We start from the raw sequence: 125,296 nt of genomic DNA, 5'->3' as shown, positions 1-125,296 counted from the left end.
CAATACTCTACAGAAGAAAGCATGTCTTGGAGAAAGGAGAACGACTCCTATGAGGCTGAAAGTGGAAAAGAAGTGTCAGAGAAAGCCACCAGGCCTAAAGGGCCACATGGAGAGGAGGAAAAATGTGTTCATAGCAAGCTTCACAGAATGACAACCAAGGACCAGAGAGACGGATGTTTCAGAAGATGTCTGTGAGGAGAGACAGCACTGGGATCAGATGTGCCCATCCAGTGCCTTAGGCTGTGAGCTCAGGCAAAAGCCTCAGGGTAAAAAATGGGAATTCTGAATTAGCTGCAGTAAAATTTCTCCCACCCCTGTGGATGAAGACCCAAAGTAATAATTAGATGAAGACCCAAAGTAATAATTATGATTGCAGAAAAATAAAGGTATTTATTATGTACATCTGTTTTTGTGAGCAGAGATGCATAACAGAGACACTTGGCTGTATTCTGTGTTGGGACAGGCAGCTCACATTCGAAGTTAGGAAATTGGCAACAATAGTTCCTAGGTTTGTTTGAACCCTAACAACAGCATTATGGACAGAGCCTCACTAGGAATCTCATGGACAATTGTTGAAGCATGACTGGAATCCAACTTCAAATGGTGTTTGACTATAATTAATGGATATTTTTTACACTTCCTTCTTTTAGAGATTGTCAATGAAGCTCTTTAATGCAGAATCTGCACTCGGCTGGTCTAACATGCCCCTATTTTCCTCGCTTGTTTCCTGCCCCTAGGAAACCTTTCAAGCCTCATTATGACCTATGGAGTCTGAGCCCAGAAAACCACCTCTGCCTCCAGTTGGGGTCCTCCTCTGGTCTTCATTTCTCCTGGGTGACATCAGGGACAGGAAATCCTTGAGATCCTAGGACTTACAGGTTGCTCTGAGAGCCCCTTAAACTATCAGGAAAGCATATTTCTTTTAGAAATGTGATTCTCAAAATCCCCATGGGATAAGAGTATGTTCTAGACCTGAGGTTATAGGAATGCGAGCGTAAAATGCTTTCTAACAGTAAACAGTTCAGAGATTGCTTCTAAGACTTTGTATCTTTCTTCTTGTAATGCCGATTTCCTTCACTAGATTCTTCTTCACCCAAAAAAGTTTTTGTTATTTCATAAGTTTCCCAGTACTAGCTCTTTATTAAATCTTACATATTTCTATAACATATTGGGGAGGAACATATATTTAAATTTAAATTAAATTAAATGGATCTAGGAAAAGGGGGCGTGAGGACAAAAGGAGTCCCTGGGCAGCTATGGAACACAAATTCATTAGGGGCCCCGACAATTAAAGAGCAGAAAACCTCGTAAAATATCTGTATCCCCTGGAATCAAGCAGATTAAAATTTCCAAATTATCATCTGTCACTCCATTTTTCTTTTTCCTTTCTTTTTAAAAAATTTATTTATTTATTATTTTATGGTGACATTGGTTAACGAAATCCAATAAGTTTCATCTGTACACTTTAACGGTAAGGCATATACATATTTATACTGTCTGTTTATCTCCCATAGTTAGATTTCTTTCTATCACCACACATTTGACCCCCTTTACCCCCATGTACCTCTCCATTTTTTAAAATTGTGGTATGTTACTGTATTGTCAGAGATCTCGAAAGAAGCAGAACCAGTGGAATGTGTATAGAGATAGAGAAATATATTTTAAGAAATTGGTTCATACAATCATTGAGGATGGCAAGTCCAAAATCTCAGAGTGGGCCAGCAAGCTGGAGACCCAGAGAAAAGTTAATATTGCAACTTGAGTCCAAAGGTAGTCTCTTCTGAGCACCTCTGTCTTTTATCTCTTAAGGCCTTCAACTGATTAGATAAGGCTCGCCCACATTAAAGAGAGTAATCTGCTTTCCTCAAAGTCTTCTGTTTTAAATATTAATCTCATATAAAAAATACCTTCACAGTGTCATTTAGACTTGTGTTTGACCAAACATTTGAATACCATGGCCTAGCAAAGTTGGCGCATAAAATGAACCATTACAATTATCTTTTTACTTCTCTCATTTGTCAGATTCTTCATGATCACGTATTTTTATGGGCTAGCTACTGATCATACTGGAGGTGGTTTTTGTTACCACTTAACACAGTTGTTTTGACCGTCAGCCACATGCCTAGCTCCTCTCATTTGTCAGACTCTTCATTATCACCTATTTATGAGATAACTATTGGTCATATTGGAGGTAGTTATTGTTACCACTTAACATAATTGCTTTGACTGCCAGCCACACCACTATATATTATAGTTCATGATGAGCACGAATGACAATACAATCACATCTTTGACACTAGGAAAATATCAAAGGACCAGGACTACCCCTCTAGATTTCAAGAAACCAGTTGATTGAGGCAGTAAGGAACAATTCAGTTCCTACACAGGATGATGCTTCAAATTCCTGGACTGGTTTTATACAGGCAGGTCTTATGCTGGGAGCCAATCCACAAAGGAAGAGTGGGGGGAAATTGCTGCAGCATGATGAAATTAACAGCTTCCCTTCACCACTACAAAAGGATCACCAGTTGACTAGCAAAGTTCGGCAACGCTAATATAGCTCAGCTGGCTTGATGCCACTAAGAATTCACCCCAAGCTAGAACAGGTCCAGGTCTGGAGTTCGAGAGTTTGATAGTCTCAGACTCAAATCTAGTTTACTGCCCCTGTAGCTCAAGCCTACAAACACCTGGACGAAGGGATTAATTACTTATGCTTTTGTGTTTTGGTTGCACTTACTACAGCACTTATCACCCAGGCTTATAGTTACAGGCATACCTTGGAGATATTGTGGGTTCTGTTCCAGATCACCACAATAAAGCAAGTCATAATCTTCTTGCTGGTGGGGGGTCTTGCCTTCGATTTGTAAAAAAAATGCAAATTCTGTGAAGCGCAATACAGTGGAATAAAACGAATTATGCCTATATTTTACAAATCTTTCTCTCCTAACTAAGTAAGTAAAAACCAGTCTCACTGAAATATGTAACTCCAATACCTGACACTTACAAGGCATTTGCTAAATGTTTGTTGAAAGAAATGGGAATGAATTATTGAAAATTAGTGTCTATGAATTGCTTTTATAGCCCACCTCATCTCTGCTAGGCACGTAAAATTTTTTATTGGTACAGAAGCCAATAAAATCATGTATTTTTGCAATACATTTTTATTTTTTTTCTGCAAGAACTAATATTTCCCACTGGCAGGTAACACAAGGCTCTGTTTTCATGTATTAGTAAGGGTTTTCTGTGCACATATCACTGCTTAATGATTTGATTGGGCCAAATCAGACTTATGTGCAAAGTGACAAAAGAATACTTCCAAAGGGTGGGATTATGTGTGCCCAACACTAACACGGTTTAAAAAGCCACTTATCAATATGAATGTATTTCGGTGTAGTCTTGTTTCATTCATTTTCAAGAAAATTTCTGCCAAATACCTAATTACCATAATTTGTCAGTTTTTCTTTAAATAAATATGGTTTTCCATGAAAAGAAAAAACAGCCAGTGCATCTCACATCTCAAACAATCACACGAGTGCTTCTCCTCAATAACACATAAATTGAGAGTATCAGTGGATGCTTGGGTCAGCTAAGGTGATGCTGCTGTAGGTGCCTTATACAGTAGTCTCTCCTCATCCACAGTTTCACTGTTTGTGGTTCAGTTACTGTCATGTAATCATGGTCTGAAAATATTAAATAGAAAATTCCAGAAATAAACAGTTCACAAGTTTTAAATTGTGTGCCACTCTAAGTAGTGTGAAATCTCACATCATTGCACTCCATCCCGACCGAGATGTGAATTATCCTTTTGTTCAATGTTGCTATCCCATATACACTCCCGCCATTAATCACTTAGTAGCCGTGTTGGTTATCAGATTGACTGTCACAGTATCATAGTGATTGTGTTCAAGTAACCCTTATTTTACTTAATAATGGCCCCAAACCACAAGAATAGTGATGCTGGCAATTCAAAAATGCCAAAGAGAAGTGGTTTAGTGCTCCCTTTTTAAGTGAAAATGTATCTATGTATAAGAAAAAAAACATAATATATAAGATATATAAGGGTTTGATACTATCCTTAATTTCAGGCATCCACTGTGAGTCTTGGACTATATCTCCCACATATAAGAGGGAACTACTGTATCTGATCGCCAAAATTCGATTAATTTGAGTTTTAAGAACAAACAAGTTGCACCTTCTATGTGTACAACGCTATGCATTGTCTAGCTTGTTTTCCACTGCAATGGTTTTTTTTTTTTTTTTTTTTTTTTTTACAGTGTGTGGCTGCTGAGGAAAGCCACCAAGGCATGTGCTAAAATAATGGATACTTTCTAAAGAATGTATAAATGACACTACCTGCAGTGCAACAACAGAAAGAAAACAAAAGGTAAACAGAGTCACATTCATAACACAAGACTAGACTGGTGCTTGGGGAGGAACTCGGTTCTGTTATGCTGGTTTACTCGAGTGCATGAGGGTCAATGTTTAAGCATTTGCTGCATCTTAGCAGGAGAAAATTTGCTGGGCAGAAGCAAAGGAAATTTGAGAGGTTAGTCTTTCTCCCTTCTGTTTTTCTGGGCTCCAGCTTTTAACTCACAGTCGCATTCAGCCTGGGCCACTTTAACCACAAAAATTACTGAGAAAGAAAAGATCGGATGCATGATTCATTTCTCTGTTGCCAACTGTGACTAGGAAAAGTCTCTTAAGAGTTCTGCTGTATGTGTTTGGCTCCTGTTCCTTCCTGTCATATGTGCATTCTTCTACAGCAGTCCCCTGACATTTTTGTCTTGAGACCTCATTTCATTCTGCAAAATGATTGCAGATCCCCAGAGAAATTTCATTATTTTGAGTTCTCTATCAAATATTGACCTGACTAGAAATTAAAACTGAGAAAATTTTAAAATATTTATTAAATCATTTAAAAATGCCAATTGGAAACTGTATATTAACAAATAATATATTAATTAAAAAGTACATATTCAAAAACAAATATAGTGAGAAGAGTGGCATGGTTTTACATTTTGGCAAATCTCTTAATGTCTGGCTTAACAGAAGATAGATGGATTGTTAGACCTGCTTCTGCATTCAACCCATTGCAATATGTCGTCACAATTAAAATATATGAAGAAAATTCAGCCTCAAACAGAAATGTAATTGAAAAAGGGAGGAGTATTTTAATAGCCTTTTTAGATAATTGTGGCTGTTCTTAAATACTACAACCAAACTCGACAAGCTGTATTTTCTTAAACCAATGAACTTATCGTACTCTGTTATATTAAAATCCACTGGTCTATCTTGCATTTTGAATCTTTCACCTATGCATGATTTGTGACATCATTCGTTTGTCTTTTAGAAAATCTAGACCTCCCAAATGTTAATAGATTTACATTTTGTTGTAATTTTTACTGCAAGTACACGGTGAGGAAGAATACAATGACTACTTGTCACTGCTTTTACATCAAAATGTGTTGTCAAGACAGTTAAAAAAGAAGTCAGTATAATTATGAAAATAGTTTGGACCTGTGGACCCCTGAAATGGTCTCAAGGACATTCAGGGCTATGTGGACCACACTTTGAGAATTGTTGCCTTACAGTGAGAGGAAAGCTAGAATGAGATTTAAAAAGACTAAGATTTGAAATGAACCCTTAGCTAAAAAGTTTGAATATTTATTACTACCTGAGAATGGGAAAGTTAAACTGAGTCTCAACATTCTTAGACATAAAATAGAAATAATAAAATAAATGGGTGTGATTAGCATATTAAAATTACATATGTAAAGTCAGTGCCTGGAATATAAACCAAACTAGAACATAAACTGGAAATGTGTATGTAAATTCATGAACAAAGGCAATAATTGAAGGAAACTAAATATTTTTAATTAATATATTCATGTTTTCATTCCAAAATATTCATAGAGCAAGACCCATGATAGAGATATAGAAACAAATAGCATGATCCCTGCCCTTAAATAGTTTACAAGGGCATTTAAACCAAGTTGGCATTTAAATCAACTGTAAGGCCTAATCTACTCAGTGTTATAAAAAATAGGTAAGTGCCAAGTGCCTGGGTCAAGCAGAGAAATTCTTGCATATAGTCCGTATCTGAATTTTGGAAGCCAACTGAAAAGAGAAGATAGACTCTTGTGCCAGTCCAAGTGGACAAGGCTACAGAAAGCCTAGTTTTGACAAGTTTACTGGTCACCAAAGTGCCTGATGAGCTAAGAGGGAGAGAGGGAGCCATATGATTCTGAACTACAACCTGTGCCCTTGGATGGGGAAGAGAATCACGTCAGTAGTGTCATGAGCACCAGATTTTCACATCCCCATCATGGTGGTGAGAAGTAGCAGCAGGTAACTTCTTATACATACATCATGAGAACCTCTGGATATAGAAAAATAATGCTCAGCTGTTCTATGACTAAGGACTTTTGCTCTGACAGGTGCTGCTGTGTTTTGAGCCTTCCAATTGCTGACTTTGGTCTGTGTGACTAGAAGGGAAAGGTGTGCATGGAGTAGGTGAGATACGATTCCTTGCAGGTTTAAGTAAGAATAAAAAGGAAAGAACGACATTTGCTTCAAGTGTCACAATTCAAGTGCCATAATTTAAGCCACTTCTTAGTGTTTCCATGGAGCTGGCTACACAGATGAGAGTTCTGAAGGGCCTAGAACATGAATGAACACCTCACAGACACAGCAGATTGAGTCATTATTGCTTTCTGACAAAGCAGACAGGAAGTACAGGTTGCTGATCCATCTTCATCTGAGAACGGAAAGAGGAAAAAAATAGATAATGAGCAATCTTGGAAACAAGCGTCATCTTACACGTAGACTGGAGAATTTTACTATCAAGAATTAGGCATTTCAGGTCTGAGGACCAAGAGCCAAAAATAACCTAAATATTTCACAAATTGGCCTTCAAACCAGTCCTACAGAGTGAAATGATGTGATGTGATTTAATTTTCTTAGAAACTTCTGAGGATAGCTCTATCATAGATGACCCTTTACCCTAATGTAGATATTTCCCAATATGAGATTATGAAGGAGGAAGATAAGTTACACATTCATACTTTTAAGGCATGGTACTATTATTAAATGTATGGTTAAGTGTTTAGCCAGCTGGATGGATGGGTGGCTAAATGGATGGACAGATGGATGGATGGATGAATGGATGGATGGATGGATGGATGGATGGATGGATGGATGGCTAGGTGGGTTAGTAGTGGTATGGAGTAAAATGTAAACTTGAGAACTAAAGATGAGATACATTTTAGGAGGAAATTAAAAGTTTTTAAGGTAGAGTACCTCAGGAGAGCTGTCCGAGGGTCATTTGCCTAGAGAATGGAAAGTGTAATTCAGAATTGTAGCTCTGGCCTTGAACTGGAGATTGAGAATCACTCTGAACATCTCTAATACTCAAGGGCACTTATTTTCTCTCTAACTGATACTATATTGGGAGGGTTAGGGGCAGTGGTTCTAGGGTTGAGAGATTCAGAGACTCAGCCTCACCATCTCTCAGGTTTGACGTCATTTGGTGTCTGTAATCCTCCCACATAATAATTCCTGACAGTAGAGCATCCTTCACCCTCCACTAGATCTTGACTTGAGGTGTAGAACCATGGAGAGAAATCAGAGGTCCTGTGAATTCAATGGATAAAATAATTTTATCTCAATTCCATCAACCTCTAAGTAAAATGTAGCATTTCCCTCAATTGCAAAAGTAGGCAACAAACCCAAATAGGAGTATCAGTACCTGAGACTGGCACCAACAGAAAGAACAAATATTTTCATATCAGATTGTCACCGTTGGAGCAATCAGAGTTCCAGTAACACACATCTCTAGGTCCTTTTCACTACCGAAGAAATGAATTTCAACTCAGTGAATATGAAAAATATTTGTTTGTTAAAAGCACATTATGAGGTAGAAGACAAGTCAAGCCTAAAACCAACTTGCCACGTGGAAATGAGGTTACGTACCCCTAAGGAGGGGGTATGAGTTACAGCCAAGGAAGATGGAGAGCTGTTATGGCAGGGGAAGAAGAGGTCTGTGTTATATTTGGGGGCCATGATGGGATGGTCTTAAAGGCATTGCTAAGTGACTGGCAAATGAGGTCACCTTGATTGATACCTGGCTGTTATATAACTTTGCCTAGTGCGCAGCCTGTTATAATTAGACTCATGAACTTCTAGACATAATCATAATATTATAATGATGGTATAATGAGGATGAAGTTATGGGCAGTACTTTCTGCACATATGTTTGTAGCTGGTTTAGCCAGCAGCTTTCATGGCCTTTGTGCCCTAGGATTTGGGGTAATTTATAACCCTAAAAGGCAGGTATTTCTGGGAGGTCCTTAAGGAAGGTCTTCAAGGGAAGTTTCTATGGTTACAAAGCTGGACCCCTATTCCTTTGCTCACCCTGTTGTTTATGTCTGACTAGCTACCTAACAATATCACAGGAAGTGCCGTTATCTCAAAATATTGTTTCTGCTCATTGCTGCTTTAAATTATGGTAGATATTTGGCTCACAGGTAGACCTTGTCATTTAATATAGTAATAAACGCATGTATCACTATATCCTAAACTTATTCTTTTTGCTAAATGTATTTCAATACAATTGGTTTTCTTCATAACTCTATGTATTTTATTTTGCACATTTAAAACTTTTTTCTGATAAAGGATTCACCAGACTAAAGAAAGGGGTCCATGGCCCAAAAGTGTTAGGAGTGAGAGCTGCCTTTTTCTATTGTACCCATCTTCCCCGGGTGGACATCACACTGAATTCTCATGAAGGAATAGGCAGTTTTTCATGACAGTTCCAGGAAGCAGCTCAAACCTTCAAGCCAGAGGACCGTAAGCTGTTTTATCCATTAGGCGCCATAGAAACAGGGCCCAGGGCCAATGAGCTTGAACAACGCTGTCTACACAAATGCTTGAGACAAACCTAGTAGGGATGGGGGTGGAGGGATTTTTTCTAAACTAAAAATAAAACTACAGACGTGCAATTAATAAATGTCTAATTAAATCTTGTACCAAATCTCATATGTCAAACTCATCTGTCATTCCATTTACTATTAATCAATATGCTTGCATTTGAAAAAAATTAAAGATCAGATTTTCTCACTTTGCAAAGAAATGTCAAGTAAAACATGATAATATCAATAAAAATTAAAAGTGACTTATAATCATACATTTTCAAACAGAATTATAAAAATGCACCCAATACTTTATGATGGAAAAAAAACATATTTATATAATATGGTATGTCAGTACATTGAGAGTTAAAGATGAAATAAATTTTAAGAAGAAATTAGTCTATGGCCATGCCATCATGAACAAGTCTGATCCCGTATAATCTCCGAGGTTAAGCAGGGTGGAGCCTGGTTAGTACTTGGATGGGAGACCACCTAGGAAGACCAGGTGCTGTAGGCTGAAAAGGTCCTTGCAGTCTGTGAGGTCAACCAACAGTTGCCTTGCCAAAAAAAAAAAAAAAAAAAGACTATTATAAAAAAAAAAAATTACGAGGAAATTAAAAGCTTTTCCAAATAAGTATGCGAGCTCAGGCCTTCAAAAGTGTGAAAGCTGCACTGGCCTGAAGTTGTAACCTGTTCTCTAGGCTGCTTCCATGAGGAGCACAGCCTCAGAAGTTAGGTTCTGGGAAGACTCCCAACCGCAGCATCCTCTTCCCCTTCCTCACCGACTTCCCGACATTCTCCTGCCGCCCTCCCTCCCCTGCCTCCGCACGTCACCTTCTCCGAAAGGTTAAAGAGCTCCAGTCTTAACGTTCCTCCAGCATTTTGGCTTCCTGGGAGCTTAGTAGGGCTATCCTCTGCCCAGCTCGCTGAGCCTCTAACGGAGGGTGCTGTGTCCTGTGTGAGTCAAGATTCTCCCGGGTCATCTCTCTTTGCTTTTCCTCTGGCCCCACCAGAAATGCTGCGTGTGTGGTCTCCTGAAAAAGCGCCAGATAAGCCCATCTATGTCACCTTGAGTAGTGACAAGTTGCACTGAGGGCAGAAATTGTCTTACTGTTTCTTCCTCCAATTGGACCTGATTGATCATTCACCTGTGACAGGGTGAGGGGTTGATATCTAGAGGTGAGAAGGAGAAAGATAAAGGTTTCAGACAGATCTGTGCTTGTCTGTGCTCAGCACATGTACAAGAAATACACGATAAGCTGCCAATAAGAGTCAATTCTGAACAAAGGAACAGAAGCACAGGAGCAAGAAGAGGGCTTTTTTTTGTTTGTTTAATTGTGGACTTTTCAGTTAGACTAAATATTTGCTTGGGAACTACAAGAGAAGAAAAAAACACTTGAAAAGTATTTGAAATTTGCTAGATTTACTTGAAAGTGCCAATGAAGTCAAGAAAATTCAGAACTTTTGTGTACTTTCTTATATTTACACTAAACTCTAAAATTAGTGTAAACAAAAAATTGTCCCAAACCTGGACTTAGAAAGAACATCCTCCTAGGAAGAAATGAGCATTCCTGATAAAATTCATAAGCCATTTGCTGATGAAGTTCAATGGGACTAAGATTTGTTTGAGGAATCTAGTTTCCTACCTACCCATTTGAATATCAGTTGCCTGTTTACCAAACTTATTTTATTTTTGTATTTGATCTCACAGCGACTATAAAAATGTTCTCTTTTTCTATAAAATACCCCTAGTGAGAATAAAGTTTTGAATTAGCCTCTGAAAGGCATCTTCCTTTGCACATAAGACTATCGTAAAACTTTGATATCTGCTTATGACCAAATTGTCTCATGACTAAAAAAAAACCTAAAGTTTTCTTTAACATTAATATTGTTTTTTATTTTAAAGTAGGGAGTTGGGCATCATGATTGTTTCAGGGTTTAAGATTTCTAAGTCTGCTGGCTTCTGTACAGTTGAATTACTTTATAGAATATATTACTTGTATAGACTAATTCCATTAAAGATTCTAGGCAAGTGAATTTTGCTTTAATCACATTTCCCACATAATCTATTAAGGCACAATACTGCTAAAGTATAATTTTCAAAAAAATAAAATTATGACTCTCATGCAAATACAAATGCATCCATGTCAAAGATTTTATTTAATTAATTAATGAAGAACCCTACGATATAAGAACCATTTTAACAAGCATTTGAAGAACAGCCATATATCGATGCAATCAGGAATGCTGAAATAAGTCCAGGGACACAAAGGGAATAAGCAAGAGAAAAAAGGAAAGCATGGCCAGAGAGGCAAGAGACGAACTAAGAGAGTATGGCAGCCTCCAAAGCAAGAGACAAAAAGAAGGTTGGTGGGTTGGTGGGGGTGGGGGGGGCGGTGATCAACTGAGTCAGATGCTACAGACCGGTCAGATGGGAGCTGTCCATCATAAAATTTTCCCTCCCTACTGGATCATTCTTATCAGCCTATAGTCTGATGTTCTTTCTCTTGGTTCAAACAAAACCAAAACCAAACCTCTCCCTTGACCCCATTCTGTCTACTAGCTCTGTAGTCTCCTCATCGTATTTAGCCAAAGGGAGGTTTTGACCCACCTTGTTAAGAACAATCTTGGCAGACTAAAAGCAATAAAAACCATAGTGGAGTCAAACAAGAATGAAATAGAGAAGTTAGAGACAGTGAGTATAGACAACTCTTTGGAGATGTAAAAGAAAGAACAAAATTGGAACATAGCTAGTACAGGGGTCCCCAACCCCCAGGCTGCAGACCGGTACCGGTGGCCTGTCAGGAACCAGGCAGCGAGCAAGCCAAAGCTTCTCTGTTTTCGCTGCCGCCCTCCAGCGCTAGCATCACTGCCTCAGCTCCACCCCAGATCATCAGGCATTGGATTCTCATGGGAGCACCAGTCCCTGGTGCCAAAAAGGTTGGAGACTACAGAGCTAGTAGACAGAATGGGGTCAAGGGAGAGGTTTGGTTTTGGTTTTGTTTGAACCAAGAGAAAGAACATCAGACTATAGGCTGATAAGAATGATCCAGTAGGGAGGGAAAATTTTATGATGGACAGAGAGAGGGGACAATTGCTGAAACAATGTCCTTTACTAAGTGAGCAAAGATGAGATCTAGTACACAAGTGGGGAGATTGCACTCTGAAAAAAGTAGTAGACCTAGTACATGAGGCAAGTAGGTAGATGGAGGTGAGGAGGTTGTGGAAGTTCTCTTATTTCTAATCTCTTATTTCTACACAAATGGGATAATCTATTCAGCAGAATAGATTTGGGGGTAGGGTTAAATAAGTTAATACATATAAATGTATAAGAGGTATATAGTAGGTGTTAAATACTTTTATTTGTTAGTCTGAGTAATCTAATCCATTCTCATGGTTTCGATGACCTCCTATCCTTAAGCTTCAGATTCAAAATCCAACTCCTGCTGGACACCTCTCAAAATCAACAGACCTAGAACTCATTTTGTTCCTCTCAGAGCCACTCTCTCTTGAAAGCTTCTCACAGTTAATGTCTCCTGGACACACCTAGCAGAAATCCTTACATTCATATGGTTCAGTGACCTTTTGGACTTCTTTTGGGGCAGGATGGATTTGTAACCGGTCTTTACTAAGTGCCTACTCTGCACAAGGTACTGGAAATATGAGAGTTCAAAACGGCATGTTCGCCCTCATGAACTTTGCCTTCTAGCAATCACCTTCACGACATCCCTATTGTTCCTGTTTTACAATCATGTTAGAGGAACTGGTGTTCAAATTACTAGAAGGACATGTGGACATGGTGACAGTTTGGGTCAAAATTGAAGAGAGGATCCCGAGGTTCACCAAGCCCTGGAAGGAACAGGTTTGCTCAGAGGAAGAGGAAGAGAAGTGGCCGTTCTCTTTCTCCTGTGCTGCTTTCTGCCACCTACACTATGCTGAACGGTGTAGGATCCTCTGTGACCCTCTACACTATGTCGAATTTTTGCTTCGCTGCTAAGTCTGCCCCTTCCTCTTCTTGGGCACTTTATCTCTGTTTCCCTTTAGTTCAGTTAAGCAAACATACGGAGTACCTACTGTATTCGAGGCATGATTGGAAAGCACTAGTTCCCTGATTTATCAGTATATGTTACGGGATTTTTTTGTTTATTTTGTTTTGTTTTGCAGTGAAGAAATTAGAGTCACTTTATTTTCAGAGTGCTAAGCAAGGAGAACAGGAAGCTATATTGCTTAAAACCCAAACTCCTATTATATTTTTAAAACATATAAAATAGATGTATAAATATATATATGTCACACACATATTTTATATATATATATTTTTATAAGCAGAGTAAAGTAGCACTTAATAAGAGGGTTAGGTTTGAAAGTAAACCTATCAGGGGAAAACCAAATAAAAGTAAAATTATCCCCAGGAAGTGCTTAAATAGTCTATAAAAGTACACTGTGAGAGGTTAAAAGGAAGTGAGGCTTACCTGAAGAAACTGCCAACTCATGCTTGAAACATCAGATTCACAGTGGGGCTTCCTGAGAGCGCACGAGTTAAGTGTGCATTTACGAGACTCTGCTGTGTACGTGTGTGTACCTGTCTTTTTTCCTAAGAGAAAGAAAATTTTAAAGATGTAGACAGCAAGTACTACAAATCACGGTCTCTTTCTCCCTTTCCCCGTTCGAACTGCCCCTTTATTACCTGCTCTCTGTTCTCTGGCCAGAGTCCAAGCAGTTTGGTCTTTTAATGATCTATCTGTATGTAATAGTTCTAAGCTGCCACCTGGTGGCTGTTATGTGTATGTGTTTTAACCAGCCTTAATGTGTGGCTTGCCTAGCTACAGTGGTAATTTGATGCCATTTCTCATCTCTTCTCCGTTTTCATGGCTCCCACTAACCTGGCATTTAGGAACAACATGTGGCTTATCTGACAGATAAAAAGTAGAAATATGTGCTTTCTCCCAGAGCTGCTAGTTTTCCTGTCATTGAAAATGGATTACAATATTTTATATCCTTCAAGATAACAAATGTCCCAAGAGCTTAAAATCATGACAGGGTTACAGGTTACTTTGGAGTTAGATGTAGTTATAATTTTCTCCCAAATTACCACATATTTTTATTTTACAACCTCAGTAGCCCACAAGCATTTTTCGAGCACCTATTAGCCACTGCCTTGAGGAGCTCCCAGCATTGTGAGGAGACATGCAGGCCCACGAGACAATTGTTGTAATGTAATCTTCTTATATTAGGGATCGTCGTACATCGGGGGCCTGGAAAAGAGCATTGAGTCTCTCTGAAGGGGTCAGTGATGTCTTCAAGGATGCGGGGAGGGGAGACATTCCAAGCAGAGTGAAGAGTGGCTGTTTTGGTGGCAAAGCACACACTCCACCACTCTGAGACTTTATTCCCAGTTTCACCAGGCTATGCGGCATTCCTGGATCTGGCTTTTAACAGACTTGTTTAAACATTTTTGGAGAACTTAAAAAAAAAAATCTTACCCTAAACCATAGGGTACTCCTAAGATATAGTTTGACTAATCACTGAATTACCTAATGTTCGTTCTCTTTCCTTAATATAATTTTACCGTTTCAAGGTTATTTATTCTGAAGCAACACTTCATCTTTACACAGCCCATCCATTCCTTGAAATTGGACTAGAAACTGGCTGGGCCTGATGCCTCTAAGAAATCACTGAAAAATACACTTTTGGTACCTACGAAGGGAGAGAGAAAAAGAGAAAAGAGAAAATCTCCTGCTTTCTCTTCTCTCAATGGTAGATACCCACAAATTAGCTCAGAGATAGATAACCCACAGACACCAAACCCTGAGAAGCCCCACAAAATAATAAGGAGGACACACACTGTAGCATCTGTATAGTCAAAAAATACTATCCCATGAAAATAAAATATATGTTTCAGAGTCTATAAATGTCGAGTGATTAATAAATTATAAATCCATTTAGAGCTGTTACTGGATTAATAGTATTACATCTTTCTTCAATCATAAAAGTCAATGACTAGTTTTGTGTGGAGAAACTTTTTGAAGTTCAAAAGGAGTTTGCAATGCAAGAAAAGACTGGAAGAACTGGTTTACTTATTTACCCCTGTCATTGGCTAATGCCTACTTCCTCAGATCAGGTTTCAGCTAGGGTCTTTTCTGTGACCTCTGACACAATCAAATCCTGCTATTTTGTGCTCTCATAGCATCATGTACCTCTCTGTAGAATTTATCAGTTGCAATTTTAGATTTATGTGTGTGCATGTGTGTGCGTGCATGCACGCATGAGAATGTGTACATGTGTGAATACTTAATGTTAATCCCTCACCCACCACTGTAAAATGTCATGTGGTCAGGGACTGTCTTCCTGCTAAATACTGTCTGTCCAGGGTGTAGCACAGAGGTGCACAGCAAACGGTGAGCAGTGATTGAGCTTCAAATGTATTTGCAGCCACTCCCCAATGTGAGCACTGGTCTCTGGGCCAAAAAGTTTGGGGACCACTGTTATAAATTATTCATTAAATAAGTTCAATAAGCTAAAGTCCTTGAGTCTCAGTCCTGGAAGAGAAATACAGGGAAGACATATCAAAGACACCATCTAGGCCTTGGTGGCTAATAGGTAAGTACAGAGACTTGGACCCAGAAGGGGGTCCACTTGGCAGGGAGACCCAGCCATTTAGAAGAAGAAGAATATGGAGCTCATAAATGTCTCTGCCTGACAGCCAAAATCACAGTGTCTTGGAAAGAATATTGGATTAAGAACTAGGAATTAGATTCTAATACAACCTTGTACCAGTCACCTAACCTCATCTACCTTGACTCAGATTCCTCATCTGTAAAATGGGATTATTGGCCCTGTCTATACATCATCACTGTGACAATCAACACAGTGGGCCCAAAGTACATGAAAATTATAGAATATAATAAATATAAGGGTGGTATGTTTTTAACTACTTCTCTTTCATGAATCGCCTCCTCAGCTTCTCCTAATTTATAATCCTTGCCTTATTTTTCCTTTTTAAATCTTTGTGATTTTTCTCATTTCTTTATAAAATGCTTTCTTTAGTTTTTCTGAACATTGTCCACCTGTTAATTTTTATTGATTATACATCTTAATAATTACCTAAAATTAACCCAATTTTCTAAAAAGTCCTCGTATAGTCTATCCATCTTAGTAGCTCAGTGAAGGGAGAGCCAATACTCTTTCTCCTTACTGCCACAAAACAGTTCAACAAACATTTATCAATTGCCCACTATGTGTTAAGTGTTGACAATATCAAGTGAATAGCATAGTCACAAGCCTCAAAAATTTCAATCTGGTCTGCTGCAGTGGTTCCTAATCCTAGCTGCATGTTTTGATTTATTTGCTCTAAAACAAATAAAGCAAAATCTCTGGAGATGGAACCTGGACATGTTTGTTTTTCCAAAGTTTTCCAGGAGATTTGATTGAGCAGGTAGTGTTGAAAACCACTAGTCTAGTTGGGAGACCTATACAAATTCATTGTAACGCTCTGATAGAGGTATACAAAAATTGCTACTGAAGTAATAAATTTTGCTTGGGGTTGGGGCAGAAAATAGGCTTCCTGAAAGCAGAGATCTTTGTCTATTTTTTCATTGATAGATCTCATTCACTAGAGCATATATCTACCACAGCTATTCAATTCATGTTGTTAAGCTGTACCTCTAAGATTGAATAAATAGAATTTTGGCAAGATAAGGAAAAGGCATTCAAAGCAGAGGTACTAAAAAGAAAAAAGACATGAGAGTAAGTGCAGAATATATGGAAAAAATTTCAAATAGTTGATTAAAACTGGATTGTAGATTGTATGATGGACTAATGGAAAACTGCATTGATTTCCATGCTAAGGAATTTCTTCTGTAGTATGCAGAAATTGGTAAATATCAAAGAGCAAAACACTATACAATTTATCATTTTCAAAAACAACATTCAAGTTATAAGGTTATCAAATATTTCTCTTTACAGAACTGCATTCCTGTAAACATGATGACTATCTGCTTCCATTTCTATAGTAAAAGAAAGTTAATGAGATTAATCTTCCTGTGTTCAAAACGCCACTAATAGTTTGACCAAAAAAGTTAAACTGGCAGGTATCTGGTTTTCATTACAGAAGCACAAGATTCAAACAGAAATTCAGTTAGAGATTCGTTATTTGAAGACTGTGATAGTGTTAAACATTATGGGGAATAAATATCTCCTGACATAAAGCAAATTATCAAATTATTAAGATACAACTGAAAACAATTCTGAATTGAATGTCTGAATAGATTGGGAAAAAAATATTTTTTAGGAAAATTTCTGTCTAGAGAAAGACTCATGAATTAGTGGGGGAGGTGGGAATATCATATTTCAACAAGTTCAGATGAAGGTACTATGATCCCTGGGTCAGAGACTTCAAAAAGAAAAATGTAGGGGACCCCACTGCTAATGAGTTCTGCTAGGAGATAAGGAAAATGTTCTAAAATTGATCGTTGTGATGTTTGCACAACTCCATAAATATGCTATAAACTATTGAATTGTTCCCTTTAAATGGGTGATCTGTGTGGTATATCAATTAGACTTCAATAAAACTTTTAAAAAATTAAAAAGAAATATGTTACTAGAAAGGATAGTCTAACAATGTTATCATAAATTGATCCCAATGAGAAAAGAAGGAGATATATATTGAAAGAAATCAAAGTAACTGCACATTCGAATGACATCAAATTTTTAAAAATAGAATCAGTCTTGTAAATGGGACTATATACAAGGATAAATAGCACTAATGGCCTAAAACTTTTAAGAGTCATTTCAAGAAGTTTCGTGCTCAGAATATCTAAAACTCTTGAAAAATTCTGAAGATTTTCTTTTTATAACTTTTTAGAGATATATTTGGAACAAAAGAAAAAAGACCGACATAGATTTTTTGTTTGGGGAAGATAGGATAATCTACTCCAATGGTTCTTAAAATGTGTGTGAGAACCACCTTGTGTGTGAGAACCACCTCAAGTGTGTGAGAACCACCTTGAGGCCTTGTTAAAACACAAATTGCTCATCCCAATCCCAGAGTTTCTGTATCAGAGGTCTGGAGCTGAGCTTAAGTATTTGCTTTTCTAACAGATTTCCAAGTAATGCTGATTTTGCTAGTCTACACTCTGAGACATAATCTGAGATTTGTTGTATGTCTTGGTTTGAGTTCCACAGGAAGTAGTCCTTGAAACAAGGATTCAGGTATAAGTAGTTTATTTGGGAGGTACAGAAAATACCTTTAGGGAAAGAGGGAAATGAGTGCTCTGGGAGCAGAGCTAGCAAGACCTGACCAGTACAGGGCCATCAGGTGTGCCTTGAGCGAACAAGGTGAGAAGTGAGCCTTCAGATGAACAGATCATACGTAGCTAGATAGGGAAGGGCAAGCGGCATCCTGTGTCGAGCAAACAGTATGGAGACTCCGGTGAGAACGTGTATGGAAATTTTGGAAGAACATGACCCCTGGCCATAATGCCCTGATCCTCTAGTAAGGACTGTAGTGATAGATGAGGCTGGAAAGGCTAAGCATAAAGTAAACCGAGTTAAGAACTTTTGTTTTCTTTCTTCTTCTCATGAGAACAATGAAGTCATTGTATGATTTTAACCAGAAAATGATGAGAAAATCGAGGGTATATAATAAGGGGTGCAAACCTCAGATCAATTTGTATCTTTATCATCATTTTAGGCCACATCACACATCAGCTGCAGGCTCACAGACTTAATCACTATTTTCTTTTTGCTAAGCCATCAACTTCTTCATAATTTTCCACATAAACTGCTGGAATTCTGCAGTTTGCCAATTTAATATAGCTTAAATTTCAAAAGGCAGAACATAATTATAATTTTTCCCTAATAAAAATGCTTTTGAAAAAAGATCAATTTTTAGTTTATTTTGAAAAAATTCAAAATTATCATTTGCAAGGCTATTATCGTATATCCTTCACTTATTGTCTCTAGGTATTAATATTTTGTCTTTCTTTTTAGCTTAATTATTTGAGAGTAAATTACAGATATCATGACCTAATATTTCTGATGTATCTCTTAAGAAAAAGAAAATTCTTTTACATATCCACTATACATATTGGTGGAGGGATAAACACATAGATCAGTGGAATAGAACACAGAACCAAAAAAGAGGCCCACACAAGTACAGTCAAATAAATTTTTACAAAGATGCAAAAGCAAATTCAATGCAGGATGGAGTCTTTCAATAAATGGTGCTGGAGTAATTAGACATTATAGGCAAAAAAAAAAAAAAAAAAAAAAAAAAACTTTAGCATAAACCTGACACCTTACACAAAAATTAATGGAGTATATATTTAAGGGTAAATCATAAAATTATAAAACTTTTAGGAGTAAATATAGGAAAAAATATACAGGACATAAGGCTAGGTGAGGAGTTCCTACACAAGACACCAAAAGTATATTCATAAAAGAAAAATATCAATAAATCAGACTTCATCAAAATTAAAACTTTAGCTCTATGCAAAACCCCTTTAAGAAGGAAAGAAAAGCTATATACAGTCTGGGAGAAAATATCTTCAAACTGTATATCTGACATAGGATTTGGTTCCAAAATAAATAAAAAATTCTGTAAACTCAAGAGTAGCAAAACAAATAATCCAATTAGACAATGGGCAAAAGATATGAACGGATATTTTACTTAAGAGCATATAGAGATGGCAAATAAGTACGTTAAAAGATGTTCAACAGCCGGACCAAAAAAAAATAATAATAATGGCATAGATGATAGAGGCTCTGTTCATCCCTGTGGCGACCAAATCAAAGTTGTGACGGACCACAGAAGCAGCAGCAAGGTAAAATCGTCTAAGATCTTGATGGATGAACTAGGGGAAAATCCAAGAAATCACCCCACAACGGCAAAGGCAGGACAGGTTGGGGATGCCAGGATGCCCGGTCTCAAGTGGCTGAATGAAACGGAGGCTGCAGCAGTGGCAGACACTTCTCAAAGGGGCTGTGTCCGTGAGCAGATTTTCACGGTGACAGACCTGCTCGCTCTAAGCACCTATTCGGCTGTGTGTGGGGGAGGGGTGGGCACCAGAAACTTAAAGGAGTCATTGTCGGAATGAGGGCTGAGGCTAGACTCACTCTGTACAGAAGTGCCAGCGGTATCCATTGTTCCCTGTTGAACCCTCCCCACTACCAGTGTGTCAGACACAGCGCTGCCGTAGCCGTGAGGTCATCAAACTGGATAATAGAGGTCACTCTGCCCAGAGGATTCCCTGAAACCCTGCCTCCCACCAACTCACAGCCCTACCCAAGCCACATCCAGGTATCTTCAGCAAGTCAGGTGCTCCTTGCTGAGCAGTGCATAGACTCACGCTGGAGGCAGCTGGCCTCAGTTTCCGGTGTGGCCTTTTGAGGCAACTATAATCGCATCTGTGGATTGCTTGCTGAATCTAACAGGTGGTCCTGGAGGGGCAGAGACTTGAGCTAAATTTGGCCTGCAGCTGAACCCCTCTCAGGACTGTGCCACTGGACACCTACTTCACAAATCCACACTAATAAGACCGGGAGACTTAGGAGCTTTGCTTAGTACATAGAAACAGATATGGAAAGGCAGCCAAAATGGTAAGACAAAGAAGTAGAAACCATATGAGAGATCCAGATATAATGGAGTCAAGTAATCTAACAGATGCGGAATTCAAAACACTGGTTATAAAGATGCTTGATGAACTTTTGGGAAGGGTGAAAAAATTCAGTGAAAACGTCAACAAAGAGATAAAAATATAAAAATGGAAATGGAAATTATAAAAGGGAAACAGTCTGAAATGAAGAATACATTATCTGAGATGAGAAGTATATGGAGTAAACAAAGGAATAAGCAAAGTGAATAAAGGAAAGGATCAATACCCTATATCTAGAGTACAGGAAAGCCAAGGACACACAATCAGAATGGCAAGAGATGAGATGCCAAGACTATAAAAATAATTTAAGGAACATTTGGGACACTATTAAGGGTCCAAATATCTGGCTAATCAGCATAACTAAAGAAAATCAAGATGTTGAACAGCTGTTTGAAGAAATAATGATAGAAAACTTCCCTAACCCGGTGAAGGAAATGGACATAAAACCCTAGGAAGCTCAGAGAATTCCACAAATCAGGGATCCAAAGAGGCCCACGCCAAGACACATCATAATTAAAATGCCAAAGAAATCCAAAGAAAGAATGGACCTAGAAGGTATTTAAGTCAAACGGAGAAAGATAAACACTATATGATTTCACTAATATGCAAAATCTAAGAAATAAAAAGAACAAACTAATCAAAAACAGACTCACAGATATAGTGGACGATTTGGTGACAGAGGGGTAAGGGTATTGGGGGTCTGGGACAATGGGGTGAAGGGTTAAAGAAGTACAAATTAGTAGCTGATGGATGGTCACAGGGATGAGGAGCACGGCATAGAGAATATAATTAGCATTAATACGCTGGCTTGGAGGTGGGTCAGGGGTGGGAGGGAGCAATTGGGGAGATCATTTTACGAACTATATAAATGTCTAACCAATGTAGTATATACTAGAAACTAATTTTTTAAAAAATTTCAACAGCATTAGCCAATAGGGAAATAAGAATTAAAGCTACAATAAGACGTCATTATATAGTTATTGAATGGCTAAAATACCAAAATACAAAAGTTGGTATTCAAAATACCAAATCTTGATGAGGACACAGAAAAACAGGACCCCTCAGACATTGCTGGTGAATGATATAGCCAATCTAGTAAACAGTTTGGCAATTTCTTATCAAATTATACATACATATATATCCACAATACAACTACCAAACTAAGAAAATTTTATGTTATAATATCATCTAATATAGTCAGCATTCAAATTTCATCAGTTTTCTCAATTAGTGTCTTTCATAAAGCAATTTTTCCTGCTGTGGATCCACATTTTCCCCTCACTTTTTTTTACTAAACATGTTGCAGTGACATTAGTTAATAAAATTGTATGCTTCAAGCGTACAATTCAATAATATACCATCTGTACATTGTATTGTGCATTCACTACCCAAAGTCCAATCTCCTTCTGTCACCATTTATTTCCCTTTATCCTTACCTACCTTGACCCCTCCCTCTTTTCCCTTTGGTAACCACTAAGCTGTGTGTCTCCGTGAGTTTTTGTTTGTCTTGTTCATTTATTGCTTTATTTTGCATCTGACATGTGAGTGAAATCATACGGTTCTCAACTCTTACACATTCTTAACTACTTAGAAACAAGTGTTTTTTATCATGTATACAGGGTATATTTTAAGGTGTACTTTATTTTTAGATTCTTTTAAACTATAACACGAAGTTGAATAATAAGTAAAGTATTTACAAAAGCTGAAAGTAGTGAAACTAGCTTTTCTTTTCAGGAGAAAAGTAGTAAAAGAAGATTTTTAAAAAATGGCTGAAGCCACGGGTTTTCTACCTATTGGGCATTGTCTTAACATTTACAATGATTTTATGAGGTGGGGCATTGCTGCCCCTCATTTATAGATGAGGAAACAGATTGTATTATTCAAATTAAATGATTTACCTAAAGTGATAGTAAATAAATGATGGGACCTGGTTTCAAACCTAAGGTTAAATGACTTAGAGCTTAAGCTCTATTACTCTACCATTCAAGAATTCTATGAACTTAAAATTTACATTACTTTGGAGTTCACATCCCTTCAGTCAGAGCTTGTTTACTAGTTACTTAGATACAATTCTAACAAGTTTGGATGTTTGGTTTCCAGATTGGTTGCCAGGTAGAAAAAGGCAAGATTGAATATAACAGCATCACAGACATGTATTTCAAGAAACAGAAAGCAATCTGACTGTGCAATAATAGACCAATAGTAATGCTTTTACCTTGCAATGTATGAAACTATTAAAAATATAAAATCTTCGACATTGGAAAATGTCTGCTAAACAAAACCTCAGGCTATAAAACATATCTATCTTGGTAAATATTAGTTATAAATATATTTTAAAATATCCTGTCATGCACCAAAATTTTAATAATTACATTAGATAGTAGGCTTATAGATAACGTTAGATGCTTTTTTCAATTCCTCCATGGGCAGTTCTAACTTCTATAACTGAGCACACACACACCTCTACTTTTTAAACATTTTAGAGACAATGTTATGAATCTCAGTACCCTATACTCAGAAATTTGTATAGCTCAAATTCAGAAGGCACATGAAGGAAAGAGGTAATTAACAAAAAGAACATAAAGAATTCCTTCCTAGGCACTGAGCTGCTTTCAGGGAGACATAAAAATATATGATTGAATCTTTGTCAGAAGTTTAGGTTTCTGGGTAATTTCGTTCATTATCGGGCTGGCTTCCCCAATTTGAAAGCCCTAAAGTGATCAGGAGAGATTTTCTGAAGTTCACTTCAGGGTCTGAAGGTTAATCTTTTAGAGGAAGGTGGTAGATCCCTGTGAGGTTCACTGGATTATAAGCGAAGGCAAAGTCACTCACTGCAGAGGAAAGAAAACTAGAAGAGATAATTGAGCACAAAAAGTTAATCAACTTTTCCTTTAAACTGTCATTTATTTAGTATTGGGGGTGGGGGAGGTGAATATCTTGTCCTTTGGTGTAAATACTAAAAAAGGTAAATGAATGAGTAAATGATTGATTAATCAGTAAATCCAAATGGACTATAGGTCTGTAATAATGGATCTGTAATAAATCACACTCTAATTAATGTAACATATTTTTTATACATATATCCTTTAACAATAAGCACAAATGAAATGTGATTATTGAAAATAAGAAAAAATGAGGAACCAGTTAAGAAAATAGAATTGATTGAAAAATGCAAAATTCAAAACTGTAATGGTGCAGATGCACAAGATTGGTTGGGGACAGGTTCACTTAGTAAACACCTTTAATCAAACTGTGAAATATTTGTTTTAAAATTTAACCCTTAAGTACAAGTCTTTTTAATATACTGTATAACGAAATAAGAAATATGCACAAAGCACTTTCCTGCACACGTAGGTGCAATGATTGTCTTAAAGTAATGTACCTGTCCAATTTTCAATTTTGAGCTTTTTTCATGGCACCACCATTTTTGCTTAAAAGAGCAACTCACGAACAAATCATGTTTGCTCAGACTTGGATATTTGGGAAAAAATGAGTCTATCACGCCCAAAGAAACCACTATTGTTGCCAATGACAAAATGAGTTTTTAAGCAAATATTAGAATTTTGGAAAAGCTATGACAACTCAGCTTCCCAGTTTTTAAAGTGGTGAGATCAAAGGTGATCTTAACAAACATGATTATGTGAAATATAAATGTGTCAACATTCGGGATATCTACATAACTCATACCACCATCTTCCAACTGAATATTATGTTTTGAAATCATGCATGGGTCAAAGATCCATTTCAAATGGAAGATAGACAAATGGACTTTACTGTTACCAGTGCACAAAAGGTCTGACCTGGTTTCAGGCTGCAACTGACTTTTACTGTTACCATATATTGATTTTTGGCACAGTATCAAAGAATATCCACAGCCATCTAAAAAAGGGTTATTAAAATATTCCTTTTTCCAGCTACACTACCTGTGTGAAACAAGATTGCCTTCGCACCCTTCACCCAAAACAACCTATCACAACAGATGTAGGTATAAGAAGCCAGCCGTCTTCCATTATGCCAGATATTAGAGATCTGTAAAAATGCCAAATGATGCCATTAGTCACACTGAAACATTTTTGAAGTTATTTCTCATTAAAAATATTAATGTAATGAGTTTATTACTCTATCTGGAACCAGACAAAAAAGTTGGTATAAAGTAATATTTTCAACACAAACTTTGCAAAAAGATCAGACTATTTTAAATCTAGCTCTTAAAACTAACTAATAATGTAGATAATCGTATTTAACCTATTGAAGTGATTTGCTAATATTAGAGAGTGGTTCTTCATGTTATTTATTGGCTACGAAACAAGCATTTTAAATCATAAAATCAGGTCGTAATGACCGCCATTCATTAACACTGAAGTGTGGTATATTTCAATTAAAGTTAAGAGCAGATCCTAAAGTTCTCATCAAAGGAAAAAACATTTTTCCCCCCTTCTTTTTCTAACTATATGAGATGATGTTAACTAAACTTACTGTGGCAATCATTTCACAATATATGTAAGTCAAATCATTATGCTATATACCTTATGGTGCTGTACAATGTCAGTATCTCAATAAAACTGGAAAAAAATAAAAGTGGAATTAATAAATTTCTAATCACAAATCCTGCGCATGCATTTAAGTATGGCCATCAGCTAATTGTTCTAAGGATTATTCTAAAAATACATATTATCTTTTATTTAGAATTTGTCAATGTCTGGACTCTTTGTACTTCTTAGAGACAATGTCTCAGATCGTCCTACAAAAGTTGAGGCCAGCAAAACTAACCCTTCAGGTACTATATTCTAAAAGGAAAAAAAGAAAGCACCACACAACTCGACTTTCCTGCAATAATTTTATAAAGAGACTGGAGACCTGCCAGACATAAACATAATTGGAAGATCTGTACTGAATATATAGTAATAATAAAGATGATAGGCTCTGTTTCAAACACTTTCTGTATGAATTCATTCAATCCTCATAACACAGAGAGGAAAGGCTACATATTCGTCCAAAACCACACAAGTATCAATCTACAGAATTATCAAAATCAGGTTGTTTAAGAAACTAGAATTGGCTATCAAATGCTTTCACTATCCCAGCAAAGACCTCTTTACCCCCTTCTTCTTTACCTGCTGCAGACCTTTTAGTTTCTATTGGTAGCATTAGATTCTATTCCCAGAAAATATAGTCCTTAATACTTATTAAAACCCTGTGCTTACAAAAGGCCTTGAAAACAGAACATTCTATCCATAGCTTATGAGTAAGGTCAGGTAAGAGCAGTGGAAAGTCATTAGGTTATATATTTCACCTGTCTCCTCAGTTATGAGGGGAAGACAACCAGCCAGTTTTCAATTTTTACCTAGATTTGGCACCCCTAGGTGCCAATATACCACTTGCAATACATCTGCCATAACTTACATAATTATTAAAAAGTAGTTTTAGAAGCTACTTTCTAGCTTTTCTGTTATGGACAGAAGACAAAGTTATTGTAGGTTAGCTGTTGACTAAATTAAAAACTGACATAAAAATCTCAAAACGACACTTCCATTTGTACAAAGTATAAAAGCAGCCAATCAGGGTATTAGAAGCTGGTGGTGGTGGTGGTGGTGGTGAGTTGAGACTGGAAGTAGGAAATGAGGGGACTTACGGGATTCTAGTTTTTTCTTGATCAGAGCTCAGATTACTCAAGTTGTTGCTATTGTTCACTTGGTGTACTTTCAGTATTGTGTACCTTTATTTTGCCCATTTAGACAAATATGAAATTTCCTCCTTCACATCTTGTGTATTCTTCCTTCCTCTTCATAACCTCCACTGAATGGCTACAACTCTTTTGATCACCAGTCTCCTCCATACTTGCTCCCGATTTGCTCATCTTAATTTCTGAACAGCATCTCTTTCATCATTATACTCTCTTAAGAATTTCTATTACATAGCAAATTGTGCAGTATAGTTTAATGAACGTTTGTCAAGTACATAATGTAAAATACGTTTATCTTCCTCGTTTCAGTTTGCCAGTCAAGTACAGAATGGAGTACACACATTTATCTTCCTCATTTCAGGAAAAGGAGTGCTGCAACTGTTGTCTCTCTCGGCCCCAGGACTGGACAATTGCTGTTTGGGGTGAGGATGGAGTATGCAGGCTGTAACATCCATTTTTCTTGAGGTTCCTGTATCCTCTTTTAATCTCTTAGATTCATGTCCAACCCCCTCCCCACATCTTTTTTTCAAAATTGTAGTGCATAAGAAAATTATATCATACACCAAATGGTATCCCAGAATGAATTCTCCGTATTTGTTTTATGCTACATTTACATGTTTCCTGGGTCAAACCTGTTCTACAAAGTCTAAAATGTCGCCACCTCCACAGAGGGTTTATTCTTTGAGTAGCAGCCCTAAGGGGTTTCTATAAAAGTTACGATTCCCTAGATCAGAATACTTACTGAGCAGCCTAACATGTACATGAAATTGTTATTTGACAATATGATATATTCTTATAGTCCTTTATCTTACTTAAGGATAACTTCTCCAGTTAACTATCTTTCTGCCTGGTTGCTAACAGGGCTGAATATCTTGCTGTGTGACCACTTGATAAAATAGCCTTATAAAGTTTAATCCAAAATATACCATCAGCATGTGGTAGCTTTCTCCTAGCCATTTTTTAAAGGTTATCTCCTACATGTCTTCTAGAGAGAATTATGGAAATTAAATGTCATCATGTTTGCCTCTAGATAAAATTTTAGACACAAAAGTAGGAGAAAACCATTTTTAATTGAAAAATAAAGCAATACATCTCAAATAAGACTGTTTAACACCATAGAGTGTAATTTGAGGGAAATAGCTTTACTAAGTGGGACTGTGAAATTTAGGCATCAGTATCAAGAGTTTCCCACCTTTATCTTGACTCAGCTATATGCATATTAAAAATAAGAACTTTCTCGTAAATTTAAACTGTAAATCTGTATAGCCTATCCGTATTCCTAATCCACCGACAAAAGGGGAGATTTTAAATAAACATTTCCATACTAAAGAGTTCCCAGATATAGCAAACGAAATCAATATTTTATGAAAAAAAGCTTATATGAAACACATACAAGACTATTAATGATATTTAATTCACAAAACTTCAAAACACAATTTCATCAGGATGATCTCTTACTATGATCTTCCTCTGAAATTCTTACATCCCAAAAGTTTAACTTGACATACTGGAAGTATTAAACTTTGAAAGTATTAAGGTTATTGCTTTAAACTGGAAAATCATATGGTCAATGTCTCTTTTTAAAGAATTCCTTAAATAGCTAATCTTTCAATTACACTCATATAACTGCAGAGAAAATGTTCAAGCACGTAGTAAACATCACTCTTGAATGACAAAACAAAGGCATTCATTCATTAAGATGTATGGCTTTTTTGGTAATTATAATTACAACCCATAAATAAAGTTATTACTATTTGACTAAAAAAAGGTTTTTACAAAACTCCACTTCCAAAATTAATGTTTTTATTAAATCAAGTTAAAAAAGTGTTCACTGTAGAAAAGCCAACAAGGGTTTTAACAAAACCAAAATATACCTTTTTATACAATATATGTATATATTAGCAGCAAACTACTTCGGAGATTTTTTAATTTTCTTTAAGTTATTTTAAAGAAAGCATAAACAATGTATATTAGTATGGAATGTCAACTAATCCATCGTTTACTCTGTGATTGGGCCTTCTAGTACAACTTATTTTATGATTCTTATTAAGGAATGCTAAGAACAAACCCAGTTTGACTAAAAAGCAGTGAAACAGTGGCTGGTACAAAGTGTCTTACTACTTCATAGTCATGTATTATCTTTGAGAACAAATGAGCACCATATAAACAGTAATTGTGTGTAAACTCAATTTTTAAGGTGTAACAGCAGCCAACTTAACATTTGACTAACATTTTAAAAATTTGGTGATATACAAAATTTTAATCAAATCAGAAAAACACTTCAAGTCCATATTACTTATCAATTTTTAAAATCTTAATAGAAATTCTGTATATAATCTGACAAACTGCATGCATGCGCATATACACCTACAAGAGTATGTGTATATACATATACCTTTAGCTTTGAATGAATTTCTCAACTGAGATGAAGCCAAACTTCTTATTTAAATATGTATGTAAAATATCCAACTGAAAGTTTTTAGCAAAAGTTTCATCTTAGCTCATCATAGCTACTGAAACTTTTGAGGCCAAAAAGCTGTAATTCATCTTAATATAATTTAGTCTTACAAATCAGTCAGCCTAACAAACAAGATTTGAATTACCAACTGCCACAAAAGAAAGAAATTTTTGTCTTGATAGTTCCTTTTAATAGCAAAAAGAGGAAATATCCTTACATTGAGCTTTTAATTTTTAAACAGTTAAAATTATTAAAGAAATCCCCATAGTCTTCAAGAATACTAAATGTTATATAATACCGCATTCTTATAGCTCAATTCTTCAGCTAGAATGTTTTAAAAGTTTCCTTTGGATTGCATTATTTAGCGCTTCAAGTCTCCATTCTGCACTCTGAATACTGGCTCGGATTTGTTAGGTTTATATCAATCAGATCATTCAGATTTTGCTACTGTGTTACCTGTGCATAACATTAATGGAAGAAACTGCACCAAATTTCAAAAGCAACATATGGAAAAATTAAAGAATATGTATTACAAAAAAGATAAAAGTATAATAGAGATTCCCTTTCATTAATGAAATATAATCCTTTTAATGCTTTTAATGTCCTAAATTTCACTTATCAAGAGGATGAAATTTTTTAGATAGCCCACCTTTATTTTTCAATTAAAAACTAAAAGAGTAGACTGAATTGCTTTTATTAATATACATGTCAAGTTATTGAAAAGATGACTTCATGTAGTTTTTCTCGTTAAAGATGGCACTTGCAGGTACAAAGATGCAGAGATGGCTACAGCCTTCAGATGTTTACTTGAAAAGATTCTTCAACAGCAGTTTGATATTGGGTTTCCTCATCTAGCTGAAGGTTCTAAAAACAATGATATTAATGTATGAATAGGAAAAATATACTCCACTATCCAATACTTTGATCACATACTTGAAACAGTTTGTTACAACATATATTATCCTTTAAAATATAAGATTTAAATACCTGAACTTTGTAATAAAGTTCAATTGTAATTATTTAGAAATAACTGATTAATAGAAATAGCAGGAAATAAAATATGAATTACAGTGCCTTATAAATCATTAATTAGAAATATAGTTAAGGGTATATATAACCTACAATCATAAAGTGATAAACTGTGTCATTTCTAGAAAAGAATGACCAATGTTTGAAGGTAATTTAAAAAACATAAGCATTTATTAAATTAATAGAGCTGAATAACAGCTTCTTAACTCATACATGAAGCTAAAAATTACTACTCTTTAACTTTAAAATTTTTATTTGCTATCAATTGTCTTATGGGTTTGCTTTAAAATAGGCTTCTGTTTGACAATCTCAAATAATTAAAATTACATATTTTTCTGTGGCAAGGTAAAACAAGTGAACAATTAGGTCAAAAGCAGTTCCCCAAATATATTTTGTTTTTCTGAATACACAGTTCTCCAGTCACAGTGCCCTTTCTTACAATGAGAATTTAAGAATACTATACAACCACTTCATAAAAATGCTGAAATTTTAAGAGTACACCTGAATTTTACATATATTTGAATTATTATTTTGAAATAGTATGACTTTAAAAATGCAAATTCCACAATTAAAAATTTATCAAGAATGATAATAATCTCAACACTGGAAGACATAGAAAAAGGTAAATTCTGTTCGTGCCACTGTCATGCCTGTGCTTACCTGCATTTGAAAACAACTATCAGTCATCCGCTGCCAGAATTAATTTTAAAATGGATAAGTTTTAATTCACTACGAGTTGAATAAAATGCAATTTGTAATGAATAAAAGTCGTCATCTAATTTTTTAAAATTACCATAACACATCTGAGAGGCAGAAATTAACCCCATGTTTTGCTTTGGGGATCCATTACCTAACTTTACCTAACATTACATTACCTAACTTTCTTCACTCACCCTGTTAAAGCAGTAAATTAAAGCCAGAATCTACCTTCCGACCTGGCTTTACTTGATAATTAAGCTCCCTTCTTTTTTAAAATGTGTCTCACGTGCTAGATATGAGATCTAATATAATGAATTTAACAAGCAACTTACACTACATGAAAAATGCATCCCCCTTCATCTGTTATATCAATTTTACTTCTCCAGCAGTTAGTTTTCCCTAATACAGTTTTCATATAAATGATTATTTTGTAAATCTGAGGGTTTGCTCTTCCTCTATTAATTACCTCTCTAGTACAAGAAATGGACAGTAAATTCAACTTTTACTACTTCTACAAACTGAAATTTACCTATATTATCATGAAAACAAGAAAACTTGTGATACAACCATCCAGTACGATACATTTTGCCTCAAAAACTCAAGTCTAGATAGAAAAAGGTAATTTAACTTGAATATTTAAACAGTATATTCTTAATCTTGAAGAATTCACTTACCACAAATTCTCCATAATCAAACTGATGTCTTTGATTTAGATGACTAACGAAATTTCTAGTAATCTGGCTAGGATCTCCCCAAGGAAGAGACACACAAATAGGACACGTCTATGAGAAACAATGTTTTAAATAAAAATAACATGTAATTATTGAAGGTATTAAAAGTACTGAAAACACCTACATGAAAAGCATTTCTAAGGGCAAAATTCCATGACTAGATCATTTCCCAACCAAATTACCTAAAATAAATTACACTAACCTAACACAACACAATAGAGAGAAATCTTACACATTCTATTATTTAAATCTCCAATTACACAACTGTTTCATCAGAAACATATCAAGCCTTTAATACCAATTGTAATAGTGGTTATCATTAACCAGCACATAATCTCATTTGAATTGCATAATAACAGTGATGTAATTATTATAAGCTTAATTTCATTTTTAAGTAAAATGAAAGTATAGTAAACTTTAAATTGTATTCTTAAGGCTTTGAATGAAGTACAACTTAAAAAATGAATGGATAACATACTGAAATAAAATAAAAAGAAACTTCAATAATTGGACTCTAGCCAAACTTTATGCTATATTGAATAAAATGCAAAAACAAAAATTTGCTAATGCGATATAAAACAGATAAAATCTCTTAAATATATGGTTTTTCCTACAGATGCCTTTAGCACTGTTTATTTAACAGTAACTTGGTTTATTTAACAGTAACTGACCCTCTCCTAATGAGCAAAGTCAGAGGTATGTGTCCCTTCGTGCTATAAAAGTGTTTAAGGGCATACTCAATAGTTACTGAGGCATATTCTTTCACATTTTTTCTACTACACCCACTAAAGCTACTTTGAATGATCTACAATCTCATTTTATCTACATTTTCCTTCTATTTCTGAAGAAAATATTTTTATATCAAAATGTATAGCTAAAAAGGAAATATCTCAACTCAGCCTCTTATTTCATCCACAGTTGAAATCACTTACCTGTGAAACTCATGTTCCAAAGGAGGAGTTGTAGGATAATTAACACAATGTTGGAACCCTGCACTCTGCACTATTTCCTTTATTCATCAAAAAGGTCTCACCGCTTTTTTACCTACTCTCAAAATGGCACCAATAAAATACATATGCATCAAAAAGAAAGTATGATTCTTTCCCATCCTTGCTGTATGAATTCATATACTAGATTCTGCAAGGATACAATTAAAAATACCTACTGACTTTATTCTTATACTTCTCACCTATAGCAGATCCGCCTGACCAGATGGAGCTGACTGCATCCTGTAGACGAAGAAACTAAGAAGCTCCAATTGAGTTAGGTTTTGCCACTCCTCGGAAATGGCTCCCCAGAGTTCACCTTTCATTACTGCACTCTTCTCCAGACTATTCTCCTACATTTCCCTCACTATAAGCATCTCCCCCTTTTATAAGTTACTGGAATTTTAAATATCTTGTTTTGCTTCTGTTATCATCTTTTGTTGACAAAAATCTATCTTTTTGACAACACCCCACCAAAATTAAATCAACTACCTTCTCTTATTGTACACATGAAATGAAACAGCGTACTTTAAACAGAAGACTGTCTTAAACATATGTACTTACCACAGGAACTATCTGAAATACGTGATTACTGTTACAGTGATCCAGTAAACGTTGTCTAGTAAAATTTGATTCTTGACACAATGGACACTTAAAGGTGGGATGCCCAGAAGAACTATAGAACAATTTTAAACGAAATGTACTTAATTTGAAATCACAACATAGAAATAATGCTCTTCCATTGTTTGACCAATTACTGTTTCTTTTTTAAAAAGTTATAATCAGACTATTCAAAGATTCCCTAATTTTGAAAAACACTATGTTTTTAACAAATAATCTCATGTTACAGTACTGTTAATGTCTCAATAAATTTTTGCATGGTGCCTCTAATCCAAAACAAAAACAAAAACAAACCTAGCTGTTCCAGGTATTAAAGTAGTTAGGTCCAAACAACTTAATTTAGTTATGCATGTGAGGCCAACAGATGTCACTGTATGTACCTTGAAAACTGTAATAATCCTGTGGCATTCCAGTTTGGTAACTCCCTATTGAGGAGCTTAATTTTGATAAGACTTCCATCAATAGCATATCTTTTATCTAACCCAGTCTCTAGGAATCTAACATACAAAATTACTACAAAAAGTGAAAAACAAAAGGATTGACCATCAGAACAATCAGTATTTCAAAACATTTTGGGTTTTAATATCACTAGGTTTTAATACCTCTGAATTTTAGCAAGGGACAGTTCAATATTGATAACTCTACCTAAATTATGCATGGAAGAAACCTAACCACAATGAAAGGGGATAGCTAAAAACTCTAATTTAATATAATCTGTAAAAGAAGCAACTACATCATTTATTTCTAAACTACTAAATTCTAGCATTATGTCTGGTGATTTAACTGAATAAAAAATTTTAATTTAACAATCTATTATTATAATGTGATAGATATTACTTACTAAAGTAGAATTTTCAAAAGCTTACCTTGTATTCTCTTGATAAGTTTCTATGTTATCAGATGTAGATGTTTCACTCCTATTACTTAAGCAGAGGAGGATAAAGTTAATATCTCAAGAAATAAAGCACATTATAGATTCATTAATTTAAACTGCTAATGAAGAAGACTAGTCTGAATTTGTTTTAAAAGACAACTTCAAATAGTTCGGAACAATAAAATTATGGCATTAATTACATTTCAAATAAATTCTGATAAGACTGCTTATTACATCCTTATTCATGTCCTTTAAAATTTATGCACAGTTATAAAAGTATAGAGAATACAGAATTTTGCAGAATTACCATAAATCTACAGCATGGTAACAGTTCCCCACCTCTACCTAGGCTAGTAAGTTTTTGAAAGCTTGGGTAGACTCAAGAATTCATGAACTTTGATTTTTAACTAGAATATGATTTAAGGCTGTGGCCTCCAAAAGTGAGAAGGTTTAAGAAAAATCATTATGTTCACTTTCCAAAGAGGAACTAGGTGTTCAAACATTTAATACACCACTTGAAATCTTCATTTGGACCCCATGCCAGAGTCATGTGTTATATGCAGCATTAGAAGAATCCTGAGGGGAGAGTGGGCTTTCCATACAGGAACTTGTACATTAAAGAATTTCATCAATGTGGTTAATTTTATAAAAACAAGGCCTTTCAATAGCAGAAATGTTAAAATAGAAATGAGATAGGTAGTGTACAAAAACAATGTACCACACAAGGTTTGTTCTATCTAAATACCAAAGTTAAAAAACTGGTTACTCATTTTCCTTCTCCCAAAAGACAAGCAGTACAGCCTGACCTCCACCCCACCACATATCCAAGGATTTTGCATCAGTAGAGTCAACCAACTGTGGATTAAATATACTTGGGAAGCAGATTCAAAAAGCCAAACTTGAATTTGCCACACACTGAGCACTAAACTAAATTCATGCAAATGAAGTGATGGGGAGCCAGTCTGCTGTAGCCTAAATGCAAATACTATAGGTTATATGCAAATACTGTGCCTTTTTATATAAAGAACTGGATCATCTTCAGATTGTGGTATCCAAGGGCGGGGTGGGGGAGATTGGGGGTGAGCGGGGAGAGGGGGGGCGGGTTCCTGGAACCTACTATTTACCTAACAGATATTCTTTTCTTTTTGAATTTTCTTCTTTTGGTTTGTTTTTCATAAAAAAGCTACACACAAGGTTATTTAGTATAAAGACATCCTTGCAACAACAGCTCTCTGCAGTGAAGATAACAATGTTATCTCTCCACACATATTCTATGCCAGGCAAGCAAGCAAGCTTCCCTGTTTCTTTACCCAAAGAGGAGACTACTAAACTATTATTTTGTACCTTCTAGCAAATATTAATCTGTCTCTTCAGGTAAAGATGGCATTTTGACAATGTGGAGACTAAAAAATGCTTCTTAAAATAAAGTCCAACTATAGTAAATGCATTTATTAAAGATATATTATAGTTTTGCTGCCATAAACTGTATATGTCACCTATACTTTAAAATATCACATCTATGTATTTAAACTTGATAACAGATTTTTCTACTTAGTTTCAAAATTGTACAAATAAATATATAAAACCATTGGGTTTTAAGATTTTAAAACATTTTAGAAAGCATAGTCAACAATACTGTTTTCAGTAAAAGTACTAACAAAACTTTAAGAAAATATACTATTAACTAAAGCAAAACTTATTTTTAAAGTAACTTTTTCATCTTTATTTCACTTAAATTTTGCACGTTTTATAATGTACATTAAGTATCAGTACTGTAAAATACATGCATGGATTTTAAATAAACATACTAGCAGAACATGCTCGAATTGTTTTCACTGATCAGGTATGCAATCACTAAAATTCTTCTGATTTAAAGAATTTTAATATCAAAGTTAATGCCTTTTAAAATGCTTACTCCCTTCTATTTCCTATTACAATCCTCTATTTTGCATTATTATTGTCATTAGCATTATTCTAGTCCTTCCTAATCATCCTGCATCATAATGGACCTACCACTGGTAGCCTACCAACTCCAGAAATTCGTGAATGGGTTCGACGATAGAAAATCTATTACAGACACATTTTCAATTAAAAGAAAAAAATACATAACCATTTCATCTGATGCAAAAAAAAAACATTCAATAAAATTCAACTTCCATAATGGAAATAAACAAAAAACACCTGTGATCACCCACAATGCTTTAAAAAAAAATGCAAATATCTATAAATCCAGATGCATATTTTTAATTCCATAAGATTGTAATTTAAATAGAACCATTTAATGGGGAAATCTTAAATTCAGGGTTAATTGCATCGTGGAACAGATAATATCTGTTAAAAACATAGTAAACATCATACTTAATAGTAAAATTTTAGATGCATTCCCACTAAAATTAAAAACAATAAAAAGAACTCTGCCATTTAATATTGGATAGAGATCCTATGTAATAAATCAAGTATGATATGAAGCAGTTAAGACACAAAGTTGTGTTGAAAAAAAACTTCCCATATAATAAATCTACAAGAACCTACAGAAAAATTATTCAGAACTATTTAAACTAATAAATCAGTAAAGTTGCTAAATATAAGATTAACATAAAAATTCATAATAGTCCTAAAAACCCATAATATTCCTAACACATTAGTAAAAACCACTTAGATTATAAAACAGGAAAAAAGAACATTTGCATAGCAACAAAAAACTAAGGTTTTACTACAAAAATATATACTAAACCATTTACATATGCTCTAAAAGGACTTCTTTTAGTGCATTTTTTAAAAATAGGAGAAGACAGACAGTATTTCTAGGTGGGCAAAATTAGTATTATAAGATGACAATTCTTTCCAAATTAACCTATGACCTCAATAACTTCAACTGATCAAAACCTCTACAGGGACTTTGGGAAACTCAAAAAAAAAAAAAAAAAAAAAGTCTGATCTTAAAGTTCGTATGGAACAGCAAAGGGTCAAGAATAGCAGAGAAAATTTTGTAAAATAAAACAAAAGGGGAAACTTTCCTTACTTGACAGTAGGACTTTCTGTTAAAGCCATAGTATTAAGAGAGCATGGCATACTAGAGGAATAAACAAACGGATCAACAGAACAGAATACAGGTGTAGGATGTAAGTGGCATTAAAAATCAGCAGGGAAAGAATGAACTCCTCAATGAATGGTACTGAGACAAATGGTTAAGCTCACACGGGGAAAATTTTCCTACTTAACATCATGCATCCAAAATAAATGTGAAAAGCACAGCTTTAAAATGTTAAACATAAAAATAAAAATATATTTCATAACCTTAATTTGGGAAAGGATTTCTTAAGCATGACACAAAAAAAGCAAATTCCAAAAAGAATACAAATATTATATATATAACATATAAAGTATAACATATAATACTTTTGTATGTCTAAAGACACCATTATGAGATTAGCCAAGACTAAATAAAGATATTTGCAATCAGGCAACAAAAGCAAAAACAGACAAGTGAGACTATATGAAACTAAAAAGCTTCTGCAGAACAAAGGAAAAATTAGAGTGAAAAGGCAATATATGGAATAGGAGAAAATATTTGCAAATCATGTATCTGAATAAAGGGTTAATCTCCAAAATATACAAGGAACTCCTATAACTCAACAGCAAAGAATCTAATAATCTAGTAACAAAAGGGGCTTAAAAATTTGAATAGACATTTCTCCAAAGATGACATAAAAACGGCCAACGGGTATTAAAAAGATGTTCAACATCACTAATAATCAGGGATATGCAAATCAAAACCAGAATGAGATATCACCTCACACCTGTTATGATAGCTATTATCAAAAAAACAAGACAAGTGTTTGTGAGGATGTAAAGAAACTGGAACCCTTGTATACTGTTAGGGGGAATGCAAAATGGTACAGGTGCTATGGAAAACAGTAGGGAGGGTCCTCAAAAAAAAAAATAGAACTACCATGTGATCTAGCAATCTCATTTTGGGTATTTATCCAAAAGGATCGAAATCAGTATCTTGAAGAAACATTAACATTCCTATGTTTACTGCAGCACTATTCACAATAGCCAAGATGTGGAAACAACCTTGTGAATGGATAAAGAAAATGTGGTATATAAATACAATGGAATATTATTCAGCCTTAAAAGGAAAGGAAATCCTACAAATGTGACATGAATGAACGAACCTTGGAGACATTATACTAAGTTAAAATCAATCACAGAACAAATAACCACTTATTTGATTCCACTTAATATGAGGTATCTAAAACAGTCAATCTAACAGTCAAAATCACAGAAGCAAAGAACAGAATGGTGGTTGTCAAGGTCAAAGGGGAGTTATGTAAGATAAGTTCTAGAGATCTGCTATAAAACATTGTGCCTACAGATAACAATACCATAGTTCACATTTAAAAATCTGTAAAAAGGGTAGATATCTCATGTTAAGTATCTTCACTACAATTAAAAAAAAAACAGAATAATAAAACTATGTATGACAATGTCATTTTATGCTAAATTAAACTGTGAAATTCCCTAAAGCGAAGTTTTTAAAATAGCAGAATATCTCACTTCTAGTCTTTTTAAAAAATGGAGAAAAAACTCAAGTTCTATATTTATGTGTTTTATAAAACAGCAAAAAAAAATTCAATTTTGAGTAAAAAATTATTTGCGATATATGTAATACAGGATTATTATCTACAATACATAAAGAATGCCTAAAAAGAAGGAAAAAGGAAACTTATCTAGTACTTGTACCACATTCCTTAATGGTAATTTAGCCACATAAAATGTTCAACACCTTGGAGAGAAATCTATTAGAAACAATGAAAAGCTGCTTGTAATTTTCATTCTTTCAGTTACTGTAAAGAGCTGTATATGGATTAAACTATATGAGGTTACTGATATCAAGTTATCAACATTTAAGAGAGTCAAGATTACTAGGAAAAGCCTACAAACAGAACACACAATTTCCAAGGAAGCTAAAATAGAAATGTGTTCTGGTTTATCTTAATTACATGCATCCTCCCTCTTCTTCCTCCTCCTCACTTCCAGTGGCTAAAGAAAAAAAAGACAGTCTTATGTTAAAAGCAGTACTGTATTGTTATGAATTAGAAATGGCCTTAAAAACAAATAGCTCTGCTATATAATTATTATGAGAAAATAATCATGCTGATGCAGTAATTTTGTTAAACGTCCTCCAACATTACAGTTCATAGTAATAGTTCTAACCCTGAAGATCTGACAGAAACTACTGCTAGTTTACTTTAATCACTCAACTGGAAGTTACCCTGTTTACATATGTGGTAAAGGAGATTATGTCTGTTTAATGCTTGCTTCCCTGTGCATTCAATAACATGTAGGGTATGTCCAATATTTCAGAAGGGACAATAAATTATGTTGAATTAATGAAATTATCTATGGGTTTATTTTGAAATTATTTTGACAAGTATACATAAATACTTTAAGAATTTCCACAGCCATGGAGTCCAGAGTTTAAATCATCCATTTGTATTTATGAGAGAATACTGTGAACTGTATTCTAAGAGAACACAGGCTCTACTATGAGGTGGTCCCCTGAAATTGCATTAAAGTAATGAATCTTCGTAAGATGCCACCAAAACCTGCTCAGCTAACAAACAGCTACAGTATATGAACCTGCTCTTAATCAGCAACATAAAATAAATTTGCTCCCCAGTTACTTGACAAAGAGCAGAAATTTAAAATTTTCCAAAATAAAGTATTTATCAATAAGCTTAGCTGCTAGAAATGATCTTCATGGAGAACTGCCTGAATGTATACATCTTGTCCATTCTACCACCACATCTAGATTAAGCCAGAATATCAGAGAAGAGCCCCTATACAAAGCCTTTAATAAACTGCAATAAGTCATGTGATAGCCTACACTGAAGGTCTTTAGAGTCCTACGTAACAAGAGAAAGTTAGGTTATACTTATTTCCCAGACTCCTTTCCAGCAAAATTGCCTTGACTGACTGCATCCCTAACTGTCCTCTCCAAATGCTTTCTTTCTCCAAGTTCTGGTATCTACTTCCTCCCCTCCTGTTTTTGATAGACTCAGAGAATATCACTATTCTTTGTGAATTCCTTCTCACATACTGTACCCGATACCCTACTCTTTGAAAATAGTCCCTTTACTAAATTCTCCTCACACTACCTAAATTGAGCATACTATCTGTTTCCTCCCAAGATCCTTGCTATATTCTAGCTTCATCAAGATCCTTGCTATATTCTAGCTTCATATCTTATATTTCCTAACAGTTTTTTTTTAAATAAAAACCTTTTCCTTTCACCAATTTCCTTATTAAAACTTCACATATGAACTCAATTTTTCCATTGCAATTAGAATTTTGCATAGGACTAACTAAGACTAAAAAGCCCATTCTAAATTTAAAAACATAAGTAAACAAATATAATAAAGTATTAGAGGGTCTAGTTGGAGCATAAAGAACAGTTCTACCAAGAGGAAGATATTCTACAGGTTGGGAAAGATTTCACAGAGTAGCTAACAGTTGGTCTAAGTCTTCAAAGAGAAGAAAAAGTCTACCACTTGGCAGAGTGTGGGTTGTGGGGAATGGGGAAAGGTAATACTACTGGTAAAAGTATAGAGGTGAGGGGATGATGATGATGATGATGACGACAACGACGACGACGACTAAATCACAAGATAGATATGACCAATTTCATCCAATGAAATGAAGTCAAGTAAATGAGAACATAAAAGGATTTTGAAGACTAGGCAATCAGAAAATTACTAAAAACCTTTATTAAAACAGTTTCAACTGAGGGGTAGAAAAGACTGCAGTATGAGTAGTTAAATTACCAAAAATTAGCAACATGTGAAATGAAACGCTTCTAAAATAAAATCTTAGAGTCTCTGCTTAAATACCATCTCCTGCGAGCCCTTCCATAATACTACCTCTACTGCCTTTCCTTACACAATAGTATGTGTGCTTGTTATTGAGTTTTAAAAATTAAACTCTTCATTGTTAGGGATACATGCATGAATGGTATACTATAAAGAAAAACAAGGAAATAACCCCCAAAAGTGGATAGTCATTACCTCTGGCAATATGAGATTCAGATGGACATAGGCTTCTAATGTTCTAAAAATGTTCTATTTTTTGACCTGGGTTAGCGAGTGATTGGGTTATTTATCACTACTTTTTAAATCACACATGTGTATTTTGGCCAGTCTTCTGCATAAAATACATTTTATAAAAATGTCTAGTATACAGAAATCTGAGACAATAAGATACAAATAAAGCCAAAACCTAGTTTTTAAAAAATTGAGACTAAAATGGAACTAAAAATTTAATAGTATCAGGTCTCACTTTTATATGATATTTTATTATCAGAGTAAAACTCTCAAACCATTCCATTTTTTAGATAGCAAAAAAAGATTCTAGTTTGTAATACATTACTGAAAGGGATTTTCTCTAGTTTTAAAACAATTTCAGTTGCAAAAAAAAATAGTATTCAATTTTTTATTAAAAAAGTATAGATTTTCCTAAAATGATTTTTAAATAACATAAGCATAAGTATATCATGACATTATCTCCCAAATGCATTTTAGATGTAGCAACTTTTGAACTCACAAATGATATAGTTCTCAAATCATTACGTTAAAAACAAACAAAAAAACATCTTATATAGTTTCCCAAACAATTTCCTTTCCAACTCTAAAAATTCTATTTTTAAGAATAAATATTGCTTACCTGTTCCCTACTGAATCTTGAGAGATCTGAAAGTTTGGAATGACTGCAGAAACACCATATTCATCTTGATACTTCTTACAAGATTTGTAATGATGTCTCATGCGATAGAATTTAATCTGTAAATTATTGAATAAAATGTAATGTGATTATAAAATAGAAATCATAAGATTTGAGATACTGTCAACAAAAAAAGATAAAAATAGATAACTAAATATTCCATTTAAACAAGGTTTTTTTAAAATATAAGATTCTTAAGTGGAGCTAAAAATTGGTAATAAATTTTTGTCCATTAGAGCAGATACAATGGAGAAAAGTCCATCTGTCTGTAAACTCACGGAAAAAAATTAAATAATTTTACACTTTAAAAAATATTACTAATAATAGACAAGAAATAAAAGCACTATGAGGTTGCCTCATGGTATTGGGTATTTCTTTATTCTTTAACTACTGCAACTTGGCAGAGTTAGAATGTACTTTAAAAATTAAGTTCCAAGGTTGACACTTGGAACATTTTTCAGTTTCTCAGAGTATAGCCAAAATCTCTCAAGTGTATTTTCCAGCTTCACTTCATTGCTCCATCAGTTAACACCTCCCTCAAAGAGATGGAAAAACAGATGTGACTTGTCTGAATGCATGAAATAGCAACTGTTTTACTCACTGACTTTATTAGCTGTTTGAAGAAGTGCCCGCAATAAATCTATAAACACCCCTCACCATTTCGCTCTCTCTACAAATGACAGAACAGTAAAATCCATATTGGAGAACTAATGCCAGTCATTTGCCAATACCTGATTTTCCCACTTGTTTCTTAAAACTTAAACAAAGTCTTCTGCCAAATATTTTGTGATTTCTTAAACACATAAATACACAAATAAAGTGGGCAGCTAGTGAGTTCCTTGACTACATAAATCTGTTTGGCCCATTTCTATGTGCAAAATTCTAATACTACCATTAGAAAAATTACTTAAAAGTTGAATTTGTACCAGAATGAGGTTTAAATGAGTTAAATGACAGTTTGATTATTTAATTTAGTAGATAATAAAAGAGAGATTAGAGAAAAAACCATGCTAAAAATTATGGTGAATTCAGACTGTATCTTTCAGTCTCCTCTGTTTTCAATAAGTTTATAATCTAGTAAAATCTATAGTCACAGCTTTTTGGTCATTTTCTACCCAATTTCCAATCGAAACAACTTCTTTTTCTTTAAAACATCACCCACCAAGAAAATTCAGACAAGAATTTCACAGTAGAAAATAGACTTTCAAAGAAGAGCCATGTCACATTTACTCTACCTGTTTTGCACAGCATCTGCAGCTACCAGAAAACTTCCTCATGATATTTTCAAGGTCTAAGGCGCGTTCAGGACATGCTCTCTCTCTTCTAGTCACATTTCCACGACAGAGAGGACAATGTATTCCACTTTCTCTCATTGCAGTCAGGAAACATTTTCTACAGAAACTAAACCAAACATTTTTGACATGTTAACTACAGAAAAAAAAAAGCAAACTTTCTATTAAATATAAACAAGTGGCTATGGAAATATATTTATGCTAAATGAATTGGGCTACTCACGGGTACATAAATCTCAGAATTTTAAAAACTGTATGTGTATTTCTCAAAGTAAAAGACTAATACCTGGACTAGATGACAATATTAAAAAAAAACTACACTCATTTGACTTATTATTTTTAGCATAATATATGAAAAGTAAATATTAATATTGTATAATATTATCAGTCAGAAGTAGCGTGGTACAGAAGAGTGGATTTTATCCTGTGTCATTTTAGTAGCTGTGTGCTCTCAGTAAACACTTAACATCACACTGGATCTCCATTTTCTCCCCTTGCAAAATGAAAAAATGGACTATATTAGCTTTAGTCTCAAACTGATGTACTTCAAGATGTTATTCCATAGGATATGAATAGGTCTACTACAGAACAGCATACAAATTGATTTGGCAAATTCTAGGATAAACAAAGTTAAGGTTTCTCTAAGGAAAACAAGTATTGCCTAAAGTTATTTGGTCAGGAAATATGAAAATTTCCCACAACAATGTGCAATAGAACACAATTTCAGAAATATTTAAGAACTGCTCCAGCTCTAAACATCTATAACCAACATTCTTATTGAAACTAAATTACTAAAACTTTAATTTCTTCTCCTAACCCAATCACTAAAATATTTCTCTCCGTCCCCCCAACTCAAACAAATGCCAAACTTGATCATTTTTCTCTTAAAAAGACCAGAGAAATCATTCCCATCTATATCTGGGATCTTAGAGTAAGTATGCATTTATTTAATCCAATGCCCTACAAATAGAAATATACTAATCTTTCTCAACTATAACTAAAATTGAGAGGAAAGAGTCTAATAACATCACAGAATCTGAGCTTCCTAACTATGCAGCATTGAACAAATTGCTTTTCCCCTCTAAAATAAATTTCCTCACCCACAAAATAATAAAAGTATCTACATTTGATAGGGTTGTACAGAGGATTAAAATAGTAAGCAGTAAAATGCTTGTCCCAGTCAGTATTTTTGACAGTCAAGAAAGTGCTCAATAAACAATAGTTAATATCACTTAAGTACCATTAGAAGTGATTACGAATTAAGACCATATATTAAAACATTAAAAATATTCGCCAAAACTAAGAGTCAGAAAAAAAAAAAACCCAAATAATATCGATAACATTTTTCAGTGCCAAAATAAGCTAGTTTTAAAAATAATAACCAGTGTTAAAGGAAACATAAGGAAATGAGTGCTCCATATATCTGGAGAGCAATTTGTCAATCCTTAAAGAGAAGGTATGCAAAAGTCTTGAGTGTCATTTTAAGCTTTAATAACTTCTAAAATATAAATACTACAAAGTTACAAAATCATCAATTTTAAGTTTGTTCAAATTAAAAGTGGAAAGTTTGTCTGTTTTGTAAATTTTTAATAATTTTTTTTATTTAAATTGTTTCTGTCAGTGTTTACATTCTTTAATCAGAGGGACTATAGAAGCAAAAAAGGAGGAATCAGACCAAAAACAAACAAGATCATAATAAGGTCTGAGCTGAGGTAGGGGTAGTAAGCAAAGACAAAGGATCTTTTAGAGACACAGTTCTTCAGTGTTTGTGACTGTGTATGAAGGGAGCTTCCTATGTTAAAAAATAAAGGAAGTGGTTCCATAGTGTAGCGGTTAGCATGTCTGCTTTACACGCAGAAAGTCCTATGGAGCCACGGTCCATGGTCTACAGCCATGCCACCCTGAACAAGCTTGATGCCTGATCTCAGAAGCAGGATCGGGCCTGGTTAGTTCTTGGATGGGAGACCACCTAGGAAGACCAAGTGCTGTAGGCATAAATAATAATAAATCATTTTTAAAAAAGAAAGAAAGAACATTCTCTTAAAAACTAAACAAAATAAAATCAACAGAATTTTTCGACAATTACTTATGGGAGAATGAGAAGACAAGCATTTCTAACTTAGAAGACCAGTTAAAAGGCAGCTGTATTAATCGCGTTAAGAAATATTGGAAGGAGTTGTGTTGACAGAAGAAAGGTAAGAGCAAGCTCAAAGTACCTATAAAAATCTCAATGTGGGATACCCAGTAAGTAATTGGAAATATGGTCCCAGAAATTATAAAGAAAAATATGGAGAGCAGATAAGGTGACTGAAAAGCACTAAAGAAATAATCTAGACAAATATAAACTTTTAAAGAAATGTTCAGAGAAGAGTCAGAAAAAGAGAAGTAAGACTATGTAATGTTATAGAAGCCAAATCCAACAAGCTATCAAAGAGAAATAATAGAGATGAAGGTAAAACTACCACCAAACTATTAATTTTAAGGTGAACCTTCTTCTTTAAATAGAAATATAAACTGTCAACAAAGTTCATGCTGGCAAAATTCAATAAGGAAATAATAATGCATAAAAATGATGGAGCTTGAGTAAAAGAAATGAAGTAGAATACTACAAGCAATAAAATTAGTCAAAATGCTGCCTAATTTAACTATAAATAAAATATAGATTAAAAGATTTTAAACGACTAAGATATAAAAACAAAAGCTGTATGAAGAGAATATAAAATAAAGCAAAATTTCAAAGCCCACTTATTTAACAACTAAAGTAATAAAAGTGTGATCATACTATATACCACCAGAATGGCTAAAATAAAAAAGGTACTAATACTAAGTGTTGGGGAAGATATGAACCAACCTAAACTATATTCGATGGTACAGGAGTATAAACTGATACAACCATCTGGAAAATTAATACAACCATTTGGAAAACTGTTTGACAGTATCTACTCTAGCACAGTAATTGCACTCTGAAATATATACCCAATAGAAATGCATGTATGATCAGAAGGAATTTCCTAGGAAGTTCACAGCCGCACTATTTGTAATAGCCCAAAGCTGAAAACTACACAAATGTCCATCAACAAAAAAATTGTGGCATGTTATCAAAATGAAACTAGAATATACTGTAATGAGAATAAATATGGATGTTCATGTTGGCTAAAGAAGCCAGAAGCCAGATGCAAAAGAATACAAACTGCCTGTTTCTATTTTTATAAAGTGAAAACTAAAGGTAAAACTGTATGGTTAAAATTGGGACAGTGGTATCCTGGAATTGCTGGGATATGGGCCTTAGAGAAGGGAGATAAAGGAGTTTCCAGAGTGCTGATAATGTTCTGTTGCTTGATGGAGATGCTGAATACACAGGTGTGTTTAGTTTGGGAAAAATTCATTGAGATGGCCATTTACGATGGAGCACTTTTCTGTTAACTATATTATACTTACATTAAAAAAAATGTTTAATTAGAAGTAAAAGCAAGGGTAATTATGTTAAAATTGTTATAAATAGCAGCCAAGTTAATTATCACTTACCTAAGCTTAAAATAAAAACAAATTGCTAGAATCTAAAGCTAATAAAATTATCTACAGACTACAATGATTTTAAAAAGACCCACACCCCGGAGAGGGGAGGAATAAAAAAACAGATGACTTACTAACAAAAGAGAAATCAGATCAGCATTGAAATCATCAGCAGTAATAAGCAGATGGCAAAACAAAAGTTTGTGTTCAAAGTACTGCAGGAAAATGATTTACAATTGATAATTTCATCTTTTGGATACGAAATTATTTGCTTTATGTATGTATTTTAGGCATTTCTGATACAATGTGATCAATATATGTAATACTGAAAAAATGCATCCTGCAAAACTGCACACTAAAACATACAGGTCTATAGGAAAAAATGGCTGGGATAGACCTGTGCAACCCTATTACCAGAGCACTAACAAGAACCCAAACAATCCTAATGATACATTTAAAAGACATTTAAATTCCTAATAAATACTTGACCCTAAAATTATAGAAAGGGGCCCGAGGGTTATAAGGAATGGCTGAAGCTGGTAAAATTTGGAAATAATGTAAAATGCAGAAAAGAAAAACCATGCAACAGCTATTCCAAGAGAAAGAAAGCTCATGGACAAAGTGAACCAAGAAGGATGTAGGCTGAGCATTTTGAATAATAGTATATAATTCTGCAGCTGCGTTTTAGTGTACCTTACCTCAGCTGTCATTTGCTGATGGCCTAAAACAACAATATGCAGGAGGAAAAATCACATATAAACCAATTTGTTCTGATATAATCTGTTACAGAACAAGAGAATCATTGTTCAGTCTATCACTTGTCTTTAACATTGTAATCTTTTGATCTGGGAATTAAAAAATTTTTAATGTAATCTAAATTCATCACCTTTTCCTAAAATTCAATTTGTGCTTTCATAATCTTAAGCCTTCCCCCTCTCAAATTCAGAAATAGTCCCCTGCATTTCCATCTAAAAAGTTTAAGTTTTGCTCATTATATTTGTTAATCCACCTGGAAAATATTTTTATGTATAGAATTCAGTAGATATTCCATATGCAAAAGCCATTACCCAAACACTATTCTACTGAACAAGCCATCTTTTCCCCCATTGATTTGTGATGTCATATCTAGTAGAGATAAAAGTTCTAATATATGTGTGGGACTATTTGTAGTGCTACTTATATGTTCTACTCATCATTTATGTGCAGCTAAATCAATACCATACCATTTTAATTACTACAGCTTCATAATATGTCATATTTAGTAGGGATGATTCTATCTCTACATTCTACTTTTTCTAAATTTTCTTAATTATTCATGGTCATTAACTCATTGTTAGAATCTTTTAATCAGTTTTTTAAATTCTACAAAAAAATCATGCTGAGGTTTTATTGCAATGGCATATTAGCATTTTTAGAATTATCTGGGGAAGAACGGGCATCTCAATTTTATTGAATCTTTCTATCCATAAATGTCACATTTCTTCACTTATTCAGATCACATGCTGTATAATCAAGTTTAAAAATTTTCCCTATAGATTTGTACATTTGTATTAGACTTATTCTAATACTTTAAATATTCTAAATATTTATACATTATTTTATTGCTATTAGTTTTCCTGTTAAATTTATAAGATTATTGTCAGTAAAAATGTTGTTGATTTTTGTCTGTCGTTCTTGTATCTAGAACCTCTCTGTACTCTCCTATTACTTCTGAGTTTGTCAGTTGTTTCTCTTAGGTTTTTTATATATATGCAGTTTTATCATCTACAAATTAGGATAATTTTATTTCTTCCTTTTCCATCTTTGCATATCTTCTTTTCTCATTGAATTGCCTAAAACCTGAAATACAATATTAAATGGTTACGAGCAATGCAAATATCCTTGTCTAATTTCTGACCAGGAAAAGTACCAAGGGTTCAGTATATTGGCTATAGATTTTAGGGAAGCTACTCTTAATTAGGATAAAGAAAGTTCCATCCTATTCCTTTGCTATGACATTTTATAATAAAAGCTGAATTCCATCTAATGCTTTCGGCATCTATTTCAATGATCATATGCTTTTCCTCCTTTAATCTGTTAATGCAATCTAGTGGTTGAACATCAAGATTCTCCTTCTATTTTGAGAGATGTTTCCATTATGTTATCTGCAGTGAAAATCAGTTCCTTTTAAAGAGGTGAATTTAAATATCCCATGATAATTAAGGGTCTGCCAATTCCTCCCTACAATTATGTCAGTTTGCAACTATATAAAGTTATGTTGGTAGGTGCATAAAAGTTTATCATGTTCCTTTTATCCACATGAAATGTCTTCCACCCTTGTAATACCTCAATTTTGTGTGATATCAATACTGCTAAACAGCTTTCTTTTGGGTGACACAGCAATATAAGGACTCAGAGTAAGGTCAGCACTTTCAGATACTTTCTGAAAGACCCAGTTCTGCTATCCCACAATACATGCATTCCTTAAAAATCACTGCAAAATGTAAAATCATCCAGTAAAAGCCATAGGGCTTATGGGAAAAACAGGGTTGGGGCACAACACTCAAATGTACACACCCAAAACAACACTGCTGTATACTGGTTATAGATGCATATATGTTTAAAGTTTAAATTTAGCCTAAAACACACACACATTACTCATTATTATAACTGTTAAAAAAAAAAGATTTTATCTTTACTTATAATGTTTTATATTCCCTGGAGTAGATAGTGGAAGCAAATACAAAAAAATATTAATGCTTTCAATATGCATTGTATATTACCATTTGTGTAAAAAAGGGGAGGGGAAAGAATGTATGTTACTATCTGCTTATATAAGCAAAAGAGTCTGAAAAAATACCAAAGAAATCAATAGGGATATATACCAGTGAAATGTGAGGCAGAGGAGGATGCAGGGAGTGACAACAGGAATAAGGAAACTTTTTGTTTTATACCTGTTTGATTTTTGAATGATGTGAATGTATCATACATTTCTAAAATATTTTAATTAAAATATTAAAATGTTAATAGTAAACTCTGGGTGATAGAAGCATGATGTCAATTTCTTAACTCTTCACACTTTTCTCTATTAAATTTCTCAGAAGAAAAAGTCATTTAAAGGAAGAAAGAAGGAACAAATACAAAATTAAGAGATGTAAGGACATGTAAAGATAAATTAGGAGAGTTTGTTGAGTGAAAAAAGATACCATGTAATGTGTATTGTTTGATTCCAACTGTACTTTTTAAGTACGTTTATGTTTATCAATGCATGAAGAGAGTTGGAAGAAAATATGCCAACCTCTTAACAAAGGTTACACCTCTGGCAATGAGAAGAGGAATCGAGGGGGACATACCCTTTTCCTATAGAGTTAACTTTTTGTTTACATTAAAGTATATTATTGCCTTTATAACAAAAACATTACATTTAAAAGTCAATAGTGTAATCATTTAAAAATATACTTACACAATGCATAGACTAGGTAGGAAATCATAAAATGAGACCTTAATTATAATATTTAATAACAATCTAAATCATAGTATTTAATAATGAAATATAAAAATATTATTCCAATAAATCCCCAAGAAACATGTAATTGTCTTTAAAAAAATAAAGAACGTAAATGAAAAAGGAAAAAATTCAGAACACTTATCTAATTCATAATAAACATAATTCACTACAAAGTTAGTTTTCAAAATTCCAAATACAGTGTGTAGTTTCCAAAATACATCCAATTATATAGTATGTTATCCAAATAGTTCTATTTATGAGGTACATATGCTTTTAAAATTCACAAGGCCAGCCAGAAAAAAATTTATAAATTCATAAATTTTACTTATAAGCATGTATGCAAAAGTCCTAAATCAGGCACAATGGTAATATAACAGAAGGATGTAAAATAGTTGCTTTAAAAAAAAAATCTTAAATCAAATCTTAGCAAACCAGGCATAAATGTCCTTTAATTTTCCTATGTGTAATTTCACTTTATCCAGAACATGTAGCCAACATATTTCAAAATAAACTATATACAAATTTTTTAATATTGATATTGCAACCAACCATCTCAAAGAATACAATTAGAAAATTTCAAAGCTCAGTATCTATCTTGTCTAAAACATTTTAAAAATATAATCAAAAGAAATAATGATATTATAGGATATTATAGGATATGGTTAATTTACACTAATGTTAATTATCTTTAGCTAAACTATAATCTTTTTAAAAGCTTTCAAACACTTTCCTAGAAGCAAAGTTTTTATTTAATGGAAAATTACTATTTATTGACTGTGTTCCTTGAGGGACACACCTTTTTTCTTGGTGCCTGGCTTATTAAGTCAAATGTTGAATGTAAAAAAAAATGTTGAATAAATTTTTATTAAATATACAAATGCAACAATTCCTATTTAGTACTTACTTTAAAAAATATTGGCATTGAGTCTAAAAAAATTTTAAGGCATAAAATATAGAATAGAAAAAAAATAACTTTCGATGACAAAATTGTTTTGTTAAAATATCTTAAATTAAACCAAAACCTTACAAGTAATAAATTGAATAAACTGTATAATAAAAATTACTTTAGATTACTGATAGTACCAAAAACAATGAAATTCATATAAGAAACTAAAAAAAAGTAATCGGATTTAAATAAACTTAGGACTTTATGTTTATTCAAAATGTAAAGACAGAAAGGAAGAAAACAAAGATTTCTAGTTGAAATAAAATAATAAATACAAAAAGGGCTTTCTTTATTAGATACTTGAACTGGCAGGAATAGATCTTAAAAAGCAAAACTAATTAACAAAGATGTAAAAGCAATTTAATTGAGAAAAGACAGACTTTTCAATAAATGATGGTAGAGCAAATGGACATCCATAGGCAAAAAAATGAACAGACATATGTCTGCCATTTTCTTAATTTATTAAATTAATTCAAAATGGATAATACACTGCAGTAAACCAAGTATAGCCATCCAAAAACAGATTTACTTCCTCATCCCCAAGACAAATGACTATTACCTTATATCATAATATATCAATTAAAGTAGGAATCTGGAGATAAGGGAATTACCTAGAATTATCCAGATTGGCCCTAAATGCCATCACAAGTGTCTTTATAGGAGAAGCAAACTGAGATCTGACACAGACACAAAGAAGACCATGTTAAAAATGGATGCAGACACTGAAATGGTGCGTGGTCCCCAGGGCCTCAGAAGGCCCTGCGAACACCTTGATTTTGACCCACTGAAACTCACTTCAGATTTCTGGATTCCAGAGCTGGGAGAAAATAAATTTCTGTCATTTTAAGCCACCAAGTCTGTGGCAATGTGTTACAGCAGCCCTAGAAAACTAATACACAGAATCACAATACAGAGCTACACAGAGATGAAAGCACATTCCATTAAAGTAAAAACTTAAAACTTCATAAAAATTAAAAAATTTTGCTCTGCAAAAGACTGTTAAAACAGCCTGGAAGAAAATATGTGTAAATCACATCATTTACCGAAGGACTGGTATCTAGAATACATAGTCTCAAAGCTCAACAGTAAAAAAAGCAAACAATCCAATTAATATAGGCAAAAGACATGAAGAGACATGATTTTACCTAAGAAGCTATATAGACAGCAAATAAGCACACAAAAAGATGTTCAATATCCTTAGCCATTAGGGAAATACAAATTAAAATCATGAGATGTCACTATGCACCTACTGAAATGGTTAAAATTTTTAAATAATCGCGAGAAATGCTGGTTACTTATACACTGGCTGGTGTGACTGTAAAATGATATAAACACTGGAAAACAGTTTGGCATTATCTTAAAAAACCAACCATAAAATTACCACATGACACAATAATTGCATTCTTAGGCATTTACCCCAGAGGAAAAAATGCAAAAAACTTATACATAAGTGTTGGTAGCAGCTGTATTTGAAATAGTCAAAAACTGGCTAGTACAACTGTCCATCAGTGGATGAATGGTTAATCAAAATGTGAGCATCTCCACACCAAATGATGCATGCATACCATGTATGGTTGTGTACTCCTCAATGAAAGGAACTAACAAATGATACAACAAACAACCTAAATCTGCAGAAAATTATGCTGAGAGAAAAAAGAAATCCCCCAAAGTTACATAATATTGTTTAATTCCATTTTTTTGGTAACACCTCTTGAGATTTACTTCACATACCATACCATTCACCCATTAAATGTACAGTTACAGGGTTTTTACTATATTTACAGAGTTGTGAAAAATATAATATTCTTAAAATGACAAAATTTAGAAATAAAGAACATTAGTGTTTGCCAAGCGTTAAGAGGGCTGGAGTGGGATCAAGAGGAAAATGGGTGTGGCTATAAAAATGCTATGTGAGGAATTTCTATGGGGATGGAAATTTTTTATGCCTTTACTTTGTATCTTCATTATATTTATGTTACCACTGGGGGGAAACTGGGTCAGAGTACACAAGATCTCAGTATTATTTCTTACAACTAAATGTAAACCGACAATAATCTCAAAATAGAGAGGTTAAACTTAAAAGAGCAAAAGTGACAAACCTACCCTACTAGATTTTTTAAAATTATGTTTGTATATTATAATGCATAGTCACTTGATAAATATGTATTAAGCACTTACTACATAATGGATAGATACTAGGTATAAAATAAGGAATAAAACTGACAAGAATCCTTACCCTCATGGGGCTTAACAGCATTGTGAGCATTCATGCAGGCACTCGTGGTAGGTATAACCTCAAAAAACATTTAATGAATCACATTACTGTGCTAAAACAGCAAAATTAATTAACAAAAGTGATGAATCCTGAGTTAAATTATTTTAAGAATTCAAATATACTATAAAGATTTTTAAACAATGCAAAAGGAATGCCTTCTAAGAAATATTGAGGTAAATGGAATTAAAAATGGCAAATTAATATTCAAAGACAGTCTACAGGCATGCCACCCTGAACGTGCCTGATCTTAGAAGCTAAGCAGGGTTGGGCCTGGTTAGTACTTGGATGGGAGACTACCTAGGAAGACCAGGTGCTGAAGGTGTTATAAAAAAAAAAAATTACTTTTAATTAAAAAAAAAAAAATTCAAAGACAAACATCACATATCTCAGTAAATTTCAGATAGGTCCAAAAAATGGACTATTTTTAAGATACAACAAATAGAAAAAAAAAAATAGTGTTATAAAATTAATAAGAATCAAATGTCTCAAGTCTGAACATATAAAATGTAATATACAAAAGGAACATAACTGAATAGGAAAATGTAAGATAAGTTTAAGTAATGCTATAATAGATTATCATTAAACATACCCATAAAAATGATCACGTATGTACCTAGAGCACATTCTGTGAATAGTAAAATTATAAATTAGTATATAAAAATTTATGGAAAAATACACGCTGCCTTCCTAGCAACTAAAGGAATATTAAATTTTAAAGTGACTTCTAGACACCATTAGGAACTATATTAAACTACCAAAAAAATTGTTTAAAAAACTGGCAAAGATGACGGCATACAAATACACTTTTGTAGTACTAATGGCATTTTGTAAGTTAGCCCAATTTTGTGGAAAGCAACATGACATGTATGAAAAGAACAGTTACTGTTTTATTAAGTACTTAATGTGTGAGGCAGAGATGCAGAAACCTTATCTTGAATTCTTAAAAATTAAAAAATATTTTAAAAGTTCCTTTATTTTACAGATGAGGAAACAAAGGCTTAAAAAATACAGTTAAAAAACCTTAAGAGGCTGAAGAATAAAAGACGCATCTGCATTAAAATACAAGGCCCTTCATGTTCCCTCTACCTCAGGGTTTTTGCTCAGAATGTCCCCTTCCCCAATCCCCACATAGAAATATTCTATACACAAAAAGAGTCTACAAATTAATGCCTACATATCACTTAAATCTCAGCAACAATATCACTCCCCAAAAAAGGCTCTTTGGCTACCACCTACCTGTCCCACCCACAAACTCATCAACCCACCCTAGATCTAGTCCCCTCTCTCTCAGACCCATGAGTTTGTAATTACATGGTTATCTGAATATCTGAACTAAAATATGTCTCAACACTAGCTCCAAGAAAGCAGGAATATCTATCTCTTTACCACTGTATGCCCAACACTATAACAAAGAGCTGGGCATCTAAGACACATTTATTAATATTTGTTAAAGCAATGAATGCCAATTTACTTTAATCTTATCCAAAAACTATTAAATCTCTTAACCCAAGATACAATCTGCAGTCCTCAAATCATAACAATGAGCACCTGCCATGTACAAAACACTTTATTAAATTACTATATTCAAATATTTACTAATATTTACCTTTAACATGATGAATTTTTCGCCAAAATAAAACATTTACATACACAAAAAAAAAATTTCGATAAAGCTGTAATAATCCTTGTTTAACACAGCTGACAAATTCCCTTGTATTTTACCCTTTGACTCAGCAATTCTGACTTGTGAGAATTTATCTTACAGGAAAAACTCTCACATGTGAAATGGTATTTATATAAGTTTAATCACTGAGGCATGACTCACAACAGCAAAAATTAGAAGCCACCAAAATGTTCATCAATAATGATATATTAAACAATGGAATACTAGAACACTAAATATGTTCCATGAGGTCAGGGATTTTTATCTGGTTTGCTGAATGCTCCAGCCCTAGTATTTAGATAGTACTGGCACATAATGATTAGCAGACATTTGGTCCTGTGCAAAACGTCCATGGAGACATTTGGTTCACACCAAAAGGTCCTTGAAATTTGGTCCTATCGAAAACGTCCAAGAGCATATTTGGTTTAAGCTAAATTGTCCTTGATATTTAGTCCTGCCAAAAAAAAGGTCCATGGGTTCAAACACCCTGTTAATGTTTATTTATACTTTTGGTTTATAGGATTAATATGTAAAAAAATGCCATCATTATTGGTTCAATAATTGTGACTGTACTGCCAATAATAAGCCTTCTTACCTTTATAGCCTACCTGGTATTGGCACATGGGGTTAGGTAGATGGGCTGGCATGGACATCTCTAAGGATGTTTTGGACAAGACTAAATAAATGTCCTGCAAGGTATATAATGGACAGGCAATGCTGGCTGAATAAATGAATGAAAACGCTGCAACCAAAAAAGAAATAAGAAGGCCCTTTATGTAAAGATATAAAATGACCTCTAAGACAGTAAAATGAAAATGAATACAGCACACTATTCTTTGCATGAAAAGCAAGAAAATAATATTTATAATCTTGTTTATGTACATATCTCTAGAAAGGTATGTAAGGTCACAGTGACTAAAGGAGAAAGTCATATTATTTCCTTTATACCTTTAAAACTATGAATTACAATATTCTCCATTCACAATAATTCCTTTGGTAATAAATATCGGGACCAAAATAGTTGAAACAGATTCCTATCCACAATAATAATCTAGCTTTTTGTTTATATAATATGCTCACCACCCACTACTCACTGGGTAACCGCCTCAGTGACCAAATTGACTATCCAAGTATCACACTGCTTGTTTTCAAGCAATGCTTATTTTACTTCCTAATGATCCCAAAGCCATTCATGTACCTTTATTACAGTATATTGTTACAATTCTATTTTATTATTAGTTATTGTTGTTAATCTCTTACTGTGCCTAATTTATAGATTAAACTTTATCCTAGATATGTATATATAGCAAAAAACATATGCATATATAGGGTTCGGTACCATCTGTGAAATGCATCCCTCGCTGATAAAGAGGACTACTATACCGAGACTGCCAGACACCCTAAGGTAACATTAACCAAAGTAGAAATCGGAAAAGTCCGTATGAGTCACTTAGATGGTGTGCTGGTTTGAATTCTGTTCAGCGAGCATTCACTCCCCACCCCTTCCACTATAAGGGTAGCATACTTCCCTTCACCACTGCTGCTAGGCATGGCCATGTGACTTGCTTCTGTCAATGGAACATGAGCAGAGGCTGGAAATATGCTTGCCCACTGGGCTTACTTCTTGCACTTCTGCATGAGAAGACCACACCCTAAGTAGTTTACTGACTCCAAAATAAAAGATGTGGAGCAGACCTGAAAGCAACCTGCAACGTGGAACCAAGCCCAGATGAGCGAGCCAACATCAGTCTAACCACAGTTGATCTGTAGACTTATGAACAATAAGTAAATCCCAATACCGTATGTCAAAAAAAAAAAATTTTAATAAAAAAATAATCTAGCTTTTTGCGTTAGATGCTGTAGTTATTAAACTGACGTAATTTTATATTGTTTTAAAACCATAAAACACATAAACATTATTATTCATAAACATTACCTCATTTGTTCCTTGCAACAACCCTGTGAAATAGGTTACATGTTTCTACCCCTGTTTTATGGACAAGAAAACAGGATAAAAGGCATTAAATAATTTGACGAAGTGATGTGGCTAGTAAGCTGTGGTCTTTGAACACAAACCCTTTACTCAATACTGAATGCATACAGTAGGCTCGGGTAAGTAAAAGTAGACCTGTGTTACTACCTTTAATAGAGCTTACAGTCTAACCAGTGAAAAGTAACATTAGTCAGTTCATCTGATTCCAAAAATTGTTGACTGTAAACTGTGATAAGAGGTACAAAGGGAAGTTATTCATGCCCTTTATCTCCAATTCTCAATTTTACTGTTCCTTCCTCTATAGCACCAAATGCATGTCCTCAGATATAAAACTGCTTATTCCTCATCTCCCTTTGGCTGGACCATTTAAATCTGCATAGATAGCTTATTTCAAAACCAAGTAAAAGGGGAAGGGGGAAAAAAGGTACAAATCAAGATTACTAAAACTACTTTCAGGTATCAAAGGGTCCTATGGGTTTAGGATAGTGCATTACACTGAAACAACTTAAAAGGTATGTTTAAGTTTCTCCTAACTTTAAACTAACAGATGCTAGCTAAATTTCTGTTCTTTCTTACTCATTCTCCTAACAAAAGCCTGATCAACAGAGGTTGAGAAGAAAAACAACTTTCCTATCCATCATGCTCCCATTTTAGTATTAATTTAAAATCTGGCACCTTTTCTCTTCCTAGTTTATAATCAAAATCATTCCCCAAAAACTTTTTTTAAAAAATCAGGTATTTTAAGTTGGCCTTCAGGACCTAAAATGTTAATTCAATTTTGTTACATAATAGAATAGTTTTTTTTTTAATTATGCCATTTTATAAATAACTATTTGTTAAGAGGATTTGGATAAAGTCTTAAAAGCCTTAAGAAAAAAAGGATGGTCCAGAGCAGCCATTTATTAAATTGGCAAGAACCCACTTAAGCCTGGCTTTCAGAATTATAACAAATCTGTAGAAAGAAGTAATTTAAAAAATATATATGCTCAAATAAGATACCAATAAAGTTGTTAAAGTTACAAGAAATATAAACTGAAAATTCAGGGACTGGATAATCCGAATCAAGTTGATAGAGAAGCACACAAATCTGTACTTAATGAGCAGTGGAAGCTGATTTATTTTAGCTTATTTTAAAAGACGCCTCCTTACAGAGATGTCCAAAAGCAAACAGATTTCCATTTTTAAGACAAGGCATTAACTTGTTATTACATGTAATTTTCATCGTAATAGAGCTCACTTCTAACAATGTACAAGAGCTTTTTATTTCCTTGACCATTCGAAAAAATAGGGAGGAAAGGAAGTTTGGTTCAAAGAGTCTTTGAAAATAACAAAGGAAAACACCAAAAGGGTTAAATACCTTACCACTATACCAGTCTGTACCTTCTTCTGAAAATTTACTTTGAATACCTGAACTTTAATATTCATAAGTCATCTTTACATGCTTTTCAGATCACATCTAAGCTAAGCATCTGATACTACTAACTACTGTTTTCCTTAAATTTTTTATGTTTCTACTGTCACACTCCATCTTGGTTTCCTTCCTATCCTGTAGATTCCTTCTCAGGCTGCACTTTGTTCCATTACATATTTAAAATTGTATTCTCCAGCACTTTGTTCTATCTAGGCCCTTTGCTATATTTCAATTTATATACTTCTTTCTGTGGCTACATCCATACTCACAGCTTTAGCTCCATGTATTCCAGATCTACATACACACACATAACCTCTGGACATATAATATCAAATCTTACACGATATCCTTACAATGTCAGGAATCTCTTCTAACCAGTTCCATTATCATTACCTTGGTTCAGGTTCTAATCATTTCTCTCTGACACAACAAAGAATGATCTATTCACTAGTCTTATCACTAACAAACTGGGGGCTGAAGACAGGAGATGGAAGAGGATGATGACAGAGTAGCATATATTCCTTTTATCAACAAACTCTGCTCTATATTTCATTTCCTTTCCATATCTAGTCTGGTCAAATCCAAGGGACAATGAGATGATTTGAGAAAGGCCCTCTACGATCATCTCCTCTCTCTTTTCCATAGCCCTGAGGTCAAACCAAATTAGTCTGATTTTAAATGTCTTGTGAGGGAAGTGGACTAGAGCAAAGTGCTTGGAATTCTGAGAGGAGATAGTGAGCTTAAATGATTTTTTCCAGAAAAAATTTACTTCCTCTCACTTTGCCCTCTTTCCCTCCCTTCCTTCCACCCACTACCAGAACAAGCACAGGAAAGGCATCAAGTTATGATAATGAATACTGACAGATTAAAGGCCAGAAAACATACACTGTGCCCTAGACATCTCGAAATATTTTTCCAACAATCTGCATTTGTAGCACCAAATAATAAAGGAATTTCGCACTGTCATTCTTCTCCCTTAAACAAAAACATAACTGGCATAACTTCTATCATGAAATGTCATATACTCTTGGTTCACACAATCACCATAGAATAGGAATAGGTAGATAGTAAACACTGGGGGGATCAGAATGAGAGTAGTTATCAAGAAACAACTGTAATGAAATTTCTGATTAACCCAAACCCAAAATTCAATCCAGTCTTTACAAAATTATAGAAACTTTCTCTCCAAAACAAGAAATATATTTAGAAATGTGTTTAATTTTTCTCAGCTATTTGCAAGCACACAGAACTTTCATGCCCGAATGTATTCCTTTTGAAATAAAGACTTCCAGGCCTCACCTGCCAAAAATTCTTTTGTAAATCTGGAATGGAGCCTGGGAATTGGTATGTTTACTCAAAAAGTTCCCCAGGGACTCTGATCGACAGCCAGGTTTGCCAGAAGTGCTATATACCTTTACAAGGGCTCCTTCCAACCCTGACATGCTAGCAGTCTATAAAATTATTAAAGTTCTCCCTATAAATATGCCAAATCAAACAGCATGACACCTCACCTAATCCTTTTGTGTTCTTCCTCAATCCTAGAGTTACTGCCTTATTTTCAATTCATTCCTTCTAACAGCAGTCTTCCTTTTTCATCTCCACCCTTGTAGTAACCAAGTAATAAGCAGAAGGACATAAAACAAAGGGAAACTATCACTTCAATACCCGGAAATCCTGTCAGTTCTAACAAGAGAGTAGAAACCCCATTCTAGATTATTCTAATACGTACTAAATAAAAAAAAAAAAAAAAACACTTTCAAGGGAGGTCTGTGAGGCAGAGCTGAAAGGTAAGTTAGGTAAGATTTCTTGGATCTGGAAAGGATAGACAGATTCTAAAAGAAAGAGAAGGGAAAACTTTAAAGCAGGGCAGGTGACAGAGTGGGGCGACAGAACTGGTGCAGGCACCTCGGCGGGTTTTGACACTCGACACCCAGCCTTCACTCAGGTTGCTAGGAAACAAAAAGGCTCCACGTTCCTATCGGTTCCTCCCTGGCCTGGAAGAGAAGACAGAGGCCTCCGGTACCTGAAGACGCCACAGAAAAGTGCCTGGGTACTTCCCCGGGGGCGCAAAAATGAGGGATATCTGAGGACCGGAAGCTCGGGCTGAGGGGACCCCGAGCAGCGGGGAGAGGGCCAGGGTTCTGATGGAGAGGGAACGGGCCCTCTGCGAAGAGCGGCGCTCGGGCAGGCCGCGGCGGGCTCGGCTCCCGCCAGGCCGAGGCCGAGGCCGAGGGTCCCCAGCCGGATGCGGGGCCTAAACGACCACCCGGCCCCCGCGCTGGAGAGGGGGCGTCTACTCACACGTGCTGACAGGCCGAGGTCCGCACGGGCGTTTTGAGCACCTCCTGACAGACGGGGCAGTAGAAATCATCTTCGGTGTAGGAAGTGGCCGCGGAGAGGTCCTCGGCCATGGCGGGGTGGGGAATCAACGCGGCAGCAGCCGCCGAGGTGGATCTGGCGGTGGCGACCCGAGGCCCGACTCCCTGCGCGTACCCAGAGAGGGAGGGGAATCGCGTCAGGAAGCGGCTCACGCCAGGAAAGGGGCGGGGCCGGGGCGGGGCCGAACGCGGAGACGCTTCGGCCGCACGCGCGAGATCGGGGTGGCCCCCAGAGCTGCTCCTCCCGCCAGGCGGGGCAGGCAGTGCCTGGAGGGAGTCCGCGTCGAGAAACCCTGAGTTGGCTTCAGTTTCACCTCTACTCCAGCTCGATGCACGCACGGCGCCGCCCCTCCCGCCGGGAATGGCGCCAGTATCCCGCCTCAAGGCCGCGGCCTCCCGTCTGAGGCCACTCCCGTGCCCCACTCCCAAAGGCGGACCCGGCCCCTCCGCTACCCCTTTACTTCGCCTCTGGTCTTTCTCGGCTTTTCAGCCCCTTCCAATCCACTTCGGTCCCCACTTCCAACCCAAGCTCCGCCGCCTCAACCCAGCGTTTCCCGCGGCTCCTGCCCTGCCCCACCCCGCCCAGCCCAGCCCTGGCGCTTGCGTAGACGCTCACTTGGGAGTCCCGGAGTGGCGCGGCTGATAGAAAACCTGACCCAATGCCGGCCTCGTGCTAGTCGGGCCGCCACTGACTTCGCAGCCGAGACCGGGAGGGGAGTGGTGGGCGGAGTGCTGCCGGGCTCATCGGCCCGAAATGGTGCCAGGCCCGGGGCTCACGGTGCACCGGGATCCCACCGCTCCCGCCAGCAGCTCTCCCGTGGCATTGCGCTGTCTGTAGCCTGTCTGGGAGGTCGCCGAACCCCTTAGACGGCGGCGAGCGCAGGGCGGAGGAGTAGGGAAAGGGCGGCCTCCATAGCAACCGGCGCGTGGCTCCTTTAGTAGGTTATGACATAAACAGCAGGGTGCCCACCTTTACCCACCCCAGCCTTGTTACAGCAGGAACCTCATTTCTCACCTCTCCTATCAAATATATTGGATTTTTCAGGATTTTCCTTTAAAAAAAAAATCACTGTTAAAGATATGATCCTTACTATTTCTTTGTCAGAATGTTAGGATCGTGTCAACGTGTGTCATGAAGCAAATATTACCCGTTGTGGGATTTTAATCCTTTGGGGAGGAAAATTAAAAATAAGCTCCTTTCGAGGTTTCGTTTTCGCCCTTAATGTGACTGACCGAGTTACAGTGGCAGATGCAATCTTTCACCCGTACCTTTGTTTTATTTCGTTTTTTAATGCTTTGAACCATGGATACGGTAGAAGCATGGATCTAGATATTTAACCAATGTTAGTCTCTAAATATTTTTATTTTTTAATGGGCCTTTCATTCGCAGATGTATCCCCCCAACTGATAAATCTCTAAGATGGGGTCACGACCACAGGAAAAGAGCTAAGGAAAATCTGGAACATCAGAATGCATCCTCAATTAGCTTCAGAAAAAAAAGGTTTTTTATTACCATGGTATGTTAAAGCTCTCCACCGTGGTCTAAATTATAAGTAGAAGCCATCAAAGGGACTAGTTAATTCAGTTTTGTCATTTATTGTCTAATGTTGCATTTGGCACCGTTAGGTGTTATGCAAGTGTTATGAACTTTGCTTTAAGCTAATTTACACTTTGGGATGTCTATCAAAATGAAGACAAAACTTGGTATTTGCCAAAGTATTAAAATTTTTTATTAACAGAAGATAGGAAGTGGAATTATTGGATTTGCGTAGACCTATAGAAAACCTTATGGAGGAAATGTGTCCTAATGTGCATCTTAAAATAACGGTTCCTGGAATAATATGCACTGAATTATTTGTCCAATGACCAACTAATTCTAACAAACTGCAACATTTTGTATTTTTGTTCCCACTCCTCCCTAGCAAGAATAGTGAAAGTAGATAGAGTAGGAAGGTTAATGTTAGCTTCAAATTTCACAGGAGGAGAAAGAGCATTTCATGAGAGGGGAAGCTAATAGTGGTCCAGGTGCTTTTCAAATTTCCTTATAAAATTGTTCTTGTATTCCACTATTTTCCCTTTTTGATAATATATTTCCAGTCATATTTCACTCATTATGACTAGGAAGTAAAGTGTATTTTCAACTTAATAGAGCGTTTTCTTTTACTCCTTAGGAATCCTTAACATTTATTTTGTGACTTTAATTTTATCGCTTCATTCTTTCTTTGTAATGGGAGCCTTCCTAATGCCCTAATCCAAACATGTTTGTATTACTTCCTCATATATTCTAAGAAGTCACTTGACATACATGTAAGCATAAAGGTGTCAGTATATGGAAAACCATCAAAAATGTGGATAAAGGGAAAATGTAGTTACCCTCCAAGAGTTAAGCTTAGAAAAATAAACCATAATTGCCAAACAATACAATCTTCTGTCTTGGCAGCAATTCATGTGAAAAATTACTTGATATTTTTATGATATTATCGCGGATTTACTCAAAACACATTCGGCCTTGCAAGTAAAATATTCTTGGCATCTGGACAATAGGAGAAAAATCCTAAAGGTTAGACAAATATGATAAACTTAATCTGTTACAATAATTTAGACAGTTCCTTTAAGTTTAAAGCACTCCATTACTTATTACATCTCTCTCAGTCGGCTCTGACCAAATGACATCCTGGAGGGAAGAGAAGCAGGTAGCTAACATCAACTCGAGACACTACTGGGGAATCTGGGTACTGCAAGGAGATCTGCAAGGTCTCCTTTGAATTCTTCATATACTTTTCTGCAGTGAGGCTAATTTTGGCTACTTCCTGAGATTCAGTGAATCCTGGTGCTGGTGCCTGCTAACTGCTCTGGCCTATTTTAGCTAGGTCAAGAGTTTGTGATATGCCTGGTTGATTCGGCCTCACCAAAACTGTAGAACCCTCTGAATCTCTGCCACAATGATCATTTAGTTCCTTGACACAACATGGCAGGCACCTTAGCTGGCCCTCATACTCTGAACACATCTATTTTCCATGGCATCCTTTGGGGTCCTTGCCTCTGCCACCCTGGGAGGGAAACTCATTCTTCCTAAACATTCTATGTCACCGGATTTACTTGAAGTGCTGACCCCTGTGTTGGTTCTGAACAGCCTATAAGGCCATGGTGCTCCCAGTTCTCCAAACCTCAGCAGTCCCCTTAACCTATCTAACATACCTTTCTTTCTCCTATTCTGTCTCTTTTCCAAACACATTCTCTTGCATGGAAAGAATGGACTTTTCCTCTTGCCATTTACTGTTGATTGGGCACTCACATATGCAAAATTCTCTAATCAAGTCCAGGTGATTAAACTAGGCCAGGTAATTAATACCCTAAGGGCATAAATAAATGAATTTAGAAAGTCAATTTCTTCCTTGATGAAGCCTGGCTTTGTCTTACTGAAGAGCCTGAAAAGCCTGTTTAGCTGGGAAAGTGGTTGCCTTTGAAGAAGTGAACTGGGAAGCTGGGGGATGGAACGAGAGGGAGGCTCTTGTTTTACTGTCTACCTTTTGGTATCTTTTAAAATTGGTACCATGCATTAGAAATTTTTTTTTTTTTAAAGAGCTACATTCTTTTCATTCCTGTTGAATTAATTAGAATTTCTTCTTTTGCGACCTCACTCCAACACAAATATGCAGATTGATGCCTCAGGCTGAGTAGGAAGGTGGTCAAGTGAATAAGAATGAAAGGGAAACAGCAAGCACCACGTTCCTATCAACGAACATTCATAAACTCTACTCCCATCCCCCACTCAAACAAATCATGATCATTGTTCAGTTATCTTCTTTTTTCCACCTATGTGCTTCAGCAACATTCATTCCCAGCTCGAGGTGAAAAATCTTGACTGAGTTGGGCCATTCTAGATGGGCCATTTCCATTTTTTTCTTGCCAGTGATTTAGGCATGGGTATGTAACTCAATTATAACCAAAGAGGTGTACAGGGAATTCTTCTGAGGGGCTTTAGCATGTACTTTGTTGATCAAAAACCAGACAAATAGGAATAAGCAATTCCATGCTACATCCAGATATTTTCCTGTCTTTCTGTGTTGCCTGAAACTCTGCAACCATCATGAAACCATGAAAATTATATGCCAATATACTGAAGGTGACAGAGCTGAAAGATGGAAAGAATGTAGGTTCTTGATGTAGTTGAGCCATTTAATTAATCTAATCAACACTGGAACTGCTCAATATCCTATCTGTTAAACCTTTCTAGTTTAAGCTATTCTCAATCGGCTCTTATTTGTTGCTCAAGTATCTGAGCTGAGCATCTCCTTCTTGACTCTGATCCATTTCCCCACCAGTCTGCTGCATGGTGCTGGAGTTCACCCTTGCAAACTATTTCCCATTTCTCCTTGCCAACAGACTTCTGGCTATATTCAGACAATGGGAGGTACTGATGAAGAACTAGAAGGAAGAAGCCAAGGTATTTCTCCCTCTCTGATACTGTGATTTATAATAAGAAATATATATTTGGTCTTTTCCCCATTTCTGGCAAAGAGCTACTAAAACCTTTGTAAATTCCTAAGTGCTGAAAGCTCTTTTGTTATGTTAATGAGGTGGCTTTTGGAAAGCCCCTAAGTCACTTGAGGATGGGGGCTGGTCACCAGAACAGCAACCATGTGATTTAAGGGTTGGAACTTTTAAGTCCCACCCCTAGACTTCCAGGGACTTCCTAAAAGTAAACACCAAAAACTTTGTCAGGTCAGCTAGGCCGTTAAAGCATGGGCTACACTCATAGATTTATGTTTTTTAGTAGCAACTCTGAGGGGTAACACATACCAGTTTACTCTATTTGACAGACTTTGTCTCAGGACTGGACAGTGTGAACAAAGTAAGTTGGCTGAGCTGGCAGAGAGCACTTCTTTGTCTTCTAAACACAGGTTCCCTAACCTGGTCGCTGGCCAGTACCAGTCCAAGGCCTGTTAGGAACCAAGCCACACAGCAGGAGGTGAACGGCAGGCGTGAGAGCAAAGCTTCATCTGTATTTGCAGCCGCTCCCCAGCTCTAGCATCTCCACCTGAGCTTCACCTCAGATCATCAGGCAGTAGATTCTCATAGGAGCACTGGTCCCTGATGCCAAAAAAGTTGGAGACTGCTGTTCTATAATGTTATCAACCTCCGAACTGAATTCCAGTTCAGTGTACATTGCAATGGCAGTGCCATCCTGTTTTGTCAGGAGGAGAGCCAATGTGAGGTACTGTGGTGTGGCTCAGGGAGTCAGGACACTTCAAATCCTTCATTAATTCCTTCCCATTCCAGTTGCCAGGATCTTATACTTTCTCAGTCAGCATTTCAACCTTATATACAGAAAAAGGAAATAAATCAGAGAACTAGACTTCTGTACTTCATTCCAACAAATGATTACTTACTTGATTTGGACCTAAGCATCTTCAGTTCCCAACTCTTCTTTTTCACTATCCACATCCAGGTAAATCTTGATGGGAGCATGCAAATTTCTTGTTGTTACTCAGGAAAAATCAATATAATCTGATTTATCAGTGTGGGTCCAATCACAAAAGAAAAGTTTGAACAGACACAGTAATTTGAACTGAGAATGTTTAATATAAGGAATTTTTAATTCAAATAGGGGATTGGAATAAGAAGTAGAGATCTTTAAAGAATATAGGGTTGAGTGCTCACTCTCTATACTAAAATTGAAACAATATAGAGAACATTAGTATGGTCCCTATGCAAGGGTGATACGCATATTTGTGAACTGTTTCAGATTTAAAAAAATTTTTTAAGGAATGTAGGTTTGAGATAGAGTACCCAAGGAAGTCCCCTGCCACTACCACCACTAGGGCTGAGATCCAGACCTCACCGGAGAAGTCCCAGCTGTAGCTCTCTGGATGGCAGAGAAGTCACTGTGGTGCCATGCTGTCAGAACTTGCTGGAAATCTGTCCTTTAAGATGTCAAAGAAAGCTCTTTGTATCTCACAGGAGGTATTCTGCTACAATACCATCCAGAGGGATGTTGCAGGAAGCTTCTGTGTGCAGGGTGCTGCTGGCCACAGTGCCCTGTAGGAATCAAGGCTGGCCCTGTGAGCTACAGGAAGCAAGCACACCAGAACTGGGAAACAAAACCCTTTCCTTCTGCATTTCTCTCTAGTGCCCTCTATTGGCAAAACTTGCTATTGTGCCCGGGGCAAAGGAAAAATACTTAAAGGGCCCAGATTCATTTTCATACAGCAGGCATAAAAGAAGTAAATTTTGAGCTAAGAATGGATTAAAAACTGGCATATTGATACTGACTCGTTGACATTTTACTACTAAGTCTTCTAAAGCTTCCATAGCCATACGCTTTAAGTTAAGCCCAAGAGAGATAAAGAAAATAGCTTAAGTAATTGATTTAAATCTATGTACAAAATCTTAAGTTCTTACCCCATAAGACAGGAATATTTCCTGGCCCACGCTCCCCACCTAGCCACAGCTCAGCTAGTTTTCCACTTTCTCTTATGATCTAAAATAATGATCCCACTTCTGGTACTGATTTTTATATCACTTAGGACTCTTAAGTTTGAATTACAGAACCCATCTTGAACTAGGTAAGGGGATAAATGAATTTTAAGGATTGAGAGTTATTGCATGGAACCTGCATTAGTCAAATTTCTTTTGCTTGCTAGTGATAGAAATACAAATTAAAATGGCTTAAGCAATAAATAGAATAAATAGCTCACATCATTCCACTAGTAACACTTAGATAATGACTGTTCTAAACCAAAGGCACAAAAGATATCATCAGGATTTAGTTTCTCACCTTCTCTTGGCTCTGCTTTGCATGGGTTGACTTTAGACTCAGGCAAACTCTTCCTCATTGGTGGTTTCCAAATGCTGTTATCTGAGCACAGGATGTACAGTGTGAAAAACAACAATAGCATCACCACTAAGAACTGCCTTCTTTTCCTAAGAGTTTCTTCAAAAACCTTTTAATTAAGTGATGCTAACCTAGATTGGTGACTCAGATCAATAAATATCTAAGAGAAAGTACAATCACTGCATAAGGAGGAAGAAAGAAACAAAGCTGTGTGTGTTTTAAACTTCATCAGAAGTCTTGAGAGAGACCGGTGGGCAGAAAAAATAGCAACAAGAAGGAGAGTTATTCGGTCTCTATTTTTAAGAACTGTATTTTTGAAACTTAAAGGGCTTGCCAGTGAGATAATACTTCTTTCTTAAATTTTACTGACAATTATAATTTCCTGAACTAGGTGGCATAGAAATATATATACACCATGGTATTTGGTTTAGCCACATACCAATTTTGTTTGTTTATTGTGGTAAAAAAAAAAAAAACATACAACTTAAAGCTTACCACTTTAACCATTTTAAAGAGTAAAGTACAGTGCAGTAGTGTTAACTATGAACCTTGTTATGCAACATGTCTCTAGAACTTTGTCATCTTGCAGAACTGAAACTTTGTCTATTAAACAACTCTCCTTTCCTGCCTTCCCTTGGCCCCTGGCAACAACTATTCTATTTTATGTTTTCTCCCCCTCATCCTTTAATTCCCTTTAATTCCCACCCCACTTCTTCCACCCCGACCTACAGATGTTGCTGTCTCCCCTTAAGAGCTGGATCTCTGAAGGCGGGGCGTCGCCTCTCACACTCACCCCCGGGGTATGGTCCGTGGCTCCACCTGGGATGTAAACCCAGGACCTTCTGCATGTAAAGGAGACGTGCTGACCGCAACACTATGGAGCCACCCCCTATTTTATGTTTTTAAGAGTTTGACTACTTTAATTTTTTTTAATTAGAAAATTATTGCTTCTGTCTTTAAGGTAATTTTAAAATCAGCGTGCCTCAAGGCTGAAATTTCTGAGGAACACACCCTTGAAATACTGTCGAAAGACAGTATAATTTTACATGTAAGACTGTGACTTTATTTCACGTCAATGGGACAAAATGAAATACAGGTAGAGGTATATCAAAATATAGTGGCTATAAGAACTACACCTTTCCTTCATTTAGTCTGATAGGTGGGATAGCTAATTTTATTTGGCTACCTAGGTTAACTCTGTAGCAAATTACTACATTGTATAATCTGGAGCAAATTAAACTCAGCAACTATAATATATAATATACAGTTATCCTTCAGAATTAGCACCATACTTCTAACATTACTGAATGAAGGAAAACTAATACCACTTCTTGTACTAAGAGCTGTACCAGTGGACTGAATCACTACTTTAGAACTCTGTCTATTAGTTTGGCTCACTTGGCAGGTGTATCTTTAAAGAGTAGTGATCCACCTGGCTTGAAGAACTTATTCAGTAAGAACATCTTGGATATGGTTCCCAAACTACAATTTGTTCACTAATTCGTTCATGGGGTATTTATTCAGTGCTTATAGGTGCATAGCACTGTGCTAAGTTCTGGGGAAACAATAATTAGTAAATTCATACATAGGTTGCTCTTTTTATTATAATTTTGCTCCTCATGTAGACTTTGCTCGTGAGAAAAGAATATGCAGAGGAGCTAACATGAGTATTCTGATCCATTTGTCATCCACTCATTTTTTCATTCAACAAACATATTGTTATGGATCAAATGTGTCCCTTTAAAGTACATATGTTGAAACCCTAATCCCCAATATGATGGTATTTGGAGGTAAGGCCTGCATTACCTCTGTAACCACCTTTGCATCCTGTTGTGGTGAGGGGTGATTGAGGAAGCACATGGTTATAAACAAATGCTTTGAGGTCAAAGTAATCTGTAATTCTGAGGCTAGAGAATAGCTACCTGGAGAATAGCCAGGATTCACAGTAGAACTTAGTTGAGTGTTGGGATTTGGGGGTTGTTTATAATCATAGCATGACCCAATCTATCTAGATCAATCTCTCCATGTGGTTTGCCTTCACTGGGCCTCTTATATAGCTGCTTTGGGGCAATGATTAGTCTTAATTAAGACTCATGCATGGCCTTCTCTGAAATCTGCAGGATTAAAATACTAGATGATTTTCTGGTAATAAGATAAAATATTTCTTAGCCTCAAAGATGTCAGACATAGGTGATCTTCTGTAATATTTTGTCTCATTTACTTCAATAAAGATAGCCTAGATGACAAAAGTAAGTCTTCCCAACTCATCCTGAGTTCTATCTTTCATGATGTCACTCAATAAAGAAAGTCATCAGAAGTCATGTCAGTAACAGCTGTGTTCTGACCTGTACTTCTTGTGAAAAACCTAAAAAGCTGTCATATGTTTGAGCATATTTTGAACTGGGATACACATGACAGCTACAGCCACCCAAAACTTGGTATGTATTTACCTTTTAGATTTCATTGAAGCGCATTGGAAGCAGAACCAATAACTCTATGGTACTCAGCATTCCCTTGGGCTAAATCAGTGTTTCTAAACCTCAGCACTATTGACATTTGGGGCAGGGTAATTCTTTGTTGTGAGGGCGCTGTCCTGTCATTGTAAAATGTTAAGCAGCTTCCTTGGCTTCTACCCACATCCCTGGCCAAAATTGTCACTAGACATTGCCAAATGTCCCCCAAGAGGTAAAACTACCTGGAGTTGAGAACTACTGGCCTAAATGAAGTTATATTTTTGTGATAGATATTGCTGAATGATGACAAATTTAAAAGCATAGTAGGTTTATATAAAAAGTTATCAATATTTAAGAATAGATAGACAGGGGTAAGGGGGTCAAATATGTGGTGACAGAAAAAAATCTAACTATGGGGAATGAACACAAAGTGTAAACATATATATGCCTAACTGTTAAAGTGTACAACTGAAACTTATTGGATTTCATTAACCAATGTCACCATAAAAAATAAATAAATAATAGACATAGTATTTTATCGAAAGCAATGGTCCTGCCATTCTTTATTTCTTGTAATACATATTTACAGATGAAAAAAAAACTGTAAATTTTCAATTCTGATCATTATACAGATTTATTTTTCAGTTGAATGATAAAAGAATGAATCTTTTAATGACTTTTCAAAATAACTTCAATACTTAAAGGTACAAATTATATGATAAACATTCAATAACTGGAATAAGCTCATTTCAAAATGGAAGACACTTAGCACCCAGTAAGTCATGAAGCAACATCACAGCAGCCAGGATATCTTAGGCGATCTGACCTGAAACCATGTTTTCCACAGATTTACAATCCAATTTTTCAACCAACGTTTTAGAAACTTTAGGTGTTTGTAGGGTTAGAAGAATCTAGCCTTTGAAGAATAACATGTGAATCAGATTTCCCTTATATGGCCTTGAAAAAATTGCATTTTGAGGCTCTATAAAGACGGTGAAACTTTTTTTGTCGGTAGTCAACAAACAGCTTCAAATATTGGTTTTCATTTTTTAACACAATGAATTATAGGTTTCTTTTAATAAAATGTTGAAAGGTACCACAAAACAATAAATATTTGTACTTGACCATTTTAGAACTCAAAACAATTCAAAAGGCAAAATAATTCAGGCAGCCAGCACCTAATTTGTCCTGTAGGTGGCAAAATTATCATAAGAGGAACCGAGGGACAGGCTGCAGAATCGCAGCATTGAGGTTAATAGTGGTAGGTGACTTAAAGCTTTACTTAAAATATAGTTTCTCAAATTTTACAAATTTAAAGATGCCTTTTGTAGTTCTCTGATTTATTTTCCAGGCCCTTGATACTAATGGTCAGAAACATATTCTTTTACTTTTCAGGGACTACATTTTTAGTCTGATGACTACCTCTCAAAAGTTCCTCTCCTTTTGTATTTGTCCAACAGGTTTTGCATTATTGGGTGATCCATCCAAATTTGAGTAAGCGATGTTGTTAAACTAAAAATCTGTTGTTACTTGTTCACAGCTGTGAAATCAAGCTTGAAATCAATATATGAAAAGGAGGAAATAAAACCCTCTAAACTCCATTGGCTTTACATTTTTCTAATTACTTTGTAGTGGATGGCAGAATAGGAAGAAAGATTTTCAAGAAGTAATGGATAGTATATTATAGAAAACTTTGAGTATGATTACAACTACATTTATGTGTAAGGAACAAAAAAGTTTATAAATGATTACAATTAAAAAGCTAACTGCAGCCAAACATTCCAACTAGTCTTCTTTGCTTGCTTTCAAGATGGAAACATTATTCTGTGTCCTGGATTCATCACTGAAGAGTCAGATATGAAAAACAGAGCTATCAAATAAGGTTTGGTGGCAAGCACTGGATGTAGTTACTTGAAAACTAAGACTAAATGGGGATAGAGGGAGAGAGCATAGTATATTATACCATGCCAATATGTTCTGTAAATATTGATAAAGTATGATTTGAAAAAATAGTGGGAGAATGGGGAGAGCAAATGAAAAAAATATTTGTTTCAATTATCATACTGGTTGTATGAGTACTATTATTCTGAAACTACTGCATATGTAAGGTAGATAAAGGAAATGAATAATTGTGGGATATTCTAATTCTGTTATGCCCTGTGTCTTTGAAAACCAGGGTTCTCAGTATAGAAAACTGGAGATGCAGATGAAATAGAAAAGATTAGGTAAAAACTCTGTAGTACTCAATTTGATTTGGAAGTATCAAAATAAACTTATGAAATGTTTTATCTTTAAAAAATAACAAAGACAAATTCTAGCTCTCTCCTAGAAACAGTCACAAATCTAGCAGCATTGAGCATAACAGCCCTGATTATGGTTTTAAATATCATTATTCACTGAAATTAACCAGACTTCTTGGAGAAATGGCAGATTCCAGGTATGGGGCAGGAAACATATAGGTGAGTCTAGAATATTTTGTCATATGAAACAGCAAGGTAGCTGTTAAAGATTGCTAGAGTAGTGTCAAAAGGACCCAGAGACAACTTGATGAAGTACCCAGTGAACAGAGGTGGGGTAATATGAGCTTTAAAAAGGTAATATTTAAAATGGATTAAAGCCTACCAAATATGTTTGAATACAAGAGTTCATAATACTTAAAAGGGATCCCTGGAAGATGATAGAAAACAAGTTTATTATCTTGAAAATTGGTAAATAAAGGGAAAATTTCGAATATGTTTTTCCTTTTCTATATGAACATTACCACTGGTTAACCAAATCATACATGTGGAGAAACATCTCCTTATATATAAAAATGTTCCAAGTAATAAATGAAAAAGAGGTGATAGAATATTCTCCAACCCACAATAAATCAATGGATCTGGGTACTGAATATCAATTTCAGCTGACCTCACTAAAAGAGAAAACCAGACATTGTGTACCCCTCTGATATAAGAATACACATGACCTATAGTCTTGCCAAAAGGCTTGTACCTGCTCAAACCTCTGGATCCATCTGTCAATATTCAGAGGACGAAGGAACATGCAATTGCACCATGAGTCTGCAATCAGTAAAATATAAAGTATGGGAAACAGGTTCTTCAACAGGTTTGTTTTAAGGAAAAGAAAACAGAGGAAAGGCATAGATTAAAAAGGGATGTAAAAGATATATCTAATATAAATAATTTTAAATAGATATGATTTTTTAAAAAGTATGTGGGTCATAAAGTTCGGTAATAAAATAATAAAGAAATGTAAGGAAGTGATTACTATTATGATCAACGTAGTGGTTACTTTTGTCCTGTTGGAGAAGAGGGTTGTGAACTGTGACAGGACACACAAAGGATATCCAGTATGGCTGACAGAGTTCTAAAGGAGTGTTTCCCTGTAATAATGGAATGAGCTATACATTTTCTGTTTAGTTTTCAGTATTTATGTTTAATTTTATAATTTTTCTAAAGATTAAAATAAAAATAATATCAAAGCCCTTAGGGTTTTCCACTAAAAATTATGGATGTGATTGCTTCTGTAAATATCAACTGATGACCCTTAAGAAATTGCCTACATTATAGAAATACTTCTAAATAAGCTATGAATATTTGAAAAATATAATATTAAATTTTTATGTGTATAGTTACAAAAAGTAAAAGTAGTATATTTTCCTAACATAAAATTTATTTTGTTACAGTATTACGTGATATGATTTGGTTAAATGGACTTTGTTGACATCCAAAAGTTTACTTTCCTACTCCCATACAAAGTTATTCGTGTTATTCTAGTAGAGATTAGAGCATGAGCATTGAAACAGATTTCATATTTCCTTGAATGTCCACAATTTGTTTCACTTTCCATCTTTTTACACAGAACAAAGATTAGTTTTCTTGCCCAACCATGATAGTAGCTATTAATATGTAGCATTACACAGTGTCACCCAATTTGCAAATTAAGATCCTTCACCCACATACCCAGCCTTATGTTCTCTTGCATATATTGATGGCTGACAGAGACTATTTTTTAAGTGTCTAAGAAACTCAAGAATGTAAAACAGATTTAAACCATCAAAATGAAGCAATTTTAAAACGTGATATAACAACAAACATGGACAAACATTTGACTGTGTTGTACATTTTTGCGCATCCAACATTGACAATGTCCCTTCAACTGTTCAAGCAGCATCTTAACAAATGGTCCAATTGCATGGTCTCCTTTCCCTTCCTTTTAATAGCATTACGTGGTGTTTGAGTGATTCGCATATTCCAGGAGTGACCGGTCTAAGACCCTTCGGATAAGAGCTTCCTCAATTATATTAAAATCCTACAATAAAGAAAAATAATTAGAAACACAATCAGAGCCTCATTTTATAGGAAAGTAAAGCCCTGATTTTATCGACCTGTCCAAATTTCCACAAAAGCTGTCAGGAAACCTAGGACTTTTGCTTTGGGCCTTTTAGTGCCTATCAATTAACTAGTTATTGACACAATAAAATAGTATTGATTTCAAATTTAAGTTTTTATCTGATCTAACTAGTAATTTTAAGTCAACATTACAAATATTGGTCAGAGAACTATGTTCCACATATACATGTATTACGAAATAAAGTTAAGACGTTCCTGTAGGTTTTACCAATCCCAGCAGTACTGCTGAATATTTATTTCTAAAAAAACTACTGAAAGCAAAATTCTCTTTGCCTTCCTATGATATTGAAATGTCAAAATGACATTGAAAACGTTAAGTCAGCACATTCTGTAAACAAAACAAAAACTATTAAGCGCCTATCCTCTGCAACCCATCTCCTCTTCCTCAATAAACTAAAAAAAAAGAAAAGAAGAGTAAAAGCTTTGTTGGAAGTCCATTCTGAAACATAAAAGCATAAAGGTAAACAAATAAAATCCAAATACAGACATAGGAAACATATAAGATTTGGCACTGAATAGTGGTTGTTTCTGAGACAATTTATTAATCTTCGAGCTTCAGATATTTCATACCTAAGTGAGGATAATAATACAGTATTCTCTTTGCAGAAGTAGCTGAAAGGAATAAAATGAGATAATTTTAAAAAGTGCCTAGCATAGTATTTGGTAGCTTAGAAAACAAAACAAAAACAAACAAACAAAAACAAATAACACTGCTTCAATCTCACTTCCATACCCAAAAATATGGTTTTGAGAGGGTGGAAGGTATTCTCATCAAAGTGGCTTTATCCTAATCAGCCCTGGATTTCTACTTTGTCCAAAAGATCTTGAGAAGAATGGAGCAGCCAAAACAGGTATGGAATCAACCTGGCTTTTAGAACATATTAAAGAGGAAGCCCTGTGTGCTGTGAAAAATGAGACACATAGACCAGAAACAGGGTCTGTTGAGGCTTTATGTAATTTAGAAGCCAGAAAAGATATTTGAGAAATGGAGCAGAGACTACGAAGCTTCTGTGGTGTAGCTTGTTCAATTCTTTAAGTGGTCCTTACATTCCCATTCATTCTCATCTCCAACCTGCCTAACATCAGGGCCCAAACTGTGTAAATCACTTTACTGCATTATCTCATTTAATCCTCTCAAAAGCTTTTAGGAGTAGTTACTTTTATCCTCTTTTTACTTAAATGAACAGAAGCTCAGAGGTTAACTATCTTGCCCAAGGTCACACAGTTGTAACAGAGCTGTTATTTATATCCACATCAGTCTCAAGCTCCTTGAGCTGAATCTAGATAGTCATAATGTGCAGATCAAAAAGCAAGGAGAAAGTTTTCAAATGACAATTTAACACTTATTAAAGTCTACCTTGAAATAGTATTCTTAAAAAGTCATATGAAATTACATGCAAATTAAAATGTAGCCCTTAACGTTTCATGTATTTAGATAAAAGTAACAAAATATTCTATTTCAGAACATAGCTCTCAGTAATTTGCCCCCATAATAGGTTGAAAGGGACTCAGAGGAAAATGCATTACCCTCACATGGCAAGGCATGAACCAAAGTACAACAAAGACTACTCTAACTTTTTGCTTGTTATTTTCATTTCTGATCATGGGAATACAGTCATAAGTTTTAGGACTATTTATACTATATCTACTTTTTCTTGAATCTTAAAAAAGTCTTAATATAATGAGATTGGTCATGAGTTAGTAGTTACCGATGGGTGGGTGATGGGTATATAGGGGTTCATTTTGCTATTATACTTTTGAATTTGTTGAAAATCTTTTGTAATAATTTTTTTTAAGTTTGAAAGTTTAATAAGAGTTTTGTGTTTAATGGAATTTAAGTTCAAAATAATACCTAATTATCCTACTATACTGATAATGACATACCTGTTAACAAGCATTCAATGTACCATAAAAGCAACTAGATGCAACACAAGCTCTGAATTATTTTATTACTGATGTGATTTCATCTGAGCTATATAAATTTCCAAATTCATAAAAATTATAACTATACATAGGAAGGGAGTAGAGTAGAAACTAAAATAATTTAAAAGTGAGATCTGGCTCCTTATACAATGGATAATTATATAGATCACGAAGAATGTCATTTTGTCTAAAGCAGATCGCTACTTAATAGTCAAATTTATAAAACACTATATTTTTATGATTTCTTCATTCTAATACCTAACACTTCAGCTGTATACATATTTTTCCTCTTTAATTTTATTCACTTGGATTAGAAAGGTAAGCTTAACACAGACAGCATACAGAAATTATAAAAATAAAAAAAATATACTTACTATGAAATCATCATAAAACAGAGTGTGACTGACTTGCAAATGTCTTATTAAACTGCCATTGAAACTGTTTGGATTCTCATTAGGTATTAAACGGCAAAGTGGACAGAACTGGAAATAAACAAGACCAGGAGTTCAAGAAAGAATTTAAAATAATTATTAGTGTCAGAATTAAAAAAATTATAACCCTTGAACAAAGTGAATTGTAACTTTTTGAATCTGTTGGCCATACCTCAGTACTGTTTTAAAATTACATACACATTAAAGAAACATAAACAAATAAAATTGCATTTGTTCTTTATACACATTTCTTATATATAACAGTATTGTTACTTATTTTATTATTATCAATTGATTAAACAATATTAGTTAGTAGATGTGCTGCAATTTACTTAATTAGTTGCCTACCTCTTGAAATACTTAAGATTTTTTGTATGTGAATATTTTGTTATTACAAATGACATTATCTATAGTGTTTATCTTTTGGGGAATTATTTTCTTAGGATAACCAGAAATGGAGATTAGTAGGTCAAAGTTTATAAACATTTAAGGTTCAAAATGTCTATTGCTCTATGGTTTTGTATTGCCACCAGCAATATAGATTATACCACAACAACGTTAGTTATTAATATTTATACTTTCATTCCAAAATATTTATAAACTCACAAAAAGCTGCAAAAACAATGCAGAGAAGTTCCATGTCCTAAACCCAGGCTTTCCAAATGGTAATATCTTACATAACTGTAGTACATTATCAAAACCAGGAAACTGGCAATTAACTAGACTACAGATCTTAGATTTCACAACTTTTTGCATAAAGTCATTTTTTAGGTGTGTGTATATAATTCTATGAAATTTTATTACATGTACAGATTCATATAACCACCAACACAATCATGATACAGAGCAGTTCTGTCGTTACAAATGGGTTCTCATGCTGCTCCTTTACCTTCTCTTCTCTCCCTAACCTGGCATCCACTGATCTGTTCTCCACCTCTATAATTTCATCATTTAGAGAATGTTATATAAATCAAATTACACAGTTTTTAATCTTGTGAGAGTGGTTTTTTTCAGTAAGCGTAAGGACCCTGAGATTCATCAAGAGTTCCTGCCTTTATATAAATTTCTAAAGTCACAAGGAGGAAGAATTTTAAGCATAATATAAAAGATATACATCATAAAGGGAAAGATCGGTATGTTTAATTACATACAAAATTTAAAACTTCTATATATAATTGTTAAGAAAGAAAATTTAGAAGATGTACTAGCTAGGAAAATTTAGAAGACATACTGTCCTAAATACTCAAAGAGCCTTTATAAATTAACAAGAATGAACTGTATTAGTTCTCATTTGTTGCATGATGTAGAAGACATAATTAAAAGCTAGACTAAGCTTAAAAATAAAAAAGAGCCCCTTCCTTTTTATTGTTACTGGTGTTCCATGGTGTGGATGTAGCATAGTTTATCCATTTATTTTCTGAAGGACACTTGTTTCCAGCTTCGGGCTGCTACAAATAATGCTGCAACAAACATTTGTGTATAGATATTTATATAAACATGTTTTCATTTCTCTAGGATAAATTTCCAGGAGTATGATTGCTGGTCATATGGAGAGTGTTATGGTAAGCTTTGTAAAAACCTACCACATTATTTTCCAAAGTGGCTATATAATTTTATATTCCCACTAAAATGTGTAAATTATCCAGTTTTTCTCATTCTCACCAGCATTTGGTACAGTTAATATTTTTTTATTTTAGTCATTTTGATAAGTGTATAGTGATATCTCATATGGTTTTAATTTGCACTTCCCTAATGATTAATATAAATGTTTCTTTTAACATATACTATTTTATTACATTTTAACCTAGAGTTTTAAATTCCATCTTTTCATGTATCTTTTTTAGAAATATGAGATGCAGAATCATTACAGAGTATCAAGTATGCATAAGGCATTAAATTAGGTAGTATTCTCATCTGATCCTCACAACAACCTAGTGAATTATTACCCTTATTGTTGATTAATCCAATTCCAGGGTGGAAAAAATTAGCTTAAATTGATACTACTATAGAGAGGGAAAAAAATGGTGTAGATGATAGAGGCTCTGTTCACTGCTATGGCAACCAAATCAAAGTTGTGACAGAAACAAGGAGCAGCAGCAAGAAAAAATCGCCTGGGATCTAGATGAACAAGCCATACAACTAGGAAGAAATCCAAGAAATCACCCTGCAACAGCAGAAAGTAGGACGGGGCGAGGACATGGGGCTGCCCAGTCACGAGTGACTGAATGAGACAGAGGCTATGGTAGAGGCAGAAGCCTCTTCAAGGGGCCGAGTCCCTGAGAGAATTTTCACAGTGATGGACCTGCTCTCTCTGAGCACCAGTGCTGATTCGGCTGCGCACAGGGGGCTCCAGGGACTTACAGGGAGACATTGTCTGAGTGAGGGCTGAGGCGAGACTTGCTCTGTACAGAAGTGCCAGCGGTATCCATTGTTTCTTGTTGAGACATGCCCCCTCCCAGTGTATGGACCTAGCCACCACCATAGCAGTGACATCATCAAACTGGAAAACAGAGGTCACTTAGCCCAGAGGATTCCTTGAAACCCTGCCTCCCCCAACTCATGGCCCCACCCAAGCCACATCCAAGTGTATCCTCGGCGAGTCACGTGCTCCTTGCTGAGCAGTGCCTAGACTCACAATGGAGGCAGCTGGCCTCACTTTCTGGTGAGGCAACTATGAGTACAGCATCTGTGGATTGCTTGCTGAATCTGAACAGGTGGTCCTGGAGGGGCAGAGGCTTGAGCTAAATGTGGCCTGTAGCTGAACCCCTCTCAGGACTGCGCCACTGGACACCTACTTCACAAATCCACACTAATAAGACCGGGAGACTTAGGAGCTTTGCTTAGACACAGAAAAGCAACCAAAATGGGAAGACAAAGAAGCAGAAATCATATGAGAGAACAAAACAGAGATCTAGATATAATGCAGTCAAGTAATCTAACAGATGCAGAATTCAAAACACTGGTCATAAAGATGCTCAATGAACTTTTGGGAAGGGTGGAAAAATTCAGTGAAAAAATTCAGTCAACAAAGAGATATAAAAAACATAAAAGTGGAAATGGAAATTATAAAAGGGAACCAGTCTGAAATGAAGAACATGTTATCTGAGATGAGAAGTATAGTAAATGGAATAAACAAAGGAATAAGCAAAGTGAATAAAGAAAAGGATCAATGCCCTATCTAGAGGATGAGAAAGAGGACACAATCAGAATGGCAAGAGATGAGATGCCAAGACTATAAAAATAATTTAAGAAGCATATGGGATACTATTAAGGGTCCAAATATCTGTTTGATTGGCATAACTGAAGAAAATCAAGATGTTGAACAGTTGTTTGAAGAAACAATGATGGAAAACTTCCCTAATCTGGTGAAGGAAATAGACATAAAACCCCAGGAAGCTCAGAGAATTTCAAAAATCAGGGATCCGAAGAGGCCTGCACCAAGACACATCATAATTAAAATGCCAAAGTGTAAATACAAAGAAAGAATATTAAAAGCAGCAAGGGAAAAACAGATATTTACCTACAAGGGAATGCTCATAAGACTGGCAGCTGATTTCTCAAAAGACACTATGCAGGACAGAAGGGCTTGGCAAAAAATATTCAACAGGATGAAGACACAGGATCTGTAACCACGAATAATTTATCCAGCAAAGCTATCATTTAGAGTTGAAGGACAGGTAAAGAGCTTCCAAGACAAAAATAAGCTAAAGGAATTTATCAGCACCAAGCTAGTATTACAGGAAATGTTGGAGGAACTTCTCTAAGAAGAAAAAACAGGTATCAAAAACAGGAATAAAGAATGGTAACAACTACATTCCTCTCAATAGGTACCTTAAATGGAAAAGAATTAAGTGCTCCAACCAAAAGATAGAATGGCTGAAAGGAAAAGAAAAGATCCTTACATATGCTGCCTACAAGAGACTCACTTCAGATTCAAAGACACACACAGACTAAAAGGAGGGGGATGGAAAAAGATATTGCTTTGCTGGACTAAAAGGTATTTAAGTCAGACAGAGAAAGATAAATACTGCATGTTTTCACTAATATGCAGAACCTAAGGAATAAAAAGAACAAACTAATCAAAAATAGAGTCACAAATATAGTATAGTGGACGATTTGGTGATGGACAGAGGGGAGGCGAGTTTGGGGGACTGGGAGAATGGCGTAGAGTTTAAAAAGTACAAATTAGTAGCTGATGGATGGTCACGGGTTTGGGAGCACGGCACAGGGAATACAGTTAGCATTAATACATTGGCTAGGTTGAGGATCAGGGGAGGGAGGGAGCAATTGGGGGGATCGTTTTATAAACTATGTAGATATCTAACCAATATACTGTATATTTGAAACTAATTAAATAAATTTTTAAAAACAATTTACACTACTTTAAGTATCAGAACTAGAATCTAGGCAATTCAATGTTCTTTTCATACTGTAACAGTGTCCAATTTATCAGCTTGGATTATGTTTTTCTTTAAATTTAAATAAAATCTTTATATAATTTTTTGCTTTTTATTGTTATATGGGGGTCCCAGTTTCAATATGCTCAATTTCTATAAATAAGGTCCATTTCTGAATTTACTCCATTCATCTTTATATTTTATTTTTAATAAAGTTACAACATTTATAATATTTATAAATGCTTTATAATCTTTAATGATTTTCTAATGCTCTAGTTATCTTGGTTAAATGGTAACACTCGTTATTCCAAAACAGCACTCAATCTATCCTGAAACCCTATGTAGTAATGGGAACAGAACTGAGTCCAAGAAATATTTTAATAGAAAAGCAACATTAATTTTTTGTGGCATGGGAGAAGGAACACTAGTTATAGAAATGTGTTCATTCAACATTTTCTTGTGCCTCTATTATGTGTTAGGCACATGGAATATAGAATCCAATTAGATAGGGTTTTGTTGCATGGCCTTTTAAGTCAGAGAGCCTTGAGTTCAAATCCCAGCACTAGCGCTTACTAGTTTTCTGACCTTCAGCACTTAAGTTCCCTCTTATATGAAGTGGAGATACCACCACCTACCTGTAGAGTAGTTACTATGTTTAAAGATAATGTCCTTAATGTGCCAGGTGCATATTGGGCATTTGATAAGTGCCTTATATTTACTACTACTTGATCCCTGTCCTTGAGTAGCTAGGGTTCCCTAAAGGAAGAAACTACAAGTGTCCTATTCATCCTTGCACTCTCAGTACCTGGAAAATAGTTTCCAATTTCATCCTAGCCTTTCACTGACTTAACCTTGACAAGTAATTAATCTCAATCTGTAAAAATGAGAATTATCTCTGTTTCACAAGGCCACTGGTAGATTTAAAATATGTTATTTAACATTATGAAGCTCAGTCATTATATCAGCTCAATCCTTGGCAAAAATAATAAATGGCTGCTATTATTATCACTTAAGCAGATACTCTCAATACAACACAGCAGGTGCCATATTCAAGATATGAACCGACGACTGTTCGAGATCTAAAAAGGGAATCATTAATTTTGCCCAGGAAATTAGGAAAGGATTCAGCTGAGTTGCTGGTAACAGAAGTGGGTCTTAAAGAATGATCCAGTCATGCCAGGAAGGAACATCACAAGCAGAGGAATCAATGTGGGAAAAAGCTGGGAAATTCTGAAAAGAAAGAAAAATTCTTCTGCTTCACATCTGTTGCTGTAACACAGTAATTGGGCCAGTTGGGATAGGGGAAGAACTAGGGGTACTGAGTCGATACATAAGATCAGATGAGAGTCCTTTTTCAACTGTATACCTCTCTTTCTTTCTTTGATTCTGATACGACCACTTTCTCTCCCCAGAGGAATTCTCAGCCACCTTCAAGAATCACTGTTACTAATGGGAAAGTAAGAATGATTTAGCTTAACATCATTCTTTATTATTATTATTATTATTATTATTATTATTATTTTATTATTTATGCCTACAGCACCTGGTCTTCCTAGGTGGTCTCCCATCCAGAACTAACCAGACTCGACCCTGTTTAGCTTCCAAGATCAGACATTGGGCTTGTTCAGGGCATGGTTGTAGACCATGGACCGTGGCTCCAGTGGGGCACGAACTAAGGATCTTTTGTGTATAAAGCAGATGTGCTGATTGCTACACTCTGGAACCATGTCCAGCTTAGCATCATTCTTTAGGTGTGCTGTCATTGAGAAAAGGTTGAGAATTGCAAGGTAAGGGCTTCTGAGAATCCATAAAATGTATAAAAATCTATATAAGAACATATGACCTTTGGCCATCAGTGTCCTAGAGGTGAACATCTAATATGGGTACATCAGGCACATTTCCCAAAACCCTTCCCACCAATCACCAAAGACATAGAATGGATTTGATGCTGCTCCATGGAGCTATGCCATCCTGTCCCCATCCCAGTTTTTCTGAACTTATTAGGTTTCTCAAAATAACACCTCTCCCTTATACCATAAAAATTAAGGGTAATATAGCTGAGAGAACACAACTAACAGGGATAGTCAACCTTCCAGCTCACCAAACCTTGCTTTCCCCCATTTTTGTGCCATTACAGGGGATCCCATAAAGAATACCTCTCTCAGTACAGGTCCTTGAAACACCTCGTTGTGAATGAGGTATATTTTATATTATAAAACTTGAATTTTGATTCTAAAGTTTGTACATGATTGATTTAATAAAAAGTAGGAAAACTGGATGGGAGAACTTTACCTTTTTCTGGCACCTTCTTCTTAGGTTCTAAAAACACAGATATCATACAATTATTTTTTACTGTCAGGGCCTTTCGGTTGCTAAGTACTGTCTATATATGTCATTTAAGAGCAATGAAGGGCATATTCTGACAAGAACTGAAATCCAAAGATGAATTCTAAGAGTACAAGTGTAAATGAGTTGGAAGATAGTGCACTTATGTTACAAACATTTCAAGATGCAAAGGATCTGATGCTTTGGAACTTCTGTAACAATGGACATTCAGCTATATCTCTCGTTTAGGTTAATCTTCATAGCAACTCAGCCAATGATTTAATACTTTCCTTATGATGGTAACTGCCATTTGTGGGAATAAATTAAAGATCACTGAATCCAACTCCAAAAGAAAAGAGTTAAGTACTGACAATAATTACAGGCAAATACGTAACCAGAATTAAAGTACCAGATTGCATATTTAACTTAGTAGGAGTTTGAAAGCAAATTGAATGAAGATTTTCTCCCTTCTAAAATATTTATGCACATACTGCTCAGTTAAGTTGCAGATAGTCTACATACCCATGGAAATAAATTTCTGTAGAGGCAAGTGGCTCAGACACCACAGTTTATGTTCCAAACCAACAGAAGTCCTGCCCTTCCCTTGAGAAATGCATCTCTGGAGCAAGGCAGAAAATAAAGGACTACTAGAACCTTTGAACCTGGGTGGATGGTTTTTTCATATATATACTACTTTGTGCCAGGTTTTCTGCCAAGAACTTGACATGAAATACTGAACGAAGTAGTTAAGTCCCATGACTTCGTGAACCTAATAACTTAGAGGAAGAGACAGATATGAAATGAATATATAACTACAAATGGTGGTAAATAAGAAAAAAAGGAGAAAAGCAAGAGCTGAAATTAATTTGGGTGTCAGAGAAGGCTTCCTGAGGAAGTGAAACTTAAGCTGAGCTCTGAAAGATAAATAAGAGTCAGGAAAAGAAAGAGCACTCTGGGCAGAGAGCATAGCCCAAGAGTATGGTTCTGGCTAAAATGTTTTCCCTTTACAAGATAAAATACCAAATTTCTCTCAAGTTAGCCTCATAATTCAGTCTCAAACATGTTGCTTGTGTCATTTGCCTCCTTTGAGTCTAATATACCACAGATATAATTTTTCATAATATTAAACATGACAGAATATACATACTATGTGACAAAACAGAGCTGTTTACGGCTGCATATGAGAAAAGTCAAAATTCCTCATTGTTGTTAATCTACCACCCAGTTTTGAGCAAATCAGAAAGAGATTAGTTGCTTATAGTTTGAGCTCTGAATTATTTAATTATTTCTGGAAGGCAGAATCATTTGTCCAAGTTTCTAACTACCATGAAACTTCTTACTACAAGGAAGTCAGATGGCATCGCTAACCTCATTATCTGCAGGCAAAACCAGAAATCCATTCCTTTAAAGCAACATCCTTGCTAACTTCTACTTCAACCTGGAATCAGCCTCAGACTCAGCCCTCCTTGCCCAGCACTTCTACCAGTGTGTTTCACCTATGCATCCCCACTGGGGATCCCTAAGCACATGAACCTCAGCCATGCCACAGTGTCCACCTCTAGCCTCTTCATAACCAGAGCGTACATCTGACTTCTACTGGCTCTAGATCCTTCAGAGTGACAAGTATCTTGAGCTGTTACTCAAAAATGAAACACTAACTTAGGAAACTAGAAGGTCTGTTCCAGTGGCCATCTCTAGATGACCCTAGCATATTAAAGAAACATGGATCTTCTGAATAATCTGCTCCTGCCTCAAGGCCATAATAATATCCTGGTCTCGTGGTAAAATTTTACCAATTGACCTCCCTCACTCCTCCCAGCTTAGGTTCCCCAACTATGAGAGTATATGGCTTTCTTTGAGAAATCTCCTGTGGCCTTGATTTTATATATAGTTGCAAAAGTGGTAGTAACCTACCATATTACCACCACCCTCTTTTGTTTATGAGGTAAACATCATGTGACAAAGAGCACTTACTTTATATGTTTGACTATAACCCTGCGAGCAAGGCTATTAACTGCTACCTTGTAAAAAAGGCATCATCATCATCATCATTTCCATTTTACAAATATTGAAACCGAGGCAGAGAGGTTAATGGGATTTGCTAGGATTTGCACCCAAGCTTTTCTCCTCCAAAGCCTAGGCTTTTAACTACTAAATTCCAGGGGCAATCTGATCCAGCCATTTCTGGTTTATTTCTGTCCTATGGTTGACTTTCTTCAATGACCTAATTATGGAAGACCTAGCTGGAATGGACCACCTTCAATCTGATGGCCAAACTGAGCAGCAAGCACATGGACAGGATTTCTGCTGGAGCAGGTACACAGTACCAGTGGACATTCCAGTATATGGCCTGCCCTAGATTGCTGTATAATGCAGCCCATGGTCCAGAGTGCTTGGTGTTCCTCCAATCAGAGCAGCATACCTAGCACTACTGGTCAGGGCTCAGGCTGTGTCGATAATACCTTCTTCATAGGGTTGCTAGGAGGAGAAAAGGACACACTTAGAACTCAGTAAATAGTAGCCATTATTATGCCATCCTGATGCTTTCTTCTAACTTCCTAAGTTCTCTAGGGACCTATATCATAAGACAACTCTTTAGCCCACTTCCTCCCACAGAGAAAATGGAGCAGGAAAAGCCCATGGCAATCTCCCCTATTCCCCAAACACGTATCAAGCTCCTAGCCAGCCATTCCAAGAACCAAACCTGTAGGCCATTAGGATCAATAACAAATACTTTTGACTGCATTGTGTGGCTTTTCTCATGAACTTGCTGGTAAGGCACAGGAGTTCATCATGCAAATCCTGGAGCTAGACTATTGTGTTCAAATTGTGGTTTTCCAGCTGTGTGACCTTGTAAGACTTAACTTCTCTGAGCCTCAGTTTATGATTTATAAATTGGGAATAATAATCACACCTATCTCATAGGATTGCGAGGACTATTTGTCTATATCTATCTCTGTATTCAGCTCTCATTTAGCTATCTAATATATACTTATGGTTCAATCTCATCCACTTTCCAAAAAGGTATTATGAAGAAAAAAGCAACGAATTAAAAAAAACAAACTCATATGTATATATAAATGACACGCATACATACATGCACATAGACATATAATTATATACGATTATAATATAAAACTAAACTACTATTTAAAATAATCTTCAAGATATAACTTTATATCTGTTAAGCTTGAGTAATTTTAAAATATATGTATAGAATCTTAGATAGGTGAATGTGGTTTATCATAAATTGCTGACATATATATAAATTGACAAACTTTTTGGAATATATTTAATAAGTATATTTCAAGAGTTATTAAAAGGTTTGCAGCCTCATTTCCAGAAATATCAATCTAAGAAAAAATCCAATAAAATAAGAAGTTTAAATGTATAAGAACATGAATTCAAATCTTAAAAACTGGAAATAATCCCAAGTGTCTAAAAATAGTAAGATGGCTAAGTAAATTATGATATATCCATCATCATCCAGCTTTACCTCACAACTATATAGGAATAAAAATTATAAAAACCACACAGCAAAGTAGAACTAAAATGCCAGGTTGAAAAGAAAAAAAGCATTCACTATGAATCTGGGAAATGGTGAGCAATATGTGTATTTAATATACAAGCATATGGATAAATATTCAGATTAAGAAATAAAATAATAGACTGATTAATGAAGATGAATGACTGTGACTGTCATTTCTAGTGTATTTTCACGAAAATTCTATTTGCATCATTAAAAAATGTTTTTAACTTAGGATGTGACCACAGTTAGTATAGTAATGTTAGATCTTAACTGTGCATTTTGAATTTTCTTAGTTGATTATGCCCATGATTATCTGTAAAGATAATGTTGTCTAATTTCATAAATGAATGAGTGATTGCACATTAGCAATTCTTGTCAGTTTCAATTCAACACATATTGTTAATGTCATGGAATTATCATAACCTTGACATAAATTATCCTTTATATCTATAATAGAAGACTATCAAATGGATTTTCTAATGTATATTGAATTTAGACATTGCAAAAATATATAGAACAAAAATCTTTACCACAGGTCTCCTTTCCGATCTGTGATGAGTAATACAATGATCGAGCAAGCTCTCTTCATCCAATTCCCTCTGACAAAATGGACATACACATCTGGAAATTGCACAGAATACAAATATTACTAAAATTGTTGGCAATTAGACGGTGGTTACTTAACCAGAGGTAAAAAATAAAATGTGAATAGATCTTATTTCCAGTCCCTATTCTTTCTGATTTGATATTATTTTTCCTGTCTTGATAATGTTCTTGGCGCCTACATTTTTTTCTCATGAGAAATGTAAATGTGTATCCTTAGGGGGACGGGGTACTTCCTTATTAGAATATAAACCAAGATGTTGCTTCCTATCTTCAAAGTGGAAATCCAGCAAAATGAGAAGGAATGAGCTAGGGAACTGAGCAGTGGTGATGAAAAAGTAAAGATGAATAACCTCTTAATCATGATCTACTTCAAAAACCTATTAGTCAGAAAGTGGAAACTAGCAGAAATGAACAGTTCTGCATTCTATTTTTGGATCTTCCTTAATACAAACTTGTCTGAGTTCATTTCTCTCATTTCTCTAATATTTGGCTGATTTCCTCCAAGCAAAGTTTTTAAAGTAGAGAGAGCAAAATTCTTTCAAAATTATTGCTATTAAGAAAAAATTACCAACAACAGGTATTATGGTTAAGAGCCTAAATATAAATACATGTGTATTTTCGCAATAAAAATGTTAAACTTTCCAGCTCATTAAATTCTGTATCGAATTCAGAACATATAGAATTCAGCACTAAACTATACTGTGTTGAAACAAACCTTGTTGTCGTTTCCTCGAGCTCTTGTAGTGGTCCATACCTATCTATGTACTTCTCACAAGTTCTTATGTGTGCCCTCATGTCGCTGAGGCAAACCTATATGAAAGCAAATTTAAAATAAACTCACTGTTTAAAAGGGGATCAATAAAGTTTTATGTGATCCAACTTTATTACTTTCATTATTTCAAAAAAGTTCATAGTGTGGGGTCAGTTGATTTTAAAAGGATGTATTCATGATGACAGCATAACAAAGTTAAGGCATTATCGAAAATTAAGGCAATTTTTAAATTTCTCTAATACTTTGAAGATCCAATGATGAGTTCTTGAATTTGATTCTTCTAGAAAGCACATGTTTTTTAAAGTGGAAAGGCATACATCAACTCAAATTTACTTTTTGGGGATGCCATTACCTAAATCAGTGTTGGAAAGAAGGAAGTGGGAAAGAAAAAAAGGAGAGGAAAAAAAGAAAGAGGAAGGAAAGGGAAAAAAGTAAAAAGAAGAAAGAGAAAGCAAGGAAAACAAAGAGAGATTAGAAGAATAAGTGGACGGATTTTAGAAATGTCCATAGTAAGTAAAAACAAACCCTGTGCCTCGGGGAAAAATATAAATACCATGATTTCATAATATATCTAGCAGTATCACATGAATTCACAACACACAGTATACTTAATGGCTCCATTAAGAGCACATATAAAAGACAGCTCTTGCAGTCCATTTTCATTCAGGCCAAATAAAGAGCCCTTGTTCCTCCAGATATACATTCAGAGAGCCTAACCATGAGGGATCTGTTGCTAAATAACACATATTCTACTCAATGTTTCATTAGAAACCCTGATAAGATCTTGTACGAAAGGAAGCTTTACAGTTGTGGTAAGGTGGCTGAGCTTCATTTTGCCCAAGCTACGGAAGTTAAACTTCAAACATGAAATATACCATGTCAAGGAAATAGTTATAACTGCTTAACAAAAGACCAAAAATATAAACGAAATGCAAAAGTAAAAGCAAATCTTTGCTTTGTAAATATTCTTCTAAAAGATATAAAAATTAGGACTGAGCCAGGCAGCTGTCTTAAAATAAGCCGCTGTACAAACTTTAACATCCAACTTTGCACATTAGTGCTCTCTCGTCTCTCTACTACTTTTGTTAAAAGTTTCTTTCTTCTTCTTTGTATCCCTTGATCATCAAAGAGAAGCATTCCTCACATAAATTAGCAATTTGAGGACTATATACTGACAAATGAATTGATAAATTTATATAATATCTGCTCTGGAGACAAAACTCTGTAAGACATTGTAAGACATGACAGAAGTATAAGCTACTGTGCTTACAATCTAAAGGTGCTTACAATCTAATGGAGTTATAATAAAAGATGTGCAGACGAGCAGATGGGAAACCATTATATATTGGGGACTGGAATACGAAGGCCAGTCCTCATGAGATGAAGGTCTGGTTTGGACCCTGAAAAGTAAGCAGAGTCCACAATGGCTACAGGAGGAATGGCAGTACTCCTGGCATGAGAGGTAACATAAAAAAGAAGAGACAGACCCAAGAAATATCTCAAAGGAAAGAGCAAAATACTTGTGAATAATCAGAAATGGAGTGGGGATGAAAAAAAGAAAGGGGAAAAAAAAGGAAGGGCATTTCCATCTGGGATAATTGAGAGAATGTTTTTTGTCATAAATATCAAAGGCGGAATAGAGAACTGGATGATAAAATAATATCCCGAGTTTGATTTTGTGCATGTTAAGTTTTATATGATGACAAAAATATCAAAGTAAAAACAAGCAATAATCTATTAAGACGAATGTAGAAATCTATTGATTTTGAGCATTTCCTATGTTTCATACCATGCTAAAAGCCATGTTTTCTCATTTACCTTTAAAACTATTGCATGACACAAATACTATAATTCTCATTTTTCAAAGAGGTAAACAATAATTTAAATAAATAACTTGCCAAAAACCACAAAGAATAAGTGAGAGAATTAGTGTGTGATCCCATGATGTTTAATTCCAAAGACCATGCATAAATTCTGTAGTTGGGCAGCCATTTATCGAGACTCATTGAGTCTTACATAAATATCTATTTAAAAAACATGTACATTAAGCACTTACTATGTGCCAGTCACTTTTCAAAGTGCTGGGTGCACAGTTGCCAATAAAACAGACATAGTCCTTACCATTACGGAACTTAAATCTGGTGGGGATAATTGACATTAAATTAAAAATCATAAAAGCAAAATTAGAAGTGGTGAGAAGTGCTATAAAGGGAATACAGAGTGCTAAGAGAAAGTATAACAGGCTATAATTTAGATTAACAACCAAAAAAGGTTTACTAAAGAAATTTAGGTCTTCAGTACAAGAGCTCTCTTGGTTTCCACACTGGTATACCTAAATATACCCCCCTCAGCAGTTCAAACTTAACATATCTAAAACTTAACTCTTTGGATTCTTCTCCGAACCTGTCCCCTATGTTAACCCCTCCACCTACTCACGTCAGAAACCTCCCAGGCATTATTGACACCTCATTCCCACTCACTCCCACATACGGTCAATTACCGATTTCCTTTGATTCTTTCTCCTAAATATACCTTTAAAAAAACCCTCTTATTCCATATATTATGCTATCACCCTAACCCACCTTCCTTACTTGAACCATCCAAATAGCCGCCTAATTGGCTTCACCAATCCTGCTTTTGCTCCCTCCAAACCACTGCCCACGTACATCTTAGAGAGATATGAAAATCTAAACCCGATCAAAAGATTACACTTTTCCTATGACTTGATATTACATTTAGGATAAAATCTAGACTCTTTTGTATGGTCTCCAAGACCTCAAATGATCTAACTGGGCTAGTATAGTATCAAAGGATAAAAACTACGATGAGGAAGTGATCAAAATACTACAGAAAGAGAGATAAATACTGCAAAGTCCAGTAGAACATGAGTGCAGTTATGCCACTGGATTTAGTAATAAAATTATTTATAGCTAAGCTGCAATAGAGTAGCAAGAATGGAAGCCACATAACAGAGGGTCATGGGAGTCACAGGAAGAGAGGAAATAGAGGTGGCTGACAAAAGCATTTATTTGAAAAATTAAGTGATGGTAAGAGTCAGGTGACCATTTTCAACGGCCTACACATATGAAATTGGACAAAGTCTGAGATAATAAACTTTAGGAAGTCGGGTTAAGATGAGGTCAAAGGCATAGGCAAAACAATTAGTTGCATAACAATTTTCTCCACGGTCTAAACTGGTAACCTGAGCACAGGCAGGGTCCCTTACCGGGGTGTCACACTCAGTGCATTTCTGGTACTCTGATTTCATTCTTTTGGCTACATCCGTTGCTGGAACTCCTTCTGAAGGAAGATATGCTCGACAATACGGACAGGTCCACTTATTGTTCTTTAGACTGGTAGCAATACAGGAACGGCAGAATCTACCCAAAACAAACCAAGAATACATCACTTTCCTTTAAAGGTATAAAGGAGCCACCACTATCTGTTTATTTGTATAAGCTGTATTTTAATGACACTTTGTACACCAAATTAAAGATCTGGCCAGTCTCTTACCTTCCCAGTAATGCTTCTCTCAGGCCACATGTTCTCACTACATGCACTGCACACACTTAAACAAAAGGATACAAAGTAGTGAAATACATTCCTATAAATGGAGTTAACACTATACTCCAAAAGATACTCACTGTGTTCTTTCTTTTCTTTAACATTATTTTACCTAAAATTTTTTGGAAAAATAGGTCTTTGCTCTATAGAACTTTGTGAGTTAGATAAGAAAATAGCAGCAAGATGAGGAGGTAAAAATACCATCTACTTTAGAAGTCTTTATAAAATAATTTTAAAGTCATCCTTGGATTGGGAAAATTATCTAATCAAATTTACACCTCTGAGGAATATCCTCCAATTCAAGAAATATATTCTCTAGTTTGTTTAAAAATGATCATAATAAAATCTTAACATAATCAATAGAATTCACGCAATACCTTGACCTATTTATGGGAGCTATTGAAGGCTAAGTGCACACAGAAGCAAAAAATGAGCATTTAGGGAGGTTATATACATTAGCATGATCTGACAGCTCTTAAAGTATTCAGCGTATAATATCTACGTGGGAGTACTAAACATGGTAAAAATTATTAAAAATTTAAGTATACCATACATACTGAAAGTTCACATATCATAGGTACATAATTCAATTAAATTTTGCAAACTGAATTCGTAATGATATTAGCCATTAATAATTCTTTAAAGTACTCTCTTTCTGCATCTGTTATAAAATTCTTATAGGCACACAGAGGATGCTGACGTTGGCATAGTTTCTGAGGCACTTGATGGATGTTTATGCCTGCCCAGCATCCATTTCCTCTTTTTCTTGCAATAGCATCCTGATTTTGCCCTGCAGGAACTACATCTCTTAGACCAATCTGGTGGGACCTCAACCAAGGTGCCCAACATCCCCTGCTGAAGGCGAGAGAATTTGAAGTAGGCCATATTAAGTGAACATTCTCTGTGGAAGATAAATAATAAACAGAGTGACATAAAGACTGATTCAGCAACAACTCAATGGGACTGTCCTGCTCTTTATTTAGAACCCCAGATCTGCCTAGGTTTCTATCCCTTTTTTCCTAGGTGTTTTTGTTATTATTGTTGTTTGGTAACTATTTTGATATAATTTCAAGTGTGATTCACTTTTTTTTCCTACAAATTTTTAAAGCACCTTAATTCTTTTACCCTTAACAAACTCCTAAGAAAGCTCATTATTTCCATTTATAGATAAGGAAACTGAGGTATTTTGAGGGTAATTTACTTCTGCAAGGTCACATCTATATAAAGTGCCTGAACTTGGCTGGTCTTAAGCTGGGGTTTTCTGACCCAAAATTTGGTAACTTTTCTTTCCACCACCACAGCTGGCCCAGTTGGAAAGAGCAATACTTTTGGAATCAAGACACCTAAGTCTTCGGCTCCATTTTACTTCTCTCTGCCTCAGGTGATTAGTTTTAAGTTCTAAGGCACAATCTGTCCTTGTATCTCTTTGAGTGCCTAAAAATTGGTTCTCAAAGGATGGGTGTTGAAGGATATTGCTTACAAATGGCTCAAATGCTCAACTCATAATTCACATATCTAATATAACACCTATGGTTCTAGCATGAATTATTTGGTTTACGTAATTTAGGAGCAAGCAGATAACACTTTGTTTTTTGTCAATCAAAACTCTTTCTCTTCTTCACACGACTTATTTGAGTTTATGCCAATACAAGCAGAAGACTAATATTTGTGCTAAGCTCCCTGGTGGGCACTGATATACATACCTTATCTCATGTAGTCCTTACAGTAATCCTACCTTATCTCATGTAGTCCTTACAGTAATCCTAAAATGCTGCTCTGCTCTCTCCTCCTTGGCTGATGGTAAACTGAGTTTCAAAGAGGTGTAACAACTGGCCAAGGTCATACAATCAGAAGACAGTAGTGCTTTTCTCCTTAATTTTGGGAGAGGTTCAAAGTCTTCAGTCTTTTTAAAGACACTTTAATTCCTCCCTTTGAGAAGCAAAAGCAGCAAAACTGTATCACTGATGTACCTGTATAAACCAGGGGACTTTACAGAGTACATTCCTGTTGTCATTTTGTAAATGTTTTGCACATGTTTTTGTAACTATGCTAGGTAACTGTAACAATGAAAATGCCTAGTAGATATTCACAAAAAGTAGAACACTTAAGCCATTTTTAAAATCAACTCCGTCACTATAACCCCCTATGTCTGTACAGTGATGTTATATGTGGCATGAAACTCTCAAATAAGCATTAAATAGATGTTATTGCATTATATAAGATATTAGTTGCAAATCTGGTAGGTTAGTTAATTACTCATTTTAATAAAACTGATTATTAAATTAAGGAAACATATCAAGACCAAGGTGTTTTGGAAGAGAATTGAATTTACTGATTAAGAGTACATAAACACCACAACTTTTAAAAGTGTTACTGTGGAAAGGAATTGGAAGTGACTGTAGCTCCAGTCTTACTTTCTGGGTGCAGAAACAAGATTGCAGACCTGCTTAGTTCAAAAGATATGAGGTTAAAATTCTTTCCTTAAAGGTATAGTTATCAAATTCAAATCATGACAGCTGGAGAATTTAACATCCCTATCCTAATACACTAGCATAAAAAGTATAGGAGTGATCAAACATTTTATAAATTTTCTAATTAGAATCCACACAGGGCTATTCAGGTTTAGGGCTATGGGCCTTATAATAAGGTCTATAGACAAGATAGCTCCAAACTAAAATTTCTTAGAAAGCAAAGTATAGAAGTGTATATATAGTATAAGCTACTTGCAAGTTTGTAGATGTATAAAACATCTAGGATAAAGAAGATAAGAACATTTATCTACCTGTTAGAGAAGTGAGAAACTGGAAAAAAGGGGTATGATAGAAGAAGGAGGGCATTTTCATTGTCAAATTTGAAGTGTGAACCATATGACCGTATTACCTGAATTATAAACAATTCTTTAAAAAACTTAATCACCTACAACTACTTGAGATAAATGGTCTGGTACTATTTTATAAAACAAAATATATAGATACCCTTTGGCCCTATAAGACCAAGCCTGTGTATTTACTTAAAAGAAATGAAAAATATGTCCATTGTACAAAAATATTCATAAGGAATGTTTTCATAATAGTCTCAAATTGAAAATAAGCCAGGCGTCCATTAACAAGAAAATAAACAAACATGGCATATTCCTACAATGGAATACTATATGGCAATAAAAAAGGAAGAACCAATTACTGCACAAGCAACAATATGGAGGAATCTCAAAGACAGATTGAGTGAAAAAAGCCACACACAACAGAGTACATCCTGTATAATTCCACTTATGTGAAGTTCTTGAATAGAACTTCTATCTGTGGTAGAAAAAAAAATTACAATGGTTCCCTATGGGGATACATGGGCAGAGATTGGATGGGAAGGAGCAAGAGGGACTATCTGGGGGTAAAGCAAATATTCTATATTGACAGGGGTTTGGGTTCAATATTTGTCAAAACTCGGCCAATGTTATACCTAGGATGTATGGATTTCAATGTATGTGTAATTTACCATAAGAACAAACAAACCATAAATAAATATTGAACTCTGGTTAATATTACAAAAGCTGATATGAGAAAGGATAAAGTGTGCTGATATCTGTAACTACTTTGAAATGCATCAAAAATAAGATGAATTGATGGATAGATAGTATGTGATAAAGTGAGAGATAGAAGCAAATAGAGCAAAGTTAACGATTGTAGAATCTAAGTAGTAGATATATAGGTGTTTACTGTACAGTTTTTTCAACTTAGCTGTATATTTGAAATCTTTCATAATAAAATGTTGGAGAAGATAAACCACCTTACAATGACTTAAAATTTCTTTACTTAGTCCTGAGAAAACTTTAGTTGGAAAATAAGGAAGGGAAATGTTTGGAGGATGAGAGACCTGATATCTTTACTGGAATGTGATTTGAAGAAAAATATTTACATTGCATTTATGAGTATTTAAATAAATTTAAAGAACATCAAACAATTTGAAATATAATAAATGACAGAAGAGAGAATATGCAAAACTTTAGAAAAATGAATTTGAGCGGCTTTTAGCAAGAACAGTTATTCCATGGTTATAATGTAGACTTTATGAGAAAATGCATAAATCTGGACAAGTCCCTAGATCCAACCATATAAGCATCCACTCACTGGCAAAACTGTTAGTAATATCTTATTACTGCCTGGCAATATTGACACACCACAGATGAAACCGTGGCAGTGTCTAAGGTCCCTGTTCTCAGAGTTCTAGCATGGGGAGAGAGGAAATAAGCAGGTAAACAAACAAGACTGGCAAATGATAAATGCTCTAAAAAGAATAAAAGTTATAAATAAAATAACAGTGTGTGGGGTAGAGGAAGCAGTTAGATGGGGGTCCCCAAGATATTTGAAGGCACCAGTCTTGGGAAGATCTGGGAATGGTTTCCCAAGCTGAAAACAAAAGCTACAAAAGATAGGCACCATCTTGCTGAGATATTAAAAGCCATGTAATCAGAGGTGTGTGGGAAAGTAGGTAGGAAACAAGCTATAAAGCCATAGCTAAGAGTGATGGGAATACATTGGAGGGTTTTAAGTAAGGAGGTAATGTGACTTGATTTAAATTATACAGATCACTAGTTGCTGTGTCAAGGATGGATAACAAAAGTACAAGAGCCACAATGAGGAGACCATTTTTAAGTTCATTGTAAGAGTCAGTTCAAGATAAGATGGTGGCTTAGATAAGCAAGGTAGCACCAGACAGTACAAGTGAACAGATTTAGGATTTATTTTGGAAGTAGACGCTAAAGGACTTACAACATACCAAATGACAATAAATATATGTCCCATTATGCTAAGTGGAATAAGTCGAATGCAAAAAAACTACTTATAGTATGATTCCAAAACTTAGTGACAGAAAGCAGATGGGGTTACCTGGGACCAGGAGTTTGGGGAGGGGATTAACTGCAACGGATTCAATGGGAACTTTTTAGGGTAATGAAACTAACTGTTCTAGATCTTGTATGTGGTGATGATTATAGGACTGTATATAATTACCAAAATTCATCAACCTGTGTTCTTTGTGTGAATTGTACTGTATCATTCCAATAAAGCAGAAAAACACAACACAACACAACAAAAATTATCCAAACTGGTCAGTAACAACAACACTGCATGGAGGAGATCATACACAGCATAGAACCATTCAGAATCTTGTAGGCCTTCCTCCTATACAGCTCCAGACATGTAGCAGCTACTCAGTAAACCCAACTAATTAAGTCAGTTGTGAAGAATTGCCCAAAGGAGAATTAGGGAGTTGTAGCCTTCTGGAAGAACACAAGGGATGGAAATGGACACGAACCTAAATAGATAAGGGATTCCTACTTGTCTGCTCCATAAGGGCATAATCAGAATGAGGAGGATTTGGGTGAAAGATAGAAGCTGAGGATAGAAGTCAATTGCACTTTTTAAAGACCCGTTCAATGTTTTCAAAAATTCTGAATGAGTTGCTATTGCTTTAAAATCACATTTTACATACAAACCCAAATTTTTGGCTTCTCCTGAAAAGCTACCCTCCTGCAACACTGGACTCAATTCCCACATGGCCACATGAGTTGGCACCCCTTCCTGTGGAGTACTCACCCTCCACAACCATTTACATCACTTGTAGTTCACCCCCCGTTGTGTTTGCAGCTCCTGAAGAAATTAATTAGGAACTAGATAATGACTCTAAGAACTCTGAAACCAGCTGGAAACTTAATTGCTTCACTCTCATTTGTTATCTTATTAACTCCTTTCTGTTTCCCTAAATTTAGTGATGAGCAATCAAACCTTTAAATGAAGAGGTGAGCAAAGTATTGGAGGAAAATAGGGGAAAGGGTTGCTCAGGACATTGGGTAAAATTATGTACCAATCTTAAGAGGTAAAACAAACCCTAAGTATAGTAGATTTAAAGAGGAAAGACATGCATGGGACTCCATGGGGCTTAAGGCTAGACAGGCGAAATAAGTTACAAAGAGGCAGTTCCCAAATGTGATTCTGGAAGAAGCCACTGGCAACATGTGGCCAGTCTAAAATTTTATTTATGTTCTCAGCGCTGGGCTGTTTCACTGTGGGTATGTCAATATGAAGCTGAAGAAAATCCTGAGTTGGCTTGAAAATGTGAATAGAATAGGAGAATTGCTATTGTTATTCAAGGCGACCATAAGTCTCAGTCTAAAATACTGCAATATAGGGCAATACATACACACACACACACACACACACACACACACACACACACACACGACTCCCTCTTCACCAGTGATGGATCAACCTGGACTGATCCAAGTGCAGTTATTCTTAGAACACAGGCCTTCCAACTACACAATGTCCCTCAAGATTTCCTTTGATTTGCTTATGAATTCAATTAGGTTACAAAGTCCATCCTGGAAATCATTTAGCCTCCAAAAATGAGCTCTGCATATCTCTACATTCCATTATGGGTTGATTTTAAATTTAACCCCTGAAGGAAAATTTTATTTCCTTTAACCTAACTTCTCTATACCCCTCAAACATTGTCCTCAACTTACTGCATCTTACCGTCAATTAAAAAGGATTATCTAAGGCTATGCTTCTCAAACTTTAATGTGGATATAAATCACCTGGGTATCTTATTAAAATGCAGATTCTGATTGATTAGATCTGATGCAAGGCCCATGACTCTATAATGCTGCTGGTCCACGAGCCAGTAACCAAGTTCTAAGTCGAATCTCAGCATACAACTCAATCTGTTACATTATATAGGTTCTGTTTGCTAGTGAATATATAATTTAATAGATCACTAATATTTAATTTGCCAACGACAACACTACTGTCGCTAAGGAAACAAAGAGCAGTCTAACCACCGGAAGAGGCAAATTTCAGGTCAGCTTAATTACATCCTTCTGAAATTCTCAGTAACAAGGCACACATAAGTAACCCTATAAAAGAACAGTTCAAAAACGATCATGGGACTCAAACTACATAGCATCGGTTGGCTGGCACTTTAGAGTGGTTGTCGCCAACTGACGGGTGTTCACCAAATTATCCAAACTGTATTTCGTTTTAGTCATTCATTAATTTACCCAATATCCAACACCTAATAAGTGTCAGCTAAACCTTAAAGGAGTGGCAAAATGGAAGGTGGTATTCCTTTATCAGAGCAATGGCTCTCAATAGTTTTTGGACCTTGATGGTACAAAAGACTCTACTCATTCCATTTTAAGTGACACCCAAGTACCTTGAGAGGAGTAATTCTATATACATTTGTTTTAGTATCAGGAGCCTGGATGGTTCATATTTAAATTGCAAAGTTTCATCCAAAGTCAAATCACAGATCAACTATTATGTTAGTGATAATTTGCAATCATATGGGAACTTCCATAAACTCCCACTACCTGAATTAAATAAACTATCTGCATCTGTGAATGAAAGTACTAATATATATTTCTGGATGAGTTTAAAATTCATCAGTTGATTCTCAGACTCTAAAGAACCACTAATTTGCTGCAGGTTTTACTGCTCATACTTGACCACAAATGAAACATTTACCTGAGAGCACTTCAGAATTCTCAACCATTTCATTAAAAAAAAAAAAAAAAAAAAGGCAAATTCTGTGACATAGAGCCATTTAATCTACTCAGTTGAGTGGAGAAGAGGCTCCTTGAACTTTCTATTACACTCCAGTTAGTAAATTCTTTTAGGTCTGTTCTCAACCTCTTAGCCCTTTTTAGGTGATAGGCGTAAAGTCAATTTGAAATAATAAAATTTTAAAATAGAACTGCTTGAACTTCACCAAACGAAAGAGAACTAAGCTAAAAGTAAGGCCATCTGAGGCAGCTTGGAAATGCGGCCCAATTTGATTCTAAAAGATTTAGAGAAATAAAGAATACCTGTTCATGAGTTTTCGCTTTGTGTAATAGCTTTCAAGGAAATGGAAACTATGTTTTGAACCTTTATTATAAGCTACTTTTACATTTTAAATACTCATAAAAAGTTCTATTACCCTATTTTATAAATGAAGCAACAGATTCAACTTGAGATTAAGATTCAGGTTGGTCACAGAGCTAATAAGTGGCACAGTTAAATTTCAAATCCTGCTCTCTATCGAGCCCATTGTTTCTACTTAATCACAATACAATTTATAAAGTGCTATATACATATTCATTCAAGGTATTGTTGCCATTATTATGCTTGACTTGAAATAGGTTTATAAACAGAAATTAGCAACAAATTTGGGAATCCAGTTCAGTATATTATAGAGAGGCTTCATTTGCGTTGCATCATTTTCCAATTTAAGTTCAATAGAAGAGAGTAATTGATTTAGGAAGTACAAATGATATTAACAGAATTCACTATTTCCAGAGTTGAAGGGACTCTAATTAACATTTATAAAGTAGAAGGAGCCTAAGTAAATTTGCCAAAAGGAGGAATATGGAAATTCTGCCTACTGGCAGAACAATGGACATAGATTTGTCAAAACAAAGAACAGTAAAGTGAGGGAAGGCCATTCCATCCAGCCTTTATTATACTTCATGACTATTTTTCCAGTTGCTGGTTTCCTATTCATTCTAACAAAGAAAAAGATTTTAAACAAGACAACATTTTGCAAATTTGTATTATCCTTTAGCAGACGTAAAAGCACTACAAACAGAAAGTTAAACCAGGGAAATCAATCCCCAATCAGATAACGATCTCCAACAACCAACAGCAAAACTGCCCATTTCAGTTCTACAAAAGGAATCTTCAAGATTTGATGACAAATGTGCATCTTTGTGTAACTTTAAAGCTTTAATGCTAATACAAACTATATACAGGACCAGCCTGAACTAATCAATGTATTTTATACGGTTACACAAAAACAACTTGGCTTCCATTTGGCCTTGGGATAGCATGTCATGAGTTACATCGGGACAGCTGGGAAACAACATCAATAATCAGCCAGGAGGTAAATTAGCCTTGAGTTTGAAGTACAAAGCTGAAAGAACAGGCCCTGAATACAACACAACCACAGAATAATGTCCAGGGCACTCCTATTCTAACATCTGTGTGGGCTGCAGATTTTTCTCCCTTGGCTCACTGCTAGGCTTTTCAGTGGTGAAAACTATTTCTCAGGTAATAAGCTACAGGTGTCAAGGACCACCTAAGTTAAGTCCTTTTAAAAAGCATTTTGAATCTAAAATATGGTACTTCCCCTACCCCCAAGCCAAAAGCACATACTAGCTACTGCGGTATCCCCCTGGCCTTTCATCAAACTATGATTAGTGGGTCATCCAAAGAAGACTTTAAGTGGGCTTCTGCTCTTGCTCTATGCAATCGCCACCCCATCCACCCCCACCCACCCAGTCATACACTCATCCCTCCACAAAAAGAAAGCTTCTAAGTAAACAAACACAAATTCGCAGATCCAACTCCTGCTACTAAAGTACAAATTAAGAAATTGCCAATTTTATAGATTTTGTTTTTAAACTCTTAGAAATCAGCACGGCTGTGCGCTAACGGCGAGTTTTAAATAGCACACGATATTTAAGACAGTTATTTTTTATCTATACTTTCTATCGATTTGGGGAGGCGGTGGGTAAGGCAGGTTATCTGCAACCACATGTCACTCGGTAGCTGAGTTTTAAATAGCTACATTCACGGGCTTGATGCAGCCCCGGAGCCCACCCTGACAGGTCGTTGAACTCTAACGACTGCTGAAAGTCACTTGGACATTCCCGTTCGACTAGACCATCTTGGAGGGGTCTGTGTTTCTGTAGGGCGGCGAGGTTGCGGGTGGGGGGGAAGGACGGTTTGCACAGATCCCTATTTGCCCAACAGAGGAGCCTTGGCGGGTGTTCTGGAACACGTGCACGCGGCCAGCAAAACAAAACCCAACCGGGGGCGGAGGGAAGCACCGCCCGATTAACCGAGTTCAGCGGGATAACTGTGTTCGGCAAGCCCACTGCTTAGTGCCCAGGCGGGTGCTGGTCTCCTGCCAAGATCACCCTCCCCGGCCAGCTGGCCAGCCCTGGCTCTCTGCAGGTCCCGCGCCTCAGATCCCCATCCTTGGGGCTCCCATCAAGACTTAATAAGGTGGCAGTTCTTGTTGCTGTTTTCTCCTCCTGAAATCCTTCCGACTGGGCACTTTTCCCGTGGCCCGCACTCGACGGTCCAGGTTTCTCACTGCAGCAGTTTCCTTCAAGCGCTGGCTTTTGAACACCCCCGCCCCGAGTCCTCGGCTCCCACAGCATCGCCCGCCCCCGGGGGTAGGTGTGCAAAACGAGCTTCCCTGGCACTTACATGTGGCCACAGCGGGTCCGGACAGGCTGGTGCAACACCTCGAGGCACACGGAGCAGTCGAAGGACGTGACGGGCAGCTCCGGCTCCCTCCTGCGCTCCAGGGCCCGGGGGGTGGCCGAAGCCGGCGCGGATTTGCCGCTATCGCTGCTCAGCACGGATCCCATCGCTGCTCCTCTCACCGAGACAGCTGCCAAGAGCTCAGAGCCTGCTGCCGGGTTGTTTTGTTGTCCTGCGGTGGAGGAAGGAAGTCCCGGCCCAGCTGTGATCGCCGCCTCCCAGAGCGCGCAGCAAAAGCAGCCTAGAAGCAGCCTCGGTCGCAGAGCCCAACCCCGGTTCTAGGGCAGGCCGAGTGCACGGCCGCGCGTCTGAAATTGCTTTTCGCTTGCTGCCTGGGTTGAGGCGCGGAGGCGGTAACCACACGGTGTACGCTGCAACGTCTCGTGGTCTTGAGAGGATTGAAACCTGAAACCTCAACTGCAGAGCGGAGGACCTGGTTCGGCAGTGAACTTTCCAGTTTGGAGCGCACATCCTCCTCCCCCACGGTCGCAAGTTAAGGAAAGCGCGGGCCTGGTCATGTTTTGTGGGAATCAGAGAACAGCCGCTCGTAAGGTGATGGTCCCAGCAGTCCTGCACCGTTGTAATCATAATAGGCCGCAAAGATGATCGATGACTGAGCGTCTTCTAAGACAGTGCTAACCTCTACTCCAGTGATCTAATCAATACTCCGTTAGCAGAGAGGTAGCACGGGATAGCGGAAAGAGTTCTGAATACCTGTATTCGAATGCCAACGCTAGGACAGGTATTCTAGTTCTGAATTCTATGATCCCGTTTCCTCTGCTCAGGATCTCCTGCTGTTGTTTGTATTCTCTACTCCATTCGTTTGTAAACATAACCATTTAAACCTAACCATGTGTCATTTATTAATGTATGCATTTAATAAGACTTATTAAATCTTAAGTCTGTATGCCAGACTCCGTTCTGGTGATGGGAACCCAGTTCTCAACAATCAAACAAAATCCCAGTTCTCACAAGAACTTACTTAAAAAAAAAATTATTTTGAGATAAGTATAGTTTCACATGTTATGAAATAATACATAATACATACAGTACTACACAATACAATAATACATAATCCCATAAACTTCACCCAGACTTAAATGTTAACGAATAATCAACAAATTAATGAGAAAGATTATTTCAGAAAATGAGAGCCGTGAAGAAGATAAAACAGGGAGTAATGACATGGAGGATAAGAAGGTCAGAGAAGACCTTTTGGATGAGGTGACAGTTGAACAGAGTCATGAATAATTAAAAGGGATCAGCCATTCAAATATTTAGAAAAAAGCTTGCTAAACACTGGAGTCAGAGAGCAAGGCAAGAATAAAAACCAGAAGCCATGTGGGGCCAGAGCATAGGGGCAGAGTGAGATGGTTGGGTGAGGGTGGGGGTGGGGGTAGATGGGATGAGACAGAGTAGGAGACAGACCTGCTCACATTCAATGCTATAGGCCAGGACCAAGAATTTGTATTTTATTCCAGGTGCCATGGTTTGATTTACTCTGACTGCTGTGTGGTTTTAAAAAGACAGGAACAAAGTAAAGAAAGAGAAACCCAGTTAAGAGGCTAGTGAATTAGTCCAAGTGAGGATGATAAAGTTTGGGACTGTAGAGATATTTGGGTAGTTGAGAGATAGACAGATTTGGGATATATGATCTAAAAGAGCTTGCTAATGAATTGAATCTTTAAAAGAAAAACAAAAATCCTCCTTTGATTCCACATGATGCTCAGCTCCTGCCCTATGTCCTCTTTAAGGCTAAATTTCTTGACCTGACTCTCCACTTTTAAGTCTCCATTTCTTAATTATCTGCTCTTTATCCAGTTCAGCCTGGGTTTTGAACCAACCACTGGACCTCCATCTGTCTAAAAACTGATTTGTTGCCAATGTCACTGATAGGTGGCCTTCATGTGGGTAAATCCAGTGAACTCTTTATAGTCCTTTTCTTGCTTGACTTCTCAATTATATTTGTCAGTGTTGACTACTCCCTCCTTATAGAAAAACTCTTTAGCTTTCCTTTCTTTCTGGCTGTTCTTTCTCAGTCTCCTATGCTGGCCTCTTCTCCTTAGAAAAACTAAGTGCCAGAGATCTAAAGATTCTGCCTTAGGACCTTTTCCCTTCTCATTCCTCATTCCTTCCCTAAGAACCTCAAAAACCAAATAGATTCTGTTAACCATCCAGATTCCGAAGACTTTCAAGTCTTTATATCTACTCTAGGCCACTCTATGCCCAACTGCTTACTTGACATAACCACCTGGCTGCTTTAGGTATCTTTAGCTCAACATGCCCAATAAAAACTCATTATAGTAACATTCCACCTGTTCTACCTCCAGTTGTTTCTCTCTTAGTAAATGGCACTACAATCTACCCGGTAGCTCAGTCCAGACAGCTGGGAGCCATTCTTGATTTTTTCCTGTTCCTCATTCACATTGAATCAACCACACTCACAATCAGAATTCTGCTTCCAAAAGTACTTTCAGTAGCTTTTGAATTGTTTGTTTGTTTGTTTGTTTGTTTGTTTGTTTTTGTTATTTCCACGGCCAGTTATCACTTACTTTAAATCAGTTGTTGTCTTGTGTGTCCTATTATAAAAGTTTCTTTCTGCTTCATCTACATCCACTCTTGCCACTGTCCAAGCTATCATCTATATTGCAACTAAAGTGACCTTTTGAAAAGCAAGTATCTTATGTCGCCCATTCTCAAAACACTTTAATGGCTCTCCATAACCCTTAGGGTTAAATTCCAAATTCTTAACATGATTTACAAAGCCCTGCAGCAGATCTTACGCTTTCAATAACTATTGTGTCTGTGGCAGGGAATAGAAATTCAACTGAAAGTGCTTTAATCAATAAGGATATTTATTATCTGATGTGGTAAATTAGTAGAGGTAAACAGTTCCAGAGTTATTTTAGCAAAATTCAATGATGTCCTCAAGGTCTCAGTCCCTTGCCATTCCCAGTGTGTCAGTAGTATCTTCTTTATGGTAGAAAGATGACATGAACTGTTCCAATAATCACATCTACACAAAACAATCTCTAATAAACAAAAAGAAAAGACAGAGTTTCCTCCTTCTAGCTGTCTCTTCTTTTAAGTAGGAGGAAAGTGTTTCCTACAGGCCTCCTGCTGCAGATATCCCTTTATATCTTATCGGTCCATGCTGGGACCCATGATCATTCTTAAAGTCATTAGCAAAAGACATGAGGGTACCCAGAATGGCTTAAACTCATAATTTATCCCAAGGGGCTTGGTCCTTCAGTTATCTGGACAATATAATTTGGGGTTCTTTTACCAAGAAAGAAGAGGATAATGCAATTGGATAGGCCAACAGTAGGGTCTCTCAAAATAATAATTTTTTGGCCCCATCCACTATCACTCTCTCCTGTATTCTGCACAGTTCAAAATTTCTCTACTTCTTTCAATTCTTTGAGTATTCTGAGTTCTTTCTGTCCTCAGTGCCTTTATAAATGCTCTTTTTTTTTTGCTTTGTCTGAACACTTCCTATCAACACCCACTACTCTCAACTTCCTCCAACTCAAATTTCGGGTCTTGCTTTGGCGACTTTCTACACTGCATCTATCTCATACTATCTCCTTGATTTTTTTACAAGCTGCTGTATTTGCCTTTCTATTTACTTTGATCGTGGCTACTCTAAAAGTTAGAGATATGCATGTAAAGTACCTGGCATGTAAGAAGGGATATATATATATTTATATATGTAACTCAATACTAGTCTCACAAGGTAGATATCATTGTTCCTATTTTATAGCCTCAGAAAATTTAACTTAGCAAAAGGTCACACAGCCAATAAATGGCAGAATCATTTTTCAATTCTAGATCTTTTATTTTAAAATCCATGTGCTTTTCGTGAAGGCACTTGTAGTAGAGATGGGAAGTACTAAGACTCTTAGAAAAGAATAAGATAAAATTAAATAAAATAATGCAAGAAAATGGGACCTGGATAGATAAAAATTAAGCATCTGATATTGTATATGAAGCTCTTAATAAACTTAAAAGGTGGCAATAATGATGATAATGATGATAATGATTATGGTGTCAGCCAGAGAATAAGTTCACAATCCAGACTCTAGGCCCTGAAGGACATCAGATGTATAGATTAGTATAAAGGAAATTTGAAAACTCTATAATCAATATCTCTGGAATCAAGAAGGCTAATGTATCTCTCGGTAAACCGAAAGGAGAGCACAATTGCCAGAAAAAGTACATACTTTATTTATTTCCTTGTAGGAATGGTGAAAAGAAGTGAATTTCAAATAGAATCGAAAGTATTTCTTTATTCTTTGAAGTTTATTTTTAATACCAAAAACTTAGGGGAAACAAACGTTCATAATAGGGAAATGTTTTTTTAAAGCACAGTAAATTTACTCAACAAATAGATAAAACAACATTTAAAAAAGGTGTAACTTGCCATCCTTTGTTTCATTTGCAGTATTTCATTTTAAGAAATGCACATAGGTAAAATGGCATGTGGGTATTTATTATAGTATTGTTTATAATAGCAAAGTATTAGAAACACTTTAAATGTTCACTAATAAAAGACTTATTAAATCCATTATGGTACATCTTTACAATGGACTACTCTGTAGTCATTAAAAAGAAAAACAACTTTATAACTACCCTCAGAGAAAGCTCTCTAATATATATTATTAAGTGAAAAAAGCACTACGATCAATATAAAATAATATTGAATATCAACTGTAATTGAAAAAACTAATTAATTTAAAAACAGCATTAGGAGAACTGTATGTACTGTATATTATCAGTTATATTTTTAAAAACCCATATGCATGAATAGACACATGTATGTATATCTATATGTACATGTAAAAGATACATTGGTATTTACATATTAAATGAGATGGTATGGTTGCCTCTAGGGAAGGGAACTTGTTGCTGGAGAACAGGAGTGGGAAAAGACTTTTACAGCATGATCTTTTGAACATTTTGACACTTGTACTGTGTGTATGGACTGCAATAGATAAAAATGAATAATTTTAACTTACATATACCCTTTAACTCAACAATTCTAATCCTGAACCAACGTGTGGATAAATATGTACACAAGGAGGCATAAACAGGAATATTCATTGAAGCTTTGTCTATAATACCAAAAATTTGCAACCAACAAAATTTCTATTTGTAGGGGAACAATTAAATATATTATGGCACATACACACTGTAGAAGGCAATGCATTAGCCCAAAGGAATAACCAAAGTTTTATAGCATTAAACTATATATCAGATATTGGTCTAAGGGCTTTACATGTGTTAACTAAATTTAATCCTCATCATAATCCTATGATATAGGTAAATAATATTATCATCCTGATTTTCCAGAGAAACAGGAGGATCAATAGGCTGAAATAGTCTCTCATTACATTTATGGTGAAAAGCAGAGCTGGGAGTCCAACCCAGGGAATCTGGTTCTCACTGTCTGTGAACTGAACCACTACACAATACTGGCCTTCAGCTATTTGATGTAATATGGAGGTATTTCTAAGACATGGTTAACAAAAAGGGGATGTTATTGAAGAAAACAAAGAAATCAATATAAGGTATACTTCTTATAGAGAAAAAGCATTGTGGTACATCACTGGGAGAAGGTAGTGCAGCGCATGCTCAAGATCCTAGCTCTTAACTCTTGCTGACTGACTGACCTTGGTGAGTTATTTCTTTGGTCTTAGGGTCCTCATTTGGAAAACACAGATAATGCTGACTTGTAGAACTGTCGTCAGAAGCTGAATGTAATAACATTGAAACCCTTGCTCATTGCCTAGCAGATAGTGTTGAGTAAGCATTATTTTTCTCTCTGACTTCAGTCATTTAGCAGACGTCTAATGACAAGCGTCTCACTTGACGTCGTAGGCACAATCAGGAGCAAGACTCAACAGAGTAGACAGCTGTAGCATCTCATCTTCTTCAGTAACAGCACTGTGCATTCTTCCTTAGGGAATTATTTTTTCATTATCTCACTTGACTTTGGTGGGCCTGCCAATCATAGTGTGTACTTTTTACCCCTTATTGCCTGCCTCTGGTGTGAATAGGAGTTCCTGTTGATGTTATTTACAGCTTCCCTGCTGTCTGTCCTTCCTAAGTGTAGTTGATACACACCATTTTTACCTCCTAGCTATGTAGCATCTTACCAATACTTCCTCCTTTTCTGATTAATTTATTCAGAATTGAGTTATATTGCTTACAGGCAAACTCATTGACATATTTATTCTTTGTTCTCAAGGGCTTTCATGGCCTAGTAGGGAAGATGGACAGAAAAATAGCATGGCATTTATAATGCAATCTGATAAGACCAATGATAGGTATCTATACAGAGAAAAAGCATTGATGCTGAGTTAGCCCAGGGGGAATGTAAAGAAGAAAAAGGGAAAGAAAGAGCATTCCAGATAGAGGGGTCCAGGTGAGAGGAGATAAGAAGGCAAGAAACAGCATGCTCTGATAGTCTACAAACAATGCCTTGTTGCTGGAATTTTAAGCACACAGTGGGTGGTGAGGAGAGAAAAAAAGCTGGGGAACTAGGCAGAGGCTAGGTCGTGAAAGCTGTATTGGACAGGGAAAACATTTTCAACTTGCTTCTGTGGCTTTGTGGAGCCAACTAAGAGTTTAGGTAGAAGAGTGACACAGCCATACCTACAATTTTGATAAGTCACTCTGCTTACGTCAAGGGTTCTCAAACTTTATCTAGCATCAGAATCACCTGAGGAACTTATTAAAATGGCCTTATTTCAAGATATTTCCATTCAATAAACCAGGAGCAAATTATGATAGCTGCATTTTTAATAGTCCCCCAGCTGGTTCTGATGCAGGGGTCAGCAGATCATTTTTTGAGAAATACAGTTCCTCATAATAGCAAGCAGCAGATCCTGAAGGTTACTCTGAAAACAGCACTGATGTCATGTGCCAAGAGAGAGTTACTTACATTAATTCCTAATGCCATCTGTCTTCAACATTGATCATAACTTCTCAATACTGGATGACATTACGCTGGTAGATATCTTGGCACCAAACTATTTATATTTCTAAATTTACAGAGACAATTTTAAAAGCTGCTATCATAAACCTATTGAGAATAATAAAAATTCATAGTATTCTACAGGAACACAAACATTTGAGATGTGATCTTGCATAGTGTTTAGCACATCTCCACAATCTGAAGTGTTATTTGATGATAAAATGAGGTACTGTTCTCTCCTTAAAGGGAGAAGGACATCATCTCAAATGATGTTCTGCTGAATGCAAGGCTTAAGAGGTTCGCTGGGTAAGCCTACCTAAAACCTGGACCTTCTGCCCTGATTTCAGCATCATTTGGTTTTCAAACTTGAATACTGTCCTCAGTTTTCCTGTTTACTAATCTCACTGCTGTTTGTTGCTAGGTAGTATGTGAGGGGCAGCTATCCCTGTGTCATTCTAATCATTACAGTTTACTGCAGCTGTGGACAGTCATGTTAAGCATATCCCCAAAGCATGCTGCCTTACTCCAGCGTGACTTGGTGAAATATTCTTGTCACTTTCAGTGGGCAGCAGAACTGGGTAATGGTTGAATTAAATCCACATTTGGGGTGTTCTGCTTCAATGAACATGAAATCATGGCATGCTTAGAATGGGAAAGGATCATAGAGAATATCTGATTCAGTTCTCTCATTTTGCAGACAAGTAAACTGCTTTCCAGTGAGGTAAAAACATTTGCATTGCATCCTTCAAATTTCACATTGACACGTTTGAAAGAAAAATTGAGTCATTAAGTACTTGGAAAGTACTGGTTTGTTTATAAGAGATACAATCTATTTGGGTAATCTATTTGGGGAGACAAGATCACAAATGTTGAAAAGATAAGTAACAATAAGTGATTTAAATTGTAGTTTAAAACAAAATTAGATACAATATAACAAAGCAGTTTAAGACCAATTATATACAAATATAAGATATTTTTGTGATTTTGTATAACAAAAATTATACAAATAGTTTTCCATTTGATCTTCTTCTATGTCCTACTTAGTAGCCATCTTTTATCACAGAAAATGATACATGTCAATAATTCATGCTTTAATTCTAAAAAATGTAATTGTTTTCTGTGCTGTCGTTATAAGCAAATAATATAGATAATAATATAAATAATAAGATGTCCCTGTAATAAAGCAGATGTAAACATTATTACTCCCATTTTACAAGTGGAAAACTCAGCATATAAATAGGTCTAATACACCATTAATTTCTAGCCTTATGCTCTCACAATTTGAAATGTAGGTCAGTTGAAAAGTGGACACACAAAAATTATGGTGCAAGTTAAATTTCAATAATCTGAATGGCAACGACAACTAGTATATGGATTTTGTGCAGAAATTTCTGTAAATATTAGTGCTAAGAACTATTCTTCTGTGCCTCGAATTAAGAGTAACTTTTTCTCTTATAAAATAGCATAGTGGTAAGAGTTGTGGGTGTTATTTTTTGACATTATATCAAAATGCATATCAATTAAACCAGGTGAAAGAGCCGTGGTGTCTTCAGATGTTGAAGTAAGAAACAATTGCCTTTAAGAAAGCATTAGAAAACATATATTTTGTGCAATGTTTGTGTTTTTCTCCTCTCCTTTCCCCACCCCCATTTATATTTGGTCTTTTGGTCCTGTATATAAGCAATAGAAAAATTGAGACAGGGTGGAAAGACATGGTCCATGTAGGAATTAGGGGTCACTGACAAAAGAATTTGCACACTCATGGGCCAGATGGGATGATGACATGCTGTGTGGCAACACTGCAGATGTCATGCTAGATGTATAAAGCCTTCTCACAACTGGTACCTGGCTAGGTTAAGTAGGGTGATGGCTAGATGGAGTCACTCTCTGACCCTTTACAATTGGCAACAGATGTTGAAGGAAGAGATGTTATGGATCAGTGAACAATGGAATTAAGTTTATTAATTTTAAGACTTCAACTGCGATTATTAAAAGTATAGTATTTCTCCAACTACGGTGCAGTATACCAAAATGATATATCATCTCTAGCAATAAAAGTTTATTAAAAGCACACTACCAAGGATATGTAAAAGATCACACAAAGGGAATTAACTTAAATTCATAAATCCTTCTTCAAGGTCCTGGGCAATTGGCTCTAGCGAGTTGAGAATATGCCACATTGTTTTTTTAGTATGTGTATATAGCTCTAATGAGTTGTTGGTCTATTTTCTTCTTCTATTGTTACTATTAGAAAACTAGTTTCCCTTCCAATATGTTACAGTAGTTGCTGTTCATATGCCAATGTGGGTGTGGTGAGCAACTTTGTGATTAGAAATCAGTAAATCAGTCTGTCAAATTTGAAACTATTAATATTTTTGAAGTTATTAATTTTTTCAACATAAATGATTCCATTTGAAAAATAAGTGGTTCTAAGTTAGCTTATATTTAACCTTTGCTTTTTTACAATTGCTATTTTTATTTTCTTATATTTATAATTAAATATTTTATATTTGTAAATATTCCTTATATTTACAATTATAATGATTTCTTTATATTTCTAATTATAATTCCTAACCCTAATACACAAACTAACAAACTCAAAAGATTTAATGACAATATTACTTTATAAAATTTGTTTCAGAGATTTATCTAGAACTCCATTGCCAAATAAGAATGAAAAGCCAAAAGGCTGGTCAAAAACTGATGTTACTAATAGTGATCTTAAATAGTAGTAATATAAAGGACAAAGTGAACTTTAAATTGAATAATTTTATGTTAGAGGAATATAAAATTAACATTAATTATGGGTTAATTCTACCCCAAACATAAAATTTACAGTAATACAAACTAAACAAAGATTTTAAAAGGAACCACTGCGCCCCTGGCACATAAAAGCCCTAACTTGTAAATAATGGCCTTTTACATGACATACTGGTGCCCTCTTTCTAGCTTGTCTCTCTGTTCAAATGAATATAGAAAAATCAGGTGATTCTAGGTCAGCAGTTGCAGAGGTAAGGGAAGAATCATTGCTTTCTTTACTTTAAGACTCTGGAGAGTTCTCCTTCAGGAAACAGTGGAAAAATCAATGCCAGATGACTCTCAAAGAGATGCTGCTAATGGTTCTGCTATTGTCAAATCTCCTGTGGAAGAAATTTCTTCACAGTTAATCAATACAGCAATGCAATGCTGCAGACTTATGCAGCATATCTCATGAACCACTGACCTCCGTGGCAGAGAAAGCCACTCGGCTCAGTCTCACCCGCAGGCCCCAGCAAAGACCACGTCTCATTGTACTAATGATTTATGACTTGATTCAAGCAAAGCAGCAGAAATTTCCCCTCCTTTTCCACTTTTTATTTGCGTTGAAATAGTATTTTAGCTAAAGAAAATTGATAAATAACATTAGCTACTACTTAACAGGGCACTTACTATGTGCCAGTGCGAAGTACATTACATGTTAACTCATTCATCCTTAACTCTGGGATTGGCATTGTTATCCCCCTTTGAAGTTAAATAACTGGCAATAGGCCATGCAGCTTCCAAATGGTAGAGATGCAATGTAGCAACAGGTCTGTATGAGACCAAAGTTTCAGTTTCTAATGGCTGCACTCTATATTCTATTCTAAAATTACAAAATTGAAAAGAATAACTTTATAGATAACCTCCTAACCCTGGCAAAACCGCTTTTGTTTTCTAGTATTCCTCTTCATTGTTGTTCATAGGAATAGTGCTGAAAACATCTTTTCTGTTTACTGTTCTCCCCACCCACTCTATTCTTTCAGTTCAGCAAGAGTAATCACTCTCCTATAAGTGACTTTGAACTCAATACCCCTCCCCCAGCCACCAGCCACTGTTTATTAGTTCAAGGGTAGCTACTTGACCAAAGCTAGGTTGAGAAGTCTGTTTCTAGGAATTTTGAAATTCAGGCAGAGAGATTTCAAAACATAGGGAAGGAGGGAGAAAGGGAAAGAGGGAGAGAAAATGAATCAGTTTCTCTCTTCGTTAGTGGTAACATGTAAAATTCAGAACCTATGTGTAGTCTTGTTCTTTATTGTAGACTGCAGAACAGAGACAGACAGAAACACTGGAGAGAGGTGGAGGATGAGGAAGACCTTGAATTCTCTACAGTGCTTCAGGCTTTGGTTTATTCTTCAGGCCCAGCTTGGACTCTATCCTTGGATTCTATGAAATGTCCTGATTTTCCAAAATTAAGATAGCTAAAGTTGGCTCTTGTCACTTGTAACCAAAAGAGTCTTTATAAAAATAAAAGAATGTCTGTCTCACAAAAATGTCGATAAGAAGGGAAATGGTGTGAGTGAAGTCTGGACATGCCTCTGCTATCAGCTGCGAGCAAGGACAATCTAACTCACATGAATTTAACCTAAACCAGTAAGGAGATTTACTGGCTCAAGTAACTATAAATCCAGAGGAAGTACAGGCTTTGGACTGACTTCATTCAGAGGTGGCAGCACCAGTACCTTTTGTCTTGCCTCCTCCATGCCCATTTTTTTCTTAGGCAAGAGGTGAGATAACTACCTTCTCTGAGTTCAAGAAAACTTTCTCAGTGCCCCCAAAATATTTTCACAGCCCTTAATTCTTTCTACAATTCTGTGGTCAAGGAAATGTCAGGTGCTGAAGTGACGCCCAAATTCCTGAACTAACATACAGAAAGCAGGATGGAGATTTATCAAGGTCACTCTCCTGAAGAACATGGTTGCTACTCTAGGGCAGGAGTGGAACAGATGCTGGAGTTTGCTCTATTCCCCGCTTTGAACTTGGTAGCATCTTCCTTCTTGCTAAGAAGCAATGGGCATAAGATGAACAGCACTGGCTGTAGAGCCAGACTGCCTGAGTTTTTTTCTGTTTCTGTTTTTGTTTTTTGAACGGCCCAATATTTATTTCTCTATCGACAATTTATACTCCACCAGCTTTAACATTTTCAGATTCTTGGCTTTCTTCTGAGTCTTCTTGTCCTCAGCAGCAGCTGCCCTGTCACATTCTTGTTTAAAGAAGGCACTAAAGTCTTAGTACGGAGGAGCCTTTGCTCCTCAGTGACCTCAATATATGGCTGATGACTGCCTCTCCTGAGACAGCCAAGGAGGCCAGGAATAAGCCAGTGAACTCCTAGAATGGGTGATTCTCTTGGCCATGGGCAAGCTGAGCCCACTGCTAAACTTTATCTGGGCTGCATCTGCTTCTTATAGCAACTTGATATTTTTCTTGGCCCTGAATTTCTCAGCAGTACTTGTTATGGAGATCGTTGCCACATAGTAAGTACTACACAAGTTGTTGAGAGGCAGCACAATTAAGAGCACAAAACTCTCAAAACAGAATGCCTAGGCTTTGATCCCAGCTTTGGAACTTAGCAGCTGTGTGACCTTGCCTAGCTTACTTAACCTCTCTGTGCTTCATTTGCATCATCTGTAAAACACAATTAGTAGTGGCACCTACCACATAGGGTTGTGAGAATTAAGTGAGTTAATATAGGTGAAGCACTTTAAAGAGTGGCTGGTACATAGTAAGACCTCTCTAAGTATTTCCTGACATTATTATCATTATCACTTATTACCTTAGGTTGAATTCCCAGGAAATAGTCTCTGAGCTAGGAATTTATGTGCAGGAAAGTTATTGGGCAGTACTTAACATCTCTGCCTCCTTGCCTCCTTGTGAATAATTATGGGTGCAAGCTTTTCCTAAGGACAGGTGTAATTCGGAGGTAGGATAATTTCTAGGGTGGGGCCTGGCCACGAGGCACTAGCAGACATCACTCCTGGCAACTGGTGGGAATGAGTGCCTTGGCGGTGAAGTGGAGACCTGAGTGGTGCAGCATCCACTACCTATATCTTCATGCACGACTCCTCTACTATGAGCTGCATTTACCCAGGAGTCAATCCCAAGATATCCAATTGTGGTATCAGTGCCAAGTTCAGCAATCTGGGCATCGTGTTCTATCTTTATCAATTCTAGCTGTAGTTCCTTGGTGGGGGGGGGGGCTATGTCTGAATGAGAAATCACCCCAACACCCTAATATACATAAAGAGCTAGATAACTGATTAAAATGTTGGAAAATAGGAGGCCAGGCAACAGCATACAGTTCCAAACACATATCATGTCCTGTTGGACAGGAATAGCAAGAGCTCTCTGCCAAGCAGAGGGAAGAGGTCCTTGCTCAACTATGTTGGCTGTGTCTGATGCCGTGACCCTGAGAGGATCACCCTTTTATTGCCTTAAATAAGCCCTAGTTCTGACCTCTAGGATTACTTTTATCCAGTGTCCTCGAAGGCTGTATCTGGAATGAGAACATCAGTACAGAATCCTCTCTTAAAGGTTACATCTATTCAGCAACCTATTTCCTGAAAGATATGCTTTCCAGGTAATAAGATTACTTGGGAATTGAATAGTCATAAGATATTCAAAGTGAGAACATTTCCCAAAAATCCTTAAGAAGCTTCTCTTATTAGACTGGATTGTCATATTTGTTCTCAAAATAAGAATGGTCGAAATAGTTTAGGCCTGGAATCCTGCAGTAACAATTGAGGAAGGAGGTGGATTTATCAGGTTAGCATAGCCTATAGCTGTCATCAGTTTCTCAACCATTTGGTTACTATGCAATGGAAAATAAAGTAATTGATACTGCACAGTGATCCATACATTGCTCCCTTAGTAATGCAACTGGATCAACTGGTTGAACAAGAAAGATATGTAAAGCGCTAATGAATTTTGAAAAATTTTCAGGCTAAACTCCCCCAATCACATTCAAGAATCCTGAACTGTACTTTCAGCTCATAGAACTGCTTAAAGAAGATGGTCTATTCTAGAATATAGCTGAGGTAAAGGCCTAACAGAGGATTGTGTCAGCAGCAGAGAACAATTAGCAAATTAATTTATTTGGCCTTACTTGTATTGCTATTACAATAGTGGCTTATTTTATTTTATTTATTTTATATTAGATGTTCTGGTTTTGAAATCACTTATGTCAAGGGTTAACTAAAAATACAGTAATTGATTGTCTTGTCTATCTCCCCAGTTAGGGACTTGATCTCATTGAACCTTCTAGACCTAACATCTAGCATAAAGTCTTAAACGTGGTAGGAACATAATGAAAATTTGCTAAATGGCAAGTGGAAATTCCCTGTAAGTAATCACTCAAAGTTATTTCGTATTTCATGATAATTTTTAAATGAACTCTGCTTGGAATGAAATTTTTCCATATCTCATCTATCTATATGCTTAGTGTAAAATGGAGGAATATAGGGAGTTCTCACATAATTTTATAAACAAACAAAGTGTTTTAAATTTTTGGAAAGTAGTAAAAAACAATTTGCTTACATGGAATAACTAATACTCTCGTAAACTGATGGTGGAAATACAAATTGGTAAAAAGAAATTGCTTAAGATGTATAAATATGCATCTGTATTTATGTAGTGAAAACTGTTTATGGGAAAAGTAAAAATGAGCTAATTTTCCAAGCCTTTATCTGTTTATAGAACACCTGAAAACATATTAACAATCGTCATTTAAATTTCACTGATTCTCGGCCCTATAGTCACTGATGCAGGACTTCGACTCTCTTTTAGTTTGACCATAGGTATTTCTGGGGATTATCATGAGGTGTCTCACATATGCTTGCAAAAGTCTAGTCCCATTGGGCGCTGTCACTGCTTCACAGTAACTCCTTCATCAGATCCTGTCACATTTCACTGGGTGCTGTGGCATACCCTGGCAGGGCTGCCCCATTCTTTGCCTAACACAGAGATTTTTGCCTTGTATCTCCACAATTTAACGAGCATCACCATCTCTGTTGGTTACTACCACTGATAAGAGTATCTTTCCATATTAATAAATATAATTAAAGGCAAATTTTTTGAGTCATTGGTTTTTTTGTACAAATCAGTATGCATTTATATAATTTTATTATGAATTTTAATGGCATTTTATACATTATACCATAATTGATTCAACCTATCCCCCATTATTGGACATTTGGGGTTTTTTTTCCCTTTTTTTTTTTTGAGTTGCCTCAGGGGTAGATTAAAGTATAGATTCCTACTTGTTTCCTGATCTGTACCCGTCCGCGTTGAGCATAAAGGATTGAGAGCTTTTTGGACTTCACAAAATGAACTCCATGGGAGCCATGAAAATAATGCTAACTGGCAAGCAACCAAGCCACACGATGGGAATGCACCAAACCACAGAAACATCACAGCAGAATGGCGGGGAAAGGGCCACACAGCTGCCACGACAGATAACTGAAGAACTTGACCCATTGAGGGCTATACAAGCTGAGTAGTTGAGACAGACAATGTTTAAGCCTGACCAGAAAACAACATGCAGGTATTGCGAGAGCCGAAGACCTCGACCTTCTGCCCCTCGAACCTTTTATCTGATGTAGCCACTGGCTTGAGACCGAGAGTGCTCCACCAGTTCAAGAGCTCGCTTCAGAAACATGGACTTTCACTCTGTTGTATAAGCCTCTGTTTCCTTCCTCTCTCTGTGTTGTGTGTTAACCTGCAAGGTTACCTGATTGGTTTATCTGAGAAGGTTCCACTCAATAAATCTGGCTTTGTGGAAAGACATCAACAAGTCCAAGAATGTGACTAAGGTAGCGCCTTCCTTGCTTGCGACACCATCCCTTTGTTAATAATAAAACTCCTAAGTTTTAGCTGGGTTTATGTGTTTTTGTGGTTGTTTTTCGCTATTAAACATAATGCTGCAAAATCTTACACATTCCTTAATTTTTGCTTTAAGATCATAAAAATTAAGTTAATATTTTACATGCTTCTTAAAAACAAGGAAATGATTTCATAAGTGGTTCAAGGGCTGAATAGTTTTTAGCATTTGGAAGAGCGACTGATAAAAATAGAAAACACTAACAATCATACCATGTATACCAGCTTAATTACCAGCTGCAACAATTCAAGGAAGAGCTGTTCTATGGCCTAGAGGGACAATCTTCCTGGCTACACCGGTTTTGTTTAGAAACTGCTCACCATCAAGTAAACAATGTGGTTTTGGAATAATTTTCAAATGTTTTTATTGCTTTGCTTTAAATATATAATTAATTCATCTGAATCTAAAGAAAAGTACAATGAATAAGAACTAAATGAGCTCCTTTAAATGTTACTATTGTTTACCTGTTAAGTAGTATAAACATTTAAACAAGAGAAGTAGGGTTTATATAAGAGCACATTCCAGAGAAACTAATAATGGGAACTCTAAAAAGAGTGAAGAAAAGACTTAAGGAAGTTTCCGAGCAGAGCTGGATATTTGATTTGTGAGGACTATTGAAAAAATTCAAGCTAAAAACAATTTAGGAAGGAGGCTGCTATTCTCAACATTTATGTCAGTTCTGTTTTGTTTCTTCTGCTGGTTTCTTTGCTGTCCACCAGAATCTAAATCTGTTTTGCCAGGGGCAGATCCCAGGTCAATTCTCTACAGCTTATTTCAGTCTTCTTTGTTTTTCAGAGCCTGTTTCTGCTCACCATAACCCTTACTCACTGATAGAAAATTTCTCTATATCCATATAAATCTCCTAGTCATGACCACTATACTGAGTGACTTACAAATTAGTTGCCTGCCTAAGATAATAACTATCATTTGTATATACCATGCACTGAAGTAAGGTCGTTATTTTCATTACTTGATTTTATGGGTTAATTCTACCCCAAACATAATCTGCAGGTAACAGAATCCTGACTCAAGTCTGTTTAAACAATAAGAAATTACTGGCTCATGTAACAGGAAGTTCAAAAGTAGTATTAGCTTCAGGCATAATTTGATCAGGATTCTGGCTCCATTTCCCTGCAGTGCTGTTCTATTCTATATGTTAGCTATTCTAAAGCTGATTTCCCTGGTGGTGTGGAATGGGTGCTGGAGGCAGTTGGGGCTGCTTATGTGCTTTTTGATGTATGGAGTGAGAAAAAGTCCTGTGGCTTCTCTAGCAGAGCAAGGAAAAACTTTCCCAGAAGCTCCATTAAGTCCTTTATATTAGTCGGCCTGGGCTGCCATAAATAAATACCATAAACTAGGTGGCTTAAACAAAAGAAATGTATTTTCTCACAGTCTGGAGGCTGGAAGTCCAATATCAAAGTGCCAGCATAGTCAGGTTCTGATGAGTTCTCTCTGGCTTGTAAACTCCTATGGGAGAGAGAGAAAGAGAGAGAGAGAGAGAGCGAGCATGCACATGCACGAGCACACAAGTTCAGAAGCTCTGGTATTTCTTCTATTAAGAACACTAATTCCATCATGAGGGCCACGCCCTCATGACTTTATGTAATCCTAATTACCTTCCAAAGGTCCCATCTCTAAATATAAATACCATAACATTAAGGAGTAGGGCTTCAACATATGAATTTTGTGGGGACCCAGTTCCATTCATAGCATCCTTTTCATATCTCCTTAGCCACCCCTGGCCCAGTCATTAGCAAGGAGAATAGGATTCTTGTAATTGGCTTAGGTGGAACAGCTGAGGTGAAAAGAATTTGGGAGAGTAAACCACTAAGTCTGCAGTAAAGTAGGTACACTTCACAAATGAGGAAACTGAATCTGAGAGATGTTAATTGATCAGCCAAAGTTAAACATATAAGTCGGAGAGCCAAGATTTAAACACAATTGATTCTAAAGCCCTTGTTCCTGTACAACATGACTCTAGTGTCTCTTGTTTACTCTTCTAGTTTGCAGTTTATCTGTCTCTCCTAGTTTTAGGCTGTATTCTCTTTTGATAGCCAATACCTTGCCTTGGCCCTTGCAGCCTGAGTGGGCATCCCAAGATCCTGAGCTCCATGCTCCATGTTGGGCTCCTGGCATCGAGGGCCAGGCCCGAACATAAGTAATACACCACTGTTTTGTGGGCTACTATCTAAGGCCTTTTAAACAAAAATCCTTACTTTTAAAGGGCCTTTTAAGTACTTCTTACTTAACTTCTTTGGTGGAATGCCACCTTTCCACTTTCCTGAAATCTCCACTCCTGTTGCTTGCAGAACTCTAAACATACTTTCCATTATGAGATCTTCTTGCACTGTTCATACTATTTGACCTGACTAGAGAGAGGCCTCTGAATGGATTGTGCGTTCCTCCCAGTGGCAAAACAGAACCTTTGAAGTAAGATACTGTGATATTGTGATTTGTAATAAGAAATGTACATTTAGTCTTCATCCTGGTTTCTGTTTCACAGAGCTCTTAAAACTCTTGGAATTCCTTAAGTGATGAGAGCACTGGGAACGTTTTTTGTTATAGAGTTGGGTCTTGTATTTTTGGTTCCTGAAATAGCTCCAGAGCCATAAAGGTTAAAAGAACATCTTGTTATTCATAACAAGCCCCTTTCAACCACACCTGAGTTTATGTTACTGAGGTGACTTTTAAAAAGCCGCTAAGGATGGGGACTGGTTTCCATGGCAACCAACTATAATTAGAGGGCTAGATCTTTCAGGACCCTCCTCTCTAAACCTCCAGGAAGGAGAGAGAGGCTGGAGGTTGAATCAATTACCAATGGCGAATGATTTAACCAATCATATTGATGTAATGAAGTCTCCATAAAATCCCAAAAGGATGGAATTTGGAGAGATTCCAGGTTGCTTAATATGTACAAGTTCTGGACAGTGGTGTTCCCAGAGAGGGCATGGAAGCTTTCCCTATACTTTGCTTTATGTATTTCCTTCAACGGCTGTTCCTGAGTTATATAGCCTTTTATAATAAACTAGTGATCTAGTAAGTAAACTGTTCTCCTGAGTTCTGTGACCTGCTCTGGCAAATTAGTTGAACCTGAGGAGGGAGTTGTGGGAACCTCGAATTTATAGTTGGTCAGTCAGAAGCACAGGTGACAGTCTGGACTTGCAATTGGCATAGGAAGTGTATGTGTGTGTGTGTGGAGGGGGAAGTTTTGTGGGACTGAGTCTTAAGCACAAGATGGAGCTGCTCCTGCCTGGATGCCGATCAGTAAACTTAGATAACTTTCTGGCCCCGTAAATGCTCCATTTGACCAGAATTGCAGTACATCCATCCAGCCAATCCCCAACTGCCAAGACTCTGCAATGATTTCCCTGTTACAAATGAGGGGAGATATGCAATCTTAGTCAAACAGGTTAAGCCAAAAACATTTTCTTTATTTCCTGGTTGACCAGCTGGCCTTATGAGGAAATCTTGACTTCTTAGTCAATCATACACTTTTTTTGCGTGTTGCCTTTTCTGATATTCTATAAAACTCACCTGTTGCCCAAACTGCCCTTGAGAAGTGCTTCACTCCTAATGGGGCACTGTACTCTCCATTCATAGATTGTTTTCTTGTGAATAAAGGACATCAAACTCATTACTAAATTGTTTTATTTTCAATATTTGACAGTTCTTAACCTGTGGGTTCTGATGGTATCTCCACATAGAGAGTATCAGAATTGAGTAGAAGTGTAGGACACCCAGCTGGTGCCCCAGAATTGCTTGGTATGAGGAAGAACCACACATCTGGTATGAGAAATGAGGTAGTATTGTCACAGAGCACTGAGAGTAGAGGAAACACACAAGGAGGGATGTGATTTTTTACTTTACAGGTACGTGTGGTGGGTTCAAGCCCTCTCTGTTATTTCCTGGCTGAGTTACTTGGGACAAATTGCTTAAACCTCTGAACCCCAATTTCTTTCTCTGTAGACTGCGCATATTAACACCTGTTTTGTTAGGGTCGTTTTGAGAAATGAGAACCCACACGTGAAAAGGCCTGACAAGTAATAAGTACTTCATCAATGGAAAGTCCTCAGCTCCCACTTCCTTCATAATTTTTTTTTCACCTTTCCAACCTGAAGTGGTTATTCTTTCTCTGAACTGTCATTAAAATCACTAACAATTGGTTTGATTATTAACTAGACACAATGTTGTGATGACTCTTCTGTTGCTTTCTTAGACTATTTAAAACATATAACTAACTTTCTAATTAAGTTGTAAGCAACTTGTACTCTGCATCTGTAGCACAGTGTCTTGCCCATATATTTGGAAAGAATATCTAGTGAAGGACTTCCTCTTCTTCAGGCATGGTTAACACTACTTTAATATGCTAAATAAATAGCAGTCACTCTTAATTATGAGGGTCACAAAAGGAACACACATAAAAGACTTTATCTCCCCTACATATTGAAAGACTGCAGAGGTTATTGTGAATAAGGACACAGACAACTTCCTTGTTGCTATTCTGATGCGTATGTGGCTAGTACTGACTCTGAGATTCCCGGTAACTGTAACGAAAGCCTGCTTAGCCCATCCAGGTGGTCCTGGGCCTCAGTTCCTATTTTAGGGCCCTCTTGCCCCAGTTTATAAAGATGGCTTCTGCCTTGCTTCCTGTTGCACAAGTTGTTTTCCTCATATCCTCCCAAGCATTCCATACCCAAAATGACATAATTTATTGTCCTAAGCAGGACTCTGTTGTGAATGAAAGGGGATGCTATTTATGCTTATATTAAGATAACCTAGATCACACAGTATTGTTCCAGGCTAACTATTGATACTTCTTCTAGTACCAGAGCTTTGCCTTGCATTCATCTGTCCTCTCCTTGAGGACCAAGAGCCTGTCTGTGAATCTTAGGTTGGTTGGTGAGTGGAGGTCACCACCAAGCAACAAATCTCCTGGATACTGATTGCCTTACCTGAGGACACTGTCCTTTGCCCTCCTGGCTGGACTTCTGTTGTCAGCTGAGAGAGAATGCCACCCTCTTCTGAGGGGAGTGAGTTTGGCCAAGTCCCAAGACTAGTGCTTATTTTACTCTGAGAAAATAGTCCAGCTTCCTACGGTAGGACAAGCGCTGTTGTTATTCCAATTATCTGGTTAAAATACAAGTAGTCCTCAAATAAGGAAACATTGGTACAGGGTGCTTTGCACGTACAGGACTTTGCCAATTTCATTTGTGTCGTAATCTATAGTACTCCCGGCCCTGAGCAAAGTAGGTCATTGGGTCAGAACGCTTTTCAGAGTTCCTGCAAACCACATTGTCACCTTGGCTGTGACTCCCAAACAGCTTTCCTCGCACCCTAGCTTTTCTCCTGGGGGATCTCTTGATCCCTCTGCCAAGTCATGGACATGGGGTCCTCCGACTCCTAGTCTGAGGCACCACTTGATACCAAAATACTTCCCAAGACACCTCTGTCTATCATTACAATTTCTCCTTTTGTTAAAAGCACTTTCCCTACAAAGGCCATGTCAAAAATGCATATTGACTTGAAGGGAAAGAATACCAATAATGACACCTAGGATGTCATTGCTTCAAGTTACCCGAATACTGGTACTCCAAAAGGCAGAACTTTTAAGGTGGGTGCGGGGGTGTGTGTGTCCATAGACATCATTTTCTAAAGGGCTATCAATATAATTTCATCTCCTTAAAGGTATTTCTGAAAAATATGAGGACAAGACTAGAAGTATCCAGTTAAAAAACATTCCTTGAAGTGAGTTGAATTCCCTTTTTCTGGTCTGTATCTCTCTTTGGTAATCTCTGTAATTCTGGAAATCCAGGTAAATTCAGTTCGACAAGCAGTTGTTGAGGCCAACTCTGTAAGTGGCTTTAACTAGGCATTGATGATACTAAGAAGAATACAACATAATCTTGGCCTTCAAGAAACTGGTGGGTACTCAAGAAAGAACTATGTATTCTACAGAACTTGTTCTCTGCCCTCACTTAGTCAAAATTTCAGCCCCACACATTGTTTTTATTTTATTTAAAAATTACATGCACACACACAGTATTAGAGAAGCAGAAGAATCACACAAAAACTGTGACCCACCACTCAAGTATACCCACTGTAAAAGAATAAATTATATATGCCTCTTCAAGGAAAGTGTCTCAATAGGTTGTAAGTGCATTCAGATTCTCTATGTCTTTTAAAGATTATTTGGTTGTTCAGTCTGTGTATAAAGTAGCTTAAATACAACTAGATTCACAGTTGTAGTAAATCCCAATGCATAATTCCCTCCCTCCTCTTTCAGGTGCCAGTGAAAAGACAAAGAGAGTAGAATAAAGTATCCCAGCTGTCTTCAGAAAGCTGAAAAGCTGCCACCTTCATGAGAGATGCATTCACTCTGCTTTTCTTCAAAGGGCACATGAGTCTGGATAAGCACCAATGGACACATTTAGAAGGAACATAAGCAAAAGCTTTCAAATGACTAAGTTTCCTACATATGGAATGAGCTGCCTTGACAGGTACAGAATTCTTCACTAGCTTTAAACAAAGCCAAAGCTAGCCAACCTCTTGAAAGGAGCGCTATAAAGATGGAGATACCTATGTACTTCTTAAACGGTATCTAAGGTCTGCATGCAATGAAGGGGGGCACCCTGAAAGATGGTGGGCCAGTCTGACCCCAACTGAATCTTTTAAAGACCTCCCTTTTTGCTGTCCTCTAACATACCGAGTATGGAATATTTACTGAATTAACTTCTTTCTCTTGGGAGTGAAGTGAACTTGATAAAACAGGTTGTTACTTGTGCAGTTACTCAGGTTTGGAAACTCTTAAGGAGGTATTTAACCCTAAGACTGATAATTGGGTCTGCAAGTTTTGTCAATTTAGAAACTCACATCTGTTTGAGTAGTGACTCACTTTAGTCCGAAACGCTATTGCTTTAAAAAAAGAGACAGAATCTGGGACATTATTCAAGCATTTAGAACAAAGTTTAAACCCAAACTGGGACGAGTGCCTGGGTATTCATCAACTTTGCAAATGAAAACAAAGTAAAATTGAAAACAACCTGGTGTGATGAAGTACGGAAAAGAGTCATAGGTATGTTTACATGTTTGTGAAGACGTACTTTTAATAATGTTACTTGTAATGTGCCATTGATGACAGTTTAGATGCCAATTTGGAATCAATTGGACATTTTCTTCACAGGTGCTTTAAACAGGATTGTATCATTAATTTCAAAAACTGTTTGGATACTGTATAGCCTCTCAAGCATTTACTTGGCTCGTTATCTGGAAAACTAGTATTCTCTCACCCAGAACTCTGAGTTATAAAAAATATTTCTCATATATGAGATGTCGCAACCCATTCCTGTATCATTTAAAGTCCATTTATCTATTTAGTAACTGTTCTTGTATGTATCCTAAAAAAAAATTGCAATAATAGTTTACATTTACTAAACCCATATTCTGTGTGAGGTATTGTTCTTTAAATGTGTTAACAGCATAACTAATACATTAGAATAAATGTAGTTGTAGTTCCCCTCTTTCATTTCATGAGTCAAAAGGTGTCTTGCCAGGACACTGAGATGTCTTTAATTACTGTAATCACTCTGTTTCCAGGCTTTCTGAACTATGCTTCCTTCAAGGTATGCTTCAATTTAACTGCAATGAAATAGCTGAGGATTGTTTAACCCCACTCTATTATTTGAGTTCATCCTTGGTAGAACTTAGGTTC

At 36.1% G+C, this 125,296-nt stretch overlaps 2 protein-coding genes, 1 long non-coding RNA gene, 1 other non-coding gene and 2 pseudogenes across 10 annotated transcripts; 3 read left to right on the top strand and 3 right to left on the bottom strand.

Annotated features, from left to right (window-relative positions):
* Positions 1-4,244: 4,244 nt before the first annotated feature.
* On the bottom strand, positions 4,245-20,202 carry LOC107521762. Of its 3 annotated transcripts, none has more exons than XR_001599640.2 (5): positions 13,382-20,202; positions 9,744-10,082; positions 7,504-7,632; positions 7,300-7,328; positions 4,245-6,757 (listed from the first exon to the last, which is right to left on the bottom strand). It is a non-coding gene; the product is annotated as an uncharacterized LOC107521762 (long non-coding RNA). The 3 variants fall into 3 exon arrangements; XR_001599642.2 differs by lacking the exon at positions 7,300-7,328 and having other exon boundaries at positions 9,744-9,943; positions 10,021-10,082; XR_001599639.2 differs by lacking the exon at positions 7,300-7,328.
* On the top strand, positions 9,308-9,426 carry LOC118610562 (annotated as a pseudogene).
* Positions 20,203-27,297: 7,095 nt separating the features above from the next.
* Positions 27,298-60,530, bottom strand: RNF138 (ring finger protein 138). 3 transcript variants are annotated; one of them, XM_016166745.2, is made up of 7 exons: positions 60,308-60,529; positions 42,662-42,827; positions 41,370-41,485; positions 33,637-33,687; positions 32,714-32,825; positions 31,107-31,214; positions 27,298-29,568 (listed from the first exon to the last, which is right to left on the bottom strand). In XM_016166745.2, exons 1-7 carry the CDS (start codon positions 60,415-60,417, stop codon positions 29,500-29,502), a joined length of 732 nt encoding a protein of 243 aa, XP_016022231.1. In that variant the 5' UTR covers positions 60,418-60,529; the 3' UTR covers positions 27,298-29,499. The 3 variants fall into 3 exon arrangements, with proteins under 3 accessions (XP_016022231.1, XP_016022230.1, XP_016022232.1); XM_016166744.2 differs by having other exon boundaries at positions 33,637-33,693; positions 60,308-60,528; XM_016166746.2 differs by lacking the exon at positions 31,107-31,214 and having other exon boundaries at positions 33,637-33,693; positions 60,308-60,530.
* Positions 53,153-53,261, top strand: LOC118610637 (annotated as a pseudogene).
* Positions 60,531-66,032: 5,502 nt separating the features above from the next.
* On the top strand, positions 66,033-66,139 carry LOC118610154. The gene has a single exon (XR_004953811.1). It is a non-coding gene; the product is annotated as a U6 spliceosomal RNA (small nuclear RNA).
* Positions 66,140-70,208: 4,069 nt separating this feature from the next.
* Positions 70,209-102,273, bottom strand: RNF125 (ring finger protein 125). Of its 3 annotated transcripts, XM_016166748.2 has the most exons (7): positions 101,882-102,273; positions 91,297-91,450; positions 88,014-88,108; positions 87,223-87,313; positions 83,131-83,157; positions 76,385-76,492; positions 70,209-73,986 (listed from the first exon to the last, which is right to left on the bottom strand). In XM_016166748.2, exons 1-7 carry the CDS (start codon positions 102,043-102,045, stop codon positions 73,900-73,902), a joined length of 726 nt encoding a protein of 241 aa, XP_016022234.1. In that variant the 5' UTR covers positions 102,046-102,273; the 3' UTR covers positions 70,209-73,899. The 3 variants fall into 3 exon arrangements, with proteins under 3 accessions (XP_016022234.1, XP_016022235.1, XP_016022236.1); XM_016166749.2 differs by lacking the exon at positions 83,131-83,157 and having other exon boundaries at positions 101,882-102,269; XM_016166750.2 differs by lacking the exons at positions 76,385-76,492; positions 83,131-83,157.
* Positions 102,274-125,296: the final 23,023 nt, after the last annotated feature.

This window comes from Rousettus aegyptiacus, unplaced genomic scaffold (genome assembly GCF_014176215.1).
Source record: "Rousettus aegyptiacus isolate mRouAeg1 unplaced genomic scaffold, mRouAeg1.p scaffold_m13_p_12, whole genome shotgun sequence".
Classification (NCBI taxonomy): Eukaryota; Metazoa; Chordata; class Mammalia; order Chiroptera; family Pteropodidae; genus Rousettus; species Rousettus aegyptiacus.
The sequence above is the reverse complement of the archived record's forward strand: the minus strand, read 5'-3'. Positions and strand labels throughout refer to the sequence as shown.

Coding starts and splice junctions, on each gene's coding strand:
- RNF125 (XM_016166748.2), bottom strand. CDS start 102,045: ATGGGATCCGTGCTGAGCAGCGATAGCGGCAAATCCGCGCCGGCTTCG. Junction 91,451..101,881: donor CGGACCCGCTGTGGCCACAT/GTAAGTGCCAGG, acceptor TGTTTTGGGTAG/ATTCTGCCGTTCCTGTATTG. Junction 87,314..88,013: donor CTCGAGGAAACGACAACAAG/GTTTGTTTCAAC, acceptor TGCAATTTCCAG/ATGTGTATGTCCATTTTGTC.
- RNF138 (XM_016166744.2), bottom strand. CDS start 60,417: ATGGCCGAGGACCTCTCCGCGGCCACTTCCTACACCGAAGATGATTTC. Junction 33,694..41,369: donor CAAGATTCAGTAGGGAACAG/GTAAGCAATATT, acceptor CCTCTGCTTAAG/TAATAGGAGTGAAACATCTA. Junction 32,826..33,636: donor ACTTATCAAGAGAATACAAG/GTAAGCTTTTGA, acceptor ATTGTTCTATAG/TTCTTCTGGGCATCCCACCT.